The sequence below is a fragment of the Spea bombifrons genome, chromosome 1 (assembly GCF_027358695.1).
Source record: "Spea bombifrons isolate aSpeBom1 chromosome 1, aSpeBom1.2.pri, whole genome shotgun sequence".
Lineage (NCBI taxonomy): Eukaryota > Metazoa > Chordata > Amphibia > Anura > Pelobatidae > Spea > Spea bombifrons.
Window position 1 is genome coordinate 44,053,311 of NC_071087.1, and position 142,477 is coordinate 44,195,787.

The window sequence follows — 142,477 nt, forward strand, 5'->3', positions numbered from 1 at the left end:
CACACCTCACACATCATACACATTATAATTCAAGTCTCACTACATCTCACTATGTCTCACCATTAAACCTATCATTAAAACTGTGTGCAGAGCTTACCATTACAGATGCTCGTGCATTTAACGAGCTCCGGTGATCTTACCATGGGGTCATGTGACCCCCACTACGCTCCCACCTTCTAGAGTGAAGCGAAGAAGAATTCTCACCATGGCCAGCAGCCTCTTTCCTACAATTTACAATAAAATCTTTTAATTTGTTCAAAGAAGTAAATAAAATGAGCCAATTTTTATATATGGCCTAATATTTTATCATTCTTTATCTCACTGCATTATGATGTATTCATTAAATGCTACGTCTTTTTAAAAAAAAATAAAAAACAAAAAAAAACAAAATCCAAAGAAAAATTTATATCCCACCCTCTGACACAAATTCTGCATGCACAATAACATGTAATTAGCAAAAGTTAATTTTACTACCCTTTGGGTACAGCATAGGGACAAGGATCCCAATGTAAACTGGAAAAAATAAAAAAGCACATGTGGCATTCCACTTCATATCATTTATTCCTTAAACCTACAGTTGTAGTGATTCATTCGGTTTTAAGATTCATTTTTAAGCGAATGTGGATTTTAACATTTTATTTCTCGTTTACAATATTCTATACTTTACAGTAGCTTTGTTTACTATATAAGCAGATAAAAATATGAATGTATGCTGAATTCATGCAAATATTTTTGTTTTATAAAAAATATTTAATTTGTTTCAATTTTTTTTCTTCTCCTATGGAGACTTAGTTACATTACAGCTTGACTGACATTGACTATAAGTACCACAGACAGTATTTGCAGATTGTTTTTAATATACACCGTAGATATGCTTCCTACTGCGTAACCTAAGTACTATAAAACCGAATGGAAAAGGTTAAATAAGCAAATAAATGAAAGTTTCAAATAAAATGTTAGGATGAAAATTCTTCCACATATATTGCAAACAGATATCATTGTATGATCACAAAGGTTATACAACACACAAAATATATAAAAAAACTGAATGCTTGGAATCAGTCCTGTCTAAATGATTGTAAGCTCTTTTATATTATAGATTGAATTAAATATAACCAGCATGCCTTGCTAAGGCGTTTATAAAAGAAGTATGTGATAACTGAAGTAATTTACAGAATAAATAGATAGATTTGTGATGCCCTTACATAAGATAATATAAAGTTGGTATACAATACAGTATACATTTGAGAATTATTAATGTCTCTGGTTTCCAGTCCTTATAAGAATATGCATACTGGCAGAATTATAAATGCTCTTTTATTTAATTCTCATATTTCCCTTACCTCAGTGCATATTTTATTAATAGAATATTCTTGACTACAATCAAGGGAAATGTCTTTGCTTATGAGAACCTTTTTGTTTGGGTTTGGAAGAGTGATGTTCTATAGTTATTACACTGTCTGATACATATTTAATGACATCTGTGAACACTTACAGGAAACAAAAGACAATGTTATCGTTCTAATTCAATGTATTCAATGACTACCTTACATGATACTTACTACTTCTTTCCACTTTGTAAATGAATGCGGCTAGACAACCCTGAACCCCATCGACATTTAACACATGAATTGTGGGTCACTAGTGCTACTACATTTAAAAATCAATTTGTCCACATAGACAGAGCTTAAAGTCTCCGGTTCACCTAGTACATTATTTTGTGGTGAGGGTGATTTACGTTGAGACAGAATACAACACAGAAAATTTACAACAGGGCCAGTACAATATTTGTGTTGTCCAAGATAGATAGGACATTGGCAGCAATTGTATAGTACACACATACACACACATGCTATTAAATAAAGAAACTCCTTGGCCAAGATATTGGTATTCTAAATAATGATGATGAACTGGAAATATTTATTGTCTAATCATTCTCCTGGTAATTAAGATAAAGCCCATGTAAATAAAGAAGGTTCAGGGTACGCTTCCACTCCATCACCTCTAGATGCCGGTGCTACTTTCCATAGGGCAATAAATAAATACAATAAAATGGGGCATTTGGAAATTATTTATTAGTCGTGAAACAGCCTGTCCTTGTAAACAGCACAACAGCAAAGGCGGTGTATATACTCATTTGGTCACTGCACGTTCAAATAGAGATCTTTGCTTCTGGATGGGTAAGAGAGTATCCTCACCTGAATCCTTAACCTCATTATTGTTTAGGGTATAGGCAGTGATGTACTTAAGCAGGAACTGCTGTAGGCCTGATGCAGAGCAGATCTCTAGCTACCAGTAGAGGTCATATCATATCCAAGTGCTCTGCCCTTCTAAAGGTCACCTGCTGTGTGGGAAGCAACACTATGGAGATATGTGGTGGCTAAGCTCAGACCTCCAAACTGTAAATGCAATGCTTACAGAGAGATTTCCTCAACCCAGCGAGTAAAGCTGTGGCCCACTGGAGAGATCTGCCTTTTGGTAATGTGGCAGATGGACTGCCTCCCCCAGACCTGCATTCTGTGACTTGTCGTCCCAAGCAGGACAACACAGTTGAATATCATTTAAGCAACATTTGCCCTTCAAATTAGAGGCGTTCGAATTAAACAAGGCATTTGATTTTCAAAATGCACAGAAATTGGCTGAATGGTAAACATTTGGCCAAAAAGAAATGTATTAGTATTTCCTTTCAATGCAACATTTCTGCTGTAGACATTATTAAAAATATCTCTGCAAGAAAATGTCTCCTTGAATGAAATTATAGGAAATCCATGGCAAGCCAAGACCTGGCATACTTAAATGCTTTATTGTACTGCAGACTGTTTACAAGTTAGTCTGCTGCTTCTGTTGATTTCCTTTATTGTGATTATCATTTGGCATATGCTGTTTTTCCAAGCACCAGCCACACAGTACACTTAGAAAGGGCAAGATTCAATTGCCTCTTCATTAAAAGAAAGAAACACTTAATGTATTTATTTGCATTTACCATTCGGGTACATAATATTAGAGGACATGTTAAGTGGTTCAAGTTTATGTAATCATTGCATCTTAATATATATTTATTATATATTTATTATTTATATGTATTATTCTTTGCACAATATCTAAAATATAAAGAAAAAAAATATTGTTTTAAACATGTACAAAGCACCTGACTTATAATAGCAAATTAGTGTGTAGAAAAGGTGACAACTACATGACCATATCAGGGAACCTTTTGGCTCCAGCTACCTATAGCCAATTGGGATGCGGGTAGAGGGTCTTGCTGACATCAGTGGGGGGGTCTCGCTGACATAGTGGACGGCCCTGTTGACGTTGCAGGACACACGCAATTGTTGGAGGGGAAGTGGGCGGGGAATGGGGCTTGCAGCAACACCACTCCATGTAGTGAACCGCAGACCCAGAGAGTTCCCAGGTATGTACGTGACTCAACTGATTTATGAGAACCGTAGCTGGTCTGAAAACTCCAATCCATGTCAATGGGTATGAAATTGCTCTATTAATGCTAACTCAATTTGTGCCCAATAAACCAATCAGCACTCCTATTCATCCTAAAGGTGTTCAGTGGGATTAAGGTCAGAGATTTTTACAGGTCACTTGAGTTACTCCACACCAAACCATGTCTTTATGGACCTTGCTTTGTGCTCAGAGGCACAATAATGCTAGAACAGGAAAGGGCCTTCCCCAATCTGATGCCACAAAGCTGGAATCATACAACTGTCTAAAATGTCTTTGCTGTAGCCTAGCCCAAACCCTGAAAAAAGTCCCAGACCATTATATTTCTTCTACCAAACTTGATATACATTCCAGTCGGTAGATTACAGAGAACATGTTTTCACTGCTCCAGAGTCCAGTGGTGGTATGTTGTACACCACTCTAGCTGATGCCTGACATTGTGCGTTGTGATCTTCAGCTTCTGTACAGCTGCTCAGCCATGGAACCCCATTTCATGAAGCCCCCCACGCAGAGTGCCTGTGCTAATGTTGCTTCCAGAGGCAGTTTGGAAATGTGTAGCGAGTGATGCTACAGATGACAGATGATTTTTGCACACTACAGCGCACCGGGGTAGATTTAGCACGGCAGAACTTTCACGAACTGACTGGTGGCATCTTATGAGAGTGCCACATATAAAGTCAGTGAGCTCTTCAACATCACCCAGTCTACTACCAATGCCTGTCTATGGAGATGGCTGCCTGTGTGCTTTAATTTAGCCACCTGTTAGAAGTGGGTGCGATTGAAACACGTAAACTCAATAATTAAGAGGTCTCCACATAATTTTGGTCATATAGCGCTTATAATTACAAATATCAATAGTAAACCAGCATGTACATATTAATTATATTTGAAAGTTTGGATTATGGGACAAAATAATTATACTAAAGTAATTTTTTCTAATATTCTTTGCAACAGTTCATTTAAATGAACATAATCCATATATTAATCTTATCCTTCAATTAAATGTGGTGGGTCAATCATGCTAAAAGTTGCCATCCTTGCTTGCCACTTTGATTACTGTAAGAACACCTGGAATTTATTTTAACATGTTATTTTAGTATTGCAGGGATTTGGCTTCAGAATAAAAAATGACATTGTTTTACTTGCCTGACATGATTATAAGAGGGGGGCTGCCAGCTATTCCATCAGAAACTATATGACACCATTGATTGAAGGTGTCATAAGCTGTTTGTGGCATTGCACTTGCTGCTTGTATAACCCAGCTGGTGTGTAAAAAAAAAGAAGTGTCCCAACTGTACAGTGACAGCTTTTGCAAATCCTTCAGGGGCTTCTGATAAATCACTGTAGTGTGAGAGGACTGCAGCTGATCTCTGAATTGGCTTCTATTGGAAAGGATCCATGTGTTACATCCCACTATCTGAATGACATCACACGGCAGCTCCTAGTCCTTGAGAGTCCTGAGGGTGATCAGCTGAAGGAATTGGCTGTTTCTGCCAATCATACTACTGCAAAGATGCTGTTATAGTTGTAGCGATGAGAGAGATGGGAGGACAGAGAGAGCAAGAGGAGGAAAAACATCTGACTACAACCCAACAAGAAACAGCAAGAGGTTGGAAGCAGTAAACAGCTGGTGTTCGTGAGAGACTGAAGAGTTTTCATAGCATTTTGGTTGTTCTATGAAATCTCTCTGGACTAATCCCTATATCCAAGAAGGAAGGTGCTGGGGAGAATCATTCCAGCTGGCTGCACTATTGGAAGGAAGGCAGGGTATACGTGTGTGTGTGTGTGTGTGTGTGAGAGAGAGTATATAACACGAGGGCTTTTGTTACGGCAATTCAGTCTCTTTTACCTCCTTGGCCACTGATTAAACCTAATGCTGGACCCGATCGAGAAGACTGACAAGTAGCCTTTAACTCTCCTGAACCGATGATCACAGCTATATCCTCAGAGGAGGCTGCGTTGCATTAAGTCACGAATCAATCCTTGCAGGTAAGTACCAGTTTTAAAGTGTCCGAAACTGTAAAATAGCAACCATTTCTTTCTATGTTCCAGGAGACATGCTAACAAAACTGTATGTAATTAAAGTCCTTTAACTAAAGATAACCTGATTCGGATTTTGTGGAACTAATTAGCTCATAATATATATATATATATATATATATATATATATATATATATATATATATATATATATATATATATATATATATATATATATATTTCAGGAGCTGGCCATTTGAATGGAAAGCTGTGTTAAATTCTAGTTCCCACAGTCCCATTAGAAATGAAATGGTTAACAGTAAACTGCAACTGCCTTGTTCCATTATACCTTTTTTTGCCAGCTTTCCCTGATGCACTTAGAACTCTTCCCTGATAATTTCATGGAACTTAAATGAAGAATAATTAGAAACCATTTTCTGCCAATTACTCACTAGAATCTTTATCCAGCAGATCTATGCATTGGTTATTTCATTTATTCATTCATTGATCCAGTTTTTTTTTTTTTTTTTTGTTCATTAGAGATGATGCTTATCTGATAAAGACAGATTGTTTGCTGGGCGATTATTCTTTTGTATTGTTATTTGGCAATTCTTCTTGAAAATATTGATTTTGCTCTTTATATTTGTATATCACGCCTTTAACAATTTGTATCTGTGATATCTTCTATCCAGTACCTGAAAGGCTAGCAATTTGTATACAAGATTATCTAAAATGTTTCAACTTTATAGCCCAACTTTATCAAAATCATGTTCAGCGTGTAGTTTTGTGCTAAAGGATGCTGAAAGTATGGCAGGGAATGCTAGTATTCTCTTGTTAAAGTAGTAACTCCTTGTAAAACTACAGTATTTTTATTATTATTATTTTTTATTAATCTAGAGTATTTACATCTTACAGGATGTAATGGACCCTGCTCTTAGATGTGTATCAAGGTTGGACTCCAAGGTTGTCGAATACCCAGTATATTGTTGGGGTACAATAACAATCACCCTTAAAGGGGGAGACATGCTAGAAGGGGTTTACATACCTACCTAACTATAGGTTTCCGACATTTAGATGTAAATGAAGAAAGTTTTACTTGGTAGATGAATGGAATAGCCTAACATTAGAAGTGGAAGAGGCTAATACAGTGAGGGAATTTAAACATGCATGAGATAGGCATAAAACTATCCTGAATTGAAGACCAAGGAATGATTAAGGCTGGATCCATCAGGTCAGGAAATATGGACAGACTAAATGGGCCAAGTGTTTTTCGTTGAAGATCAAATTCTATGTTTCTATATTCCTATCCATCGTATGGGATATTTGGAATACAAGTTATCTATTTTAGTTACTATATGTGTTTTGGGCTGCAATGTTTAAAGTGCCTGTTGGACTGTGATTCCCTTTACCCTTAACCATCTATAATATAAGCAGGGATAAAAGAAGTTGACTAACCAATGCCGGGTTTATATCAGGACTGGGTTAAATAACACAGAAAATCAGTTTAACCCCTTAAGGACAATGGGCGGTCCCTAAACCCATTGAAAACAATGCATTTTGAGCCCGTACATTTACGGGCTTTGTCATTAAGGGGTTAAGATCTTGCCTAGGTATAACTGATGGGAGTTGTAGTTAATTTTTTTAGCACACACTTTATATGGATAAAATATTTTGGTACAGCCATCCATATATTTGGAATATAGCATTAAGTCTGACAATGCACTATATATATTTATTATAAATTAGTATTATCTCTTTCTGTATTACAGCACAGTTATTTTTTTATACAACAATTTATTCAACATTATTTACATATGATGATATGGCCCTATGCCAAATCAGTCACTGGTGTCACATTGCTCTTCATTGTATAGTACATTTGGAAATGGTCTATAAAAGGCAGCCTCTTGTCATACATTTCTAATAACATTCTAAAGCACTAGCAGACAGTTCATCAGTAATTGCATGGGGGGAGTGGGATTAATCTAACTGCTTTAATAACAGCAAAGAAGCGTTCTTGTCCCTAAAGAGCTGAAGTGGTTAAGGTAAGGTTGACCTTGTTCAGGAAAACACTTTGTGTATTATTGATCAAATTTCCAGAAATTCAAAATAAATCATAGAGAGTGACTGCTTTTGCGGCATGGGGGGAAACAAGAAGAAAGATGTGTACTTTACAATGTAAAACAGCTGGAACACAGATGTCTGCATAGGGCTACCAGTGATGCCATTCTTTGAGCTCTCTATTTTTAGATAATATCATATCTGTTGCTGTTCAGTATATCTCTAGTACCAAAATGTTGTAAAAATATTATTATTAAGCTTAATAATGCTATATATGAAGCATATATCCATGCATATTTTCACATAGCACTTGTAAAACCAGAGTAAATAGCCACAGTACTCACCTGCAAAAATGATGTAGTGAATTTGCATTGGTCACTGAGTAATCAAGCTGTGCACTCCAACCTAAATTCTGTGGGCACTGGTAGTAAGTGGGCATACGGTGACAAGCCCCCAAATTGGACCAGACTGGACCAAATTCTCTCACCAAGACCCAAAGAAACTACAACTAATGGGAATAGCCCTTTAACAACCATCCAAGATTAAGAATCCATTTCGCTGGTAGTTTCAAAGCTTCTACTTGTATTGGCGTTAACAGAATAGTTATACCTCTGTGTTTAGAAATTGCACACACTCTAGCTAATTTCTAGCACTTACAGTATATGAACGGTACATATAAACCTATCCACTCTTGCTGCCTTTGCCATTTATATATCAGTCACAGTCAGAAGTCGCCAAACTAGCATATCTAATCAAATTTCTTCTCCTTAACTCATTCTTCTTCTCCTTACCTCACTCTTCTTCTCCTTACTTCACATGGCAACCAATCAACAACATAAAGCAACTTATTTATAGCATAAATATACAACAAAATCAATTGTTAGAAAGACTTACCTATATGAACCTTCAGACTGCGACTTTTGAAAGAACATAGACCTAGTAATTGCTCTTTTTTTTAATTTGACTGTTTATACACTGTCACAATTAAAACTGACAGGTTCTAATACTGTATACTGAATAATTATATTCAGAGGAATACTAAGAAACTCCTCCCAAAGTACAGCTTGGAAATAGAGCTCCATTTTTATTTGTCATGAATCTTTTCTACCCACCTTTCTGTTCCTCGTATATAAAAATAATTTATGTTAAAGACAAAAAAAATGATGTTCAACATTTCAACAATTTATGTAATTAGCCAATTTTTACGTTTTTTTCAAGTCAGTTTCATGTGGCATTTGTATAGTCTCTTGTATTCATTGAAAAGAATGAAATAAGACTAAGCAGAATCTGACAAATTGGTTTTGTTGCGTAAACTCAGGGTCGTAAACAGAGCGGTCTATTAACTAAAAAGTTTTTCAAGTTAAGTGTTTACTGACGTGCCTCAATTAAATTTGCATGCACTCACATAATACAACTCACAGAGCAATTTACATACTTGTTAAGTTGCAGATTATGAAAGGGGGGTTTCTAGGCCCCTTATGAACCAAGTGAGGAATGACAGGCTTCCCTTGTGCAGTGGCGTGGGCTAAGAATTTACCCATGTGGGGTCATAGAGTCCACCTATGACCCCCTTCTAATGTAATGGGTGCAACATGATATGATATTTAAGAAAAATAGGCAGGTGTGTGTTTGGGTGGGGGATGGGGGTAAGGTTCATCCAACAAATCATTTGGATGCCACAAAGGTAGGCAGTAAAAATCAAGTACAACCTGAAACAACTTACCTTTTTGATGTCCTTATATTTGGCTTATGGAAAGGGGTCATCATGATAGTTATAAAGTAAATAATCCTTTCTCAGTGGCAGCATATTCTAAAATGCCCACTGCTTCCATGGAAGTATGTTTATATACTCCTGTGCACCAACAACCTGCAATGGCTAATGGATGCATTACATCGTCTTTTGACTGAAATGAAAATGTCTAAGTTTAAAGTAGTTTTAATTAACAAAAATAGTTTGTTCTTGTTTGATACTATTAATTATTTAACTGATAAGATAAATCCCCTTTATATGTGTGCTGATAAAAAAAATATCCAAGAATGGAGGCACATCCCAACTAAACACCGTGAGATAAAATCTCAGCGAGCTTAAAGAAATGCAGTGACACTGATGCAATTCCAAGATTAGATAGAAGTCGCCAAAATTAAGGTACGGTGATGGCATATAGCATGATGGAATCCCCAATATTTATGTTTGTGTACTGTGGTCCTCCAGAGGGTGACCAACCAAGTTGTCTGATTCTATCTCCAGCCCAGGTATGGCTTATGCTTTTTTATCATTTACTGAACAAGTCCAAGGCAGGTATTGGTATTGATCTCAATATACATATTAGAATTATAAATCAAAAAATGAAGCTTCAAACACAGAAATTAATACTCTATCCAGATTTACCTCACGGATTCTGTGGTCTGCACCACTTATGATATTTATAACATTAACTATATCTTGTTCTCAGTTGGCATTATCACACATCAGCTGATCTACAACACCAAAATCACTTTCATTTTTTCGTGTTCTTAACAGCAGAAGAAACCTAGGAATGTGTTTAATTAAAATTATGTTAATCATTGTTAATTAAATTTTAACACATTCTAGGAGTATCGTTAAGGTCGGTCAATAAAGTTTTGTTCAAAATATGAAATTATTATTAACCGTTAGTTATAGCTAAAACTTTATTCTTTGTCAAATGTTTTAAACAAATCCAAATCAACATCTCACTATAGTATAAGTATAAAGAACTAGTTTACTCATGTTGGAGGCAAGGTTCCACGGAGGTCCACTGAGGTTGGGAAGAAATGGTACCTACACAAGTATTTTACTTTGATCGCAGCATAAAAACTGAGAAACATATATCTATATATATATGAATATGACAGCAGATGACCATCATTCGGCCCATCTGGTCGGCCCAGCATGCTGAAGGTGCCAGAGGACACCATCAAGTTTATCTACTTACATGTACTTGGCTGGGCCAAACTAATTTTACTAAAATGCCCAAGTGAAGATAGACAGGGAAATACTGTTTAATTAATAATAAATAAGTATCATCATTTATCAAATAAATTACACGAGGGGTCTAAAAAAAATCTACAAGCAATATTTAGAATATTTAAAGTCCTATTATATCGTAACAGCCCGTTAGTAATTTGCTGTTTTTTTTCATTTACGGACTCTCTACTTGTTAACTTGAAATAGCAAAATATTTTTGACAGCTTTATGATTACAGTTACTTGTGATTCCCCTGCTCTTAAAAACAACCCTTGTGTGATGATGATGAGTTTATGTCTAATGACTAACAATTTGTGAGCGCATTAAATGAGTTCATTATATTTCTGCATCACAGGTGAGTTATTTTTTAAATTACATTTTGCCATAGTCCATTAAGATATAGCGGTGCTAACAAAAATATACTTTACTTTGTTGATGCACTGTAGCCTACATCTTTTAGGCCGAGGAATAATATGTCGCATGTGACTGTCGTCATTGTGGCTGTTGTCAATGCACAGAGCCACAGCCAAAAGAACTATCTCAACCAGATGGGGACTGTTGGCAACCACGATGACTGTCAAAATGAAACTACATTGTTTTATTTTTGCATAGTTGCATTGTAGTATACTGTTGGGTACTTAATTCAGCATATAATATACATGAAAATATCTTGCTCTTTCTCTCTCTCTCTCTCTCTCTCTCTCTCTCTCTCTCTCTCTATATATATATATATATATATATATATATACGGTATATATACATAATTTTATATATATATATACAGCACCAACAATTATGCAGCACTTCTTACAATACATATATTCAAAGGGTATGATAAGACTACAATTGACAGAATAAGACAAACAGATACATTAGGTAAATAAAGCCCTGCACGCAAGCTTTCAATCGATAGATAGATAGATAGATAGATAGATAGATAGATAGATAGATAGATAGATAGATAGAAAGTAATTGTGTTTTTAAAATATTTTGTTTAAACTCATTACCCAAAAAATACTGCAAGCAATTACAGTAATCTTAACACCAAGTATTATGTCTCCTGGGTTTTGGATTTATTCACAATTTAAATGTCGAATTTTGATAAGTATCACAGATTGCTTGCTGTCCCCGACTATGCTGGTGGCATTTTACCAGAGTAGACATATGAAATAAAGTGACTCTTATCCCTAGAGCTTCTGTCTTTACTGGAGACATGAAGTCACAACGGTATAATTATTTCTGCATTACACATATCAGTGCCTGCAAAATTAAATAAGTATGCCTGTTAAGAAGGAATAGATATTAGTTGACAAAATCGTCACTGCCTGCATTGGATTCATGGCACAGCTTTCATAACCATCTATAAATTCCAGGGTTCCGTAAGCTATGACCCCATTTACAATATGACGAAAAATGCAAGATCAAAGCAGACACTTCTTGTTTTCTATATTTTCAACCACTCAATACAAAGAAAAGCAGATCAGAGCCTGGCCTGATATTGTAAAACTACATATTTTTACTCCCTTAATTCAGTGCCTTGAAAAGTCTAAAAATACTGTTACATGTTTAGGTGTGACTTAAGAGTCTTTTGATACTTCAAATACGACACAGGTTGTTCGACATTGTAGAAAATCCATCAACTGTGATAAGGAGCCAACATGATGGAATTCTTGGAGATGACAACATTCTCCTCTATTTATTTAATAATTATCTTTACATTGCAGTGATCATTTATCATTTAATATTTAAAACAAATATATATTTGTTGGTTTTTTTTAATTGAACTCATTTCCTTTCTTAAGCATGTTCTGTTTTGTGTCTTTTAGAGTAGTGTAGTGATTAGTAACAAGTCGGTTTAGAGAAAGATTTTGACATACAGAAGGCTTGGGTTTGTGTAAATCAAATTAAATGCAGATTTAACGAGAGCAAGATAAAGAGCTCAATTAATTTGAGTGCAGCGGGAAGAGATACTTCTTTTATAATTTCTGATAGTAAATGGTTAAATAATATACAACATATATAGAGCTCAAGCCATTTTATGATTCTACATCTTACACATTTACAAAGTGCTGTGACAATGCAAACATATTTTAGTAATCCTATACCAGTTAATGTCTCTATAGTCATGATAAGAACTGTGATTTTTATAGTAAATATTAGGCATTCATTTTATTTAGCCACAGATAATGCACGTGCCAGCTTACAAAGTTATTGATGCACATTAATAATATTAATTGAAACATAATACCCAACCCTCCATTTGATATATATATATATATATATATATATATATATATATATATATATATACTCTTATTAGCTGGATTTCTGGCTATGACTTGCACCAGTCCTCTACTAACTCTACTAAGATTAATTTGCCCCTCTTAGGGCTCAAGGACTTGGATATAGCTGTATTGGTCCAAAAGGGGATTGAGTCCTTTAGTCAAAGGTAATAACTATTAGTGGACCAACAAAGAAAAACCTTTTACGATCTCAGGGGTTTGTTCCTCATAATAAGGAGAGGCCTCTGAAGTTATTTCTATGTTGGCCCAATAAAAGGTATCACATTAGATGAAGACAACAAATTCTCACGCAATATGATCAAAAGCTTGTGGACACCCCTCTTAATTATTCAGTTTAAATATTTCAGCCACACTCATTGTGAACAGGTTTATAAAATCAAGCACCTAGGCATGCCATCTCCATAGACAAACATTGAGAAAGGTGTAAGAATGGGTCATACTGAAGAGCTTAGTGACTTTAAACGTGGCACTGTCATAAGAGGCTACTTTTGCCACAAGCCTTTTTCGGGAAATTGCTGTCCTGCTAGATCTGCCCTGGTCCACTGTGCTATTACTGTGAAGTAGAAGCTTCTAGGAGTAAAAACAGCTTAGCCATGAAGCAGTAGACCACGCACATTCACAGAGTGGGCCTCCTAAGTGCTGAAGCAGGAATTGCATAAAAATCACCTGTCCCCTGTAGCATCACTCATTACAGTTCCAAAACTGAAGCAGCATCAGCACAAGCACTGTGTGTTAGGAGTTTAATGATTTCCATGGCCGAGCAGCTGCAAGTTCAAATGTCGGCTGGAATAGTGAAAAACACACTGCCACTGAACCCACTGAGCAATGGAAACATGTTCTCTGGAGGTATGAATCATGCTTGACTATATGGAAGTCTGATGGGTGAATCTGGGTTTGTCAGATGCCAAGAGAACACCATCTACTGGAATGCATAGTGGCTACTGTTAAGTTTGGTCAAGGAGCAATAATGTTCTGGGGTGATTTTTAGGGTTTGAGCCCCTTAGTTCAAGTAAAGGCTAAAGTTAATACTACAGCATACAAAGACATTTTATGCTTCCACCTTTGTGGCATCAGTTTGGAGAGGGCCCTTTCCTGTTCCAGCAGGACCATGTCCCTGTGCACAACACAATGTCCATGAACACATGGCTTGACGAACTAGGGGAAAACTGGGGCTAGCTACATATGGAAGTGAGTTTAGCAATGCAAAGGATGGGGCTAACCAGATATGTTGGTGTTGCTAGCTCCAAATAGCCTGAAATTAGCAGGGAGAAGGATGTGGATGTGGCCAAATACTGCTCCCTTGCACAGAGAAAAGGGGAAGTGGTTCATGAGCTGGTGCAAGGAACAATTCATCCAGAGACCTCGCATCAAACCTGGGGAGTTCTCAGGTATGGGAATATATTTACTCTGTCTGTCCTCCCCTAGGTGTTACCCAAGCATCATAAATCTACCAGTGTATGTTGCACCTATGTATATTTTTAGTTATTGGGATACAATCTGTGAAAGAATTTTCACCGTGATTCCACATACTTGCACAATTGTGGAAAACGTTTGTTTAAATGAAGAAAAATTTAATATGAGCTTGATACATACTGTACTCTGGGGGCTCATTCAGTTCAAGTCATTGGGACAGGGATTACTTGTTTAAAGTGTGTAACAGAAGCACCTTATGTTGCTAGAACATGTGTCAGTTCCCATGAGACTAGATTGTTGCGTCCATGCTTTAAAGCGTATAACTTTATAGTCTTTGTATAACTACAGCAATAACAGAGAATGCTAAGGATATACTCTTGGATATCTACTAGGCATTCTTACAGGGACAACATGAGAAATGTAAAATAGGATTCCAAATTCATCTAAGGAATTACAGCTCTGTGTATTTTAAGTTTTCTTCCCACAACCATCTGGCACTGGTCTTTTTCTCAAATGTGAGGTACCTGTGAAAGCAGATTCATTTTATTAGTGTACAGACGGTTTAAAATGATCTTTAAAGGACTCTTTTCTTAATTTAGCACAATCAATAGATATTTGTAGGTAGTGTTTCTTCATTTGACTAAATCTAGAAATCAGAAAGGTTTGTGTTTGCAATTTTACTGAAATAAGTTAATAAATTGAACAATAAGCTATATATAAGATGGGTTATAATTAACATGTATGGATTTACTATTCTATTTACTAAAAACGTAATGAAGAACCTTTGTGCCAGACTGTCTGGTGACTTCCTGTATTTCTCTAGAAGGTAGCAAATGTTTTTGTTTTGTTTTTTTATATTTCGTGATTTGTCTTGTGATTTGCCACCTTCTATATTATGGTAATTAAAAAAAATGTTTTTATTCTCATAGAAAACTCACAACCAGCAAAGTTTAGGAATCTCGTGTGAATTCCCATAAGATGCAAAAAGGGCATTTCCTTGGCATGTGGAGCATTTTGCGTTTTCCAGTCTGAGACCCGAGCTATTACCAGCTATGTTAAATATAAATTGTAGCAATCATTACTACATTTAAGCATTCTCTAATTTAACTATGTATATCTGATATACAAATATTTAACTGTATTGCTGTGTAAATGAATTCCTCTTAAAATGCATGTTAGCTATAGGTAGATAGACCCTTACGTCTTCTGGCGTATAAAACATTAGGACCAGGGGATACTTCAACTCTAACACAACAAAGAGACAATGTTCTTATGCTGATAATTAATATAACACTGTCAGGCAACAGTTGCTTTCATATCCATTCTAGAACCTACTCTATGATCTTTGTTGTGTTATTATGACTATGTGTTGTCATTTTTTGCACTTGAACCCTAGTAACCTTTATATCCTTCCTTTCCATGACTCTGTGTTTGACATTTTCATTAACTTTAACTGTTACCAGCTATAGAGACATTAAGGAAGTATTCTCTAAGATGTACTGGGAACGTCAACAGGTTATTACTGCGTCCCCAGAGATAAAATCTATCTTAATCTAATTTTACTGTGAACCTAATAAACCTCATCTTGTGGAATATTGTAGGATTTCAAAATATCTTGTTACATGATAGTAATAATAATCATAGTCTTAGATATCATGTTTTTCGGCCCCAAATTTGCAAGGTTTTGGCCCCAATTTTTCAGCACTGAGCAATCATTTTTTCCTTCACAATTTTAATCTAAATGTATATTGGTGGGAGCGGGAATATGATTTCTTAGTTGACCTTTCCACTCTTGCACTTTAGAAGTTCTACTTAATATACAAAGTGACCTCTCCATAAACCGCTGCAGATTGGAATCTAAACAATTTTACATTAAAATTCAACAGAAATCAGAAAATCTATGTGCTACAGAGCAATTAATTATTAATAGATTGGGCACGTACTTAATGCATAAAATATATCATCTTATAGAGAAATACAGCATTATGTGCAAGCTAATTGTGATTTTATAAATTAAAAGGTGGCAATTCACATCAAATGGAGGTCAGCGTTGCCTGGTCTCCTTAACAGCTGCTTTCTGCAACAAGGCATGTAATCTAATTAAGTTAAAGGGACACCTCAGCCTCATATGCACTTTAATTCTCATGGTGTCTGTAGAATTTCCCCCTATAGATTTGCCCATATCCTCACCCCTAGCTCTACAGAGCTTCACGTATTTGATATACTTAGTCCATCAGCTCTAGTGTGTCCAGACTCCTGCATGCATACACAAAAAGAGTATTGATTTCAGCCACATTGATATCAGCAATCAGTGGAATGAATCCGTAGAGGAGGAGGAGGATGGATGCAGCTACAGGGCTGTGGCTTCTACTACTATATTTTATTTTTTGAGATATGCATAGTAAAGTACTTGGCCGGTACTTTATTTTTATTATTCTTTAGTGGAGCTGTCAAAAACAGTCACCCAATATTATGCCTAGGAATTCTCTTAACCCAAATATCTAAATTCCTCCAGCAAATGCAAAAACCTTACCTTATAAAAGTTTTCAATGCTATTTTATTTTAAAACTTTAAAAATACTTTTAACAGTACATTATACTGCAATGTTTTGTGCTTCCAACAGTTTTTATGCTTTTCATTTCAATCTACAGAAAATAAAGTTAATTAAATTGACATTGATTTTTTCTATAATCCATTCTGCCTACTTTTATTATTAATGGATAATCATTTCTTTATCAACTTCAATACCACTATCTTCTTTAATACACCCTTGGTAGACGTACTGCATAGTACTTGCATGTTTCAACAAGTACAACTAGAACAAATCTAACCAAATGCAAGTAATGGTTTTATCAACCTTTTACAAATTTCTCTGAATAGCAACCCTTATTGGAACTGGATGCATTGTCCAATCATGAAACACCATGTTCTACAAAAAGTATAGTTAGGTAATACTGAGGCTAATACCTCACAGGAAAATAACAAAATATTCTATATTACTTTTCATTATTTTACAGTGTAGTTAGGCATGAAAAGCAGTAATAGCTAAGGTTCATCTTTACAAAAGTATTGAAATCTAATGAGCCAAAGCACCTAAATATAAGGCTATAGGGGACTCTAGATTTTCAGGTGCACAGATGCCAGGTCTGCATGCAGAAGCTGCACCATATTTAAGCAAAGTACTCTTGTCACTTAGATTTATATGACTACATGAAATGTTATTTGCATGCATCAAAAAACTCTCCATTATCAATATGCCTTCTTCTTTTAATCATATTTTTTCGCATTGTATAATTTCCTTATTCTACTATGCGGAAAGACAAAAATTGTTATAATGACAAATTTTACATTGCTCTGTGTTTTATATTTAAATTTGAATAACCGATATCATATGTTACTATTTTATAATTAAAGTAGCTAAAAATGCAAAAAATAAATATACTCAATATAAAAACTGGATAGTATGGGCCTTGCCTGCATGCTGCTTATTATTTAAACTGGGATACCAATAGTTTTATTAGCAGCTAAATTCTATTGCTTTGACACTGAGCAAATCACTGACCTTTGAGGTCCTGTCGTGATTGCAGGTCCTTTTGGTTTTGTAAGTTTATGTGAGGATATCATTAGTATTGATGGACAAAAAAAAAGAAAGAAGAAAACACTGCCCTCTAGTGCTTAAAGAAACAACTGCAAATGTTTGCAAAGGAGGGAAACATGATGATCACAAGCCTATGCAGTATGTTGCGAGGTGGGGCCTCCATGGATGCATCCTGGTGCCATGTGTTCTCCAGGTAAGTGATGCACATGCACACGACCAGCCATGTGAGGTAAAAAAAAACAACTAAATTATCAGACCAGGCCACCTTCTTCCATTGCTCCGTAGTCCAGTTCTACATGCCCATTGTAGGTGCTTTCGACAGTGGACGGGTCAGCATGGGCACCTTGAATGGTCTGTGGCTACAGAGCCCCTTACACAACATACTGCAATGCACTGTGTGTTCTGACACCTTTCTATCAGAACCAACCTTAACTTTTTCAGCAATTTTTGCTACAGTAGCCAGCCTTTGCCTTTGCCCCCCATTTGCATCAATGAGCCTTGGCCACCCATGACCCTGTCGCCTGTTCACCGCTCTTCCTTCCTTAGACCACTTTTGATACCTACTGACCACTGCAGACCACGAACACCCCACAAGAGCTGAAGTTTTGTAGATGCTCTGACCCAGTTGTCTAGCCATCACAATTTGGATCTTGCCAAAGTCGCTCAGATCCATAAGCTTGCCTATTTCCTGCTTTTAACACATCAACTTTGAGCATGAAATGTTCACTTCCTGCCTAATATATGCCACCCACTGACAAGTGCAATGATAACATTATCAGTGTTATTCACCTGTCAGTGGTCATAATGTTGTGGCTGCCCGATTTAATTTACCAATCTTAAAGTGGAGTTGAGTAAAAAAAAACCTTAGAATGTTTATGTTCAGGAAACAGATGAAGTATTAATTAGTATAAAACAGTGTGGTGAAATAGGACACAACTGCCATAAAAAAATGTTTGCATCAGCAATTTTCACTTTGGTACATATTCGTGGGAGTTTAGGTCTGTAAGTAAAATGTCCATCCGTTAATTCCCAATGTTTAATTGTATACTTTATCAATTTTTTAGGACTTAAATTTGAAATGAGCTAAGTGCTTTATTTTAAAAAACAAAAATATTATAATAAATATTATGGTAAAAAATGATTTTTACTCATGAAATATGTATGGTTAGATTAGGGAATTAGCATGGATTTCCTTACAATAATACAATGTCTATGGTATTTTATTTAATTCATAAAGAGTGTTTTCAGAATGACAACACCTCTGGACTCTATGCTACCACATTATATTTATTGTGAACAGAAGGCTGTGTCTTACATAGGGCTTGACATATTAACAATTTTAGAACAATCCTCTAGATTGCACTATTTATGAAACCCAATAGCATTTAAATGGTATTACATACATATGCAAAAAATAAAAATGAATAAGTAATTGTTGTACATTGTATCCTACTATAGAAACAAATTATGAAATATAACATTATTTTAGGAGTTTTAATATTTGCTGGTCTGCAGGCCAGTTTCAGACTTTCTTCCTAAGCTTTTTGACTTATTAATATGATAACGCTTTGCATTTTGATTATCTGATTTCTAGATTTGATTTATATGAATCAATACTTTTGAAGGTCAAATTGTGTATGCTGTGTTTCTCTTTTTGCATAGCCATGAGCTATGAATATGAAATTCTGGTCAAAATAGCCATTTCAGCGTCAGGAATGCTATGAATTTTCATTGGATTATAGTCTAAGTGTTCTGGAGTTACATGTAGTGGCAATTCGGTTGGAAAACTGTATAATCTGATATTGCATTCTAATACTTTTCCTGTTAAGGGATTAGAGCACATGGTTAGCAATAGAAACAAATTTTTAATTTCAGAATGTAGATACCTGTTTAATTGTTCCTTATGCTTATGTTTTACAGGTAGTAATACATCTCTATGGTGACCAGCTTTACCTTCTGCCAAATGCAGCAGTCAGCTGCTGCAAAGATCCACAGATACATGTATTTTTAATAGATCTCAGTTTATAAGCTTTACCATTAATGCCGTGCAATGGTCACATAAGCTTATTGGAAGGAGTGCAAAGTCACTTCTGTGTTCTTCTTACCTTGACACTTTAATATGAACCCATAAAGACGCAGCACTGAAATCTGACAAAACAAAAAATGAATCTATTTATAAAGCTACGAAGAAGCTTCCGAACACTAGTAATACTCTTAGCCACCTTCTGCCTTGTGAGTATAGTCGTTTCTGCTTACTATTTGTACTCTGGCCCCAAGCACTCGATAGTACTTATTGAGACAACAGCCCAAACGGAATGTGGTGATATCCATCTGTTACCATACAAAACAATAGAACTGAAGACTGCGAAACCAGCTGGTACCTCCAAAAAAGATCTCATGGTGTTACTTTTTGTAGAGAGTCAATACTCTCAGCTTGGCCAGGACATTGTAGCAATTCTGGAATCAAGCCGATTTCAATATCACATAGTTATTGCACCTGGGAAAGGAGATATCCCTCCTCTTACAAAAGACGGAAGAGGTAAATATGCAATTATTATATATGAAAATATTTTGAAGTATGCAGCGATGGACTCATGGAACCGAGAACTCTTGGAAAAATACTGCGTTGAATACAGCGTTAGCATTATTGGTTTTCATAAAGCAAATGAAAATAGTCCGCCTACTACAAGATTGAAAGGCTTTCCATTACTCCTTTATAATAATGTGGCTTTAAAGGACTGTTTTGTAAATTCAAACTCCCCAATGTTGCACATAACTAAATCTTCAGCTATTGAGGAAGGACCTTTGCAAGGAGAAGACTGGACAGTTTTCCAATACAACCATTCCACGTACCAACCTGTTGTTTCAGCTCAGTTGCAAATACCCGATAAATATAATAATATTTTACCAAATTCAATCCCTCATGCCATGGTAATCCAGGATCTAGGCCTTCATGATGGAATTCAAAGAGTTTTATTTGGCAACAACTTGAACTTCTGGCTACATAAACTAATTTTTATAGATGCAATATCATTTTTGTCTGAAAAGAAACTTACCTTACCCTTGGACAGATACATTCTCGTTGACATAGATGACATATTTGTGGGAAAAGAGGGAACTAGAATGACTGCAAATGATGTTAAGGTAAGATAGTTATACTCATTGGACTTGCTTCTTGATCTAAACAATGAAAGTGATATTTGTTAACATTTAAGGGTAGTTATGCAATTGTTTGCATTAGTTTATACGTTTTTAACTTATATATAAATACAGCTTTAACATACTTTAGACTTTTCCTGTGAACATACCTTGGTCTGTTATGGCTCTCCATTTCTTGCTCCTTATGAGAAGTGCAAGGTCAACCTGGAAGACACGGCTAGCCATGCATATTGGCAATAAACTTAAAAGTGGTGGACTGTAGGTTGAGCTAAATACCATTCCTCCTGTATGTAGATGAAATGCTTCTTTGATGGTCTAGTAATCAGCTCTGATTTCTGTAGTCTCTGTGCCAAACACAGAGTGTTCCCAGGTATTCCAATGAATGGTACATATGTTTCAATGGGCTGCACAAATAATCTAATATATCAGTTATTAGATAATTTAATAAGATTAATTATAATAGATAATACTATTCTCACTGGGCTAGACAGAAGGTGGGGTTTAAAGTGGCTAATGAAGGAACAAGTTGCCTAATTATGGCTATTATGTTGGATGTGTGGATTGATATTATTTGGTTAAGATGGAACAAGCTATGTATGCATATAGGTATTTATTACAAACTTGTATCGCAGTGGTAATTAAGAATTACCATGAAAAATGTTATCAATGCATTAAATGATTCAATGTAACTTTTCCTACTTACCAAACATGACGAATACACATGAGGAAGAATAGCATTTCCAATGCATGAACATTAGATTTATGACTCCTTGTGTTACCGCTGAAGATTGGTGAAAACTGAAAAATGGCAGAAAATTACACTTTCTGTCTTGTGGAAACTGTTTCCACCCAAACTTTCTAAGGCCAGGTATAATACATGTCATGACTTGTGTATTTGTGTCACTGTATATTCATCATTTCACTTCTTCAGTCTGTTCTGTTTCCTTGGGAGGGTTTGTGACAAAAGCCAGGAGGTATTTCATGTTGAACCTTCCTGTTGATCCAGAATATTCCATCTTCTTTTTCAGCAACCCTTTATTAGATCAGTGTTTCCTAAAACTGTATTTGTACAGTCATTGTAAAGTATCTAAAACGGAATACAGTAGATGATTCCTATAGAACAAGTTTGCATGCTACCTTTTCCAACATGAATGATGGCAAGTTAACTATAACCGTTCTACGTCAAAATGGTTCCAACCAAGTATAATAAGTATTGCAGAATGAGAACACTCACTTGACACGTTTCGCACACATATACCAGATGGCACATTGGATTCATTTCACTATTATTTATTTATAGGATTGCACTCTTATTCAACATTTACACATTATAGTCACTTATTTTCATATTTTCTTTGTATTTTTGCCATCCATCTAGTTTGCCATATGGTACATATTACTCTGTTGAGGCTGAATTTCCACTTTAAGGGGTTTTACAAGGCTGAAACCTTTCCTTGTCGATTGTATATCAATCAGTTCAGCTATTTTGGGGCATAACCTTCCCTACACAATGTAGGAGGAGTCATGATTATTGATGACATTTTTACAATGTAAGGAATGCCTTACAATGTGGCATTGGCGCATCAAGAGATGGTTCTTGTTTTGCTGTGGTTCTAGTTGCTTTTACACACAGTTTACAAAGCCTTTCTCATTTGTATCAGTTTGCTAGTCTGGTGAGCAATTTGGCCCAAATCATGGTCAACATGCCAAAATATTGATGTTGTAATATAGTTTTTATATATATATTATATAGAATAGTGTTGGTAACCATTGTAATACATTTAGTCATGTTTGATAATGTAATCTGATCTAATTTAATCTATCCATTTATCTATCTATGTATCCACCCATCCATCCATCAATCCTAAAGCTAGAAATGAAGGCATTATCAAAAATGGTTTTACTATAATTATAACTGCCAAACACAAAAAGTAATTGAACTTACTTAGATAAGTAGGCATATGTAAATGTGGCTTAAGTGTAAGAGTCACTTTTAATAAGCATCTATCTCTTGGAAAAGGCATTTTGCACTATTACAGAATCAAATTAGAAGCTGGCAAGTACAGTTCAGATGAACAAGGAAAGCAAAGGTTAATGTATTAGAACATTTTGCAGGATGTGCATTTATATTAGAGGAGTGTAAATTGCCATGTGATGGTCATTTAGAGAAATGTTTAATAAAGATGTATAGGGAGCTATCTACTAACCTGAAATTGGGCTTCACCACATATTTTTTATTTATTTATTTTAATGTCTGAATCCACAGTCACATATTAATCCATGGTCTACAACAGAATAAGTTAGGAATATCCCTAAAGGATAATGTAAAATGTTCAGGCAGGGATATTGCACATCTGAATTCAGTATTAGTATGCAGCACACATTTTACTAGAGCAGAATTTTCAATAAAATTTGCAAATGTGTAGAACTCATGGCAGTACTGAACAAAAACTGAGATATTAAAGGACATTGGACATTAAAAGTAAGCAAAATTTAACATGTTTATCCCATGCGAGTATCGCTTTGAGTTTAATTGCTGCCCACAACTACAACCTAGCTGTAGCAAGGAATACAAGGCTATACATTATGGGGAGTTTGGGAAAGATTAAACATCCACTAGTCCTTATGATTAAGGCACTGGACATCCCCTTCTCCCATTTATACTTACAATGTGATCTCAGACACAAAACATTCCCTGCCCTACTATACTTCCATTCCAAAGGACATGGAAAGAGGAAGAGGATCCTGTCACGTTTATGCATATAGTATCTGAGCACCCCTTACATGAAAGACTTTAATATAAACGTATTGATGTACTATGTGGGACAGAAGCGTAACTAATTAAGATAAGTGGATCACATTGAGGTTATCACTAATCTGTGAGTTATTTGCAAGGGCATGCGACTGCCAAGTTTCTGGTGAGAGCATGCAAGAGATTGCAATGACAACTTGCATGTCCTTGTCTGGAATTTTTTTACAAATAAAAGGGTGTGACAATTGACCCTACGACATTTTGAGAAAGAATAATGTATTTTATTTACACAGTTTATAAACCATTTTTGTTTTTTGTTGTTTCTATGTACCGGTATATTATATTGATTTTTTTAGGGCTTTAGAGCATATATATGCTAAAACTCGGAGCTCCTAGAAAAACATACCTCCTAAGTGTGGTCTACTTTCCATGGGACAGTCTTGATTTTTGGCACTTTCCTGCTGTCTTTTTTGTTGGCAGTGAGGATCATGGGCCGTTTCAGGATGTCCTCTCATCTCCCCTGACTCTCTTCTTCATCTCATCTCTCCTATTTCCGTCTTCAGGGATGAGAAAAATCCATTATATGTCAGTTAGCCAGTAAAGGTATCATCTTTATCAATTTTCTTTCTCACTTTCTGTTCCTAACACCGTAAAACTCTTTACCTTATATTATTAAACTTTAACACATGGAGGTACAATAGGGGTGCAGCCAGTATGTTCTTTCTTAGCAAGTGCAGACATAAAGAGATACACTGGAAACAAACGTTGGCCATGAATTTTGAAAATCAAGGGCCAGCTCTGAGTTTAAATAAACTGAGTCATTAAAAAACAAACAATAGTTGGCATAAACAATATCATTATACAACCTATTTACAGTAGGCATCATACTGACCTTTTCATAGCGGCTAGATTAATATGATAATTAACATGCTTTATATCATTATTACCAGTAATTTTTTTTTGTAAAGGACAGAAGAGAACTTTGTTATTTATTGTTCCATCTGGTCTCATGAAATGCAAGTTTCTCTTTTGCGTTGGTCCTTTACAATGTTTATACCTAGGGGGACATTTCTTTTAACCATGAATATTTTTCTACTTTCTGCCATTTAAACTGGAAGAAACAAAGTCTGCCCTGGTCTTTTCACGTGGCTGCCTATGATGTGGAAACTTCTGACATGTCAGTTTAATTGATAGTGAAGACATCAAAAAGGACCTGAGCTGTAAAAATGAGAAGGGCTAGTCCAGAGTACTATATCATCTACATTATGCTACACTTTTCATGGGCACTGAATGGTACTAATTAAGACAAAGTGTGTTGACTATTACATTTCAATCATGTATTATATTCTTTGTATGTTAAATTCACTGCAGGTGTGTGTGTGTGTTTGTTCAGACAGGTTTCTTCTCCATTGCCAATTTGTATTCTACTATAGACGAGCATTCACCTGAAACATGTCAGTACTTATTTACAGTACATTAGACAGAAGAAAAGTATAAATTGCAGTACAAACATGTCTCAATGGAGCCAAAGAAACTGTGCTTTATTTATTTATTAATTTTGTTTTGAAGTGGCTTCCTATTCCGATGCATGAATAAGGTCACTTTATAATGTCATCATATAAAGCTGGATTTTTGTATCTGTTTGCTTATTGTCAGAAATGAATAAAAATTAAAAAGAAATATAACAGTATACAATTTAACAATGATACACTTAAATGCCTGTTTGTGATTTTTTCTCTACTTGTCCCCAAACATCCCTCTACATGTTCAGGGTTTTATCCTAGTGACTGGACAACATATAGACGAACAAATCCTTGTAATGCCACTGACTGTAGTGTAACCTTTGAATTTGGTTCAATTTTAAGACTCTTAGCTTGCAGTCACAGGGGAAACTCATTGTTCTTAGTTATATTGCTGGTTATGGAGTGGTGAATATTGTTTGACTTCAAGGAATTCTCTATCTCGGGACAAAACAGCAGTGCAGATATCAAACCCTCCCAAGTGATTTCAGCGAATAACTGCTTAGTGTAAGCATACAAATTCTACCAAGTAACCATTACAATTAATAAATAATAATTAAGGAAAGGTCCTGTAGAAAGGGTAGGTCACAGGAGGGAAGCTTGTGCAGTGATGTATGGATGGAGCAGAATGCGAAGGGTGATCATTAGAAGAAATAATGAAGCAACTACAAATAGAGATTCTGCAGTGCAGCGAAAGCCACTCTGGCATGTGGGTATTTCTCGTGGCTATATTACTTTTGTGGTGTTTAATGTACATAAATAGGTACGTGAACAAAATATGCAACCCCCTGCTTCAGCTTGGCACACAATTTATTAAGCAATGAGAGCATTAAATGTAGATTATTCTGGCCTATATCTCTAATCATCCAATTATTTTCGACTAACATACGCTGGTGGACTTCAAATCTCCCAATACTGATGAAAATGATATGGGATTGGACACTAGAATCGTATGCTATTTTTGTGAAAAGATCGTAACCTACTTTAAATTAGACCATAGCTAACATTTTTCTACCAAAAAGGTTTGCTCATTCCACAGAAATGTGGCTAATAATAACAATATGTATATTGTACAAATTATGATGATCAATTTTTAAGGCCATTTAAAAAAAAAAATACACGTTTTTATAATACTTCAACTGCACAAATAATGAGCAGAGGTAGACTATACATTTTGAAGGCATGATTAATTCTATTTATATATCATATGCATCTGCTTGTGTCAATAAATGTGTCCTCTATGTATTAATGAGATGGCGTTGCATATTATATGGAGTATAATGTAATCTCACATATTTCCATAATGGAATATATTAAGTAATAATACCATGGAAATCTTATGAAATGGGTACTTTACAATTACTCTTCTGAAGCTGTGAGACTTTATTACAGGAATTTGTCATAGTACATCATACCCACCATATTATTAGAAACAGAATTACTATGGTAAAAATTATTCCAACCTCTTGGGTAAGTTTTTGTAACGCAGTCATCCATTTCTTTGATTTATTTTGTGAATTTCACATTTGTACTATTTGCTGACTGACCATTGTAACCATGTAGAAAACAAAGCTTATGTGGGACCTTATCTGGGAAATACCTAGATGTCTCCAAAAAACAGTATCTAGAGAGGACCCACTCCCTTACGATTTTTTGGGGACTGTGAGACTGGACATAATCCAGACATACAACTTCTCCAACAGCTTCTTTCGTAGTAAATTCCCTAATATGGGTGGAACTATTACTAAACCACTAATCCTTGTATCCCACAACCCCCACAAAACATTTGCCCTATCCCCTAAATGAGCCTCTAGCCCTGGGTAGTACATGCTGTGTAAGATCCTTTGTCTTTCTACTGTCTGTTTAGATGCTACCAGTCCCGAGGACAATTATTGTTATTTATAGCACCATCAAATTCCGTAGCGCTGTACAATGGGTAGACAGGACACAACAAGTAGTATGTAACATAACAAATTGACTAACAGAGACAACAGGTGAGTAGGCTTCTTCTTTATATTAAGTCCTAGAATAAAAAACCTGCTTTTTTTCCCCAAAAAATATTGATACACATATATTGGGCAAATATAAGGCACATTTGGGAAACAAAAGAAGCTGAGGTACAGTAAATTGATATAAGAAGAAGACATATTGGCCACACACACATTCTGGTTCTGTGATGAAAAATATATGGGCAAATGGAGAATTGGTGACCAATGGGCCTATTTATAATGTACTATGTATGTGCATAATGTTTCATTCTATAATGGTAGAACTATAATTTAATATATATATATAATGTAATTATCATTACTATTATAAGTACTTTTTCAACAAGTACTCACACACTAAAATACTTAGAATTTAATAGACAAAATCGTGTTCTTTCACTGTGTCGAGAGAATTGCTGTTGTTCCTGAAAGTTATTATAATAAACAATGTGCACTTCTCCAGGGCCAGCACGGTTACTAGAACTCTGAACTCCCTCTACTCCAGTAACTCTATATAGATGAAGGCAGAACTATCAATTTTTCATTGCTCTGCTGCTCTCTTTGAGTCAGGACATAAAAATAGAGTAATGAAGGCTTTAGCTGGCAGGGATAAAGGTGACACTTTCCAGATAGGATTTTGCTGCGTCAGAAAAAAAAAATGTGAATTATGTAAAAATTACAAAAGAACAATTTACACCATTTAAGATGAGAAATGCACTTAAAGTACATCTTGATTTCAAGCTTCTGGTATAGGCTTTTTTTGTATACCCAGCAAGACTAGTAAGAAAAATCCATACATTCAGTTACATTTCCTTAAAAAAACCTCCATTTGTTTTTATAACTGAATATTTTCAGAAATATAACAAAAAAAATAAAACAGAACAAAATCTGGCACATTGTGTAAAAAATTAATGTGTGTGAATTTTTTATTGCACGACTAATAGATTAGAATAGTTTTTTCTCTTTACAAATTATTATTTCCTTATTTTCTCTCTGTCTCTCTCGCCCTTACCCTCGCCCTCTCCCTCTCTCCTGCTGGGCTGGACTGGGGATAGCTAGGTGACCATGTAACTTTAAGGCTGGTGTTCTACAGCCCTATGAGTAAAACATATAAACACCATTAAGTACCATTTACCAGTTAAACTGTGTAAATAAAAAACTTCTTATTTTAAACACCTTATTCTGTTACACACAACTATACTAACAGGCAGACCTGGACTATTCATCTGGCACACCATGCATATGCCAAATAGGACAGTAGGTCTCCATACTTGCTGATACTGCCGCTCCAGTATGGTTTTCTACTTATGTGGTGTGTGGCTGCATACTGGAACAACTGATCTGCTGGTGGAGCGGCAGTACCGGTAAGCACGCGGGCCTACTGGCTGCACTCCTACTGGGCGTATGGCTGGTGTGCCAGGTGGCCTATCCAGGCCTGTTTATATCTGGAGCTGTGTGTGTAACAGAAAAAAGGAACTAAAAGGAAGTAATTTATTTACAAAGTTTAATTGGTTCCTTTGTGCTGTTGATTTTCACATTATTTTGACCTGTATGGCTATAGTATACACTCATACCCAAAAACATTTTGAACTCCTAAAAAATGGGAGACACCCGGGGTAAAAAAGGAGAGGGACTTTTAAGCATCAGAGGGACACTTGGGTGGTATGCATGAATGTGATAATATAAACCATCATAGCTGTCACTGGAGAATTGCATACATGGTAAATTCATAAGGTAAATATTTTACCGTACAAAGCATATATTTTATTGAGATTAGAAAAGTGCCCATATTATATTTATTTTCCAAACGACAGTAACTAATGCTTGTTTTTTTTCCCTTTTTCAGTCTTTATTCTTGCAGCGTAGGTTATCGTCGCCGTGTCGCACTAGTTCAATTGGGTATCATCTTAATCTCAGTCTGTGCCATAAACACCTGCATGTGCATTACAAAGATAACAGAATGCTTATTGCAGACTGAAAACAAAATGTCAAATGTTACAACACTCTCGAATGTAGAAATATCCAAAGGCCAGATATTTATTGTTTTTATTTTTTCTTTAAAAAAAATGTTGCCAGAGCTGGTCTGTATGCAAGTCTGAAATCCACTTTCCGTATGTCTATGCTAGCATAGAGATGACACAAACCCTTCGACTATGTCACAGAATGGTATGCATGCAATTGTACCTGCAGCAATCCTGGATCAAACAGAAGGCAGTCTGGGTGAGAAAACATGCTCCCACTGTATCTAGGCATCAACAGCAGAAATCCCCAGGAACCAGCAATGTTCATTCTGCATATGCAGTGTTATTATTATAAACATATATGATTTTTTGCCAGAGCATTCAAACTAATTTAGAATTAGTAAGAGACAGTTGATGGGTGGCATCTTCTGGTCCAAGTACCATCCCCTGGCCTTTGCCCTCACCTGTAACTAACGTTTGTAGTAGCAGACATACAAGTACACACACTACCTCTAAACCATACTTACACATTCACACTCTTTCTCACACACAGTTACACATACACAATCACTTACATTAAGACATACTCAATCACAACTCAAACCTCAGTACCTTGCTACCTCACACCTGTAACAGCACTACACACCTTGTCATGTGAACCAGTCCAAGTCGGGCCAGCCCTGTTAGAATAATTCTGAACCAGGCTGCCCCCTTGTAAGGGACTATTTTACCTAATTAAAGATTCTTTAATTATTTCACGTATTGGATTTCGGGAACAACAGCCAACTTGTGCATGCATTTTCTTTTTTTTTATAATACAATCAAATACAACAAGCACTCCAATGTACTCTTTGCAAGTTAATTAATTAAACTGTAACTACAATAAAGACTAGCACACATCCATTAAGGCATAAGGTCACATTTAGGTTTACTGTACAAATACCTTAAAATAGGTCTGCATAATATTTTAATTAATCACATGTAGAGAATTATTGGGTTTTCAATGACAAAGCACATGAAGGCCAAGGCACATGTCTGGGATTGTTGGTTCCCACGTGCCAAGTAAATTTGCCTTTCATTTCGGATCTAGACAGCCTTTGTCTAATATGCTGATGGATCTCTGCAACATGACACTCTCCCAGATTGGTATATTCTATAGCGCTTTATTTTAAAAGCTGTCTGTTCTAGACCGAGTTAGTCTCATGTCCTTTTTTGTCATACTTGTGAACTTCTGAGTGTAGAACACCAGGAGCTCTACCTCTATTAGTGGTGTGGCCTCATGTGGAACAAAGGGCTATCTACATGAGAGGCATGGCTAGCCCCAGATACCCTTAAATTAGTTGTAGTTGTTTGGATAGATAGTACTGAGGAATTGTTTTTTTATTTTCCAGAAATATTTTAAGTCAAGTAACTTGAACCTAGTGCCAATGTTCTACCACAGTCTACCTGAATGCTTTGCCCACATCGCTTAACATTACTGGGACATTAAGAAGCAATCCATAAATATGTAATATTTTCAATATTAATACGTTATTAGAGATCAGTGTTCTACAAATAATTGGCTGCAAAGGTTTTACAATGCTAAAATGATTTTGATTATGGTAAAAAAAAACAGCTATATAAAGTGCACCTGTCTTTCAAAAATGACGAGGTGCCACTTTGTAGAAGGTCACCAATACATTGTGCTAGCCAATGGGCCACAAAATATATAGGAAAAAATACTGTATATTTTATATCTGAAATCCCCTCTCCTTATCTCTATGCCGGCACGGATTCTGCTACGCCTGCAATTTCACCTGCAGCATTCTGCGGTCAGACAGAAGTCTAAGTGAGGAAACATGCGCACACGGCATCTAGGCAGCCATAGCAAGATATCCCCAGGAACCAGCGATGTTCATAAATCCAGTATTATTAATATAATTATTAACATACACACATATAAATATATATATGGGAAAAATCATGTGTCACTCTGTAATTGTGTGGGATTTAAAAAGATATATCAGGAATAAACATCATCACAACTCATTAGTGTGGTACATCTTCTCCGACAGAAAAACTAAATGTAAATATTTGCACTGTGTGGGATTTGGCTAGCTTGTGGATTTTTTAATCTAGCAAAAAAAAAAAAAAGGAAATAATATGGGAATGTAAAACAAAGACACATATACCGATTGCATAATTTACTGACGATTTAGTAAAGTGGTTTAATCAATTTGCCCAGGCCTCCTACATATATTTCATTATCCCTTGCTGTGATGATAAGAAAGGGAAAATCTGAAATGCTTTTTTTTTGCCTTTCAGTTGGTAGATTGGAATTGGGCTCAATAATTGATTGGTAGTAACTGGTTTAACCTCTCTTATTCTTAGCTCCTATATGAGAAATAGGTTTTTGTTAGAAAGCTCAACAGTAGGTGATGAGAGAGCCGGAGATGAAAAAAAAAATAGATTATATTTTTTTTCCTCCAAAGCCTCAAGCAAGACTTAATTAAAAATAACTTGGTATACCAAGCTGTAGCAAGGCTTCGGCACATCCTATTATTACAGGATTCAAAATGAGTTAGAACATTGGAAAGAATTGTAAACTGACTGGTAAAATTATTGTCTTAGTATAGTTTCTTTTTTTTTTTTTTTTTTTTTTTTTACAGATTCTTTACTCCTAAACAGAGAATTTGACAGCAGATAAAAAAACATTTTTCCCATCCAGTCTGCCCATTATTACTGCTGTAAAGAATCAAACCTTAATTGGTCCTTGGTCTTTACCCCATGCATGTTTACATTTTCTTTACTGTATTAACCTCTACCACTTTAGCTGGGAGGCTATTCCACTTATCACCCTGTCAGTAAAATAAAAAAGCAAACGAGGAGGGATGTCTACTACTACTTTAATAAAGTAGTTCATCCTTATGTAGGGCAGGGCTATCCATTTTGCAAAGATGCATTAAAAAAGTAATGTATTTTATGTACATATACATACAGAGAGAGAGAGAGAGTCATTATCCACCACATTGTGTTCTATGTGGATCTATGTGGATTATGAATCTGTAACAAACGAATATTTTTACACATTAAGAAAATGCACCTTGATTTGTTGGCTTTTGTTGGCTTCCGCTGAGATCTCCTGCATTCCTCTTCTTTTGTTTTGCATGTTGATATCAGTGAAATTCCGTGGACACTGTGTGGGTGAGGCTGAGACTTGAATGCTACAGTCCCCATTTTTTCATCCTATGATATTGCCATGATAATGCCATGTTTAAAGTCACTGAGCCATTCAGTAAGACCCTTACTTCTGCCAATGTTTTTCTCTGGAGACACATGCCTTGATTTTATACACCTGTTAGCAATTGGTGTGGGTAAAACATCTAAACTCAGTATGTATGAGGGGTGCCCACATATACGTTTGGTCCTATAGTACATCCATTTTGGGAATTTGCCTTTGCTTGGAGGAGTCCCCAAATTGCAAACGTGGTCTAGACATGTCTCTTCCTGAGAAAGAGGCACATTAGAGACCATAACAAGCTCACATTTTTCCTATGCCTGTCATAATTCCAGTTGGACCACTGAAGAGCCAAAAGGGCATAGAAGATGCAAGTCCCCACCAGTGTTCCCTCTAAGCTGTGTGCTTGTGCGCGCGCACATAGCTTTTTTAGACAGCGCACACGTCCAAAAATTGTGCGCACAACAGTTTTTCCCAAAAAAGAAAAAAAATAATAATTTTATTGAAACTTTATGCGGCGTGGATATTGTTTGCACAAAATTTTTGGTCTGTGAAACTTTTTGCACAAGATAAATTTTCTGCGCACGCCAACTAAGAAAAATTAGATGGAACATTGGTCCCCACCTATTTATGTGACAGTGGCCTCATTGTGTCCTTTATTCCTGAATCATTATGTCTATTGACATCAAGAGCAGTCATAAAACTCAAAATTTGTGAAAATGCTACTGTTCTGTTTTCTTAGGTTTTTTCTACTAATGAGAAAGACCAAGGTATATATATATATATATATATATGACACGATATACCGGTGATCTTTCTCATGGGACTGCCCTCAGGAAGACCACAAAAGAACATGGGCTCTAAAGATGCTATTGCGCAACATTAACCTTTGGATTTTAACCTTTATTGAGCTTGGGAGCCACAAAACCTTCTTGTATAGGTAAAACCATAAATACTATAGAAATCTGAAATTAAAACAATAGATTATTGATAAAAAGAAATGTACACATCAATATTTACTTAAAACCAGATACTTCAAAGTAGCTTTGGATTAGAAATGAATAACGTTAAAATCATAGGCATGAAGGGTGTGCAAAGGGTATGAAGGGTTTGATTCTCACTGAGTGAATGCAAAAGATTTTTTTGAGTTCCAAAGGAAATTGAGAGAATTTATTATCACATACATTTTCTCAATGCAACTATTATCACCCAAAGGCCTTTTGGCATGGTATTGCTAGAACCTACATAAGTAATTAAAATAAGCTGATTATTTTTTATTTCAATAAATCTGGGGAGCTTTTTTATGACTATATAAATAGGCTGATATGTAACCTATGATATATATACCACAATTTAACAGTAATATTTATTTGCGAGTCAATCAAGTAAAGATCTGGTGGTGGTGTTGTGGGTTGCATATTATATGTTTCTATATGTTAAGAGACTGAATCAAGACAGCTGGTAGTTATGCTTAAATCGCGCTTGTATTTATCAAAATGTATCTTTGCTTCTAGTAACAATGGTTGCCCTCATTAGAGGCATTCATAAAGATACTTAAAGCAATTATTCTTACAGCAAAGCCTAATCTATTTAGCATGCGCTCCAGTTCGTATAGGGGTCGTTTCTACGCATTTAAGTATTCGTTTGTGAGGATAATTTAATTGTTCACAACCTAAAGCTGCACAACCTAAATTGTTTCTACTAATATATGATGTGGGCACAATTCCTCATGGCTGGGTTTGATTGTCTTCCTCTGCTGAAATCAGCAGTGTGTAATTTTTCCTAATTAACCAATATTACTAATTTGCAAATGGCAACCATTTTCGTAATTGGCATTTTTACTCGTTCTATATTGTTTGAAGCAGGGGTTTTATGAGACTTTATATTGTCCTCTTCTCTATCTCATTAAATACATATTGAACACCACCACCTACTCTACAAGGTTGTGTAAGATTGTCATTTAAAAGCATGCAATCCTAATTACATGGCACAAAAATCAACAATGCACTCTTACATTCCATTTCATTGGGGTGGAAAAACACGAAAGAGGATGTTTCAAGAACTTTTACTTTCCTTCCTTATTGACAGTCCTATAACAAATAAAACTAGCATGGAACATACCGTATTACCTGTGTACCAGAGGTTATTACATTAGCAATAGTGTATGAAAACGGAAGCATATTTATATATACGATGTCCAAGCTGAGCTATACATAGCAGCGCATTACCTTTTTTTTTTATTTTGCTTATTTAATGCAAACCAATAGTCATGCTCACTAAGAATATCATCTTAGAATTTTATTATGCATGCTACCATGTGGCCATCAAATCTAAAGAATACTAGACTCCTAGATTTTTTTTAGATTTCACTTTCAAAAATAATTACATACAAGCCAATATTATCTGAATCTCATTTAATGTCAAAAGCAAGGTACTCCATGTAGCTCATATCAAAAAGGATAACATCATGCAAATAGGGTACTTTGCTTTAAAGTTATTCAGCGGCAATTCAGAGTGCCTGCAGTGTAGCGCGCTTACCACAGTATGTGTCTGTTCTTTGCGAGTTTATAATGACTTGTAACCCAGACAGAGACCTGATACTGTCAATGTCAAATATAGGACAATACCAAGTAATTCATTAGAGCACTTGCTAGCGCCTTTGTTACTAGCAATTACAGGGCAGACCTTCATGGCAGCGGGCTACAGATTGCTGCAGGAAGGCTATAGCACTGCTCAGCGATGTTAATTATGGACTCTGGTTTTTCTCTGTATGGGCATTTTGCTTGTCGACAAGCAGACATGCTTAGAATTGCCTACAATAATATTTAAAGCAGTTTTTATTTTTGATTTGGTTTTTTTACAGCAACAATGGAGAAAAACAATATTTTCACACACCTAGAGAAAAAAGGTGGTGGTTTAATGGCAATTGAACTGCTGTGCTGTATACTATAAGGACATTTGCAGACTAATTCAATTTGATACCTTACAGGACAGCAAAGACTCATAAAAAATAATATTAAAAGACAGTATTGCTACAAAACCTCTCTGTTCTCATTATTTTTGGGATCATAAAGTCACATTGATATATATTGTAACTAGTATCGTACCGTCTATGGTAACCGCACGTCTCTGTTGTTCCAGTCCATTAAGTCCTGCTTTAATGCTCTGTTTTAATGTCGGTAGATATCATTGAATAATTCTAATTGCTAAAAAGAAATAATGGTGTATATTTAAAAGCACGAAAGGTATGATTATGATTTGCTAATGGTCATTGAAATACTCAAAGGACTTTATTAGTCTGCAACTCATACCTGAATTAAAAAGAAAAGTCACATTTTGAGGATTGTTTTTTCAAAAGCTTTGTTTGCTATAGACATCTTTTGGACAAACAATGGCAAAAAAAGTATAGCCTGTCCAAAAAAATGCAGTGCCAATTGAAAAAGCCAATTTATTAAACCGAATGTCAGGATTGATAACATTGTTGCAGAAGTTAACTTTAAGTAATATAACAACATATTGTATAGGCAAAAAAATGCACTCCAGACCTTTTCCACCATCTGACTATAGAAGGAAAATAACCTTAATTTATCATCAGGGTTAGTTGATGTTGCCTGCAGCATGTGTTTTATATCCTTGTAATCACTGCATTAATGTTGTCAGAATAAAGATAAAGATACGTCTTATGTAAATGCTTGAATGGGAGAATTCCAACCCTGCTAGTAGAATATATTTACTTTTGTATGTCGGCCAAAAAAAAGGTATCAACTTAAACTAAAAACACTATCTACAACTATGTGACTTACCTGCGTAATTCATTCTTTGTATTCCACGAGTTTTCATTACCTCTGAATTGCATACTTGCAACGTCATTGCAATACCAGAAAAAATAGTCACTTAAGGAATTTTTAATCAAAAGAAATAACAAATACAAGATGACAGCATTGCCTATATTTTGCTTCTGGCTGTTAAACACCTCCTTGACCTAATGGTCACTTCTTCGTTAGAAAACATCAAAATAGCATAGGTAAAGTTAACGTTTCCATACTTTTAATAATTAATAATCAATCAATATTAAACAGTAGAGATGTGCGAATGGGCCAAAACTGATTTGGACAATTTTTTGGTACGTTTTTGGCCTATTTGTTTTCAGACAGCAAACTCTGTTTCCTGTGCATTTCGAGCAAAAATCAGGTGGGTACTTTTTTAAAGTTTGTCTGACGCCCATACTCTCCCACTCTCACGCTCTCTGAATGTTTTATTACCTTTGTGGCTAACCGCTTCCACTTCTGTGTCTTAATCTTTTTTGTCTTATTCTCTCTTCTGTCTTCCATCTTCTTTCTACCTCCGTATCTGTGCGGACATGACCTCGCAAAAATGGCTGCACTTCATCCCAAATCTACGGGAGGTTAACTTCCAGGCATACCCCCTCCTCTGATCCTCCAATCAGTGGAGAGGATGTCACCGCAAGCTCTGTCATTTTTTATGGAGGTTCACGGGGCGTTATTTGCAGGCAAAAAGGTAGAGCTTCTAGGCACACTGTCTCCCTAGATCCAGGGAACAGGATGTCACCATAAGCTCCGCCTTTTAAAAAAAAAGTTCATGGGAGGTTATCTTCAGGCAAAATGGTAGCGTTTCCACGCACACTATCTCCACTTGAGGGAGAGGATATCACCGGAAGTTCTAACATTTTTTCTGCTGTTCAACTGAAGATTTATGCTAGAGAAGAAGCAGAGCTTTGACTGTGTGTTTGGAGTCATTGTCATACGGCAGAATACATTGGGGGCCAGTCAGATACCTCTCTGATGGTATTGCATGATAGGTAAGTATCTGTCTCTACTTCTCAGTATTGAGGAAACCATTCATTTTGACCAAATCCCCAACTCCATTTGCAGAAATGCAGCCCCAAACTTGCAAGGAACATCCAAAATGCTTCAGTATTGCTTGCAAATGTTCATTTTTGTACTGCTCTCCAGCCCTTTGGTGAAGAATCTGCCTTCTGCTACAGCCAAATATTTAATATTTTGACTCATCAGTCCAGAGCATCTGTTGCCTTTTTTTCTACACCCTAGTACCTGTATTTTCGTGAATAGTTGAGTCACTTGGCCTTGTTTCCACGTCTTGTTTGTGTTCTTCTTTGTGTTCTTCAAAAGCGATTGGACAAAACATCTGGAAACCCCTGTCTGCCTTGAAATTTCTGCCTGCTGGTGCAGTATGACTACCTGGTGTCTTGTTGCCATGGTGTATGACTTTTGACATTAAGCTGTCTTCAGCAAACTCACCTTGTTAGTGAGTTTAGCTGTTCCTCTTCCAGTTTAATTCCTCCTACACAGCTGTTGCAGTTAATGATTGTGTTTCAACATACATAATAAATTGGTGATCATTATTACCTGTTTGGTACGGAAATCCATTTTTGAGGTAGTAATACACAGGTCTAGTTATAATACTCTATATATACGGGGATTTTTGTTTACAGCGTTGGGGCAGACTGAAGGTAGACTTCATATTGAGACTGACTGGTATGTTTATTTTTCATGCATATAAGCTTTTATATTACACTCGGCTTAAGTTTAGATTTATGGTTTTTGTAAAATTTTATAAATAACTATGCTTAAATTATCAGTCATTTCTTATAATTGTGCTCACAACTTCAATTATTGAATGTGAGACCTATCCATGTATAAAATTGACATTTGGTAACTTATCACTTAGGGTGGAGAATAACCTCTTCTTAAAACATTAGATGGGAGGAAAAGTATGAACCCATCACACTTGATGGTGACTACAGCACCCTTAGCTTTGTAAAAAAATACTACCAATGTATGACCTGTGCCCTGACCATTTGAATGCCAGTAGGGGAGGGGATAAATACCATTGTGTAGGGGAGGGGAAAAATAACATTGTGTGTGTATGTAAGTAAGGTATTAGATTGTTTGGATATGTGAGCTTACAATCTAGACTGGGCTAGTTATCACAGCTGTTGTAAAATCATTTTCTCATGTTTTGCAGGTAAATGCGGGTCTGTCAGCTACTACTTACCATGGTCATGTCATTTTTCCTATTAATAGGTAACTAACATTTACCTCTCCCTAGGAAACCCCTCTCCTGAGTCGACAAATGTAGGCATTGGGGAGGAAAGTATTGGGGTGGGAGAGGGGAAAGGTGGGAAGGATGTTTCCCCCCCACACCCCAGAAAAAATCCTGCGTACGTCCATAGCTGCAGGCCTTACAACCTCTGATGGTCAACCTCAAGACCGGCCCCAGGTAATGTGGCCTACTGATGGCAGCTCATGTTGCTATGGGCTGGATGTGTCCCTCTGGCCATAGTTTGGAGACCCTTGCTTTAGCCCCAGAGTTTCCAGATTCTGGGCTATGTAGTAGAGAATTGGGGCTTTAGCCCCAGTAGCCCCTCCTAGCGAAGCTATTAGTTGTTGTTAGCAATAACACTAGGCAATAACAAAAAAATCACAGTTATATAGAAAGTATTAATATTCATTAAGTAGCATACATTTCAAATTGAAGAAAAAGGATGGATAGCTCTCATTTTACTGTAGCATCTGCAATATAAAAATGAAACGAGGCTGCTTTATTGTATCTCATTTTTATTGTTTTTCTATGAACAGGTAGACAAGGACATCATACGCTTTGAATCACAAACCTACCAAGGATATTGTCATTGCTATAAAATGTTTATAAGGAATGTATCAAAATAATACATGTTATTCACAAAGACATTTTATATCTTTTTATATCATTTATATTATTCTGTCAATGGGAAGTAGAAAGCCAGGACTCAGCTTCTGTTTTAATGATTTTTGTGAGACTTTGAAATACGAAGCTGAAAATATTAAACCCACGACTGCATAGCAAGGCAAAGGCAATTATAAAAACCTCCCCATCCTGTACAGATTATTTTGATATCATAGAAGTCATAGAAAACTGTTAATTAGTATGATGCCTTGACACACAGACATACATTGACATTATTTATGGTCTTGTTTGAAGAACAATACTTGTGTGTGAAGCGTATATGTGTCAGATGTGTAACCAGATTGTGTGTGTGTATGTACTGAAAAAGAAGAAGAAGAAGAAGAAGAAGAAGAAGAAGAAGAAGAAGAAGAAGAAAGGCACTGAATAGCATCCTGTGTTTACATGGCTGCTTTATTTTATTTTTTACAACACATACCCCAGAAAACATTAAGGCCCTATGTTTTTTTTCTGTGATTAACAAAGGAACCATGAGGGAAACATTGTTTATGTCAGCTAAATTGTTGATTTGTTCCCCACTTAGCACCAATATCTGCTATTTCACACACAAATACCTTGTTTCAATATTACTGAGGATGCAGTCCTCCTTAAAAATCTATTTTTTCAGAACACTAATTACATCTGTGCAATAATGATTAATATAAGCAATATATGCTATATGCATTAGAAACCCACTTTATAGGTATGCCACAGGAGCAGCCATGTTATCGTCTTAGGATCTGCATGATGTCCCCATTAAATGTCTCTTCCCTGTTGTTAAAGGGACAGTTTACTGTCCCTGACACCACCATTAAAGAAGTCACATTAATTGTAAACTTATCTGAACTTATCTGAGCTAGAAGCTGCAGCCTTTCAGTTTCAGTTGCCCTCCTTCTCCATGGTCCGACAGTTCTTGCTACTATAAATCAAAATCATATATGAGGGGATATGATAACATTATATAAATATATGCAGGGCCAATATAAAGAGCTCTTCAGTGACCTGTTCATTAACATAAATATACAAAGAACAAGAGGTCACCCTCTGAGACTGGAAGAGCGCAGGTTTCATAGACGACAAAGGAAGGGATTCTTCACAGTGAGGAGAATTGAGGTATGGAATTCACTTCCAAGGGAGGTAGTGTTATCCAATACATTAGATACCGTCAAAAGGGGCCTCGATATTTTCTTAGAAAGGCACGATATACAGGGATATAAATAGAATAATATTAATATTTTAGAGCTTCTTGATCCAAGGAGAAATCCGATTGCTTCTTGGAGTCAAGACGGAATTTTCCCCCCCTGATGGCAGAATCGAAGTAGCTTAATTAGGGTTTTTTTGCCTTCTTTTGGATCAAGAATAGGAAGGTTAGGTAGAAGGGTTGGACTTGATGGACTTAGTTCTTTTTTCAACCTTATGAACTATGTAACTATGTAACTATATACAGCATTATTTCACACCTACTTACCACAGTACTGTATATATAAACTATATAAACACAAATATGTGAACACCTGACCATCAATAAATAAATAATATACAGATAATACATTTTATGTGCCTTACTTGCTGGTCTAAAGAAAAGAAAAATGCTGCTTCTACACCACAAGGCATACAAAATTACATATTTCCTTTGATCCCTATACTACTTACATTTTATTTAATTTTTATAACCTTGTGCTTTTGCGAAAAATAATATTCTATGCTTTTTGAAATGTAGACATCTTAACATCCTATGCTATAAAACGAAACAAATAAAGAATTGTTCCTATAGAGAAAACAATGACTAGCCCCCAAAAAAGACCTGTCAAGTTTCTACATACGTTTAAAGTTCACTCCACTTCATGAAAGTAATGGATTAAATGAAACAGCATAAATGCATTAGAAATTTGTCAGATCTACTTATTTTGTATTCTTTTTTTTGTTCTTACTTGTTTCTTATTGTTTGTCTTGGAGCACTTAAGCTTCTTCAAATTTGCAATTGGAAAAATTAATTGGGAATTATTGTTATCCCAAAATAGTATCTTAAAGGAGAAGTCCAATGGACAAAAACAAATATTTTTCCTTGAGCATTAAATACAGTTTCAATCCACTCTCTATGTCATTCTTGTCATAATACCTTGAGTGACTCAAACACCAATCTGACCTAATTATTTATGACAATGCTAAATAAATTATTCTTGCCCAATAAAATCCATTTTTTCAATATACTTTCACTAATCAGACAGGTCTATGCCCTACAAGCGTATGTGAATTGTCTAAAAATATGGGTTTGCAGCAGAAAAGGGTGCAATGTGTAAGAAATTTAAAAAATAACAATGATGATCCATGAAACCGTCGGTCCTCAGTTTTTGGCCCAAGGAAAGGAGCCAACCAAAATATAAAAATGAAATAGGGCACGCCAAAAAAAACAAATATATCCCTGTGCACCAGTGGCTCCACTATTTTAAAGTTGCATTGCATCTTACATTGACTTAAATGGACCTTATTCAAGACTATGGGCCCCATGCCCCCCGTAGCTTTTTTTTTATTTTTTTATTTCTCATCCTACCCTATCTTCCTGAACAGGCGATAGGGGAAATGGGGTATTTAGGAACTTGAGCCCCCAATCATTCTACACCTCACATCCCACACAGGGTGGGGGAATAAGAGGAGGCAATCTCTGGCCACCTTGGTTAACAGGGCGCCAAGTAGACACCTGTTTCTTTTTAAAATGTATTTATTATTATGTATTATGTGATGTTATACCGGGACATAATATTTATATCATGCATTACAAATGGGTTAATGTGAATTACCAGTAGGAATAGGTTGTAATGGGTTGAATTTCAGGTGTTTTTTAAGGCACCTAAGTGCATTCCTAGGCTTTTCACTGCAGCTGCATGCTAACACTTGCAAAACAACTTGCTGATTTACTAATCTCTGAGTTGTTTGCCATGGCTTGTAAATGGCTGTGACTTTAAATTTGGCAAGTTGCAGACAATGTTCAATGTAGGCGAGTTCAATGTCCCCTTCCCGTTGTATTTAAAAAAAAATAATAATAATAATAATAATTATATATTATACCTCCCCCAAATTTATTTAATTACTTCCCAATGGTGCATTAAAGTTAAAACTGGGGCTTAAAATCACTTGATATTAGTGAGTTCGTGAGTTGCCTGCTTTTTTAAACTTGCATGCAATCTATACACTCTTATCTCCAGCATGCAAGCATACATAAGGATTTTCTTTTCTTTTTTGCAAGTATTAATGTGAGTTGGCTTTAGTGAATTTGCTGCAACCTCGTATATTTTAGCAAGAACTCGTGCAGTTTTCTGTTGATTGAGTTATTAGTATACCAGACATTGGCTTGACTCGTGATTTGCTATAACCCTTTCTTTCCCGACATTTGCGCTGGATGTTTAGACTTTGAACACAATTTGCCCTGTTCCATTGAATTTGAAATTTGATTCGGTTTGCCCTTAGCCCTTGGATTCTAGAGCATAGCTGCTAAGTCCTAGTGTTCACAGTACCTGGATGCTCAACTTAAGGGACACTTGTCTGTTACAGGTTGAAGGCTCGCATTCTTAGTGGTTCCATAGTTTTCCCCGACCAATGGTTAATTTGCAGACTAGGAGTCATAATTAGCAATGAACCACAATATGATCATTAAGATGATGAAGAATTCATATTTAAAGAATTTTAGGGTCAGCTCCTTTAGGTATGCCAGTTCTTCATAATTTTTACAAAGTAACTTTAAAACAGTGTATAACTTACGTATACAGTATTTATCTTTTGATACGCTCTGTCATTTTACTATCAGACCTAACTGTATATTAGAGCAAATATTGTATTTTTTTTCAATATCCTTTAAGTTATTACTGCTTGGATACATGTCTGGTTAAACGTATATAATGCAACGGTTTTTGGCACGTTCCATTCTTACCTGTGTGTTTTTCCATGACAAGGCTAAGATGAACATTTCTAGATCTCTGGAGAAAACTGTGAGGTTGAACCAGAAAGCATTTTGTAATTCTGGAAACATTTCTACATCCTGACAAGGTATTTTTCTGCTTTGACCAAGTCTTGATAACCTGTTCACTTTTGCAACCCAGGGGTCATTTGACCTTTAATTAAAAGGAAAATTTGTTGTCCTTTGTCCAGGAGGCAAATAATGAACTCATTAAAATGAGGTTAGTGTTTGGCCCTAGAGCAGAAAGTGCCGAAGTCTCATTAGCAGCTAACAATTCAGAGCATAGCTCATAAATAAAGCTTAATATGGAACTGCAAAGTGTCTTGGCACATTCAATTTGAGAAGAATCGAATGTGTATTGTCAGTGATATCCAAGGCATGAAGTTTTAATGTACTTAATAAAGAAAAGTAAATTACTTCTATTAGCCATGAAATGCTAGCAGAGAAATAGCCCTAGAAAGTTTGCAATGCAAATGAAGGATCCTGCTATAATTAGCCATGGCACTGTTACAAAAGATCAATGCTACAAAATGTATTCACCAATTAGTAGTAATACAGACAAGTCATCTTGACCCACAAACAAGAGAGTATATGGATTATAATGCAAAATTTACAGAGGATACAATGACATCTTCAGTGTGACATATAAGAACTCTTAAGTGACAAAGTAAAGGATAAACAAATAAAATATTAAAGTCAAATTTTACTAAGGCAGCCCATGCAATTAGTTCTAAGTGTTATATTTAAATATAAATTATACATATTAATGGACGGACAGATTCATGTATGCGTCCAATCAAAATATATTTGAACTATATTTGAGTCTTTCCATTAGTAAAATGTTAAAATATACATTGGTCTTTAACAATTTAATAGATAACAAAATACAGGGGTTGCAATGGTTCACATTAATACAGCAAAATTTTTAGGCTTCTTGCATCAGTGTATTCTACATTGCTGTGTGCTTAAGAATTCACGGGGCAGTGAGGACCATGACAGGGGAACTTGCTTTCGAATGTTAGTATGTAAAGTCGGTAATGTGTTTAATCATATGGGTTTATTTCCTGAAGTGGAGTATTACATTGAAGTTTAGAGGAGAGCTGAGGTTTCAACTCATCAACTTTACTGTGCATTATGAAGGACCAAATCATGTGAGGTTCTAATGCAAAAAGAGTAAAGTTAATAGTCTTGTGCAAATGGACCAATTAAGACTCACACTCTCATTCACTCGTTCTCACGCTCTCTCTGAATATCTCCCTACCTTCTTCACCACTTCTGTGTTCCTTGTCTTCTTGCCCTGCAACTCCATTACTTTTCTTGCATCTTATTGGTCTTCTGTCTTCTATCTCCATGCACTGCTCTGTGTGCCTTGAAATCATCCGCTCCCTTGTGGACATGGCGTCCCGGTGAACTTCTGCAAAAGGGCAGAGCCTCCAGGTGACATGACTATGCCCGGAAGCTCGCTATTTTGTGGAGGCTCAAAAGGGGGCCAGAATTATGACAAAAGCTGAGAAAGAGAACTGTTTCTAGACGTCTCTTTCTCTGCTAATCTAAATGCATCTGTGCACTGATGTGGAGCCACAGTGACAGCCTCTCCCCTGTTTCGCAAAACAGGGAAGAGAGTGTGACTGAAGCCTCTATCCTTTTGCAGAAGTTCACAGGGTGGCCATATCCACAGAGAATGGAGCGAAGAAAGAAGACACAACAAGCAACAAGCGACGAAAGTAGACAGAACCAAGAAGACAGAAGAACCAAAAGATGCATGAGAAGAAGCAGAGCAGCACGGCAAGGAGCGGTCAACAGAGAGACATTCAGAGAGAGCACAAGTCTAATGGTTAGCCGTGTGTAATACATGATCAATGGGTTATATCCATTAAAGAAGGAGCCTAAAGTAGAGTTGTGACCAACATACTTTTCACATTTAGTTAATAAGCACTATTGTGGGGAGATTTAAGTAATGCCACTAACTGGATTATGCATCAGCTTAGCCTTCTTGCCCAAGGAACTTGCAAAAGTTGGATTTTCAGAATACATAATGGAACTGGTAAAATTAATTACATCTCCTCTGCAAACTCCCAGTTTAATGAATAAACCCCTTTTTCAGAAAAAGTTGTGTGTAGTAATATTGCTCCTGTTGATCATGGTATAGTTACTGCATTAGGCCTAGTCCCTCCAGCACCAATTCAAAAACCTAGCTCATGTAGCGTTTCTTCTTTGTCCTGTATTGTGTGTCCTCTGACGATCAGGAAGAGTACAGAAGTAAAGATTCTAAAGAGATGTGTGCCAACCAAGCACAGACCTTTATAATGTAAATAGTTGGGTAAAAGAGAAATGCCAAATCTCCAGAAACATCCCATTAAGCTGCTTCCCACTTCAATTAAGCTAGGGCCCTACCAACTATTTGGCGTAAACCAGAAAAAGCAGTCACATGTTACTAAGCGGTTGTGTGAAAATTCCTGGGGCATTTATTTATCTGTTTTAGCAGTGGTTGGGAGTCAAATGTCTATAGAAAAAGAAGAATGATAGGAAAGTAGAAAATGTGTAAGGGTCACGTGCATGTGGCCGATCTGACAGTGAAAGTTGTGGAAAGTGTGTTGTGGAATGGAATAGTTAGTAGTGTTGATGAAGATAATCATATGTAAATGTAAATAATTGTATTTAGCAGGACATTATTTCTTTACTAAAAATATTTTTTAAATAACGATTTACTATTTTAAAACTGTAAAGCTGAATTTCCTACACTTAAGCCTCTGTTTTCCTCCTTTGGAGCGGGTGATTAGATGACACTTGACAATTCTCCAATTCTCATTAAATTATTTTAAATATTTTGGCATGGTTCCTGATGCAGGAAAATAAATTGATTGCAGATCAGTGGGTGACAAGTAAAGTGAAAATAAATATGGTTTGAGAGACCAATGTAATATGTGTTGACTTCCACTGTATATGGGAAAACATTATGGATACTCTGTGCTGTCTGATACCTGTGTTCAGTGGTGGTGTTAACCGCTTTATTCTCAGATGATGGACTTGCATGTTCTGAATGTTCCTTCACATCAGCAAATTAACTCCATTCAGGGGTTTAACTAGAAACCACGGGGCCCTGGTGCTAAAATAGCCCCTGGGCCCCCAACTTCAACAACTTGTCTGTGCCTTATTTGGCCTTTGCTCCCCCTTCCAACATACAACAAATGTAAATACAAACAAATTACACATAGCACACACTCCATCTCACCCCACTTACACATACATGCTCACACACAAGTACACATGCATGCTCACACACAAGTACACATGCATGCTCACACACAGACACACAATACACACTCACAAGTACACAACCATGCACACATCCATGCTCCCACACATACATACAAACACATGTATATATATACATACCATGTCCCACCCGCCCCCGCTTACCTCTCACCACTCCTGCAGCTTCTACTCGGGCTGCTCACACAATGTGCGGGCAGCCTCGGTTTCACCGCACAGTCACTTACCATCATGTGACCCTGATATGCTCCTGTCTTCCCGTGCCGGTTCACAATAGTTTAGAAAGGGCCCTTCCGACCTGAATTCGATGAGGCCCATGTTGGAAAGGCCCTTACCAATCAATTTTTAAAAGACACGGGAGACAGGAAGAAGGGATCGCAAGGGTCGTACTGGGCCCCTGCGACCCCTGTAGTTATGCCAGTGGCTTCATTGAGAGTGTTCAATAAAGAGGGAGATTTAGATGAGTTTAATTTCAGCAATGTGTACGCATTATATTTTCATTGAAAAGATACCTCACTGATTTAACTATGCATTATGCCGGGCAACTCAGTCCCTCTCAAAAGAGAATGCATTGAAATTGCTCTCGTGTATAGATAGATCATAGAATAAATTGAATGATTTAAATACTAATTACGTGAACATAATTATGTGTGGTCTTTTTCCTATAGGCATTACTAGAGACACAACAATTACTGCGCACTCAGGTTGCAAATTTCACCTTCAATCTTGGATTTTCAGGGAAGTTCTACCACACAGGTAAGAGATCTACATTGAACCCCACACCACAATCATCCCCTTTATCATAAATACACTCCAAATGACAATTCTCACCCTTTGCAACTATGTGAGTTCACTGGCTGCATGCTATAAAGAAATGCATATAACAGATTTAAATCGAAACGATTATATTTCAACAATGTATCTCCCTGTTGGTGGTAGGATCTTAGCCTTATACATTTTTGTGGTAGTCCAATCCTTTTTGTTGTCTAACCCCCCAAAAACAGTAAATAAAGCACCAAATCAAATGATTGATACATAAATGAACTGTAAGCACTCCTCACTATCTGAGAGTTTAATATACATTTTGTAAATAAGTAATGAGATGAATGAAGTCCCTGCCAAAATGTTAGCTGCAAGAAAAAAATCACTGGTATTAACCTGCTACAATTTGTTATAGAATAAACCGAAAACACAAGGAATGCCAGAGCAGAGAAATTGATGTTGCATGGCCTTTTTTGATCAATTAATTAACAGGAGTGGAACATATTATTAGAAAACCAAAAATACAGAATGGCTTAAAAATAAAGTGGAAACTGTGTGAAATAAAATCTCTATTGCTTATGTAGTACAAAGATAGTCAATCAATAAATTACAATAAATACATACTTTATCTCCTCATGTAAATAAAAAAGGTCACTTTACTAACATTGGGGCAAGTCCTAGCATTTCAAGATTTTAAATATGAGGATATTCAATAACCCCACTGCTCAGCCATCTTGGCCAGGGACCATACTTGTAGGTCAACTCAGTATCTTAGACCAAGAAAGTCCAATGCCTCCAAATTTTGCAAGTTGCCATACATCCTAAAAGGGACAGTCTTGTTTTGAGCGCAAGGTTTAAGGTGTGTCTTAATGTGACTTTATGATAGCTATATATGTTACTATAAAATATTATTTAGAAGCAAAATAATGACATTTATTTTTGCAGTTTAATTTATAAACATACTTTCACCCTTCATTTGTAAAAAAAAATAAAATAAAAACAATGAATGAATGATTAGAAACAATTTATAGAATTAATAATAATAAAAATAAAATATTAACAGCGGTTATAATTTTCCAGCCGCGTGTGCTATTGTGAAACAATATTGATGCATAAGAAGCACCAGATAATGTGTAGTACATCATCAGACAAAAATCATACGCAATGCAAATCATAGAGCAGAGATAATGGTCTTTATGGCGGTTTTATCATGACATTTTAATGCACAACACAATTACATTTTGCCATTATTTTTCTAAACAAACTTAATTATGACCTGTGAAATATCATGTTTGGAAAGTACTAAGGAGTTATATAGTGAAGATTTATTACCTCATAAAAATGGCTTGGATAATGAACTCACTTCTATGTGACTGCAGATATTAAATTAAGAATATTTATTTTATTTATAAAAAAAATCGTTCCCAGTTGTATTATATTATTTTTAAAACATTTTGATTTTACAGTTAAGAACAAAGTAGTAAAAAGAAAGAACAATAAAATTGACATCAAAATAGCAATTTTGTTCTTTAGAATATTAGAACAAAACACAATGGGTTTTTCTTATTTATTTTGTGTTGAGATAAGCATGCTACTATAGTATAGGATTATCCCGAAACTGAGACAAGTTTCATCCTGTCTCTAAATTTTAAAATAACAGATTAAGGTTTGAGTCCCTACAGCAGGAATAATGGGCAGACTAGATTGACTGAATGATTCTTATCTGCTGTCAAATCATGTGTTTCTATTTCTAATGGCAAAAAAGAGGTAGCAGGTCAACCCAGCACAGGCGATCATTCAATATTTTATGGGTCACTATCCTTGTCACTGATTACCACGGATACCACACCAGGGAATGGTTTTAGTTATGAAGTGCAGATCCAAGGAAATCCACACTTTTGAAGGGGTGATCTAAGTGGACTCACAAACAGCTGAGGGAGTAGGTGAAAGGGTAGATCCCAAGCATACCCGAGAACTTTCTGGCACTAGTTATCAAGAGCCCCCCAGGTAGAAGGTCCTGATGACATCAGTGACAGTTCCCCTAACCTTGTGGGGTGGTCCCACCAACATCTGTGGGTGGTCCTGCTGACATTGCCAGTGGTCCCATTGATGTAGTGGGATACGCAATATTGTTGGAGGGGAAGCAACACTTTATATGTATTAGTCAACAACATGTAAAAATTATATATGTTCCTCCAAAAATGGCAAATATGGCAACCCTACAGATAGGGCATTCCAAGTTGGGGACTGGGCCCAGGGTGACTTCATATTTGTGGGGCACTCTATTGAGAAACATCTGAGAATGGGAGAGCTTAGTATAATACCTGTGAGATGTGCTCTCCCTTTCTCTCTCTGACAGTTCTTTCATTCTCTGTGCGAGCTGCCATACTTCTACACATAACGTATAGATGACCCTGTAGGAGCGCTTGTGAGAAACATAACAAATATTATGTTTTATTATATATTATGTTATCGGGTTTTTTTAATTGTGCTTCATTTAAGGTACAATTGAGGAAGATGAAGGAGATGACCTTCTTTTGAGATCAGTGGATGAGTTCTGGTGGTTTCCTCATATGTGGAGTCACATGCAGCCTCACCTCTTCCATAATGAGTCTTCACTGGTTGAACAAATGATCTTAAACAAAAAATTTGCACAAGTAAGCGATCCTATTCTAGTAATGCATACTTTCCTGTTTATGATCACAGGTTTAATACTATAACTCTGTTTGGGGCTATTGAAATAACTTCTACAGATACATTTTACATACTAGTGAAAAGCTACCCTTTTGCATTTTAATTGTAACCCTGATGTATGTAATGTTTTGTTATCAAATTTATGGACAATGTATAGCATGGCTGTCTTAATATAATCTCTGTGTAAGGATATTTTAGGAACTAAATGTAAACAAATGCTAAAAAAGAAACTTACTCCTGTGAGGCTTATTTTGCAGTATAATGAGATAATGCAGAAGATCCCCTGATAGCATTTTATCCTAAAGACACTTCCGTACGTAGTCACTAACATTTTTGTCTATTTGCATACCTGAAATAACAGTCAAGCAAGTCAAGGAAAATATACAAATCAAACTTCAACTCATTAAAGTTGCGGTTCAACCACGATTTAAGCTGTTTTTGAGTTGGATAGTTTTCTTATATGAATATTTGAGTCACTCCTACAAAGCCTACTCGGTCAAGACGGCCTCTGCTATTTGATTCAACTGACAATGCCAATCAACCTTTAGGGATTAGATCTAAGACAGGAAGAAATTTCAACTGAATGCTTTCCAATTATTTTTTTCATTATTAAACATCAGCATTCTTAAATGTAGGCCTACAGATAATAGATTTTCTGTGCACTATATAGTCATATATATGTATGCATTCCATTTGATGGTAGAAAATGTGACTCGTGTCTTTGTATTTAATAATCTACAATAAATTCTCCCATTGATTTGTTTAAAGTGGTGGATAGCTTTGCCTTGCTCCGACAGTGTCCTTTTCTTCCCCCTGTCACAAGCTTTGCATCCTTCTTTAATTAATAGATAATGTATGTTCTAACTAAAATTCTAATTATTCAGATTTAAACCAATGTAAATTCTATATAATCCGCCAAATCATTATATCAATTTAAGAGTGTACAAAAGAATCCTATTGAGCATTTGATGCATTTATTACCTGTTAAATAAGCATATTTGAAGTATTGGGCTGGGCTCAAACGTAATTACAGCACTTTGCAATTTAATATCTAAAGCTGATTGGAATCCTGAACAATCCCACTTGGTTGTTCTGCATATCAAATACGTAGTTTAAATTTGTAGGTTATAAATCTTTGAAATTACATTATGAAGCACATTGCTTAAGCTAAGAGTGCTATAAAAATACCTAATCAATTAGTAATTAAATTGTATTCAGCTGTCAGAGAAAAGGGCTCTTCCTGGAGACTTCTAATTGCCTGACATTGATGATATTGCTTTTCTTTTTAGCAAGCTGCATTGATGGTTTTACAATATCACCAGTGGACCATATTAACATATCTGAGCTTACTGCCAAATATCTCTGTATTTATGATTTTCCCATCGCTCCTCTATTCTGTACATGAAAAAAACAATTTTTCTGTTGATTTACCTGTAAACCATTGGAATCCTGTGGTATTGTAATTGTTGATTGCGGTTGTATACTTTAATTAGAAACACCTTAATATTAGTATTCCTTGCCTTAAAGGGGTCCATATTACAAACATCTGTGGGTCTTATATTTCAAGGGCATGTTGGGTCAAATGTAATAGAAAGTTCCAGCAACATAAGCCATCAATAGAAATTGATGTTTCTTTTCTATTGTCTAAATATAACATTCTTAGCTCCAGAGTGCCTGGCATTTTAACAAAATAAACTTAGCTCTGTGTGTCATAAGTTCTACTTGGTATACGAGTAAAGTTATTTACATACACTATATGACCAAAAGTATGTGGACACTAGACTTCTGCATTCAGATTCATGCATATTGTTTCTCCTTTTCTTTCGCTCTACTTCTTGTTCTCTGGTCTTCTGGCTTGTTTCTTCTGTCTTCTTCAGTGGTTCACTTGTCCTTGCTCTCTGCAACATTATCCATACGAGTTGTAGTAGTTCCATGACAGAGTGATGCCTGGGCGCACACCTTCCCCCCAATTGGAAGACTGGGGAGAGCCCCCATCCTATTGCCCGAAGTATTACACCAGATGAGAATAATGCATACGGAGATCTGTCTGCATTATTTTGGCCTGGTGTAGTAGTTCACAACAGGGCAGAGCTTTGGTTCACACCACAGGGACAGCCAGGCACGCTTTCATTCCTTCAATCAAACTATTAATATGCGGGCAACTCCATGTTAATGGCTATAGTTTTGGAATGGGATGTCAAACAAGCTCGTATAGGTATGATGGTCAGGTGTACACATACTTTTTGTCATATACTTAGCCCTTTTAAAAAAATGTTGGACCATTTTGGGGAAGCAGGAACGCAGAGGGGTCACAAAACACAATGTTATATTACCCCCTCAGTTTATTGCGAGGCTGCTGAAAAATATACGGTATATACTTCTATTTCCAAAGCATGACATCCAATTCTTACAAGGCCCGTACTTAAAATAACTCACTCAGAGTTTGTGCAGAGTACAATACTTGTTGACTCTGGGTAAAGACGGTTTAAAGGACACCATTTTTTAACATAATTGTTTCCTTTTTTATTTTTTTATTTTATTGAGTGTTGGGAATTTCTAATTGTAGGACCATGTGAGCCAAAGGTTGAGTTAAACTCTCCTTGTTACTACTAATTTTATACTTTTTTTATAATTGATAAGTATTATTAGTTTCCTAATACTCTTTTTATAATTGATAAGTATTATTAGTTTCCTTACAATCAGAATAGTTTAGCAAAGCTATTACTATTGCTATTATGTCCTGCATGTCATTTTAATAAAACACTGGTGAGTACATTGAGCATACAATCTATTATTACACAATTTTAATTTGTCATTATAAGTACAGTCATTCATATTTACTTTAATTATGTATTTAATTAAGTAAAAGGTTACCAAACCAATGTTGTTCCTAAGCAACTGAATAAAATAAGAATTCTTAATTGGCAACTTGGAATAAGATTTTAGATATAGTAGTATGACAGTAAATACCACTCAATAAAAAGCACAATTTCTTACAGTCAGTAATTAGTAAAGCTGGCTTTATGCTATTTCACTGATCAGCAACAATACATGTGAGCGATACATCAAAAATCATCTAGTTCAGGCATTTCACTTTTGAGACTGCTCCATGCCTCCAATACTTCAGAACGGCCAGAGTGAAGAGCTTCATTGTTTAGTTTAGTTAATGTCTTTGTTCAATGAAAAATAATCAAGATGACTACTTATTATAATTTTTAATTTTAATTATATTTAATTTTATATTTTTAATATTTTTAGGGAATTATAGCAAAATCCTTTGTGTTTTGTTAATTTAAAACATCTAAGCACCAATGTAATAAGACATGTAAATGTTTTATAGGAACATGGTATTCCAACATATATGGGTTATGCCGTGGCTCCTCATCACTCAGGTGTCTATCCTGTTCATGTTCAACTCTATGAAGCCTGGAAAAGGGTTTGGGGCATAAGAGTTACCAGCACAGAAGAATATCCTCACCTGAAACCTGCACGATACAGAAGAGGATTTATACACAATGGCATAATGGTAAGATGTGTTATATATAACATTTTGGGGAAAGCAAGTTATTAACAGTTACACTGTGTATTACCATAGTTGCCAGCATTTGAAAAAGAAATGCAGGACCATTTGCAACATAGCTATCAAATACTTGTAGATATCTTTATCGAGCGGCCCGAGAGAAATCAGACACACAGCAGTGTATGTACAATAAGATCTCTGTTTATTACGGCACATAATGGCTGTATTTAAATGCTTATCACAAAGACCGGAAATAACACCCTATTCTAATCCAATCATTTTACATAAAGTAGCAGTATGCCCTTATAAACAGCATATCTACAGAATAACAGAGCAAAAGGGTGGGCAATAGATACTTGTTGTTGCATCCAAAAGAACCTTGTAGTTCCAGCCCAAACTGATGTTATCGGATAATAGTGTGGACGTGCACTTTTAGGAGAACAAGATATGGGATAGAGTTCATCCTGTATTCTTCCATAAAACTTTACCACACCCACTGGTTTAAAGCTACACCCAATATACCCAACCCACATAATGAGCATAATTTAGTTATTATGGTGCAAATTAAATCACCAACTTCACAAACTGACTTGCCATTGCACGCACAGGACTTGCCCCTGCACCCAGTGACTTGCCATTGCACACTCACAGGACTTCCAATAGCACCCACAGGACTTGCCATTGCCATGAACCCTTAGGCACTAGTGTGTGCCCAACAGGCTAATGTGCCATTAAGGACAGGTCAAGAATGAGTCTTTTTTTACAATACTTCTGATGTTAAAATAAATTACACACACACTATATGTATACATACCCAATACTTATATTAACTACTGACAAAACATTAAAAGAATGCCTTCTGATAAACCAGTAAAAAAAATTATATATATTTATATATATATATATATATATATATGCACGCATACTAACATACCTACACATTAAGATGCTCCCAAACACAATAATATACCCAAGCACATATCCACACTATTATACCCTGTGACACAAACACTAATATGTCCAGATATACATGTACACACAATCACATACCTAGTTTACATAAACATACCTGGAAAAACACATGTCCACAATAACATACCGTGTTATGAGTGCTATCATAACCAGAGACACTTCAAACGCACTCACGCCACTCACTTACCCTACCTCAGCCGCACTACAACTGTAAGGAATAAGATGAGTAGCCCGGTATGCAGGATACACCAAGCTCAGGTAGTGCGGGCAGGGACAGACTCATTAAACGTAGCTATGTCTAGTAACACTGCCAAAGTCAGGGTCATGGGAAATAGCGAAGTCTGGTAAACGATAGCCAAGATCAGGATCACAGAAGACAGCGTAGTCCGATAAACATTAGCCAAAGGTTAGGGTCAGAGAAGGTAGCCTAATCCAATAATCAATAGCCAAGGGTCTATAACAGGAATCAATAGTTAACGCAGAGAAGAGCTCTTAACAGGCACAATAACTGAGCACTGAGTGATACTCAGTGCCGTTTATTAAACGTGCCGCCAGAGGACACCCCGTCCCCGTGCGTGATGTCATCAGTGCGTATTACCCGCTGTCTCCACTCAGGGATGGATAAAGCGGAGTGGGCCATGCGGGCAGCAGATGGAGCGGAAGCAGTGGCGTTGGACCCGGTACCAGCGGTTAGTGGGTACTCCGGTGAGTTTCTCCATCTGGGTCTTGGCTGCGGACCCCGACAACCAACTGCACGACCACTCAATGTTACATGATCTTGATCAGCCATAAATACTCCTGTATATAACTTTGTTCAAGAGGCCTTAGTTTTAGTGGTGTCTAGGGCCGATCCTTGACCAAGTTGCACACCAGTCAAGAACTTGCCTCCCATCAAAAGTCATAGAGGCTGTTCCATTTATCTGCAACACTCAGAGATGAACTTTAGTGGGGGAATTTAAACATGCATGGGAATAGTCATAAAACTATCCTAAAAAAAAAGACCAACCACTCAAGTCGTTACATCAGGAAGAACAGGCAGATTAGACGGGCTAAATGGTTCTTTTGTGCTGGTAAATTCCATGTTTAAAGTAACATTTTTCTATCCAGATATATGTTAAAGATTACACCCTGAAGTGCAAAATAAGTCTAAAACAGAAGGAAGAAAGTAGAGCTCAAGTTTGGTCTCAGGCCAAAACCTTTCTTACACTAAATAAAGCCATGCTATAGTTTATGGGAAGAAAATTCTCAATAGAACGTTTATTGGGTAGCAGAAGGATCACTTGTACCATTAGCTGACACATTTTTTATGTATTGTATTTTACTTGTTCTGATAGCTGCCTTTACATGTAGGTGGATTTATTTGTGAAAGTAAAAACCGTACACATTCAAAATCATTAGAATATATTTTTATTAAGGTATAGTTGTTTTTATCCAAACTTTTCCACATTGTTCCTTTTCAGTGCATACGTATCTCAAATTTGAGTAAAAATATTTCATGTATATTTTTTTTAGTTTTTAGTAAATATACTCAATAAAGAAATAGTGATACAAATATTTTCATCAGATACCCCTTTGAAGATGTTGTATGGTACATTTGCATATTAGCTACTGATTTAATTCTTGTTTACATTCAACTCAAAGGAAATTACACAGAATGATAGCTTCCTAACTCCTCCGGGGAACTTTAAGAAAAACGTTTCAGCTGATTGTGTAGTACTACTACAAATATGTTGCCTTCAGTGTAGTTTGTGAACATGTTTGTTTTCTCGTGTATATATTTTATGGCATAGTTAATTAGGCTCATGTGTTTAAACATCTACATCTATTTACACCAAAAAACTAAATTTAATACCGCAAGCTGTGATTATGCGCACTATATATTAGTGGTTTTGGGATCAAATGTTTGACTAGCGGTTTCACATATACTTTATGGACAAAAGTATTGGGACACCTGACCATTACACCAATAATGGTCCAGTGCTTTCCACCACTATATGTATATCATTACACAACTAGAACAACATTTTGCATAAGGCAAGAAGGAACAATTTTGAGTTTGAAATAGGAAAGCATACATTTTTGAATATCTTGCATACTATACATAATATTGTCAAAGTGCAGACAGAGATTTGCCTTTATAAGGTAAAACCTAGAAAATGGCATTATTACTTAAATTATGTTCTTCACTGTCTTCATCAATTAGGTTTTGCCTCGACAAACTTGTGGTTTGTTCACACATACCATATTTTACAAAGAATATCCTGGTGGACCAAATGAACTGGACAAAAGTATCAGAGGAGGAGAACTTTTTCTCACTGTACTATTAAACCCTGTAAGTAATTCCAGCAGTTCTGTCAATTGATTCTTTGATTCTTACAAGATATGTAAGTCCTAAAATATGTAAAGTGAAGCAAATGTACTAGTGTGTGTTTTTTAATGTATATATGTAATTTGTGGTAGAAGTAAAACATGAGCAAACATCCAGTGGTTCTGAAATATGCCTAGACTCCAAAAATGCCTGCCTTTGTAGGTTGTATAGGACCTACCTCTCGTTAAGAAGGAAGAGGGCTAGGAAATAGAGAATATAGAGTATCTAGACAGAGGGGAGCAGAAAGAATTAATTGGGGGGGCAGGAGAGGGTTCTGAAGGAGGGGTATAAATACTTCATGAGATCCCTCCCATAAATATGTATATATATATTGTGACAGGGAACAGGGCATGGTGGTGGATAACATATACATTTCTCACAAAATACTGCAGTGCAATGTATTTGATAACCCCAGGGAGAATGTTTTGTTACCGTCAAAGTAATGGTAATACTGTAGTTACGTTTGGGTCCCTGGGGTGGAGCATTTGGAGAGAAGTGAGGGCCAGTGCTCCACTCCACAGTTTACTTGCAGCAGGTGATGAAGCCAGTCCAGGAGTTCTGGTTCTTTCAGATAGTTACTCACCTGTTAGCAATGAGCAGCAGGGGGCTGCTACAAAAAAGAGCCCTGTGAGTTATTCAGGTGAGAAACACACAAACAGTGAGTGAGTGTATTTTTCTCCTAAATAATCTACTGAATGGTTCCTAAACGAAAAGGTCTGTGGTAAATGTTTTTGTTGGTAGTGGGTAAGCCGTCCAACGAGAGTTAGTTGCTGTTTGTCACTAAGTGCTCAAAGAGCAAGGCTTTTTCTTTGTTTTATTTATGTTTAATAAAAGGACTACAATTTCTAAAAAGAATTCAGCCTTATGTGGTATTTCAAACCTGTGGTTACATGATCCCAGCTCACTATATATATATATATATATATATATATATACATAGTGTATATCTATAGATAGATAGATAGATAGATAGATAGATAGATAGATAGATAGATAGATAGATAGAGAGATAGATAGAGAGATAGATATAGCATATATATCTGATTTCACTTATTTGGTTAAGGTTATCCCCCAAGTAGCCTACACAATTTGTAGTTTCCTTTGGGCAGGATCTGGTAGAATCAACAGATGAAGGTGGGTGTGCTCATGTGCTGTCATACAGATAAGTCAAATATTTGTGTACATTCTTCGTGTTCATTTTTTTTCTTTGTTTTTTGCCATTTTTGTAGAAGGGGTTAATACGGGGTTAACGTGGTACACACAAGGCAGCAGCTTTGGCTCCAGGATTTGAAAGGTCCGTACGAGCAAATCTATTGGTCGCCAGCAGGGGCTTCCTCTACCATCAACCAATGAAGTCCACCTGCGCTTCATTGGTTAATGCCAGATGAGTCCCCTGCTGGCGACCAATAGAGTTGCTCGTATGGACCTTTAAAATCCTGGTGCCGAAACTCGGCCTGGGTAGACCACTGATCTCCCCGCTCCAGAAGTTAAAGGTCCGTACGAGCGACAATGAGAGTCGCTTCCGTTAACCCGAGCGATGCTGCGTAGATAAGGTGGGCTAGATGGGGAAGGGACCAGGGAGATTAGTAAATGAAGGCGAACACGAAGATTTTTCGTGTTGTGTGTCTTCGCATACTCTTTGCCACCGCCTTGTTCGTTTCTTTGGTATTCGGGTTGAACAACGAAAACGCACCTTCGTATTCGTTTTCATGTTCACCCGAATACGAATGCACAAGTCTAGTAATGGACAGTACAGCAATCCAGTTTTAATTAACCAAAATAATTTGTAGATTTTTTTACTGAGCAAGGCAGAATAAGATTTATTTTCTGTGTTCTTTGTGAGTATCCTGCGAAGTACTGAATGTGCCAAAAGGGGATTAAGTTTTTAAGGGCAGTGCTGCCTGCCCCCCCCCCACTTTGTTCATTAAAACCACCTTTCTGCCCACCAACTCAATATATTCTTTAAAAACATAAAAAAAGTCATGGTATGTGTAATAGAATGTTCTCGCTCTTTTTATTAGTGGCAGATTTCCTGTGGGAAAAATCCTGAGCAAAATCAGAAAGGGTGTGAAAAAAATACAGAGTTTTCATTTTGCCACGTACGTTAGAAGAGGTTGGTGAGGAAATGGCTGCATGAAAAGTGGTAGAATTTTTAACCATTAATAAACATATTGTCCCAGCAAGGAACGCTCTATTTGACCTGAAAACAAGGAATGTATAACTGTGGTAGGTAAACTAAGTAAGAGAGCGGGAAATCAGAGTTGAAACAAACATAGTAAAAATGTAAGTATGAAAACATGCAACTGTGGGCCTTAAGAAGGTTAAAAAGAAAGAATTTGCGCTTCTTTGTGTGTGCCATGAGGGACACTATTGTGTTTTCTAAGGCTGTGTTTTCTATCCTTTTCTGATCGTTATACATACCCGCTTCATCCTACCTTCCTCCTGGAAACAAAACAATGATTTCTTTAATGACCCTTTTAATTCTGACATAAATGCAGTAAATATTTGTTTTCTGAATTTTTATTGCAAACTATTTGAGGCAATAATTATACAAGTCTCTTACAACAAACTTCACATTTAAATAATTTAGCTAATTGCATTTCCTTTGCGTTAAATATTGCGAGGCGCCGGAAATTATATGCAAATGCAACAAATCTAACTTAATTATACTTTGAGGTGCAAATCACAAAGTCCAGGTTTAGTGTGATCTACTTAGCACTATAATTATCATGTAAGATATATCATCTGCCTGGATGTGTCTTTGACAGCATACAGCCCCTCTGTATAATTTTTATGGAATTAACCCGTTAAAAACCTTCACGGCGTTCCATGCCGTAATAAAAAAAAATGGCCCAAAAACCTATGATGATGGCATGGAACGTCATGAAGAGAGTATCAATGTGCGGAGGGACCTCGGGAACTGCCATTAATCCTCCTTGGCCCGTCTTGTGTGATTGCGCAAAGAATGTGTGGTTCCATAAATGTGTAGTGAGTGCTGTTGATCTTTCAGAGAAAGTAAAATAATTACATTTTAATTACATTTAAAAATAAATAATTAGGGGGGGGCGTGTCCAGCCGCCGAGGAAGATGGCCGCATAATCTCCCAGCTCCGCCGCTGCTCGCCCTTTTTCAGCCTGAAACCTGTCTTTACTCGCCCTTTTTTTTTACCATGGGTCGCAATAAGAAGCAGCCTGAGGACCCTTCTACGCCGAGTGCCCGCTCGCGCTCGACTTCTGCCTCCCTGCGGGAGTATTTCCGCACTCCTGCTGATCTGGCCTCGCAGGCCTCTGGTGACCACGAGGCACAGTCTGCCGCTAGCTCGTCCTCCTTTGAGGATGGCGCCGCGGTACCACCTCCACCACCTCAACCTCTTACGCCTGAGGTCCGGCAATTGTTCTCCTCCGCTCCATGGCGTACGGATTTCTCAACGCTGATCCTCGAACTTAAGCAGGTGGTGAGGGACGAGGTTTCCGCGCTGCGGACTGACTTAACCTCCCTGGAGCGCAGGGTGGTTGCTCTGGAGGACACCTCCTCGACTCAGCAGGACGCTGCCCGACAAACTCAACGTGATACTCACCAGTTTCTCCAGTACCTGGGGAATTTCCGTCGTCGTATTGAGGACCTAGACAACAGGGGCCGCCGCCATAATGTCCGGATCCGAGGTGTTCCTGAGTCGGATGCCTCTGAAGATTTACCTGCGCTGCTGTTGTCCCTGATCTCAGGCCTCCTTGGTCGCCCGTTTGCTGCTGCTGAGGCTCTGGACCGTGTTCACCGGGCCCTGCGGCCCAGAGGTAATCCGTCCGGCCCTCCGAGAGACATAGTCTGTCACTTCACGGACTATGCCCTCAAGGAGTCCGTCATGATGCGTGCTAGGGAGGTGGGCTCGTGGCCTTGGCAGGGGCATCAGATCACCTTCTACCACGATATCTCTGACCTCACCCTCCAGGTGCGGCGGGCCCTGCGGCCCTTGACCTCTGAGCTACAACGTCTACGCATCTCTTACCGGTGGGGGCACCCCTTTGCCCTGGTGATACGCCATGACAACACCTCCCTTACGCTGCGGTATTACCATGAGCTTCCAGATGTTTTACGCGCGCTTGGTCTGCCTTCTCTGCATGTTCCTGACTGGACTTTCCTGGGCCTCGAGCCTGAGGGAGGGCCGTCGCGTCCTCTGTTGCCCTACCGCTCCCGAGGAACCCCGCACCCTCGACCTAGGGGAGCTTTGCTGGACTCTGACGTGCTCCCGGGAGCCCTACCTTCCCTGCGGGCACGGTCTGCTGAGGAATAATCGTGACTGTTCTCTACCTCGTTGGCTGTTTTCCTGAAGGGTACCGGTTTTCACACTGTACTGTTCACCTGGGTGTTTGTTTGGGCTTTTGGTACTTATGCCCTACTGCTGTTTTCACACCCATGTTGCTGCCTTCACTACTCGTTTATTGTTTTTTTTTTTTTTTTTTTTTTTAATTAATTATTATTATTATTTCTTTTATTTTTGTTCTTTTTTTTATTTCACACACCTACACCTGTACACATATCTCTATCCGCAAGCCTCTCTACGCATGCTGAGCATGTGTCCGCCTCCGATACGTCGTCGGTTTGGCAGTGGACGGTTGTGTGGGATTTCGTTTATTTGCTTTGTGAACTGCAGCTGCCCCTGTTCCTCTTTTCCTGGCTCTAGTTTCTCCCCGGGGTGCGGCATTCCTCTTCTCGGGGCTGGCAGCCTGCTTCCATGCACACACATGTATCTGAACACGTGTCTTTCTATATATATGAATGTATCTGTATCTATATGTATGTGTATATATGTGTATATATATATGTATGTGTCTGTATGTATATATATGTATGTTTTTTTTTTTGTTTTTTTTTTTTAATTTTATTTTTATTCTTTTTTATTTTGCGCACCTACACCTGTGCACATATCTCTATCTGCAAGCCTCTCTACGCACGTTGAGCGTGTGTCCGCCCCCGATGCGTCGTCGGTTTGGCGGTGGGTGGTTGTGTGGGATTTCGTTTCTTTGCATTGTGAACCGCAGCTGATACTGTTCCTCTTTCCTGGCCCTTAGCCTCTCCCTAGTTTCTCCCGGGGGTGCTGCCTTCTGGCCATTCCCGCGTCCCTCGCCGGGTCCTCCGCTCTATTCTTTCTCTGCTCTCCTCATACCGCCTTGTTGACTGTTGGAGGGCTCTGCACCCTTCTGTTAAGGACTATACTTTCTTCTCCACCCCTCATAACTCTTACTCCCATATTGACTACTTCTTTGTTCCCTATCATCATGCTGTCCTTCTGCGCAGGGCTTCTATTGGACTGACAACGTGGTCTGACCATGCCCCTGTGATACTGTCCATGTCCTCGCCTCTGACTCGCCCCATGGAGCGATCCTGGCGTCTGAATGACGCTATCCTTTCTGATGAGGCGGTGAGCGACGAAACCTCTCAAGCTTTATCCCTTTACTTTAGTGAAAATTCGTCCCATGAGGTTCCAGCACTTACGGTCTGGGAAGCTCATAAAAGTGTGATCAGGGGACATTATATACGGCTGCTCCCAGCGAAAGAGGGCGGCAGGGAGGGAGATCAGCTCCTTGTGCGCGCGCATCGCGGTGCTTGAACAGGCCCATAAGACCTCTCCGTCCGGGGATGTCTTACAGCAACTTACGCTTCTCCGTGGGCAGCTGGCCAAGATCCTTAACGATAAACACCACTGCTCTTATTTGCGCAACAAAGCACTGTTTCGTGAGCATGGCGACAAGCCTGGCAAGTATTTGGCTCGTGCCCTCCGTGGCTCCCGTCGCCTTACCTATATCCCTAGAGTCCGATCGGCTGATGGCAGTCTGCACCTCCTCCACTCAGATATCTCGCGGAGTTTCCTTGATTATTATACAGGCCTTTACCATCTCCGGTCTTTGCCTGGTGACTCCTCCCCGTCCGCTGAGCGTCCGGGGTTGACTGACTATTTGGACCGTACGATCCGTACTGGCATCCCTGCAGCCGCTGCGGAAGCACTGGACGCTCCCATCTCACTACCTGAGTTCGTTCAGGCGGTAAAATCTTCTAAAACCGGGAAGTGCCCGGGGCCCGACGGCTTGCCTTTGCGGTATTACTCTCGCTTCCGCGACACCCTTGGCCCTTTCTTTGTCTCTGCCTTCAACTCCATCCTAGAAGGGGGCCAGATCCACGCACATACTTTGACGGCTTCCATCTCCCTTATCCCTAAAGAGGATAAGGATCCGGAGCAGTGTGGCAGCTACCGCCCCATTTCGCTCCTCAACTCTGATCTGAAGCTCTTTGCGAAGATCCTCGCTACGTGCCTGAAGCCGCTGCTGCCCACTCTGGTCCATCCGGACCAGACCGGTTTTGTACCGGGCCGTGAGGCCCGGGATAGCACCATTCGCGCGCTTAATTTGTTGCACTATGCGAAATTCACCTCTACGCCTACTGTCTTTCTCTCGACTGATGCGGAGAAGGCTTTTGACAGAGTTGACTGGTCGTTTCTGCTGGCTACTCTTCGCCGTATGGGTTTTGGTCCGGGGTTCCTCGCTTGGGTCAGCTCGCTCTACACGTCCCCCTCCGCGCGCCTCCGCATCAACGGTTCTCTCTCTGACGCCTTTCCTATCCGCAATGGGACCCGCCAGGGCTGTCCTCTATCGCCGATGTTATTTGTGCTCTCCCTGGAGCCCCTACTGCAGGCAATACGGCTGAACCCCGATATTAAGGGCCTGCAGGTGGGCCGCACTTCTCATAAAATCCTGGGATATGGGGACGACCTCCTTTTTGCGGTTTCTCAGCCTCGGATCTCTCTTCCTTCTAAATTACGGGAGCTCCGGTTGTATGGTGCGCTCTCCCACTTTAAGATAAACATGGCCAAATCGGAGATCCTTAATGTCACCTTGCCCTCACAAGATTGCAGTGCTTTGAGTGCTCTTTTTCCTTTCAAGTGGTGTAGCTCGAAGTTGAGATACCTGGGCATCTGGTTGTCCGCTGATCTGACTCAGCTTTATTCTCATAATTTCCTTCCCCTGCTGACGTCTTTGCGTTCTGATCTGGGCCGATGGTCTGGGCTTGCGATCTCTTGGCTTGGACGTAATAATACCATTAAAATGACTGCTATGCCCCGACTATTGTACTTGTTTCAAACTCTCCCAATCCACGTTCCTCTATCATTCTTTGCTGCAGTCCGCTCTGCTTTTACTCGGTTTGTGTGGGGGCGCCTCTCCCCTCGCATTGGCTTCCGTACGCTGATCCTCCCCAAGTCGGGGGGGGGCCTTGCACTCCCCTGCTCTCGTACTTACTATAGAGCCTGCCACCTCCTCCGGGTCTTGGAGTGGGTGCATAGCCCGTCCCAGAAACAGTGGATTGGCGTAGAGGATGCTCTTTTGGGCTTCCCTGCCCGGTCCCTGCCCTGGTTGGCAGTTCCCACGGCCAACGGGCAGGCTTCCCGCCATCCATTTCTCAAGGCGACGCTTCGTGTCTGGCACTCCCTGCTGCGGGGCACCACGCTGTCTACCGTCCCGTCGCCGCTCACTCCGGTACGGGATAATCCAGAACACAAGTTGTTGTGCTACTGTATGCCGTCTGCTGTGACCTCTTATATGCTGTATTGGTGACTGTGATCTCTGATTTCCCTTCCCCGATTTTTCCTTTCTGTATCCCTGCAACCTTGAAAATTTAAAAATTTCAATAAATCTTGATTTACCCTAAAAATAAATAATTAAAACTTAGCCAGTAGTAGACTGTATTGCTGTGAACTATGGTTCCCGGGTGCAGGGGAGTGCCATTCATGTTCAGAGATCTCACGTGATGATGTGACGTATCCTACATTTTTTTTTTTTTAAATTGGCTGATGATTCTTTGTGGATCACAACTCCCATCAGGGAGCGGGAGTTTTGGCGCACAAAAGCGGGTGCACGAGAAAAGCAAAAGGCTGGCATACTTGTGAAAATTTATCTTTTTTTAAACTAAACTGTGTTTGTATAGTGTATTATCACTTAACCCTTTATTTTCTGTGTGCCTACCTTGCGCAATCCTGCGTGATGTTGCACAGTTAACCAAAATGGTATTAAAAGAAAACTAGCCTTGAAAATGCAATAAATAATTTGTGTGGGTTAAGGAACCATAGTGTAAAAATGCTCCAAAAGTCTCAGGTCTTTGGGCACAAAACACCCTCAGTAAAGAATGGGTTAAGGTGCATTGATTTGTTGATTTTTTTAATAGAATGTTTTAATGGAGTGTTCAGCTTAGTGACTCATTTTAATGATAGTATTGGCCTGAAAAGCTTGTTCATGGATCTGCATTTCTGCCGATCCACATGCGATGAATATTGTGACTTACTTATACATATCACTTGACTGCTTGTGATTTCACAACCATGAAATTTTTTCTAAAAATGTTCACGTTTTTCATTGCATATCTTGGATTTGGCCCGGACACAGGTGAAAAAGCCTGCTTTTTCCAAATAACACTTATAGAAGCAATTTTGAATATTTTGGTGATTTTACTTTGTTTTATACTAAGCATATATAAATTTACATAAATAAATAACTTTTTCATAATATAATAAGATCAGGTATATACCATATTATTTAAAGCATATATTGACCAGATTTTTCCCTTTACCCAGTGATGGCTTTGGATAATGTAATATGCATTCTTAATGCGTCCTTGGCTAAATCTCTTTACACCTAACATGAAATATGTTAAAAGACGAATATGGAATATGTAACATGCGCATATATTTCATAATTACCTGCAGCTGGTAGTGATTATTTCTAAAAGCAGCCTATAACATTTGGAAAGTGATAACTTCAGATAATCTTTGAGGTGAGGTATGCTTTACTAGCTGTGTGTTAACCCACTGCCACACACTACAGGTTTGTGACCACTTCTGACCTTGCCCAACAGTGGCCGAACCACCATCTTTTCTCCATCAGGTTGGCACTGACTAGGTTTCCTAGTCCTGGCACTCTTCACATTGAAGGAAAACCATTTGGACTGGCAACTATCTTGCCAAATGGACATTCTATGTGGGTTACACACCTTAAGCTATAGAACTCTTTGCCAACTAAATAGATTAACTCTATTTTCTGAATGCAATAAAGTCATTAGCACCAGTGCTGCATTAACAGTATCAAACCACCATCTATAAACACAGTTCTATAAATTTTCAGTTCTTATTTTTCTGGTAGATCAAAGGGGGGGGGGCTATTTTTTTTATTTTATTTTATAGGAATATTATTTCCTATAATTAATCATTGAAATATACAATGCAGTAAGATAAAGTAGTATACTGTATATTGGCACTAAATAATATAATCTATAAATGAAATGTGCATTTAAATATATACTAAGGTTGTGTTAGAATAGTAAACTACTTTGATTTTAACACCGCAGATTAATAATGCTTCTACTACCTATATATATATATATATATATATACTATTTATGCATAAGTACACACTAGGATTATATGTATAACATTTATACAATTCATTCCTACTATATTCATATGGCCATATGTATAAAGAACTATTTTATGCCAGATACAGAACAATCAGCATGAATATCCAATTGGTTTCTATGCTGATTGTGCATTTATTTGCATATTACTTAAACAAAACTATTTCCAATTTTCCCATTGGCAAATACCCCTTACCCATTATAATAATTATTATTATGCAAATAATTTTTGCTACATCATTGCTTATGACCTAACAAATTAAAATATGGAAATTAAATATTTTTAAGATTGCGATATTCTAAATAGTGGTTTGAAATGATATTTTTCTGTGTATTCTGAGGTATCCTAACTTGTGGGAAACATAGAAAAGAAACACAATGGTTTTTTTTTTTCTTAATTTTCAAATTATGATCATTTTGCCCTTGAAATGATAGAAAATCACTGTCTAGAAATTAATTTTATCTGCTGGTAGCTAAGTGCCAGCCAGATTCCAAAACATAATCAATAAATACACTGTTACCCTTCCTCCCAGTGCTTTCAGGAACTTGTAATATTGAATAAATTGCTTTAATATTACTGTAAATCTGACAATAAGTGTTAAGTGGTGTGCTAACAGTGCTGAGCAGTTAGGTTAATAAAGAATCAAGGATGTGGTCATGTACACAGCAGACAAATTACCTACTGCCTAATTAAATTTGACTCATTAACGAGATGTAATCAAGGCACTCTGAAACATAATTCAAACCAAGGCCGATACCAGCTATTGTATGAAAGAGCTTACTTGCTTATGCAAGTAGTGAAACAAAGAAAAAAAGTAATAATGGGTAAACTTAGCAGCTTATTTTTTTTTTCTTTTCAATTATGAATTTCCACAGTTATTCATAATATAAATAATAAAAAGGAATGCAATTTATTGAAACAATATGTGGTGCAGGAATAATGAATAATGTACAATAAATTATTCAATGATCTTGGTGAAATAATTTGGCAGTGTGATGCTCTCTAAGCAGGGAAGACTTATGCCGGTGTACAGGGTGTTTTCCCAGTGGATTGTGGTCTTAGATTTTCCTTATTCTAAACAAATATAGCACTATGATTATTCTTCTTTTTGTGCGCCTTCTCTTTTTCTTTTTCTTTTTTTTCTTTCTTTGCTTCAGTCCTTAACCCCTTAAGGACAATGGGCTGTGCCTAAACCCATTGAAAACAATGCATTTTGAGCCCGTACATGTACGGGCTTTGTCATTAAGGGGTTAAAATCCATAGAATAGTCTAGGCTGCATCATTTATGAACGCATTTATCTTAAGAAAAAAACATAAAATGTAGCCCGTTATTTTTTGTCCAAATTAATTAAAGTTGCACACAATGGCAGTGTTATTTACAATTTGTATAAAGACATAATATATACATACCTTATGGCATCAATATACAAAGCTTGTCCTTAAGGCAAAAGGCTTTCCATAAGGCCATGTCAAGAAATCTGAAGCATATGCATTTTTTTTTACATCCAATGTATACCTTATAGTTTAGAGCTTGCAAAAGGACAATGGTACTAATCTTGTTTCTCGTAGGGGTAACGCTGTATTGTGAAATCGTAATGTCTATAACCTGTCAGTTGCATCTAGTCCTATATGCCTTGTGCACTTGACTTTATCTAGATCTATGCTTGTATCTTTGCATTTAATGATTCCAAGGGCATATAATAACAAACATTGTAATTGGTTTTTGTCACTGAAGAAAGTAACTGTCGAGCTTCAAATATGTCCTAAGAATATGCAGCACCTTGATCAATTTTTGGACCTAAGGATATATATGGACCTAAGGATATATATACCGTATTGGCTCGGATATAGGCCGCCCCCGTATATAGGCCGCACCCTAAAAGTTTGGTGCTTTTTTAAAGAAAAAGTTTTTTTTCTTTAAAAAAGCACCAAAAAAAACATGCTGCCACTGTCCTCCCTCCCCGAGATATGCTACCACTGTCCTCCCCCCCGAGATATGCTACCACTGTCCTCCCCCCCGAGATATGCTGCCACTGTCCTCCCTCCCCGCGATACGCTGCCGCTGTCCTCCCTCCCCGCGATCCGCTGCGCTCCCTCCCCGAGATCCGCTGCCCTCCCTCCCCGAGATCCGCTGCCCTCCCTCCCCGAGATCCGCTGCCCTCCCTCCCCGAGATCCGCTGCCCTCCCTCCCCGAGATCCGCTGCCCTCCCTCCCCGCGATCCGCTGCCCTCCCTCCCCGCGATCCGCTGCCGCTGTCCTCCCTCCCCGCGATCCGCTGCCGCTGTCCTCCTCTGCCCCCCCTCCTCGACTTACCGGAGCAGACTCCCGGGTGTCTTCAGGGCCGGCGAGGGACATCTACGCAATACGCGTATGCAACTTCCGGTACCGTTACCGGAAGTTGCATTTGCGTATTGCGTAAATGTCTCCCGCCGGCCCCGCAAGACACCCGGGAGTCGGCTCCGGTAAGTCGGGGGTGGGCAGAGGTAAAACGCTTAGATAACCTCCCGTGCCGGCACCCCCCCCCCCGTGGGAAGTGCTGGCAGGGGAGGCTGTCTGAGTGTATCGGGGAGAAGGATGCAGGTCCCCTGCACCGCTGCGGGGGATCTGTATCCTAACCCCGCTGCCTGCCCGGCGCCCGGGACTGCATGTCCCGGGCGTCGGGCGCTAGACCCCGAATATAGGCCGCACCCCCACTTTAAAAACTTAAAGTGGGGGAAAAAAGTGCGGCCTATATTCGAGCCAATACGGTATATATATATATATATATATATATATAAAACTGATTCTATAATTACATAAAAAGGTAAAACTGTGTGAACAGAATCCTCAAAGTGGCCATTGTACAGATATGGTAACATAGTAATGTAGTAGTTTTGGTTGAAAAGAGACAGTCAACCTTGTTGATGATTCAGAAGAAGGCAAAATATCTCCACATTAAAGTGATGTCCAATGATGCGTGAAAAAGGGGACACATTCCTTCCTGTTAATCATAAAACAAGGGGGATGGAAAAAGCGCTAGACAGGACTTTCTAAACGTAATAAACAGATTCTTAAAAAAGTCCTTAAAAGTTCATAAAATAGAGCAGCAGCCCACTTGCCAAGGTTTCCTCTTCTTGGCTTGATTGATAGTAGAAATTCACAAAGGGGGTAGTGGTTGCGCTTCAACAATATAAAGTAGAAAAAAGAAAAGCAGCACAATGGTGTAGTATGTTTGTACTCCAGGTATATATACAAAGAGATAAAAATGTGGTACCATCCAGCTCCAAAATGCACGTATGGGCAATTCAATCCTCGCCTAAGGATGAAATAGCAGCAATGGTGTGGTATTCAGGTGTTGGTTAAAATTGTGGTTAAGAGCAATTTGAAGGTTGCTCTTTCCTACAGGTGTAGGTGGTATGATCCCCACCAAGGATATTGGAACAGCAGGTGTCCTTCTTGATAAAAAAAAAAGAAAATGGTCCCAGGAGCAATGTAAAAAAGTTATTTATTTATACTTACTACAGAATAAAAAGTATAAAATAGCACACTACGCATTTCGCCTTCACAAAGGCGTTGTAAATATATTATTATGTTCAAACTGGTTTTATAAGGCACACAATATAGTTGTCATCGCCCTTTTAGCTTTACTCCCATTTATGCCCAATGTATATTTATCTTTTTATCTTACTTCTTCATCTCCTACTTAATCTCCGTATAGGAAGAAAAGGTACTCAATCCCAATGAAAAACTTTATATATTTCTAAAACATAACTAAGTCAAACTTACGCAAGAAACGTACACTGTAAAGTGTCTTGAAACAAGTGGAAAATGAGCATGAGGCAAAGGAAAATCCAATATGTCAACAGTACCTTTAAAAAAAAATATGTACCATATGGGCACTGATTTCAAAAATCAAGAAGCATTATATGAATGTTTCAAAATCAATGCTATCATTTAGACCACACGGCTCTAAGGTATTATGTTCTAAAATCGAATATGAAAGTCTATGTTATTTTAGATGAATGATATTACTTTTCTCTATAGTATCAATATTTTGTAATCACAAAAACTGACCTTTAAGAATATTGCAAAGTCTATGATTGGCATGTTTACAAGCAACCCTAAATAGTGTGTTCTCTGAGAGATTTTTAGATAATTTTAATTGTCAGAGATGCCACGTAGGATACTCACCATAAAATATATAGCACCACAGAAAACTTTCCAATCAAATCAGTAAGCCATTCAGAAACCATGTAAATATTCCGCAAAGAATTGTGGAGAAATACAATATCATCGAACTGCAATATAGTTTTCATCAAGGTGCTGCATAAATAGAAGTAGAAATATTCATAGTAGTAAACTTGATTTATTTTTACTATATCTTATGACACATTTATGTTGCAAAAGTTACCAAGCATTGAAAGTACTTTTCTTGTTTTCTTTTTCTTTATTTATTGGGATACAAATAATTTATTTGAAAGAACCATTTTCATTATCCATTACATTGTCTGGCTCATATTTAACACTTTGAGCGTCATTTTTTGTGTGTTAAACAAGATAAAGGAAAGCGTCAGCCCCTTATTCATCAGCAAGGCAGCTGAGCATCATGGGTCGTTATAGTTCATCAACAACTGATCTGTCAATCATCTGTTCAATTATTTTTAGCCTATTCATCCTAATTAATATATAAAATATTGCATTTTAATGTTTAATAACAATACTGTGCATAGTCTCTTTTCTGAAACTATGTACAGTTATGGTCAACATTATTGACACCCTTCAATATTTTGGACATCATGTACAATATCTTCAGAACTAATTACCGTATTTGCTCGATTATAAGACGACCCTGATTATAAGACGACCCCCAAATCTTAATATTAATTTAGGAAAAAAGAAAAAGCCTGAATATAAGACGACCCTATAGGAAAAAAGTTTTACCAGTAAATGTTAATTCATTTAAACAATTTTTTTAATAAAAGCTATGCTTAAGAAAAATATTTTGGTTTTATTTCCTTCTATTTTCCAACCTGCCCCCCAGTTATGCACATCTGCCCCAGAAGTGCCTTATACCCCCTATTTGCCACTGTGCCCCATTATATGCCTTTTAACCCTCTAAATGCCACTGTGCCCCATGATATGCCTTTTAACCCTATATGCCACTCTGGCACTTAGAGGGTTAAAAGGCATATTATGGGGAAGAGTGGCATATAGGGAGGTTTAAGGCATTTCAGGAGGCAGAGTGGCATTAAAGGGGTTAAAAGGCATTTCACAGAGCACTCTGCCTCCAGAAATGCCTTACAACCCCCATTTAACACTCCCTCTCCCTCCTCCAAACTTACCGGTGCTTCTGAGTTGGGGGGGGCCGCATAACACAGGAGGGTCCAGGTCCCCTGCATCTGAGCCCCAGGTGCTTAGTCCGGGCAGCATGTAGAGCTCCACGCGAATCGCGTAGAGCTCTACACGCTGCCCGGACTAAGCACTGGGGACTCAGAAGCACCGGTAAGTTGGAGGGGGGGGCATAACACAGGAGGATCCAGGTCCCCTGCATCCTCCTGTGTTATGCCCCCCCCCCTCCAGCTTAGCGGTGCTTCTGAGTCCCCAGTGCTTAGTCCGGGCATCGTGTGGAGTTCTACGCGATTGTATCGTGTAGAGCTCTACGCTATTGTATCGTGTAGAGCTCTACGCGATTATATCGCGTAGAGCTCTACACACAGCCCGGACTAAGCACCGGGGACTCAGATGCACCGGTAAGTTGGGTCGGGGGTTAACACAGGAGGATCCAGGTCCTCTGCATCGCTGCGGGGGATCTGGATCTTAGTCTCATAATCAGACCTTTGAGGTCTGATTATAAGACGACCCTGATTATAAGACGAGGGATATTTTTCAGAGCATTTGCTCTGGAAAAAACCTCGTCTTATAATCGAGCAAATACGGTAAACATTTAGCTACTTTGTATTATCAGACTATTTTAAGAGGTTGCCCAAATATATTCAACAAAAAAAGATGCTTTTTTCAACTGGCGTGTAGCCATTTTATAGCGTGAAAAACATAGGACCTGGACAGCATTACAATACCCTTCCCTAATATTTGATGTGCACCCTTTGGCAGCAATGACAGCCTTCAGAACATTTCTTGTACCTGTCTGTAAGCTTCTTGTCCCTGGCAGGAGTTCTTGTCCCTTTTCAGCCATTCTTTTGGATGTGGGCTTTGGATCATTGTTCTGCTAAAGGACCCATGATCTTTGACCCATGCCTAGTTAGTATATGTAGACCAAAGCTGTTTTGCCGCACATGTTTTTCAGAAGATATTGGACAACATATTTAAGGGTGTCAATAATGTTGACCATAACTACAGTATATTTCTGACATTTTAAAAAAGTGTTTAAATTGTTGCATGCAATCAAATATTCTGCAGTACTTGAGGCATTCAAAATCAGTCTTTCTCTACTTTTATCATTTAATGCTCCAACCCAAGCACTGTCTGGCTTTGGACGTATTTGAAGTTACACATTACCTGATTGCGCATTATAAGGGTATTAGTAAAGCTCATTTTGACTGTTCTGGCCAAATCGTATTGATCCTCGCCAACCTAGAATCTACAAACATAGCACCATCCAACCTCTTATTATATTAAAGAAAATTATATATATATATATATATATATATATGTTATCTATATGTAAAATTTAGATCTTAGCATTTCCGTTCATTTCAGTTCATGAAATCTAGATTGTGTGATTATAATTGTACTACTGTTCATTTATGGGTATCTTTAGACAAAGTACACATACTGTATTTTTATTGGGTAATTAAAATTCTATTACTGTTCCTTTATGAGTATCTTTAGACAAAGTACACATAATGTATTTTTATTATGATTTATGCATTGCCATCACAGGAGTTTGGACACAAATAAGCAATTATATTCCAATATCAATTTCAAGCATCTAGTCTAGAATAATTTTAACTCTCTCTATTGTCTTAAGGCTTCACTTACAAAGTCACCTTCCATTTCTACAATTTTTTTTTTTTTTTTGTTCTTCTAAAATATGTTTATTTGGTGAACAAACGAACATTGCCAATGTGTACTATATGGCTTGGATTTGGGTTTTGTAAGGAATATTGACACCTCTAACAAATTCAACTTTCTGTTCGGTGTCCTTTATGAGTTTAATGTCAGTCGCGTACCATGTTCCTGCTTCTATGAAGGGTAGGAACAGAAGTAGCAATTTCTCTTTTTTAATTGGCCAATTATATACATGTTGAAACTTTCTTTCCAGCCGTCTATTTCTTTTGTGTTGTAATTGAATCCTTTCCACAGAAAGATATTAAATTATTCAGAGCTTGGTTTCACCACTGTTAGTATTTGTTAAGTTCATCTTATTCTTTCAAACTTTCTTTGAGGTTATCCAATTCTAATTTCATTTTTCATGCTGTTCTTATTAGATTCATCAATTATTAAAGATTTTAAATTGAGACTGCATTTATTCAGGATGGTTCCCTAGCGCTGGGCAAATATGAAGCCTTCTTTGCCAAGTGAAAGCCTTGTTAGTGTGTAAGCCTCTTGGAATACGCTTTAGTCTCCAGAAATTTGAAAGCCATAGCTGCATGCTAAAATAAATTCATGTTTGATTTCCATGAAGAAGATCATTTGATTGGATTTTCTATTCCAACTTTTTAGTAACATTGCCATCTGTACCATGTTGAGAATTGTGGATATGTTAAATTAAAATACGGAAAGCCTTGCCGTTTGAGAATAGGCATATTAAATATTCTTTAGATGGAGAACTTGTGATGAAGCATAAATCAATCGGTAAAAACTTTAAATTCCCTCCATATCTGGATTATGTCATGCAGCAGAAAAGAAAGTTTTCGCCTTACCTGGAGATTTAAAAAGAATTAATAGAGTGTAGAAACAGACTCTGCTTTATGTAAATAGAACAGCTGGAAATACTTAATATTTAAGAAAGATAGGCTGCACTGCTTTATAAATCAAATTACTTTTGAGTATCATGTTATTCTAATAGAAGTGAAACAGCATACCCAAATGTGTACCTAGAAAAAAAAAACAGATAAAAAAGGTGATAGTTATTATATATAGTTATTAGCTATAGTGTGTAGTTTTCAACTCTATGTCTAAAACAGTTTTGTGATTGTAAAATGTATGGCATTAAAAAGGACCACGTAGACATCAATATGAAACAGATGCAACTGAGTTATTATTATTTATTATAATTATTTATCATTTTATATAGCGCCATCATATTCCACAGTGCTGTACAATGGGTAATTCAAAGGGTGCACAAAAGAGTAGAGCTTTTTAAAGTACTTGAAAATGATTTAATTGAGATGCTTGCTACAAATGTAAAAATTTAAAGTGAAGATGTCTTTCCAGTTATGAAATAATTGAAAACATCTATTGAGGGTATTAGTTAACCATATAATGGAAAAATACTAATTCAAACACAACATTTTCAGTGCTGGTAGTTGTAATCCAGACCTCCCCTGCCTTGTATAACCTGAACTAATCAATATAACCATACGTTCATTTATAATTTAACAAGCTTAGTGAATTTACTGGCTTAGTAAATGGGACTATTTGTTTAGGAAGGAAGGGTGACTGTATGAGGATACCTACATATTTCTATAGCTTATTTAACATAATTGAACTTAATATGTCAATTAATGTAATATATTGGATGCATATAGGTTTCCTTCACAGTGGATTATACTTGGAATCACTGTAAAGTTTGAGCAGTTAATGCTCATCATTTATATTTGTGCTTTTTTGGTAAAAATCTGGTAAAATTTCTTTTGAAATACAGAAATGAAAGTCAATATTATTTGAAGTCATTTTACCACCAAAAATCAAATCTCTGTGAATTTCTTGCGAAAAAACCCGCCTCTACCGCATGCCAAAAAGGGAAGGACATGACTTGAGTAAAAGAGAACAGTTAAAAGGGTGGTACATGGTTGGGAAGTTCAGGTTACTGTCTGCTATTTCTCCTACTCCAATAGAAATTGAACAGAAAGAGCATTTTGACTATATCATTCTCCCCTTGTTAAGTAGCATGTGCTATTTATATACATACTCACAGATTATCTTAAATAACTTATGCGCTTGAACCTGTACTTTGAATATGGACTGCTCTGCTGCTGACTGCTGAAGCACCTACAAAAATCGCATGTGCTCTGTAGCATTACCCACTACAATTTGGCGAATGCCAGTAGAATGCTACCTACTGGAATGTACAGTACCTAGCGTAAAGTTTGCTGTTGGAGGGATAATAGTCTAGGGCTGTTCCAGTGAACAGTATTGTTAGTGCTACAGCATACAAAGACATTTGTGTGCTTTCAACTTTGTGGCACCAGCTTGGGGAAGACCATTTCCTGTTCCAACATGACGGTGCCCCTGTGCACAAAGCAAGGTCCATAAACAAATGGCTTTCTTTGGAGGAACTAGAGTGGCCTACACAGAGCCCGGGTCTTAACCCCACCTCTTTTGGCTGCATTCCCACAGAATCCTGTGGAAAGCCTTCCCAGAAGAGTGGAATGTGATGTCCATATAAGGTCATATAGATGTGATGGTCAAGTGTCCACAACTGGGTTTTCCAATTTTCTGCCCTTATGTACCTGGGGCATTTCCCAGGTATTACAGATTGACAAAAATAATGGTTAACTGACCCATCACATAATCTATGATATCTTGATAACCTGCCTATTTTCTGTTTAGTTTGCAATGTTTTCCATTTGTTTAATGTTAGGCTTTTTATCGTTACAGGTAGTCATATAATAAAATAGATATATTTTAATATGTTTGAAGGTAATAAACGTATGTACATTCTTTTTATGAGATCATTTTATGTTGTTCGTTATCCCATATATTGTGCTTTTATCGTCTATCTGATATTCCTGTATTCTGAGGTGTGTTGGTTTATAATATTGTATATAGTATAGTTGATCGTTGAAAACACAGTTTTCTTTCATTCCCTTATTTAATGCAATGGAATCTGACATGTCTCTGTATACATGTCACAAAGTATTCGTAATCTGATTTTATTTCGTAATCGTAGATTTCAAGACAACAATCTTTCCTTGTACCTGAAAACAGGGTACATTCAGACAGCTGAATGTTTAATTTGTTTTATGTGTTCTTCCTGGCATTGTATTAGCCTTATCTCTAGTGAACAGAAAGATGATCAGTAAGACACAGGAACTGAAGGATTTATACCATGCTCATTCCATACTCAGTTGGGACACTAGCATTAAAGTTAAGTTAAAATACAAGGGAGCAGAATAATTCCATCAAGTTGAATTTTAAAGAGGAAAAAACAAGGAAAAGCCAATATTGTTTTCCACCTCATTACACAAATACTTCAGAATGAATTATTATGCTTTGTTTCATCCAGATCTCGCCATGATTTAGTAATTGTCACTGGTTACTAGTGAAAAGAATGAATACTTGCCTTTTGTAATAATGTTTTTAACCCATTTGATTGCAGTATTTTGCTAAAACTATATGACCTGTCCCTATCCATTCAGTGAAGGAATGTAAACATACATGGTATAGGCACATGGCTATCCTGATTCTAAGACAAGATTAAGGACTGGCTGAGGTTTGAGTATTTACAGTATGAAAAATGAGCATGTGCCGAATGGTTTGTATCTGCCATGTTTCACCCCTCTAAAAAATATAAAATATTAGAATTTATGTTATAGGGTGATATGAGTAGAGGGTAGGGGTTGAGTACAGAAAACTAATTGTCATGCTAGTTATGCCACAAGAACCAGGTATAGGAAGGCTGCTGATTATAAGTTTAAGAGTGAACTTCATGAAACTTTACTTTATTCAGCTAATAATTTAAAAGTCACTTTGATGTAATTAGCAACAGCCAATACTTCTGTAATTGTCCATAGAGCCAACCACATGTTGGGTTACTGGTATATTGACAAAACCAATACCTTTGTCAGTATTAAGTTATTAACCTTTGGTATTATCTTTTTGATTTCATTTGTTGCAGGTAACATGTCAAAGAAGGATATCAATTCTCCATTATTAAAAAAAAAATAAAATAACAAATATACAAAAAATAATCAAAGGGTCCAAATTCACAGTTTTATTTTGTAGCCACATACTTCGGAAGAGGTGGGTGGGAAATGAAAAGTGGTAGAGTGAATGTTGCGAAAAAGCCTAGGTTGTCTGCTTCCTAGAAAAGTTTAAAAAAAAAAAAAAAAATAATAATTGTGTGTGTATATGTATATATATATATATATATATATATATATATATATATATATATATATAAATAACATTTATTTATAAAGCGCCGGCAGATTCTGCAGCGCTGAATTTTAGTAATATATGTATTACTAAAATTATACTAGAAAATAGTAGATTATGCATATATGGGAATTATTCAAAAGACTTAAAAACACAATATATAGTTTGGGTGGATAGAAACAAGAAAATTATAAAGGCTTACAGAAAGCTAAAATGCTCTAGTCTGCAATTGAAGAAAAAAAGAAAAAAAAACTTAGGCATTAAGAAAAATGTTGTTTGGGAAAACATGGTTGAGATTTTAGCACAAATAGAAATAGGTCTGGCAGTGTGATCATATTTAAACACAGAATACCCACTCATTAACCCCTTAAGGACAATGGGTGGTCCCTAAACCCATTGAAAGCAATGCATTTAGAGCCCGTACATGTACGGACTTTGTCATTAAGGGGTTAATGAGCTTAAATATTGTGACACTGTTTACCGTGGGTCTGCTGATCCAGGGTATCCCACTGGATTCCTATTCTTGCTAGGTTTGCTTTTAATCGGAGATAAAAAAAAACATCTTTCAAAGGTAATTAGGAGTTGTTTGTTAGGAATGTGTTTTGGTTCATTTATTTCTTTTGGTTGCTTGGGATTTTATAGCTGTTGGGGAATACTAAGGCATTTCGACTCATCGTTTTTTTTTCTGAATGTTATAATGCAGTAATCAAAGGCTAAAGCCTCTATGGTTTCTCCTGTTGTGGAAAAAAATGTTGGCTGAAAATGCTTGATTACAATGTCAAAGATGTAAACACTGTATTTTACAGACAGGAGAACAGAGCTAATGAATATGAACACATTTCAAGCACATAAATGGGTTTCATTTAGTATGAAAGCTGTAAATATGAATAGCACTACGTTACAGAGAGAGACAATTTATCATTTTAAAATTAGTGCTCTGTCGACACAAAATCTCTCTTTCAGCATTTCTTTTGTGTTAACCAGCTGTTTGCAGAGCAAAGGTCCAAATGTTCTGTGCAGTGTAGGATGGATAAATGCTTCATTGCTTATGTATCAGCTTAACACTATAACAAGCCAATAACTTAACTTGTGTGTGAACATACTTTACAACAGAACTTCTATAGCTTTTAATTAGGTAATGCATTATTTCCTCGGTAGAGTACACAACCATATACATTTTGTGCACAGAATAACATTTATGTGGTTATATTCACTGGTATACATGGTTTTATGATGATAGATATTGAAGTACTAGCAAGTAAATGATTCTTAAGAAGGTACTGGATCATCAGCGGTTGTGGTACGTATTATGAGTTCCAGGCATGCCCCATACATTGCAGGAGTTCATTGTATGAATGCACTTAGACAATGGTGTTTAGATGGGTTTAGTTGGAAGGATAATTTGCAGGAGCGTGGTAGTCCCTACATGTTATAAATAACACCGCCCAAGCTGGCCCTGAATAATGCATAGTTCAATTGGTAAGGTGACTTTTAAGAAATATATATATATATATTGGTGGATGGGATATATATCTCACCTGGTTTCCTCAGCCAGGCATGGTAGCAAACCCAGGAGCCCTCAGGTGAGGCTTCCTATGCTCATTACTGGGGAGGAAGCATTAAAAGAGAGGGCTGTTGGGTTTGCTTAGAGTTTGTTTTGTTTACAAGGTGCTCTGTGCCTACAGCATCTAAATAAACACGCTTGACTTTTGAAACCTGTGTGAATACTGTCATTGCCGCCCCATGCGTGAGCTGTCCCCTACAATATATATATATATATATATATATATATATATATATATATGCTTATGCACAGCCATCCAAGCTATTCTTGTAGTAGAAGCTCATTGGGTGAGCCCAAGTGAAGTCAATGGGATGAAAACTCTGGTGGCACCTTCCTCTTTAATGAATAAATGCCAATACGTTTAGCCACATCCAAATTGGTTGAAATTGTGATGTTGCCTAATTTTAAATATGTACCGTAAATATTTCCACTTTAGACTCAGTTTAGATTCAGTAGTTGTGTAATCTTCCTAATCTTCATGTTTCCTAATGCCACCCTTTGGTTAAAACATGATTTATTAAGCCCCGGCAGACATCAAGCCACGAATCTTCATATTGTTGCTCCATTAGGTAGTTTATATAGAAGCACACTTCTTTCATGGTTATACAAAGGTCCATATATATTTGTCAGCCCTTGGCATGGATAATCTTAGGTACAGCAACAGTAAGGGTTTTTTTTATATTTTGTTATGTTATAGAATGTAAAGTAAGGATTTGGTGGTATACAAACAATAGAGGTACTCATTCAAGCATGATTCGTAATATAATTGAGATCTATGTAGTATTTGACTTTTCATCATGGGGTTCAGTGCTTGTTGGTAAACAAGGTTTATATACCTAGGGACATCGGGTTTCATTGACTTCATTGGTGTATCCTTCAATACACCACAGAAACCTTAATTACACAGAGTTTATTTTATCCAATGTACATAGAATTTAGCTCTATTATATGATTCAGCTCCCTTCCAGGTTCCATACTGAAAGAGAGGGCCAGGGCCAGCCTGTTAAGGAGGATTCCCACTAGTAGTCAATCCCATTAGATGGCATTGAGTTTCCAAGCTTGCTACTTAGTATATGTTAAATGAATATTTGCCATATAGCTAAATAAAACATACTAATAAAATTAATCACTTTGAAAAGTAAAATAAAACATTTATAAAGAAATAAATATCCCTCAAGTGGTCTTCGTTCAAATCTTCATAACTTTATTCCATTGTAATTAACACCAAGTCATGATTAGAATAGTATATCCAGTTAGCAATTGCATTTTGTCTGGACTTCATTTTTGTTATAGAAGTTGATAAAAGCCTTGGTGCTACAGTAGCTCTATCAAAATTAAGGATTATGTTCTTTTGCAAAGGCTTCTTAATCAAGATAGGAATTCATTCCAGCAATATCTTTTGATCAATACATTCATGCATGGAAATTAGAATGCTCTTTCTTCTTCGTCTTCTTCTTTTTTTTTTAAACAGTAAGCAAAATAGAACAGAACATTTATAATTTAATAAACAATTTTTAGGATGAATAACTGAACTTTTCAATTGTTTGAGTTTCAACTTTGGAAAGCATGGGAATCTGCAAATTACAGAGATATATTTATATTAATTTTGTGAAAATGTGTTTTTTAAGAATCCCAGGCTTGCTATTGTAAAATTCTAAAATAATATTTTAGGCAATGAGAATAGCAAAGTTATTTTGTGAGTAATTACTAATTACCAATGGAAGCTGGAAACAGAGTTGGAAGAATATGTATAAACAAACAGTGTGTCTTTTTTAATATAATTATCATTGCCATTATTATTAAAGAGTATACTGCAATATGGGAAGTAGTCAACCTTGCCAGAACATAACCTAGTTTTAATTACACATATGGTATTGGCAGATGTATCATAGCTATTGAGTTACTTAAAGTATGTGGACTGAATCAAATATTTGTAATCAATGTTCCTACTTCTACTTTTTCCCCATGAGTGTCACAGGTTTGTCAATGCATTAATGTGTAAAGCCACAATGTACACATTTATATATTACATTAAGCTTTACATTGAAAAGAGTCATTACCCTATTGTAACATTTTAGGAAAACCTTGTCGTCCCATGCAGGATCACCAACAATGAATGGTATTGGACATTTAAGTATTTAACTATGTTCTGTATACCTGTAGAAAACTTACCTTTAGGGTTTTCTATTAATTTCCTGTGGGGGCTCTTTATGTTAGTTAAATGGGAAATCACACTTGAAATATATGAACTACTAATCTACTGCCCTCTATATTGCTTTTATCAAAGATGAAGTTGCTGGTTTGTAGTGGCCATTATATCAGACAGAACGCAACTTCACTTTAGTACTTAGAAATCTAAGAAATCTAGGTCATAAACTTTATTCTGTATAATCTTTTTGAGAATAGTGATTTATGTAATTAAGATCTGATGTAGTCAGTTGTATCACCCATCTACAGGAATAAAATGCTGGTTTCACGTATGGTGCTTCTGACATCAGCTTATACTTTGTGTCAGAGGTCCAGTTAAAAAATATGACGCTTAACTATATGAAACACTGGATTTACTGCGGATAAACTAAGAAACATGGGTGGTAGTTTCTCCGATAGAAGTACCTACTAAAGTGAAGCAGTTACTGTACATGTTTAATGAGCTTTGTTAACCATGATCAGGTTTATAGTTATAAACAGCATATTATATTTAAAGGATCACTCCAGCCCTATTCCCTGGTAATTGCATACTGGAGTGCGTATTGAGGAAAGCATTTCGTAGTGCCAGCTAATTGCATGTACACTAGCTGAACACTGATGTTCAACTAACTTGATTAATACCTGCTGTAATGACTTCAATTGAAGTGCTACTGATCATGTGCATGAAGGTTACATACAAATGCTTCTTGGTATCGGTAGAGGACTTGAATAAGACAGATGTCTTTTATAACAGCGGTAACTACAGTGAGGGAAAGAAATATTTGATCCCCTGCTGATTTTGTACGTTTGCTCACTGAAAAATACATAACAACAAAAAATCCAGAATAACGCATTTCAAATAAGTTATAAATTGATTTGCATTTTACTCAGTGAAATAAGTATTTGACCCGTTTGCAAAACATGACAAAACCCTTGTCGGCAATCACAAAGGTCATACGTTTCTTGTAGTTGGCCAGCAGGTTTGCACACATCTCAGAAGTGATTTTGTCCTACTCCTCTTTGCAGATCCTCTCCAAGTCATTAAGGTTTCGAGGCTGATGTTTGGCAATTCGAACCTTCAACTCCCTCCACAGATTTTGTATGGGATTAAGGTCTGGAGACTGGCTAGGCCACTGCAGGACCTTAATGTGCTTCTCCTTGAGACATTCCTTTGTTGCCTTGGCTCATTGTCATGCTGGAATACCCATCCATAACCCATTTTAAATGCCCTGACTGAATGAAGGAGGTCCTCGCCCAAGATTTAACGGTACACTGCCCCATCCATTGTCACTTTGATGCGGTGAAGTTGTCCTGTTCCCTTAGCAGAAAAGCACTCCCAAAGCATGTTTGACGGTGGGGATGGTGTTCTTGGGGTCATAGGCAGCATTCCTCCATAGATAGCCACTTCACACTCTGCGTTATGGTGTGTCCCCGCTGGAGAGCATCTCAGATTTTAGCTCTTTTGTGCCATTATAGAGAAAAATATCTACATATCAGTCTGGCCCCACCCAAAAAGGCAGTCCAGAACGGAAATGAGAGGCAAACTTCCTCTGCGCGAGGGAACTAACAACCCCTGATGGGTCAGGTCTATTATGGTTTTTTTTTTCTAGTAAAGATTTATGTAGTTCTTGAATTACATTTATTTTTCATGTTTCAAGGATAATCAATTGTAAGGATAAACAAGTGCTGCCTCAGAGACTACCATTTATAATTATGGAGACAGAGCTTTCCGTGGGTCAAAGTCTAATCTGACATTTTAATAATAGAAAATAGGGGGCATTTAAATCCCCTTTCTGTGTGAGATACTTAAATCATCAGCTGGAATGTTCCAGTCCAGCACTTTATTACTTAATACTACAGAGTAATAAGAAATATAAAGCCAAATCAGCCATTGCTTATGTCTGCAGGCAGCAGATATGTGCACAGAAAACGGGAAATAATATTTTAATAAGAATATATAAGGCAGCATTAAAGACTACATATGGTACTGTATGGACCTGTTCTGTATTAGAAATGGCATTGAAAGATAGGATGTTATATATCTACTACTAATTAGTATACATGGCATTGTTTGCTTATAATACATAGTTAATATTTATATTTTTTACTTTTGAGGGGAGGTTTCCGATACAGTATCAATAAATCCACAAGGAAACCATAAAATGGATGATGTTTTATTGATAGACATAAGTCTAATGTGAATTTAAGACCAGATCAAGGACCAGATATTTGAGATATTTAAAGCAGAAAAGAACACCCATACTAGATTGACAAAACGTGCCATAAAATTCTGTTTGCTATGATGTATTTTGGAGTTTGCAAATTGATGGGATCACAGTTCTTAAAACACTAAGGTTGGAAACATTTTGAAACCATTGTAATGGTGCTTAGGGTTAAATTGGGTGCAATGTTAGTTTACTGGTACAAAGCTGTCAAAAACCAAGCTGCATACTCCATTCACTCATTAATATTAAAAGTGCATTTTATTAAGAAGATCTCTTCCACTTAACTGAGTTTTTACAATTATCAAATTGGATCTTCATTAAAAAAACATATCTTCCTAAAATGAGAGTTGGCTGTACGCTGTTCAGGATCCCGAGACTCAGCTCTTGTTTGTACCTCCAACCCTATGCTTTGCTTAACGTATGTTTCTAAAGCATATGTAAATGACGGAGCCTATATAACCATGGGTAAGGAATCAGGAAGCGATGCATACCTTAGCTTATCCTTAGAAATTTTGGTATTCAATTTAAAGCATGGCTAGGTTGAATATATTTAGTTGTATTTGCTACTGACATATGTAGGTTAAATGTTAAACCAGATCTAAAGTATTGCTCCAAAAGCGATGATGAATAGCAGTGGCTTTTACTTGTTTGAATATGAAACTAATGTGTCAATATATAGTACATTCTAACATCTAATTTTTTTTACCAATATTTAAAATGTATAGACAAAAATGTGCTTTTGGAAATACATTTTAGCCTTCCTATCCCCTAATCCTTGACTGTTGATTTATTTTCATATTCTTCTTCAGCCTCCACAATAAAGGTAAAATTATATATATTAGATAAGAAAAACAGAAAAAAGATATTCTGCAATGAAAGCATATGAAAAGAAAAATTTCACTTTGTGAGAAATGATAATTTCATTTACTCATCATTTATTTTTATTTATTTTTTTCCACTCAACAGAAAGGTTTTGGTATCTATTGTGATCTGATGAATAATGCATTTCAACATCCACAATTTGAATAGTATATAGAATGTAAAACACGTGATTAAGCACCTGAAAATTAGCACATATCTTCTGACTGCCAAAAACAAACTGCAGTAAATAGAATTTTAGGAAAATCATGAATTACACAAAGCAGAGCATGTGTTGCAATTTAATGATCTTGCGTATAACAAGTTAAAATATTTCAACGCTCTAGAGTCTAATGGGATTATTTAATTACATTGCAGTTAACTGCAGCTCCGAAGCAACATGATACTAATAATTTTATAGAAAAAGGCTCCAGGCACTCAAGGGTTCCATCAGGCAGATTTATTGAAGGAGACGAACAACAACGTTTCGACCTCACGATGAGGTCTTTATCAAGTTGCTAATACTAATACTAATAATTTTATAGTCAAACCTGGGATCTGCACCGCTTCTCCGGTTCTCCAGGTCAACACCCAAATACTTCAGGTCACACCCATTTCCCCTTTAAATGGGGGTGTTTCCCGTGATGTCAGCGGGAACAATCTCAACATCATCGAGAATGCCCCCCAACGTAATCGAGAACACCCTTAACGCATGGGGACTGCCCACCGAAGTCAGCGGTTCCATCCACTGATGTCAGCGGGACCACCCACCGAGCGGCTGATGTCTGTGGGCAGTCCTGGCCACATCCGGCAAGAGAAAGCCCAAGGTAGCCAGAGCTCAGATTTCCCAGGTATGTGTATAATGTCTTTGCGATGTCAAGGATAGTTCTGATAGATCTACTAAAATATTTAAGAGTTTTTCTCTATTATTATCCCTTATTTATTAATGGGGTAGTTAAACACATACGTGACAAATATACATTTACACATAAAAACACAACAGCAGTTGAGAACAATGCCACGATTGCCATCTATACTGATGGTACTTTTACACAAGGTTCCGGGCTCGAATGGTGGGCTTATAAGGGCCCCATTTGTGTAGAAGTAATTAGGGGTAAGTGGTTTCAGGATGCAAAAAGGCAATGTAATTAAACGAACAGAGGGATGGGCGGGTTAGCGCTTGTCTCAAGATGATGGCTTGCAGAGTGCTTGTGGTATTTCATGAAAACTACAAGGGGAAAGAAATAGATAAATACAACATTTTTATGTTAAAAAGGGGAAGGCTTATGGTTGTTGGAGGTCAGTGAGGGAGGGGGTCAGGAGGCAATGAATGTGCATTGAAATAAAAGCAATTTAATTTAAATGTAAACGACAACATTTAGCCAGAAAAGAAACAATGTCCCCAAAATACATATCTATCTATCGAACTTTTGCATTATGCAGAACCAGCTCAGCCCACCTTGTAGGAATAGGTCACTATGCTTGGCCTTTCATGAATAATTAAGTTGGGGAGTGGAAAAATCACTTCACCTGCAAACTCTCCTGCCAAATCTTGCTTTAGGAAAACCCCTACAGTTATTTTAACTGGAGGATTCATATAACCCAGTAATAAATAGATAACATGTTCAACTGGATGATCTGTGCTGAATAAAACATACATTACAAATTTTCAAATCTAATAGGTTTGTGTTGTCAGGCATGTCATAGAGGTAGCGTGTTCATCTCTTTTAAGGTGATTGTGCAAGTCAGCTATAATAAATTGATTCCTCTATTATATATGTGTGTGTGCAGGACTGCCTGTACATCTTTCTCATGGGCAGGAAAAGAGAGTTTCCTTACATAGGGTGTGGGCTCCACAGCGGTAAGCTGCAGGCTCAAGTTAGGCTGCATTAGTGCTGCTCGGACGACCTCAGGACCAGTGAAATATGCAGGTGAGTTAAGGGGGTGGGGGAGGTTAAGTGAGTGAATGAATGTATGAGTCTTTTGTGGCAGAAATGGCACAGGCAGGTTGTTAGGGGGCAGATGTGGCACAGGCAGGCTGCTTAAGGGACGGAGGTGACGCAGGTAAGCTGCTTAAAAGGCAAAGGTAGCACATGCAGACTGGTAAAGGGCAGAGTTGGCACATGCAGGGTGCTTAAGAGGCAGAGGTGGCACAGTAAGGCTGTTTCAGTAGCAGAGGTGGAACACACAGGCTGCTTCAGAGGCTGCTTCTATTTTTTGTGGAGGACTTTACATTTTAAAGTGGGGGAGTGCCATATTCATGATCTATCCCGGGTGCCAAATACTCGATTTACCCCTCTGAGTGTGTATGTTGTTAGTGTACAGTTTTAGCGTGTCTGTGCATTACTGTAAGGTTGATGTTTGTAAGCATGTGATGTTAGTGTGTAGAGGTTTGTGGGTGGGTGCCAAGTATGGTGTTAGAATGCGTTAAGGTGTATGTTATTTTATGGTGTTAGCAAGAGTGTACTAGTATTTGGTGTTAGCATGTGTGTGTGGCAGTTTATGGTGTTATCGTGAGTGTGTGTTAGCCTATAGATACATATATGGTGATCATTTGGAAGACAAGTAACATTGTGTAACTGTTCTAATACTGATAAATTGCAAGACATGATCTTGATAATGCTTGTTTTTGGCATATGCGAAGTGGTTTATAGTCTCTGCATTTTCCATTGGTTATCTAATTCTCTGTTCCTTAACTTTCATTGCTTTGATTTTTCTTTTACAAATCCTGCACTGGTATTTTATGCTTTATCCTGTTTGGTCAGATTTTTCACTTATTAACTTTATTACACCTTGTTCGACATCTTAGGATATCATTTTGGTCCCCATCTTTTTATCTTGTGTTAGATCTTAACAGCTTTTACTCTCTCCTTCACATCTTGTTCCTCATCTTCACTTAGAATATTGGCCTTTTGATTCCTTTCTACCCCTTCTTTTGAACTTCTTTGTTCGCTCGATAAATAACATTCAGTATCTTAGTATTTATATTTCAGCGTATCATATATATGTCTTAAAAAAAACTAGCAAAAACATAATTCTGTTTATGTAGATATATATATATATATATATATATATATATTTGCAGTGTAGATAGATGGATAGACAAATAGCTAGATGGATATCTACTAGATGAAAACAATGAATTATGATAGCATTATGATTCGCAAAGATCTCCGCTTACTTCGCATGGTGCTATAGCTGCACAATTCTTAGGCTATAGAGGTGACATGACACTCAATATGTGGTCCCGCTGCCATAGTAACATTAACCCTTGTCACCTTTGGTGCACTAATGATGTTCACTGTTCCTAGTCATTGCACAACAAATCTTTGGGAAATAAAATTGAATTTCTACCTCTCTTAGCAGAAAGGTAAAAGTTGTTGTCATTTGAAATAAGACATTTTTCTCTTGTTTGGTTTAGCTAAACTAATGAGTTTCTGTCCTGTTGCCTATTGATTAGTATAAACTCAATCCTCCGCTTTGTCTCTGGTGGCCTGTCCTTTAAAAGAATTCACTAGACCTCACACAACTCTGTTCACGCAGTCAAGTTCAAGATGGAATGTCAACAAACCTAGAACACAGTTTAGTCCCCAAACCATATCTTAAATTAGAACAGCTTAAAAACAAGACATAGCCTAATAAGTTTTTTAAGTGGAGCCTGTCTAATTTGTATAAGCCTCTACATGTAGAAACTACATATATCTTTAATACGTTTTTTCCTTTTACAAGGTTGGCGATGACAATGTTTCAATTTTTTCCAATGGATGTGTGTTCACTGATGTATATCTTTCCGTTTTAATGAAAGTGACATGTGCAGTTATTCTTGATTAATTTGCTCACTTCAAATTATGGTTATGAACAGAAAATGTAAAATAAATTAAGAAAAATGTGACACATTTTTGATTAATAAAAAATTAATGAAATTTTCTTACGCAACTAAACACTAGTTGCTTCCCTTTATGAAGCTGCTGCTTCTTCTCCTGGGATGAACATTATCTTCCTAAATTGCATTTATTTTAATAATCCATATTTATTCAATTGGCTTTCCAGACACGATCTGTATTTTTAAAGTTGCCTTCCATTATCAAACCTCTGCAATAAAAATTAGCAGGCTGTATTTCACCATTAGCTGTAGATAGAATCTGAGAAGTATCAAGGGATAAAATGCCATTGCTTGATGAATCGCTTTAATAAAAGCCTGGCTTGATTCTCTGTTTTGCACTCACTACTTTAAGCCATCTAAGTGCCCAATTTACAATGAATACCAGGTATATTGAAAAAAGTACTAGCAGAGGATTAAATAAAATATGATACTGGATTTTAGGCTCTATATATTCTTTAGTATTGAAGAACAATTCAGAATATACAGTAGCTTTACAGCCATAGAATCTTTCATTTTTAATCATAACCTACATTAAGCTCTATTTCACTATTGATTTATAGGGGTCCCAGGTCTCCTGTTTTTATGTTTTCATTTTTTCCCTTTAATAAATATAATACTTAAATATGTATATATTGTATATATATATATAAGGTGACATGGAAAACAGTTCAGACAAGCATTTACAACCCGCATTGCATTTTTTTCCAACTTGCATATTGTGGGATTTCCAGGGAAAGCTACCCAGAGATCTCCCTCTTCTGGGGGAGGGGGTGGCTTAAAGCGAAGCTGGGCTAGCTACCGGTATGTGTGAAGAAACACATGAGGACAAAGCTAGCAGCATGTACTGGTGGGAGAGAGTGACATGGGCATGGATCAGTAAAAAATTGGTGGGGAGTGGGCAGGACATGGACAGGGAGCGGGTGTGACTATACATCACCCGCCTACCCAACCAAAAAAGAAACTGACCCGAAGACCTGGGGAAGAAGGGATTTACCTGGAGACTTTGGGTCAAACCTAAAGAGTTCACAGGAACCCTAATAAAATAAACAATGCTATGACAGTTCATTTACATGTATTATAAACATCAGCATGCATTGTATCAATAAATAATATTAATATGTTTCAAGAACTTCTGAAGTTTAGGTGATTCTTTGTTTTCAAAAACATAAAAAAATCCAGCATTATTTGCTAGGATGCATGATGACAGTTGCAATACATGGCTCATCTAGTTAATTTATCCATGCAGGAGAAGACTTGTGTAGGTATAATGTATAGACCCCCTAGACGAGTAGAAAAGTTACATCATCTACTAATGAAGGAAATAGCTGAAATCAAATTGATTGGAAAGGTATAATCATGGGTGACTTTAATCTTCCTGATGTGAACTGGAAAAAAAGTAGCTGGTTGTGCCACGAGTACAGATATTCTAAACACCCTACTGGAACTATCTATAAAAGAAGTAATTGAGGAGCCAACTCGTAAGGAGGCCATATTAGATTTAGTGTTCACAAATGGAGATTGTGAACTGGAATCCTTTTTTTTAAAAGTAAGGAGTTGTTTTACTTCAGGAAGGCTGACATACATGACAAAGCTATCATAAAAATCATTTTTGTCCTAAAATGACTTTCTTTCTCCTCACACATTACAGAGATATTACTGTAGGTGAAAGTTTGGGACCTTATGACCATCAGTGTGTGTGTGGTTTAATATACGAACAGTGATTGACTCACACCACACAAAAACAACATTTCTAAAATTAGAAAATGTACAAAAGAGTCATTATCTGCATGTAGCAGTTTAAAAGGAGTCCCTGAGAAATGGAATTATTTAAAGGTTGAATTATTGAAGACAACAGAAAATTGTATTAAGCTTGTCAGTAAGAGCAACAGAAAACACTGTGGTACTCCGCAGAAGTGGCCACAATAGTAAAAAAAAAAAAAAACTAAAAGTTTAAAAAAGTCCAAAGTGAGAAAGGTAGACAGATCTAAAAGATTAGTCAGAAAGAGATAAAGCCAGTTGTAAGATATTCCAAAGCACACGCAGAAGTGAAAATATCTTAGTAAAAAAGAGAGATGACATTATTTTAGATACATAAATGAGAAAAGGAACGTAAAACAAGGATTAGATTAAAAAAAAGAGGATAAAGACAATTGGTATTTTTGTTCAGTTTTTACGGATCAAAATGAAGGAAAGAGAGCTCAGGAAAAAACAATAATGAGTAATTTGATACATGTAAGTTTATAGAGGAAGAAGTTCTACTTCAGCTGTCTAAAGTAAAGACAAATAAGTCTATTTGGCCTGATAGGATACACCCAAACCTATTAAAAGTGTATAGTGGTGTACTAGCAAAACTGTTAACAGATTTATTTAAGCAATCATTGTTAACAAGAGTAGTACCAGAAGATTGGAAATCAGCAAATGTGGGGCCTATTCACAAGAAAGGAATTAAGGAGGGGTCGGGCTGCTATAAGCCAGTAGGTCTTACATTAGTGGAGAAAATAATGGAAACTATGTTAAAGGATAGGACTGTTGAACATCTAAAATCACATACATTTCAAGATCAACATGGGTTTACTTGAGGAAGATTATGCCAAACTAATCTTATTGATATTTTTGATTGGGTGACTAAAATAATAGATACATTAAATAAACCAATTTTATGGTGTTAATAGCAACATAAAGCAATAAGCATTACCTATGTATTATAAATTCATGGGGACAGTCACGTTAACCGGTCCTGAGCATCTGTATGACTTACTGTCTCAATTAAGTTACCCCTAACTTATTATTAAATGTCTTATTTATTGATTGGATTGGATCATTTTTCTGTGTAATGGGAGGGGTGAAAGGAAATCATTTTAAGACAAAAAATTTTTTTTATGATAGCTTTGTCATATATATGTCAGCCTTCCGGAAGTAAAACAATTCCTTACTTTTTAAAAAATGTATGATTTTATTGGTGCATATCTCATCTCAAAAAATATAACAAAATATCTACAAACAAATCCTCTTGGACTCCAAAACCAAGGTATAACCTCACAATTCACCAAAATATAGAGAGCTTCAGACACAGAGTCAGTAAACAAATCAAACAGACTGACAACCTAACCACCATGAACAGAAGGCTATTAGATCACTTAAGAACAGCCAGGACATTACAATTAAACCAGCAAACAAGGGGGTGCTGGGGTTATTATGGACACTATGGATTGCATAAAAGAAGAACACAGACAACCCTCTGATGACACACAATATGTCCAACTTCAAGAGGATACACCTACATCAAAAAATTCAGGAAAACCATAAAAGGACTGCAGCTTAAGATCAGGCAACAGGTGGAAGGTCAGGTGCCAACAGTGCCCAAAGTGCACTCATTGTTTTTGCTCACCAAAATTCACAAAGAGAGAACCCCCGGAAGACCCTTCATTTCAGGAAATGGAAAACTTACTTATTTCTGGCTGGATTTTTTTTATCTCCAAAACAAAGAATGAGGACTGCCATTGGGAATCGAAGGGCACCACAATATGTTAATCTGTTCATGGGAAAACTGGAGGAGGACTACATTTCCACCTGCCACACCAAACCACTGGTATACATTTGCTAGACACTATTCTAATCTTCTGGACTGGTAGTGAAGAGAAACTCTTCAGATTTCATGAAGACTACAATTCCTTCCATCCCAGCATAACCTGAAAACTGACACTACCATTTATATTAAGAACAAGTCCATTCAGACTCCACTCTACCAAAAGTCAACAGATAGACCAACCTACCTGAAACACAGTTTCCATGCCAGACATACCAAAAGTCAAAACCTTCAGATATAATCACATTTGTTTGGATTCTATGGACTGGGATAAACATCTTCAAAATCTCAAATACATAAAGCTATTAATATCCCCAGAGAAAATAACAGCAGACACAAAAAAGAGATCAAGTACCATTAGTGGTAACCTACAATCCACAAAGTCCTACGTAAGATCTCAAAGGAGCTACAAGCAATCCTAAACACTGATGAAAGACTCCAGATAATAATCTCACATACCACACTACTTTCATTCAAACAGCCTCTCTGTTATACACTTAGCTGTTACGTGTTCTCACGCTGCACTTCCTTCCAAGATCAGGACTTCTCGACTGAGAGAAGGAAATCGGAAGTGACGTATCGCGTGGTCGCCATGTTTTTGGTATCTTCCACGGGAGCCGCCATTTTGTTGGTGTGTTTTTCCTCAATCTCCCATTTGGTGCCAAATTTAAATATTTAAACCCCTGGCCTTTACCCCACAGCACCCAATCGTAGATCTAGTGAGCATTATCTTTGTTTTGGTGTCTTCATGGTGTTTTTGGACCTCGGCTTGTTTTTTAACCCTGCTTGACTGCTGTCTGCCTTAACGTTAGCTTTGTTTTGACTCTGTCTCAGCTTTTCCCTTTGGTACCTAGACTCAGACTTTGATCCCCGACCTGTGCCTTTTAGTTTGCTCCTGATTTCTCCTTGTTGTATCCATTTACTACCGTGTGGTCAGTCCGTGTACCTTCTATCACGCTAGTGGTTTTGGTGAAGAGTTTCGGGTGGGTGCAGCAAAGTCCTGGCGACCGTAGAGTACTCCGGGGCTCAACCTACAGAGGGAAAGGGGCTCTCATGGGGGAAAATCCCCATCTGGGCATTGGCCCGACTCCGCATAGAGGTTCCTTTAGGACTTGGCATAACACACCCAACCTCAAACAATGGATGGTGAGGAGCACCTTTCACAGAAAAACAGGAAATGGTAAAACAGTTGAATGAAGATTTTATACATTTCGGGAAGCTGTGTAGCTGTAGTATTAGTAAAATTATACGGTAGATGTATAATATACGGTAGATGTGGGTAATCTAAGACATATGGTGGTGAATTGTTGGGTTTGCATGTCTATGCATCAATTGTGGCTCATTATAATATAAAAATCCATAGCAGCTGCTTGAGTTGTTATGTAGAGAAATACAGTGCAGTGTTAACAGTTGTACTTATTGTAAAATCTGTAAATTGATTATGTTTAAAGTAAGATGTCAGAGCTGCGTACATAATCCAAGTATAATATTGATAGTTATATTTGCAAAAGCAAGAATCCCGAGAAATCTGAAATGTACAAATTGTGCCATTGATTAACAGACAAATGGTATGGGTTCATGATCTGTTTCAGGTTATTTGACTAAGAAGGGAACAAACCGTAAATATTTGATTATGTATTAAACATAGTATTTATGCAACTAAATGACACAATGACAGGTAAAAAACCATACTACAAAAACTGATAGGGTAAGAAACAGGTTCGCCAACAGCGTACAACACATGCTCAGGGGTGTCCAAAAAAAAACCACCAAAAGGCAATATCCAATCAAAGCAAGGCCCTTATTGATGTTATTTATCTGTGTTTCAACAGCTTCTTAGGCCTTCCAATAAATAGGAGACCACAGGGGCAAGTAAAGAGATATATGTATTATGTAAGTGATATAAGTAATTATACTTCCAATCTTAAACTCCTCAATACTAAACTTTTAAAGGCACTTTTTTGCAGCCAAATTAGATTTATCATCATTAACAATGTTTTTTATGCAACAAAAGATACTGTATACATGGTTAGATCTTTTATAGGACTGGTTGTAAAGTTCTGGACACCAAAGAATTAAAAATACATTCTGAAATATATACTAGGGCAAATAGATTACTAAAGTGAATTGAATATTAGGCTTATGATGAGTGGTAAACCACATTTAATGTGAACACTAAAAAAAATGCCCAAAATTAGATTTGATCTAATTATCATTATAATTTCAACTTGAAAAAAAAGAACATCTCAGTGAGACTGTTTATCCTATTGTGAACAAACAAGACACTATAATTTAAGATCACTCGATATCTAATTGTGTAAATTGTGTAAAGGTACAGAAAATCTAAATTCTGAATACACAATCATGGCAAATTACTACATTAAATACAGTAGGTGCTTGCAAACTGGTTCTGGCATACTCAGCAAAAACAATCCTGACTTACATTGATGGAGGAGTTTTAGCCATCAGACTTGAATCTGTTTTTCAGTGTTACCAAGCGTGTAGTTATGTAAATAATAATTTACAAAATCATTATGCAGATGCGATCAACGTAGTATGCTTTTTATACTAGAGATCCACGCAACATTATCAAAAAAAGAAAGTTTACGTAAAATACTGTTTCTAGAATAACCCCATCCTTGTAGTCATATTACATACATACAGGGGAGTGGGTTAAACAGAGGTCTCCCTCTTCTGGGGGAGGGTTTTTTTAAAGGGGTGGGGCTAGCCATTGTCAGGGCTTTAGATGGAAGGAAGTGGGCAGGGTAGGTGGAAAAGTGGGTGTGGCTAAACAGTGTTCCTCTGCCTGGAGAAAGAAGAAAATGGCCCTGAGACCCGGAGAGTTCCCAGGTTCTTACTATAACAATATATTTCTGTTTCTGAGAAAGTACAGAACTTTCACTCAGATTACATTCACATAGATGTACTGCCTACGGCCTTGCTGTTGTGTTTATTATTCAGAGCACTTTGAATTCTCTGTTGTATTTAATTAAAAAAAAAAAAAAAACAGTTCTTATAGTTATCCAAAATAAATATCTGTCTTAGACTTCAAGATATGAATGTCCTGCGTAATATATACTGCTCTGAGGTTTTCTAACTTTATACACAATATAAGAATGGATAAAACTGAAGCTTACATTCCGCTTCTGGCAGCTGAAAGTGAACTTTGGCAAGAATACTATAAAAAAAAGGGACATGACTTGCCTACAGTATGTTGTTTGTATTCCTTATAATATAAGTGAGAGAATAGACAATAGAAAATTCCTGGGTGAATAGGCCCTACAACTGTACAATGCAGTTATCATCTAATTTGCTATGAGACAATATATAGACTTACAAATTTTTCCTAAATTAAAATGGCAGCAGTTTCATGGGCTCTTAATGTTTTTTTGTTTTTTTTTGGTCACTTAAGACAATAAAATTACAGTGTAAGGATATTGCTTATAAGGACTGTACACCATTGTTAATATAACTAAGCAATATAAAAATAAATATAAAGCAGCTACTCATTTTACTGTTTACAGCTGTATCACAGTCAACAACTTGGAATACACACCTATAGTCCCTAACGTACTGTCAATCAACAATTACCATTAGGTCAGAAAAGGTATTAGAGTGAAGTAAGTCACCAAACCTGCCTCGTTGAGGAGGAGTTTTTTTTTTTCATTGCTCCTCCAGCTGCATGGATGTGGAGCTTCATTAACAATCACACGGAATAGAGACGTTCAGTCAAAGTCTATCATTTCAGTACATGTTTACCATTCTAGAACCCCTAATTGTGGCGACTGGAATTGTAAAGTTATAAGGTGCTCCTATGTGATCTAAGACACATGGTCATCTAAACACAGATGACACTAAAATACAAAAAGACTGAATATAAGTATCAGTTATGCATGCCTGTCTAGAATTAATACAGACATACCCTGCTATCGGAAAGAGTGTTCCTTCCTTTTGGAAGCTGAAATGGCATAACGTGAGTAAAGCAATGGACGTTATTTCCAACTTTTGTTGAAAAGTGAAAAGAATCTATGGATTTCTTACCATCACCAAAAACAGGTTCAGAAAAGTGAACTGGCGTGAAGCGAACTTTCGAAAAAGCAGGGGATACCTGTACTTGGAAAACTATACCAAATATATTTAATCAAATTCATATTCATGTTTTCCTTGGCATTTCTTTTAATTTGGAATAACAATAGTAAAAAAAAAAAAACACACATTATGAATTTGGAAACAAAACATAAGTTAGTCATATAAGAAAAATAACAACAGTAGCCCCCTCACATATGTCACTATCATTGCTCATGAAAAGTCTCTCAAGTGAAGAAAAAATTACAAAAAAAAATTACATAATAACAGAAATGAAGATTGTGAGAGCTAAAACACAACATGATGTTCTTATGTTCTACCAAAGAATTTGAACACGAGCCGTCTTCCGTTTATACAATAAGGGGGATATGGGAAGGAGCATGGAAAAACTTTACAAATCAAACTTTTACATTAGATCCTATACAGAATAACTTAATTCACTGCAGCCAACGTACATTTAAGTCTTAATTTTGCCTCTGGAAACGTGTATAAAACTGCCAAAATAAGTATTATACATGCAACATTTAATCGTTCCCCACAGTTCTTTATTTTATTATTATGCAAATGTAATTTCTGATATACATGTAAGCTATACATAGATCATGGCCTTTATTCATTCTTTAAAAAAATCCAGCCTTTCCTTCCTATAAGTGTACCCTCTTGTGTGCTAAACAAAAATACCCTAAAAAAAAAAAAAGCCAGCAGGCATTTTTTTTCAAGATCCAAAAGTCAATTTAGGTTGACATGGAGTGCAACGTCCAAATTGAAATTACATTTACACTCGGCTTTCTTAAATCTCAAGACATTTTAACATGCCTCGGCTTTTGGAATGTTGTTTATAATCCACAGTTTTATATTTTTCTTTTAAAAAAAAAAACAAGAAAAATGATGTTATTTTTGCATTTTTAAATTTAGAGTAGGCTGTTAAAGTGTTGTAGACTTGTTTGAGACTTTACAATGTACATGTGTATGCTTATAATATATTTTATATCTATTAAAAGGAAATGGTTACAATCTTGTTTCTTGTTATTTTTTTTTTTTTAAAGGTAGCTACTGCCATCTATTGAAACATTGCTTAATTACAGCATCTGCTGCTTCTAACACATAATTATAAATCTATTGCAGATCAGCATCTTCATGACACACTTATCTAATTATGGGAATGACCGCCTCGGCTTGTACACATTTGTTAACCTCGCTAAATTTGTACAAACTTGGACCAATTTGAAACTGCAGACTCTTCCTCCATTGCAGCTGGCTCGTAAATATTTTGAACTCTTTCCAGAGCAAAAGGATCCTCTTTGGCAGGTACGAATGCATATAATTATGAATTCAGCTGATATTTTTACATATTGTCAGTGTACGTTATCATCAGATTAAATGTGTATGCAATCCATGGGCTTCAGAGAAATATTAATCAAAAAATGCACACCCTCTCTAAGCTGTAAAATTGCACCTGACAATAAGCTTTTATTTCTGGGAACAGGTTTTGTCTCTTAATATTGATACAGAATTTATTAAAAAATAAATTTAAAAATATTTTAAAGAAAAGTTTTTATTTAATCATATAATCACAAAATGTTATTTTACCTGGGGATCAGATGTAAAATGGTTGTAGACAATAAAACATAGACTTTGACCATGCCATAGGTAGGGGTGCATGTGGTTACTTCTACATTTGTCCTATGTCTCCTAGTATTACCCACAATAAAGTGGTGTTTGAGTCACATCTAGTGGTTTTTGAAGAACAAAACTCTCTTTCCATTGAGTCTTTTAACTATTAGTCTGAGTCTTTTATATATTATATACCCTGCATCAGCATATAATAACAATTTCTCTCCAGAATGCGTTCAATGCCATGCTCTTCTATACGTTTAGGTAGCGCTACTGCTATGACTTCCCTTTCATAAATGCTGGAAACTATGACACTCATATACAAATGACTTATTGGTTTCCTTGTCTAAGATGGATGCCAGTATGGGTATCAGCTAAACATCTTAACTATTACATTTTTAATTTTATTTTATTGTCAAGTCTTGAAGATAAAATATTAAAGAGACCATAATACAAGTCTATCAATTTTATGTAACCATACCAATTAGCAGACAAGACTGTAAGAGGAGTCTGGCAATGCTGTATGTCTGCTGCCTCCTTTATGTTCAATAAATATCAGCTATACACAGGATATTATTATATCCCTAGACTTGCTTTTCCTTCACTACACTTCTTGTTCTCTGTTTGTTTCTTCTTGTCCCAGCTCTCCACAGTGTTATCCCAGCCTAGTGCAGTAGTTTTATGACAGGGCATGTTCTGCGCCTAGGCTACGTACTTTTGCGGAAGTACTACAGATCCGTGCAGAAAGAGAAGAGTTTCTACATTTCTATGTCTCTGCGGAGTTGCAGAGTAGGAGATAGAGAAGCAGGGATAAAGAAGAAGTTATAGGAAAAGTAGGGAGACATTGAGAGAGAGTGTGTGAGAGACCATGAAATAGTGATAGAGAGTGTGAGAGAGTGAATGAGAGTGAATGATAATGACTTTTGTTTCTGAATCAAAAGAGCTCTCCAAATTTTGTCCGAAAGGGCGGGTAACGGAATTTGTGGTTTGAAAACGAATGGACCAAAAACGGAACCAAAGACTAACCCGAATCAGTTTGTTCCACAAGTCCAGTTTTTATGTCTAATGCAGTGCCGATGATAGCAGTGCTCTTTATTGCTATCAAAATATATGGATGAAATATGATTATGAATATAGAGCTGGAGTAAATCTTTAACCAAACCCGTTTTGTCAGTTACTTTGATCTCATTGGATTGCTCAGTGGTTTTCTTATTAGACTTTGCTGCAATTATGAGATAAGTTCACCAAATGTGCACATGTCTTTTAGATGATTTGTGTCCTTTTTAGTTTAATTACATATTAGTGCTTATATGTTTGTTATTATTATTTATTGTTTAATATGGCACCAAACAAAGCATAGAATCTGCTTTTTCTGAAAACAGCTATCTTTCAGATGGCACATTGAATTGAGTCTTTTTACTTCAGTTATGTGCACATATCAAAGTATTACCATTAATACCAAAACATTGTTATCTGTTTCCACAGAATCCATGTGATGATCGAAGACATCGGGACATCTGGTCACGAGATAAAAATTGTGACCGCCTACCAAAATTCCTCGTCATAGGACCTCAAAAAACAGGTAAGGAATTCAAAGGGGACACAGGACCATGAGATACGAATAGATAGATTTAGCTAAGCCACTACATTTGGACAGTATCTTGTACATTTATTGTGGCTTTATTCGATATCATGGTAGCGAACGATAATTTAGGGCTTTGTACCAAATTCTGGTTAATAAGTAAATACACTTTTTGAGAAGTATAAAGTTGAAGTAGCAAGGGATACCAAGATGATTCCTAGAGGCCATCAGTAAAAAAAAACATATACTCAGTTTGTTCTAGACTGATTCAGATTTTTCCTGGGTTAGCATTATTACTGTTAATAATATTTTGTTCTTTAGAGTGCTTGCAGTGTATTAGATGATGATCTCCAGTATTATTTCTAGTAGCTATCAAATCTATCTATCTATCTATCTATCTATCTATCTATCTATCTATCTATCTATCTATCCATCCATCCATTAAGCTCATTTGACCTGGATAGAATATGAGGGGGAAGAGTAATAACTCATGTTATATACTTAATAACTAAGAACCCAGGATCACAAGCCCATTATCTCCTCTTTAATTAGAGATCATACCTCTTTTTTTGGCGATAGATGATTCCGGTAATAGTGAAGGTTAAGATTATGACAGAATCTAAGCACTTATGGACTAACCATAAGGCTGCTATAAGAAATGGAAAGCAGCAACACTCCCCAGAGGTGATACATGTATCAAACAAGAAAGGGTTAATCAAAACATATAAACATAAGGTGATCCTGAACATAAGACAGGACCAAAGACTAAATTAGGTTTTATAAATGGTGAGGCAAAGCAGGTTGAAGCAGCACTTGGTGGGCATTATACCTGGAGGCAGCGTTTATAGGAAGGGTTTGTGATAGCTCATGCTGCATTTACTCTTGAGTAGAAAAAGCATAGTGTCTCCCATACCTATGTAGATAAAAACTTATCAAACAACTCCTTAAAGAAAATAAAAGCCACATTTTATGTGTTTTAGAAAAAAAAAATAGTGATGATCTTTAAAAGAAAACAACTTTAAATCCTAGGCTTATTACTTTTAATCTGGCATTCTGTATAATAGATTTGGCAGCAGTATAAAACATTTCTAGCAGTATTTATAACCACATTCAAATTATGCTAATCATCATTGCAGTTAACACATTGAGATGTCTTGATGATGGAGAAAATGACATTTGTAAAACAAAAGGCAAATTCTGCGTTTTGTGAAGCTCTAAAAGGATTTATTTAAAAAAAAAAAAGAAAAGATAATTTCTATAGCTCTTGAACATTTGATATGTTTAGAATTGAAATATTGGACTTAAATCAGAACGTCCCTTCATTAGACTTTAATTGTGTGAATGTTCATCTAAGATTAATAATACGCTAGATTAATTTAAAAAGCAGCAAACAGTATGTTTTAATACCAAGTAAAGGGCATATTTTATAGAACCTTCACTAACTAGGAATTACACTTGTACAAGGCAAGAAAAATTTATTCGGACAAAACTATCGTTTCTTTTTTCCATATTTATTTTTTAACTTGCTACTCCCCCCCCCAACTAAATGCCCTGCAGGGGATGTGTTCAGCCATCTCACGGCATGTGATTTTTTTACCTCCAGTCAGATCCAGTAGGGGAAGGCTGCTTGCAGGAGACTGTTGAGGCCCCTGTGCACATGTGTGGAATGCACTGCCATTTACTTAAATTGGAGCACTTTCCTGCCACTGACTTACTGCTTCAAGCAGCCAATCAGGGACAGCAAAGTGGAAGCAGAAATGATTGGCAGAGAAGATACGAGGGAAGGTAGAGTGTGAGTGAAAGTGGCCCACAAATTGCTTTGTTTTTGTCCACTTCGTGGGGGGGTCTGGTCTCGTTTTCGTGGCTTCATATGAAAATATGGTATGCACCAGTCTATTAGTAACTACCTGGACTAGTTCTTCGGTCTCACAAATGGTGGCACACCATAGCTCAGAGGTCCTAGTTGTTTATACATCAATCCCTGTCTTTAAGAGTGTTATGAAAAGTTATAAATCATAACATATGGATGGGAACTCTCAATACTATGTGATGGAAAAATGGAATTTTAAGAAAAAGTGCATTTTGTTTAAAGGGTGAGCTATGTGTCCTCAGTGAACTATGTCTGCATCAGGCCTTCTCAAGGCTACTTTGACAACTTTATTATGAGTTTCAAAGTTGTCAGTTGCAAGAAAAGGTTGAAAATGGCTTTTGGTCGTAAATGTCAGTGTTTTTACATTGACTAATTTTAATAGCTTTTAAATCTCCATTACTCCAATTACGTTTAGGCCTTATGTTGCTGGTCAATGCCTTCAAGCCAAGAACCATGTCGCTAAAAATCATACAGTTTGATTTTGATGCTGTGAACATTATGTGCTCAGGATTTATACTCAATTTATACTCGAACAAAGATTTTGATTAGATAAGTGTGAATGCAGGGGATTTAAAAGGCAATACTTTCAATAAAAACTTAATGGACCAGTGCAGCTAATTATACACTTTTGGTCATATCCACTGGCGTAACTACACCCCCTATCTTCCTGTGTCCTCGTACCAGTCCAAAACTGTTTAGAAAGGGCCCTTCCGACCTGGACCGCACCGATACAGGTCGGAAGGGCCCTTTCTAAACTATTTTGAACCGGCACGGGGAGACAAACATGTTCTCCGGGTCAAACTCAGAGAGTTCCCAGGTATAATAATCGATAAGATGGAAAAAAATATAAGGAATATTCATTCTAGCGTATTGATGTGGCCGTTTGTATTGCCCTTGGAATTATGTATATTTAAATGTGCATAAGCTTTTGTAGTTTTCCATGTGCTAGGTACATACAGTCAGGAGTAAAAAGGCCATTTTATACATTCAGGAAAATACCTTCTTTTTAATATGTTTGGACTTGGATTGTTTTTTCTTCAAAACTGTTCTTTCTGTGTCAATTAAGATATTTGCATAGTTTACCCATTGCCTTAAACATGCCTAAATTCTCAAACATGTTTTCAATATGTTTTCATTTCCCAAGTGGGCCGCTGGCCTACAGTGCTCCATTCACTCCATCTGTGGCAGATCAAGTGCCGCAGTGTGCAGCCACCCACTACATATGCCTAGTTCACGCTATGTGAGCATAAAAAGGTAATGTAAAGCCTGTCATATTCAGCCACTAGTCATCCACCGGCCATAAAGTGCCAGGGCCGCCTTGTTATCCCAAGTCTGGCCCTGTTGTGAACCTTCTATTTTGCTATGGCTACTGAATAAATTCTGCAGGGTTTGAAAAAAAAAATTGCTGCAGTCACTAACAAGCCATGATTTATAGATGTATTTGGCATGAGCGTGGGGAGCTCAATCAGAATATCTAGACCATCTGTGCTTAAGTAAGAATATTGATTAAAAAACACTGGCCTATTAGCTAAACTTGAAGGGCTGGAGATTAACATCCTGAAATAAAAATCAATTTCATTTTAATAGTCAGAATTTCCATGTGCTACTGTATACTCATTCTCCTTTATGTCCTTTTACAGGCACAACAGCACTTTACTTATTTCTGCTAATGCATCCTAATATCATAAGCAGCTTTCCAAATCCAAAGACATTCGAGGAAGTTCAATTTTTTAATGGGAACTATTATCACAAAGGAATTGATTGGTAAGAAAGCTACGTGAAGTCGGTTTCCAGGGTAATTCAATTGACACATTCTACAAATCCATCTTAAAGTTTGTCTCGTAGAGAAATATACATGTAAGCAAAATGTAGTCATGTATTAACCCCTTAATGACAAAGTACATGTACGGGCTCAAAATGCATTGTTTTCAATGGGTTTAGGGACTGCCCATTGTCCTTAAGGGGTTAGAAGCAATTAGTATAACTTATATTTTAATATTCTCTAAAAATAAATCTATTTTAAGTGTATTTTGAAATAAAGTAAATTAACCCCTCATTATATAGTTGGTCATAAATATTTTTATATAATTAAATGGTGAAAGGTTACAAATCAGTGAAGGTCTGGCATTTGGGGGCAATTTGTTTAAAAGGATTGTCTGTAAGAATTTGGGCCACTACCAGAAGACTTTCTTTTGTTTTTTGTTTTTCAACTTCACCTATAGCCCTTAGGGTATCTGGAATAGTTATGCCTCTAGACAGCATTTACATTTTGACTGGTTGACTGGGTCCTTTCTGTGCTGCTTTTATAGTTTCCTATGAGCTCCATATGGTAAGGTGGTACCAGATCCCCTTCCCTCCTCACCTTTGATGATTATGTAGAAATCCACTTGATTTTTACAGGGGAGTTTTTTGTTTTGTCTATTGTTACATTAATTCCACTAATTTACAGATATATTTTAGAGCAGCCCATCCATGGACCCTCTGAAGTGCTTCTGTCATTTTGACTTAATATGTCTATACGGAGGGGAGGGAAGGTCTTAAAATATGAGCTTATATCAAATCCATAGATTCACCTATAGCTTTCAACTGCATGAAAACATATTGTTAGCATTGTGCAAGAAAAAGAACAACTTCATGCTCCAGAGGGGAAAATGTACTTCTTTTAGGCTTGGTTTCCATTGGGGTTTTTTTTGCTAAAAACGCCTATAAAAACGCCAATAGCGCCACCTGTCGTTTTTTTGTGAAAAACGCATGCAGCCAGATGTTAGCTGTAATTCAATGGGAAATCGCAAAATGCCATTTCCACTTGGCGTTTTTCTGTTTGCCGTTTTTTCAGTCCTCTTTGGCGTTTTTCTGCTTTTTTGGGCTCTGTGGCAGTTTTTCAAAACTGCAGCATGTTGACACTTTGGCGTTTTTTGCAAGAAATCTTGGCTTTTTTTCTCCAATAGAAGTCTATGGGAGAGAAAAAACGCCATGAAAAAGCCATGTGGGTTTATTGCCTTGGCGTTTTTTATGGCGTTTTTTCCACAGTTACAATGCAGAGGATGGACCCAGTATGTGTGTGTCCTACGAGAAATAGGCTGAAAACAAACAGTTTCACACAAAACAAAGTCCTGGACTGGTTCATATTGAATTTTACACCATTTGGAACAAACATGCCATTACAAACAAACATACGCGACCGGATCCTGCGTGCCAAAAGCAACAGCAAACAATTTGCACCATCATTTGGGGCCAATCTTCCCAGAGGAGCAGACATTCGAAATAAAGCATGCCTTACAAACCACAGAAAAGAGACAAAAGGGTCTACCAAGTAAATGACAGCAGGAGAGGGCAGATACTTGCCATTTATCCTAATCCCTTTTAGCTGGGTGAAACTTCTAACTTGTAAAGGCTGGAAAAACTGCCTAAGGTCAAAAAAAGCAATTTCCACAGAAAGGCTAAAACGCCAGAAAAAACTGCAGAAAAAACGCCAAAACGCAGGTAAATGCAGCGGCAGTTTTCTTGGCAGTTTTCCTGGCGTTTTTCATCAAGAAAAAAACGCCGGACAAAAACCCAAGTGGAAACCTAGCCTTAGGCTAGGTTTCCACTTGGTTTTTTTTTGCTAAAAACGCCCATAAAAACGCCAATAGCGCCACCTGGCGTTTTTTTTGTGAAAAAACGCTGCAGCCAGATGTTAGCTGTTCTTCAATAGGAAATCGCAAAATGCCATTTCCACTTGGCGTTTTTCTGTTTGGCGTTTTTTCAGTCCTCTTTGGCGTTTTTCTGCTTTTTTGGGCTCTGTGGCAGTTTTTCAAAATCGCAGCATGTTGACACTCTAGCGTTTTTTGCAAGGAAATCTTGGCGTTTTTCTCCAATAGAAGTCTATGGGAGAGAAAAAACGCCATGAAAAAGCCATGTGGGTTTATTGCCTTGGCGTTTTTTATGGCGTTTTTTCCACAGTTACAATGCAGAGGATGGACCCAGTATCTGTGTGTCCTACGAGAAATAGGCTGGAAACAAACAGTTTCACACAAAACAAAGTCCTGGACTGGTTCATATTGAATTTTACACCATTTGGAACCAGTGGCGACTCTAGAAACAATATATAGGGGGGGCACACAAGATGCCACAGTCAAACTGGGGGGGGCATTAATAATTTCCACCATTAAATGATACCACTGAAAAAACACATTATATATATATATATATATATATATATATATATATATATATTGCCAAAAGTAATGTGCTATGGAATGATACTTTTGTTATTGGACAATACAATACTTGATCATTCAACACGGGAAGCCTGAAGCCACAATTTAGTACAACTAATCCTTGAAATCCTTTAAACAACACAATACCTTAACTTTTGCACTAAATGATTTCAGGGCCTAATATTAGATCCTGCTGCTGATATACATATATATTAGCCCCTGCTGCCCATATATATTAATATTTGCCCCAGTTGCCGATATATATTAATATTAGTCCCTGCTGACGATATAAATATATATATAAATATTAGACCCTGCTGCCGATAGCAGGTATAGATCAACACATTAACACACAAACCCAGCTTTGCATGTATAGATCAATTTAAATTCACTTGTGATCTCAGCATTGAAGTTATATATCAAATAAACAGAATCAGACATACAAGTCCTGTATTTGCAGGTATACAATAATATATGAAACGTAGCATCGCAGGTATAGATCAAATAAATACATGGAAACAGCATTGCAGGTATTAATCAACTGAACAAGACATACAAACCCTGTATTTGCAGGTATACATAAATAATGTATGGAAACATAGCATAGCAGATATGGATCTACAGAATAACACAGAAACCCAGCTTTGCAGGTACAGATCAATTGGAATTCACATAAAAACACAGCATTAAAGGTATATTTAAAACCCCCTAAATTACAGGCATAGATCACAGGATGCACACCCCAAAGCAAGCCCTGGCGTCCACGCTGTCCACATAGAACCTGGCCAGCACCCAGTTAACACACATACGATTTGCCATCTTTGTCCCATATACACCCGCCCTGTGCCATCTCGGTCCCCAAGGCTCAAACATCCTGCTAGTGCCATCTTTGCCCTTCCACAATTATACATCTATGATACGCACAATCACATTAACTCATGCTCTCCCTCATTCAGACAATTCATCAATTTTAAGAAACTATGCCCCTTGGAGCTTCAAATGAGGGGCTACATGTATTTCTAGGACAAAAGTTGAGTGCACAAATAATGATGGAATATGTCGCTTTAGCTAGAAAATATGTTTTTTCTATCCATAGCGACATGTTCATTTGTGTCTAGCGCACTCCATGTTTGTACTAGAAACACATACAGCCCCTCATTTGATGCGCCAAGGGGTGTAGTTCTTGCAAATGTGTACTTTTTGTGCCATAATTTAACTTCCTACGTGAGCAGTAATGCCACGTCAAGGCTTCAACCCTAATTACTGATCATTCACACGCCTTTCATATCTCCATTCACTCGCAGAAGCACACACCATACTTTCCATAGATTCACTCACATAAGCACACACACCATACTTTAAATACATTCACTCACAGAAGCACACACCATTCTTTCCCCTTTACAATCCCAAAGAAATGATGGTAAAGGGAGAAAAAAAAAAATCACTTTTACAGCAAAAATAAGTTTTGCAGTAAAAATGCAAGGCGCTCCAGGGATGATATGGTTACTCACGTACCGCACAGGCTAAATGGCTGATTTTAATAATATTTGCAGTTCATCAGGATTTCAAAAATTGCCTCCCTCTACCGTTGGCTAAATTTAACCCCATGATCAAAGGGATCATGGGATTAAAAATTAGTATCGGCCATTTTTAAAAAGGGAATGTGACTTTTTATAGCTATATGATCGCTGTGGTAACCTTGCCTATCACAGTGATCATTTAGCTAGAATACTTAAACTTTTTTATTTTTTTTAAAGTTTAACTACTTTATGTTTAAATCATTTTTTTTACATTTTTTTTAACGTAATTTTTTAAAATTCTTTTACAAGCTATATACCGTTGGAAAGGTGAGATAATTACCTTTCCAACGGTATATGTTGGAGGTCTGTAGCTGCTTAGATGCCTCAGATACAGGCATCTAAGCAGCATGCCCCCATACCGCTTTAACTGACAATTGTCAGTTATTAATAAAGTTGCGCGGTGACGTAATCGCGTCATTGCGCGTGCCGTCACCGGCCGGATCGGATGGCCCCGGTGATGCCCTTCTGTGTGAGGGGCAGATCGCCGGGGTAGGTGGTGATGGAGGTAAGATAGTGCTAGCGACGGCATGGTGCCGTCGTTAGCACCTGACTGGGACTGCTAGCGACGGCACCATGCCGTTGTTAGCAGTCAAGGGGACTGTCCTGGGTGGCTCCAATTTCGGCGGGGGGGCAACAGGGGGGGCAAGGAATCTCCTAGGGGGGGCAATTGCCCCCCCTTGCCCCCCTGTAGCGACGCCACTGTTTGGAACAAACATGCCATTACAAACAAACATACCCGATGCATCAACTGGATCCTGCGTGCCAAAAGCAACAGCAAACAATTTGCACCATCATTTGGGGCCAATCTTCCCAGAGGAGCAGACATTCGAAATAAAGCATGCCTTACAAACCACAGAAAAGAGACAAAAGGGTCTTAAGTAGAACTCTACCAAGAAAATGACATCAGGAGAGGGCAGATACTTGCCATTTATCCTAATCCCTTTTAGCTGGGTGAAACTTCTAACTTGTAAAGGCTGGAAAAACTGCCTAAGGTCAAAAAAAGCAATTTCCACAGAAAGGCTAAAACGCCAGAAAAAACTCCAGAAAAAACGCCAAAACGCAGGTAAATGCAGTGGCAGTTTTCTTGGCGTTTTTCCTGGCGTTTTTCATCAAGAAAAAAACGCCGGACAAAAACCCAAGTGGAAACCTAGCCTTAGGCTTGGTTTCCATTGGGGTTTTTTTTGCTAAAAACGCCTATAAAAACGCCAATAGCGCCACCTGGCGTTTTTTTGTGAAAAACGCATGCAGCCAGATGTTAGCTGTAATTCAATAGGAAATCGCAAAATGCAATTTCCACTTGGCGTTTTTCTGTTTGGCGTTTTTTCAGTCCTCTTTGGCGTTTTTCTGCTTTTTTGGGCTCTGTGGCAGTTTTTCAAAACTGCAGCATGTTGACACTCTGGCGTTTTTTGCAAGAAATCTTGGCTTTTTTTCTCCAATAGAAGTCTATGGGAGAGAAAAAACGCCATGAAAAAGCCATGTGGGTTTATTGCCTTGGCGTTTTTTATGGCGTTTTTTCCACAGTTACAATGCAGAGGATGGACCCAGTATCTGTGTGTCCTACGAGAAATAGGCTGAAAACAAACAGTTTCACACAAAACAAAGTCCTGGACTGGTTCATATTGAATTTTACACCATTTGGAACAAACATGCCATTACAAACAAACATACGCGACCGGATCCTGCGTGCCAAAAGCAACAGCAAACAATTTGCACCATCATTTGGGGCCAATCTTCCCAGAGGAGCAGACATTCGGAATAAAGCATGCCTTACAAACCACAGAAAAGAGACAAAAGGGTCTACCAAGTAAATGACATCAGGAGAGGGCAGATACTTGCCATTTATCCTAATCCCTTTTAGCTGGGTGAAACTTCTAACTTGTAAAGGCTGGAAAAACTGCCTAAGGTCAAAAAAAGCAATTTCCACAGAAAGGCTAAAACGCCAGAAAAAACTGCAGAAAAAACGCCAAAACGCAGGTAAATGCAGTGGCAGTTTTCTTGGCAGTTTTCCTGGCGTTTTTCATCAAGAAAAAAACGCCGGACAAAAACCCAAGTGGAAACCTAGCCTTAGACACGGTGCTTCATCTGGAAGGAAGGTCATAATCTTAATCATGCGTCCTTGTTTGTAGTTAATGATAGATCACCTTTTAAATTAAATCATGTGGCATAATCAATACATGTTTTTGCTTAGTTTCATTCATTGAAGTTGAAGTTAACAATCACCTAGAGGGAATGTATTGATAACGAACTGATTTTCTCACCTTTTCAAGGTACATGGATTTCTTTCCTTATCCATCAAACAAAACTTCTGATTTCCTATTTGAGAAGAGTGCTAATTATTTCAGCTCTGAAGAAGTACCCAAGAGGGTGGCAGCACTCCTACCAAAAGCAAAAATTATCACCATACTTATAGATCCATCGGATCGGGCATACTCCTGGTATCAGGTATTACAGAGATATTTACTAATAAGTGTGTGTTATGGGCCATGCCCATGGTGTTTAGTGTGAGGGGTAAGGAAGATGTTCTACATTGTACTAAATGAAGGCACTGGATATGGTATAATTCCCAGCATCACTAGCTTTGTGATATTTACATCACTACTAATGAAGTCATGTGCACGCATCACAAGGTGCACTTGTCTTTGCTCTGTTGTGGGTTACAATGAAAATGAAAAAAAGGAAATTTTAATCCTAATGCATCTTAGATCATTGGCACAGTAATACAAAGCCCAAGAAATAAATGACTGTTGACATAGAATTATTTTGTGAATTCTTTTTTAACACTTTCAAAGACTGTGTAATTTAAAGACTTAAAAGCACAGACACTACATACGAATATAAAAGGGATATAATGTTTCCAATATAAATCTAAATTTAGGTTAAGAAAAGCATGGTAATGTTACCAATTGTGCTAACTGTGCAGTGAAGAAATTCTCTTGAAACAAGGTATATTTTTGTTTCAGCATCAGCGATCTCATGAAGATCCTGCTGCCTTAAAATATAGCTTCTATGAAGTTATTTCTGCTGATCATACCGCACATGCAGAACTGAGGACCCTGCGGAAAAGATGTCTAGTGCCTGGCTTGTTTGCGTCTCATATAGAACGATGGTTAGCCCATTTTCCACCCTCACAGGTAACCTAGTCAATCTCTGTCTTCTAGCTACACCTCTAAAAGTGTAATCGTTTGGCTGTTTGAAATGTGGACATACCTGGGGAGTACTATCTAAATGAGCTCAAACTCTTAAAATGTTAACCTTTTAATAGCCTGCTGTAAAGATTCAGTGTAGTGACTCACCAAGTACACTTACTTGAGTCACCTGCAGTCAAACATTACATACTGGTAGCAAAAGCACCAATTGGGAGTCGTGTATATGATGACAGCAGTGTAGAATAGGAAGAAGCCAGCTCCAGACTGTGTGACCCTGAGATTTTGGCTTTTTCACCCTGAGACTCTGAGATTGAGGCAAAATCCCTGAGACTCGAGGTCAAACCATGAGAGTTCCCAGGTATGCTCATTGATTATATGACTTCAGAAGTCGTTGTGTCTGCATACATCTACATTTGATACTTAACATGTCTCAATACTGAGGCTGTCCCGACAGGATACATATGCTGCTGGATAGTGGTACTGTCCAATATGGCAAAGGACTGGTATCATGAAAGATAAACTTGGCAAATGCCTACTGATGGCACGTCCTGCAAGTCCTGACACCCAAACCACTCCACACATAATGAAGGAAGAGAATGGCATGTCTCTCTCCACTTATTAATGGTTTTACTTACATATTCTTTCCCAGCATTGAGATGCAGAATCATGGATAGCATCACATTTCTTATTAATTTCAGAAAAAAAGGGGGGAAATGGTTAAACCTAGCACATACACGTGGCTGTGATTATATCCTAGTATAGTTTTTTTGTAATATAAAAAATATTCTCTTCCAGCTGCTAATTATTGATGGACAGCATTTACGAAGTGACCCAGCTATTGTGATGGATGAGGTGCAGAAGTTTCTGGAAATTTCGCCGCATTATAATTACTCTGAGACTTTAACGTAAGAGGAGGATTTAAACTGCATGAGATTATCAGTGGGTTAAAAAGCTGTGCAGTTCCACTGACTCAGCTCCTGGGTTTGTGTGTCTGTCTGGGTATATGTGGTTGTATGTCTGTCCTTGTGTCTTGTTGGATATGCGTGTTTGGGTTTGTGTGTATCGGTTCCTGTACGTGTGTGTGTGTATTTGTGTGTGTGTATGTCTGTTGGGGTTTGTGTATGTGTTTATGCCGGTCTGAGTTTGTGTGTTTGTGTCTGTCTGGGTTTGTGTATGTGTCTGGATTTCGGAGTGGTTTTGGTGATGGTGGGGGGTAGCATTTCAACCTTGGACCCAGGCAGCACAATGTCTTGGCCCGGCCCTGCTTTGAACAATGCTTCGCTTTATTTTTGTAAATGTACTCATTTTAGTCAAAAATGTTGTTAAGGGGATAGTTTGACAGAACATTTCCTTTTCATTTTCCAAGCACATTGTAAGAAGTGTTCTCCTGGGGAATTAAGAAAAACATTATAATGCAGAGTGAATGTATATAAAGTCTAAGAGAGAGACTGAGACTGCAAAACTTGCATGTATTCAATGATTTATTTACTTATATTGATTCAACTATAGGGAGAACAAATGGCAGCTTAGAAGGTTCTAGTTTATTTTTATAGGCAGGTTGGGAAATTATCCAAGCCTCTCTTTTCTTCTCCTTGCTAATTTATTTGACATATACTACAAATTAATTACATATATAGCATTATTATATGAGTGAGAGAAGGGCAAGTGAATGTCACCATGTAATTAGTTTAACAATATTGTTCATATTCTGAACAGATGTTCTAAGGCAACTTTCTGATTGTTATACTAACACAGTATTCGTCCAAATAGTAACATTTTCATGAATATTTTTGGGTTTAATATATATATATATATATATATATATATATATTTACAGATGATTAAAATGTACAGTATTTTTTTTAATAATTAAAATGATTTTGTAGTTTTAATTAATAAAATGTTTAAAACAAAAAAACACAGAGCCATGTTGTTTTCCAAGAGGAAGTTTGAAATATTTTAGGGGTTTTTCCACTAAATAGTAATTCGTAGGTGAGTTGAGGTGAGCAGATTTCATGTGCACCTAAGAGTTGTCAAGTTAGTGCTGTATAATAAACATAGCTAAAGCAATAAGATTTCTTACAAGATTATCTCTGCTTTTTGGAACGTTTGGAACATTGCCCTCAATACGTCATAACGATTAGACAGATTAGCCAGTTGAAATCATTTATCTTATCTTAGCTAAAATCTTAAAACTATATTGTATCTGTCTTAGATTCAATCCCCAAAAAGGCTTCTGGTGCCAACTACTGGATGGTGGAAAAACGAAATGCCTTGGGAAGAATAAAGGTCGCAAGTACCCTCCAATGGATTTGGAGGTATAACCTCACGATAAGCCATAATGATTATGTTTGTTTCTCACAAATAGAACACTGATTATGTAATAATACCTGGTGTAACACCCCTATATCTAAACCTTACTACTATATATATATCAGAAGAGAGAATTACACATCAAAGAACATTTTTGTTCTCATTTTAAGCCTGATAATTAAAAAAAGGATTTTACTTCATCTGATAATACTATATTATGTGGCTGATACAAAAACTTTGAAACATGTTAGATACTTGACCCCATCTCATCAGCAGAACAATCTAGTAAAAAGCCCCAGGCCCTTCAGGAAGTTTTTCCTTCCCACCATCTGCTCCACACCCTTTTCCCTATCTTTTAAAGTCTTTATTACCCCCTCTACCAACCACTACCTACCATGCACTCTATTTTTAACAATCCTCTTCTCTTTTCCACCCTACTGGGATCACTTAGGTAAGGGTAATTAGAATTCCAACTTGCATACTTTCTCTGTGTTGACATTCCTTCTGTTGAGACCACTAGTGCCTGTTGTGCAAAAAACTCTGGAGTCTTGAGTCTTCTGCTTTCTGGTGGTCCATTAGTGAACATGGACATTATTAAAATAAACACAAAGTAAAAATAAAAGAATTGCACCTTACAATAAATGTATTAAGAAAAATGAAAAAAAAATATATAAAAAAAGAAAACCACAGTTTACAGTATGTAAAAAAAAAATCATCCTTACCATTATCCTGTGTGTGATAATGCATGGTAATATCCAACCTACAGTAATGTGTGCTCAATTTGGAAACATTAAACACGATTTCCTGGAAAATGAACATGTTCATAGTATAGTAGTGATATATCTTATCCAATCAATGTTTAATAGAGAAAGGCAAGATATAATAGTTGGGTCTTTTCCTTTTTTTTCAGTCTAGAGCTTTTCTGTCAAGTTATTACCGGGAACACAACATTGAATTATCCAAACTTCTACATAGACTGGGACAACCATTACCATCATGGCTGAGACAGGAACTGCAGAAAGTGAGATAGCTTTGGAGACACGGACAATTGAATTTATTGCTATTGTTTCTTCACTAAGAAAAAAACATCTTTCCCTACACACCTAAGATTGTTGGTAACGACCCTCTGACTAACTCACAAAATCAAGACTGTTTATGTATGCACGGGGTGGCATTTATTATCACCAAAATTTGAGTTCTCAGCACCACAGTTGATATATACTATATTATACGAGGTAACATCCCAAATTTAACACTGGACTCATGCTTCACCCATTTCCTATGATAACGAGAGACTTCCAGTATCTGTTTTATGATTGGAAATCTTCATTTAAAACAACATGCACTACTGACTGAGAAAACCAAAGCATTGAACAGGAGTAGCTTGCAGTGGATTCTAAGGTTAGTTATACAAACCCATGAAAAAAAGAATCAGTGTACATCTTCATGCGATCAATAATTCCATTTGGAAGGCTTATCATTCATGCAATATTATTAGATTTACTTCAAGCATTTATAATTCCTGGAGGAGTTTACTGTTTTCACAATCACTGTCCCGATATCATGATTTGCCAATGCACATTTCTAATACTTTTGCAAAGAGCAAATGGGGCTTCCAACCCTGAGCACCTCATGCTGTAATTTTCAAAAGAATTTAGTTCAATATAAGCTTCCAGCAGTTCTCAGAAGTACGGTTTAAATCATTCTATTTCTTTAGCTATTGATAATTTTTTTGCAGTACACATCTAGTGCCCAGAGTGTATTTGACAGTGATTTTGATGGGAAACCTGACTGCAGTCTTTGCCTTAATGTCACTGGAGCTTTACGAGAATCATTGAAAGGTCAGCGCTCTACAAAGACTATTAGTTCAATTATATTCACTGAGTCACAATGTCTAAACTATAAGAACCCAATTATCAGGTTTTTACCGCTAAAACCTAAGATTGTTGGGGGTCCATTTATCCGGCTCTTTTTTTCTTACACATTATATACATATAAATATTTCAATTAGGGGTACAGTCATCAGATGTGTTAATAAATCAGCAAAGGAAATTTAATACATTGATACCTAAGTTCTATCTATTGATGAATAGTTTTCCTAAAACCAATAATACAAAGAAACTTAGAGGCTATTTATTAATAAATATATGAATTTAGCAATATGCATGCTTTTCGTCGAACCCTTTTAAATTCCACCTTTCCACATGATTTATGTTTTGAATTTGAGGTTTTCGGACTGTATAACAGGCTAGGTGATTTGTATAAAAAGACAGGCAATGCTAAATACTAGCATTTCCAGCATTTATGTCATCTACCTATAGAGAAACAGAAATCTATCTATGAACAGAATTATTTATGAACTTAGAACAGACTTGAACAGAATAGATGATCTCTTTAATTAATATAAATACATTATGAATATGTGAATATGATATTTTGCATTTGTATGACATTTATTATGTATTCAGTAAATAGTGGTTCAGAAATGGAGGACGGTTGAATATTTTTATGAGCTTCAGATTCTTGCACTAGTACTTCCATAAACTACCATCCTTTTACCATTTTCAGATTTTCACAAACTGGCCCTAAAAAAACTGGAAAAGCTTCTGGAAAAACATTTGTGTGTTTTTTTACGTGATTAGGAAAGAATAAAATGACAGATCGTCTCTATGATCTATTTGCTTACCAGCTTAAACAGAGTAATTAAAGCTTAATTCTAAGTGGAACAGCACCTTTAAAGTAGTATGTCTATGTTATTTGTCCAACTGGCATTTATACAGTACCAGCTAAAAAAAAAAATAAACAGCATCCAACATTAATCTGGGTAGTAACTAATTTCTGATACTGACTGATAAAAAGGATATATTCTTATGCATTTTATTATACTAATTGTGCTCATACTCTTTATGTTTCAGTGTATCTATTTAATGAAGACATCAACATGTGGGCTCAGCTAGAACACGTCTTCACACAAGGATTCCTAGGCTGACAGGTGAAAAGCAAGACCCAGTTGGAAAATACTCTAAACTGTTTTTAATACCTTACCTTCACAAGAAAAGTATTGATAGTAGTGTTTAATATTAGGCACTTGAGAGACAAGAACTACTTATGTTTTTTCCACTGATTGAAATCTGTTTATTTTTTATTCGAAATGTAATAAAACCTATAACACAGATACTTGAATATGGTCCCGTATTTCCCAGAAACATATATGTGTATGACTGTGCCTGTGTGTCTGTGTGTGTGTCTGTGTAAGTGTGTATGTGTTGTGACACAATACCCCTTCACTTGGTACTCTGTCCGGGAATCTTTACTCACACACAGTCTACCAGGCTGCAGAGACGGCTCAGACACGAGGAGGGTAAAATAAAATGCTGGGCCTGTTTTTATTTTGTCACCACAGGCATTACAGAAAAATAAATAAATCAAAACAAAAAGCCTTGCTCTCGTGAGCACTAACTAATACAGGGTTCTCTAACCTAACTGCAGTTGGGCGGCTTATCCGTTCCAACAAACAAAATAACTAATTGTATGCAATATTGGCAGCACTCAGTATTTTGGCAGCTCTCTCTCTCAGGGAGCCAAATGATCTCTCTCTTGCTCTGAGATCAGGAGACTACTCTCCCATTAATTAGTGGAAACAGGTGAGTGCTAGGAGAGTATCCGTGAATCTCCGGACTGGATTCCCACCTGCTGGTCTTCCGCTGCTCACAAAATGTGGAGTGGAGCACTGGCCCGCCCTACTCTCCAAATGCTCCACCTCAGGGACCCAAAATTCACGAATAACAGACATCAATAATTCCATTATTAACAAGACATCTCCCTGGGGCTGGTAGAAAATATTGAGGGTAACCACCCTGCAAAATATAAGGGGATATATACACTCCCTCCATTATTATCCCCTGCTTTCTGTCACAGTGTGTATACAAAATTAGATCCATCAGATAAAATAAATGAGATGACTTGATGTTGGTGTTCTGCTCATACAGCAATAATCAGTTTTGCACACAATACATTCTGGATTCACATTCATCTAATCATGTCTTTAGTAAATTATTGCATATTAGGTTGTTTACATCAGAGTCATGTGGTTAAGTACGGCTAAACCCTTTAAATTCTGCCAAACAAAAATCACTATGATTACAAACTGCATCAAAGAAACAGACAACAGGGACACGGGGTTACTAGTTTTGTATATTCCAGTATTATTACTTATTCTGCAGACAATGCAAACATTTGAGTTAGTTGAATAATTGAGGAAGCCCAGGATTTAGGAAACTAAAGAAGTGCTTTCAGGATTGGATTTAGGAAAACCGCATGATACAAGAGGCTGTCGTGGGAATAATATATAGTGTCATGGCTGATCGGTGTATAAAAACAATTTCTCATGAGTAAAACTTACAGCATAGTGAGTTGACGCAAAAGTAACCTTGCACGTGCACTCAATCACTAGTGTTTAACTGTGTTATTCAATATCTCTCCATTCAAGTACAAAATACAAGGCTTCCTCAGTTAGTGTGATGATATGCCGCATACTTCAGTTTATCCAATTGCATTCCCTAACCACTCACAATTTCCATGGAAGCGCTTGCAAAGGGTCACATGGCGTTGGGTTGCATGACCTCATATACAGCACTGGAGATGCTGGACTGGTGAGCGCTGCTTCAGCTAACTGCCACAAAATATAACAAAAATGCATCTATTATTATTATTATTATCGTTTATTTATATAGCGCCAACAGTTTAGGCAGCGCTTAATACAATACTGTACATAAATTCAAGGGGTATGACAAGACGAGAATTGACAGACTAAGACAAACGGATACATTAGGTGGAGAGAGCCCTGCTCGCAAGCTTCCAATCTTGAGGGTGCCTCAGGGTCATAGTGGCACTTCAGTGTTGTGTGACTGCTGCACCCACCCTGGCCAAACAAGCTCTACTACTTGCAGTTGTTGGTCCTTTCTAATGCACTCTGAAACTTTGAAACTATTTTCCTGCAAATTACAACTTTACACTGATAACATCACAGCCAATATCATAACCGTATCTCCTTATCTTAGCTTAAGGTCAACAGAAGACAACAAAAGGTAAAAATTGCATAACCAGCAATGCTTTTAAAAAGTATTACTGTGACAAATGCATGTTCATTTTTAATGTGTTTTTTTTTTTTTTAGAACAGCATCAAACATGAAGCCTTGCAGTAGGCAATTATTTAACAAAGTCCCGAGAAAGTATAGAGCAATATATTATACTGACATTCAGTATTAATCTCAGTAGGAACAACTACAAACAAAGGGATCATTGCACACATTACAATTTGTGTGCTTCTTTGAAATGGCATAACAATCTGGTTTTTTTTTGTTTTAAATTCAAGGTAAAATAAAAATCTTTATCTGAAGAAAGGAATCCTAACTGTGGCCTCTACATTTCATTCCAGGAGAAAGTGTATCATTAAAATTTTCCACCTAGGCATAACTTGCTATCATAGCTTATGCTTCAGAAAATTTAAAAAAAAAGGGGAAACATTTGGACAACCCACTTTCCTTTCACTTTATATTTTTAAATATTTATTTTTATGTTAACATTTTTTAACATTAATCAGAACTGAGTATAATAGTGTATAATGGTAGAGTCTAAAATTGCACTTTGTCTTTGTTCAAGTCAACAGTTTCTCTCAAAAGTTCTATACATTCTCAGGATTTGCACTAATGCCCAAGCTATCACGCCTGACTGTCTGGCTTCCTCAGTAGTATAGAGTGGTGTTAAGTGCCCCCCCATCTAATTGTTCTCACCAGCTCCTGACTTGTCATACCCCAACATAGTTCATGTCCCATGTCTTTGCTGTTTCAAACTGTACCCCTTCTAGCTTTCTTGTGGAGTGGTAGGACCTATAGGGCAGCCCACCTAAAATATTTCTAGGTATGTTATGTTTCTCCAAAGCATCCCTCAAGTCCTACTTTAGACTGCAAATATAAGGCAGCACTCTTTGGTTGTCTTAGGTAAGGCATTTTACATAACAAAATTCCATCAGATTTTGAGTCAAGTAGGATAAAAAAATTAAAATATTTTTGGAGCCTCAAAAAAGTAATAGATTAAGGTTGATGGTATCTGTGATGTGTGTTATACTATGTACACCCCTTTTACACCATGAAGACAAAATAAGCACAGCAGGTAAGCATTGAATCACTATATAGGGTTTTATTCATGATATATTTAAGTTACTTTGCGCTGTATAACAGACAAATAGTCTTATTTGTACGTTTCAAATCAAAACCATTGCATAACTTATTATTATTGTTACATACTATTATGCATACAATGGAAAAAATATTCCGGTAATGATCACTGTTGGTAGTCTTTCTTACAGGCAGCATGACAATACAATAGGCGAAAAATATTTTTTAAATGTATTGACACAATCTTGAAAAAACAGGTTTAGAAACCATGGGAGGAAAAGCAGAACCGTTGCTATTAATACAAATAATCTTACATAATCAACCACTGCATAATGATATAGACTGGTTAACATTGTTGAGTAACAAATTGCTAAACTGTAGATTAGTCACTTAATGTGATCTCCATATCATTTACAATAAGGTTGTTATCATGATTGTCTGAGGGCAACAGGCATTTTGATGAAAATAGGAATGGTGTGGTTCTGTAACATTTAATGTACATAATCACCAAGAATATAGCAGTCTCATGCTAATGCTAATTAAAGTGTGAATTAAGTTGAACGTGACAGCAGGTCAATAGCATCACAAGTTAACTGAACTGTCAGATTCTCAATGTTCAACTTACACTACCCAGAATCCCTTGTGGTTGTGGCAGCACCATGAGATTTCTGAGGGAAAATTAAGCCTTCTGGCTTGTCTGGTGTCTACTTACACTCAACAGCAACTCTTCTTTTTTTAGTAGACCAGTTAATGTTCATGTTGTTTTCATAGAATATGAGAAGATGTAAAAAAGTCACATAAGCCTTCCAGATCTTGAAGGGCTTCTTTTCACAGCTGAGGAAAGAATATTTAAGGTCCTGGAAATGTTCCTTTATATCTTTGAGCATGCAACCCCTAAAAGGTAGCTTCTATAGAAATTTCATCTTAACATATATACTATTATTTAACTTTTCCCACTTCAGTGTTCTTATGACTAATAATCTACAAATATTGTCACTGAGCCTGATTTTTTTAAACTTACATCAACATCAGCGTGGAATAAAAGTACTATATGGTTACTCATGGGAAAAATATGAACTTAAATAATTATACATTTCAACGCCGCTATTTATGCTGACATCTTTTATCACCATCTTATTGTAAATCAAAGGCCAATTGTTTTTTTCTTGACTATTATAACTTACTCGACCAATCTGGAACCCAATCTCAGGGAACAGGTGGGTGATGTGGAAAGCCACTGAATACCCTGGCATTCCTTAAGTTATTCAAAAGGATCATGTTAGCACAGCATAAAAAGTGTATGACAGAGAGTTCTTTGTAGGAGCTCTATTGAAGAATGTGGCTTTAAGACAAAAGAGAAAACTCACCTGCCAAGTGGCTAGTTGGAAAGCCTAACAGTAAAGGAAGCACGTTATACACGGCAGTGGTTTTTAATCCAATATATTTATCATGGATGGAATAAAACAAGAGAATTATGCTCTTTTACATGATGATTCTGACATGGAAGAGTTTGATAAAAACAAAGTTGACCATATTAAAAATCAACAAGGGTAAGTAAATTACAATACAAATAGTTTGCGTATAACCAATATGCAGCACATATGAACATTTTATGGTGTTCTCTTTTTTTATATAAAATACATTATTTTTAGATCAAGACAGGGCTGACTAGATTGGTTCTTCCATCAAATTCTATGTTGAACTGTTTAGTTAAACAAAAGCTACGGGAGAACCTCATGAAAAAGCACCAGGGGTAAATACAATGCAACGACTCACTAGAGAATCATATACGAATGGTGTTCTAATATTTGTATGTATTTTAAATATTTGAATTATAGTCTTTCCATATTAAATTACATATATCACCACTATTGAATAAACATTTTTTGGGGAGGTGTTGAGAAAATAAATATTTTTTTGGAGGCTCAAATAATTGTAGAATGTCATTTGTGGTACGACATGTTTATGCAAGTTAGAGAACTCTCCTGACAACAATGTATATTTTTGAGGGAATTTCTGTTCCATGTTTCACATGTTAGTATTTATGTATAGATATAGATCTCTACAAATAGATAGATCTATCGAACAAACTGATTACATCAATAGTTTTACCAATTATTAACATGCACTTTGCGTTTTTTTTTTTCCTTTATTCAAAATGTGTAGATTAGATAAAGCTGATATATATTTTACATTTACAGTATTTGATGGTATGAACATCTACATTGTGCTAAGATTAACTAAACTTTTATTTAAAAATACCCAAAGTTTCAGCTCTTCTAAATTAAAGGTTTTGAGTATAATTATAGAAAAATGTACTTACTCATTAATCTCCATGTGGGGGGTACCGGATAAGCCCAAAGCCATGCAGTATGAAATGTTTCATATTGATCCACACCATTGTTTACCCTATTATTCATGGAACACAATCATCAACCACACAAATTAAGTACATTTTCAGAAAAAAAAAAATAATTGCCAACAAAAGTTTTGAGCAAAGTACATATCAAGAAACAACATATTTAATGTAATGGTCTATTTAGTGAGGGTGCTAAAAAGATCATTTGCGTTTACAAATAATGCTTTCCTAAAAGCAAATATGATATTTAAGTACATGGCTGTGTCATTTTGTTGAGGGGTTATTCACTGTGAAATCATCTTCAATTGAAATTGTTGATCTAAAATCAATAAACGTGATCTATAATCTCAGCAAACAAAATATATACAGATCTGTTATCATCCTACTTTGTTTGCATTCTTATTATAAAAATGGTTCACTAAACATCGCGTTGATAAACACTGATGTTTATTCACTACACCAAAGTTTGCAGGAGAGTTAGTTACAACTTGCTTGACTATACTCATTAACCAGCAAACTTGCATGAGATAGTTTGTTACTGTATCTGTAAGTACATATGTTAGTGTGTGTTTTAGCATGTTACTGTGTGTGGTAGGAGGTGCTTGGGGTCTTAACCATATAAGGGGGCCCAGGCAGTTATTGTTAAGCCACTGAGAAAAAAATGCAGAGGCAGCTTGTACAGAGAGTGCAAGCTGCATGGGAGACAAGGCTCAGCAACGTAAGAGGGGAGTAGAGTATGTTCATATGTGTATGCATGTGTACTGTGCTGTACTGTTGTGTTAGAGTACAATGCCTATGTTGGCTAATGTGTGTGTGTATATGAGAGTGTGGTTTAAGTGTGTGTGAGTGTATGGTAGTTTGTGTTACTATACAGCATTAGTGTGAGTGTGTATATCATTATGTTGTGTTACAGTGTATGTGTGTGTATTGGTGTATGGTGTTAGCATGCCTGTATATGAATGCATGGTTTAGTGCATATGTTACTGTAAGGTATTAGGGTGTGTGCTTGTTAGAGTGTCAGCGGTGAGTCTAGGGTTTTTGGCACATGGGAGAGGGGGAAAAGGAGCAAATGAAAAAAATGTGTAGGTGTGAAAGTGTACTTTGTAAGAGTGAGAGGGTTTTATAGCGAGTTTGCATGATATAATGTATACATGCTAGTTGTAGGGGCATTAAGCCCCAAGATTTCTCATGGCAGCCCTGTGTGGGCCATTTGAGGTGTCTATACTACAGGGCACTTTGCAGAATCTGTTTCTACACCATTATTAACTGCCCCCTGGGATCATGAATAGCAATGCTTTGCTAGTGCTTGAGAGCGTGATTTATTATTTGCTTAATGAGAGTCAAATAGCTGTACTGGTTGCTGCTATTCTAATTCTGTATCAGGGGAACTGGCACATGAGCATGCAGTATTGGCTGCATTCCAGGCAGCGAAAACTCTGGAGTGTAACCATTCAGTCATTTGGTAGAACTGGCTGCAGTCCAGCTAAGAGTGATATAGTGAAATGACTGATTAGTTGTTTTTTTTATCATATTAATAAAGATTACATTTTATTTTTTTGTTGCCCCTCTCATCCCTTCTTACACAATTACAGCATTAACCCGTTAATTGCTAGACTGGTTTTGAGTTCCTATTAGGCTCCTATTTCGTTCCTATTTTGCTCATGTTGTAAAAATAACTTATGTTTATCTCGCAAACGAAACAACTTTATTCCTGACTACACATTCTCTACTTACTGTATAATCTCTCCCGTTTGCCTTTAACATGTTGAAATCATTTACTGTAAATAAAGCATTGAAGATGTTTCTGGAGTTAATTTTTCAAAAAATCCGGTCAGCTTTTCCAACAACATAAGGACTGCAGAGGCTAAGTGAAATTTTAAAGGGTATCAGAGTGTTTAAAGACCAGCTACTGGAAAATAACACAGTGAAGCACTCAAAGAGATGCTGGAGCAGCAGTAAATAAGGCAACCTACCTGGAATTGCTCCCAGGCTGAATATTGCCAGTCCTGAATGGAGTCCACAAAACTTTGTGTCCCCAATTACGTTGTATCTTAGTTTATCTTTCCAATGAGCAGCTGGTTTTAATTTAAAAGAACAGTGACAGCGAATAAAAAGATGAAAGACATAAGTCTGCATCAGACAATGTCCTACCTTTGTCCTCTTTGCACTTAACACCACGTGACCACATGAGAGTTATAATTCCAACACATTGACTTCACTAAACATTATAAAGGTCAAACCCCCACCTCCTTCTGCTGCAGGAAGAGCTTGCCTGGTTCTGTATAATGTTTGTTTAAATAAGAGAGATTTCTTCAAAGTCTCCTTAAACGTTGAATTATTTTACAGGGCCCTTCTTGTTGGATAAATTTGCCAGTGTTTGCCCTTCATAGTAAGTGATGAAGCGACGGAGTTACAACTCCAATTAATATGATGTTTCTTCAATTCCAGAAAATTATATCTGAGAAGATCGAACACTTTGTTCTCGTGGACACAACCACAGTGGCTTTGCCACACGGTTTTTATTGTGTTTTTGGTATCTTCACAAGCAGCATTGTGTATTTTTGTGTTAACAATATATGCCGACTTGGAATCTGTTAAATTGGACCAGTCGCCATCACAAAAAGGTAATTCGTAGTATATACTTATTACTATGATCTTTCTACTCTATATAGGGCTAATATTGATATTACTAAATGATACCCTAGTGTAGCTAACCTGCCATTGTCCATTGAAATGGCTCAGCCCAGTTTGGTCATGCAAAGCAGGTGAAGCTTGATTTGAAACCTAACCACCACAATTCCCTGGAAGGTACACAGTCAAGAGGAAAAACTAACATGCATCCCTGCTTGGTAAAAGGATCAGCATTACGATTTGATCAAAGAAGCACACGAGTGTCGCTAGTGGATATCTGTCAAAAAGAAAATAAAAAGGAATATCCCTCTGGGAAAATCTAGAAATACAATGAAGCTAACAAAAGCATTATTTAGGGCCTTGTAAAAATTTGCCAAGAATGTATAAGACTAAATTTTTTTCTCAATTTTTTATTTAAGTAGCATGTGTTAAATAAGAAACTGATTTGAACCTTTTCACCAACCCAAAGTTACTAAAGGTGTCCTTTCTTTTATTATGCAAGTCAGCCATAGTTTCCATTGTTACGCTACCCTACTAAAAAGGCCACATGCCATATGGATGAAGCCATTTAGCTCTACAGGGATACAGAGTTACATTGGAATATTCATATAAAAATAAATAAGATTAGATTGCATTATTAAATGTACCTTGCTTGTCTACATTCTCTCTCTCTCTTACTACTGAACAACCATGACAGATTTATCGTCAACTTATTTTTTTCATAATTTACTTTTATACTACAGGTCTTCATAATCACATTAATAATATAAATGGTTCAAGATTTGAAAATACAACAAATGGGGTAAGACATTTTGTTTATATTCTGCTATTGTTTATATGTGTCATGCTATATTTTGAATGACATCCCGCTTCAGTTAGCTATTAACATTAACCCCTTAAGGACAATGGGCGGTCCCTAAACCCATTAAAAACAATGCATTTTGAGCCCGTACATGTACAGGCTTTGTCATTTAGGGGTTAAAGTTTGGGTATAGATGAGAAATCTCTTTTTTTTAAGAGTTCACAATATTTGTTGTGACAACTGTTATCACTACTGATATGGTACGAGTATAAAGTCAATCCTGCGTGTTCTTAGTAGTCATCCTTAGTAGTAGTTCATCCTGACACAGATTACTTTAATGAATGCAATATTCTCATATTAACATTTTCAAGGAAGTCAGACAGCTTTTAGAGCAATAACCATTCATTTTTACTACAGTTTTTCATTTATTTTTATTTAGGATGAAGGCGTAAAAAATCAAGAATTGCATCCTGATTCTCGGGGCATGGATATGTTCAACATCTTAAAAAAGATCCACACATTGGAAATGGTAAAGTACATCGAAAGATACAAAAGATACCCCAGAGATACCCAAAACCTTTTACTGCAAAGGTGTTGTGGCCTTCTTGGTTAAAGCACCTATCTAGGACATATAAGGAAAAATGGGATACAAGGACTACAAGGGCCAGATGGTTGTTATCTGTTCTCAAATTCCGTTTTCCTATGTACCCTTAGAAAAGTAAAATGTGATTTTGAAATATACATTCTGACCAGGCAAAACCACTAGTTGTCCACATGGGATGCTCACATATTGTAAAACCACAGTACATTTTGAACATGTCAGCTGCAAACAGTACCAGTAATCCAATTACCTAGAGCAGGGGTGTCCAACCTGCGGCCCTCCAGCTGCTGCAGGACTACATCTCCCATACTCCTCTGCTAAGTCCTTAGCTGAAAGAGCATTATGGGAGATGTAGTCCTGCGGCAACTGGAGGGCCGCTGGAGTGCCCAACCTGGACACCCCTGACCTAGAGACTCTTTGACTGGTGTCACAACCTTAAGACTCAGGTTACTCAAGTCTTATTCTATGAGTCAACTCCCATAAATGTTGCATTATCAATTAATAATCCCTAATAGAAACAATAACTCAAAGATGCTATTGTCCCATTAAAAGTAATATCTCATGCTTGTCATATCTTAACATTACTTAATTTGAATACGTTATATTATAATTAATGGGAGAAAACAATGTGCTCATTTCACAGACACCAAATATATCTACTAACTATCGTAACATTACTTTGAAATATATCAGAACATATGAAGAGACATTTGTTCGGCAGGGTTCAGAAATAGATTATCCTGTTTTTACAAATTCAGACAGTGCTCCTGGCAGCCTTCACCACTTTCGGTGTTATGAATACAAGCAGAATACTTTTATGAAGCAATAAAAAACGTATTAAACCCCATTAACAGTTAATGCTCCTGCAAATCATTTACAGACAATTCTGCCTATGTTTTATACCTTTGGATTAAGTTATACTTCTGATGCCTCCAGCTAAGCTTGGGTGCTTTAATCTTTTATCCTAATGCTTTATAAAGTCGTTTTTATTTTATTTTATCATTCTATGATGACAACAACATAACCGTGTCTTGGGATGATGACAATAACTATCAGTCTGGAAAAGGTCCTCCATATTGTCAGGAGATTTCTTCAGTGTCATCTCCCTTATTTATCTATGCATTATGCAGGGCCAATTTGCTATGAATCTAATCACATGCCCTAAAACAAAAGTATCCCCGTTTAACAGCCTGAAATGTTGTCAGATACATTAGGAGGATCAAGAATCCAGTTACTCAGTAAGCTTAACACTTTGTAACTAAATACAGCATTGGAAACATCATCCATGTATAATTCAACGCTGAAACCCCTCTCCAAAATAATGATTTGATCATATAAAATTTGTCTCGTTTAAAATGATAAAGCACTGATAGATTCTTAAAATCTTTCGGTTTTATGTGATTAAACCATCAGAGTAAAGAAAAAATGACAGATTAACTAAGCTATGTTACCATGGTAGCTCGGGTCAGGCCTAGGGAGTCACCAATCGTGAATTCATCACATATGCACTTGCATACCTTTATTTTTTTGTGTATACAATTAATTCTTCTTTATGGAAGCTTAGTTTCTGCCTCCCTCTATATATTGTAAAAGTTGATTTTAGTTTATTTTGACTTCATATTCATCCCTCATACTCTTAGAATGCGAAATCAATCAAGAAAGTTGTTTCCAGTCATGAAGAAGATTTGAAAGTTGTACAGGAACAACAACAAACAGAAACGAAAAAGGTAGTCAATATAAGAACTTTCTTTATGTAAGTGATGATATGTAAAAAAAAATAACTTTTTATGTTATTTCAATGGGTGGTAGGTTTTAAAAAAGAAACTAAAATACAAGGAATACAGAAAACTGATATATTAATTTCATTGATTTTGGAGAACTATGTCCCACACAAGTTTGGATTTAAGGGGCCACATGATCTAATTTTGGCATAGGGTTCAGGTAGCTGACTTGTTATTCACGTGTGTTAACTATGAAATGCTTTATTGAGCATCTGTTCCCCAGGTTCGACATCTGTATTTACTGGATTGCTTTATACACAGCTAATAGTTGCTGTGAATGAATTATCCATTCAGACACCCTGACAGAATCATGTCATATATGTATTTGGATCTTTGTAGTAGAAGTTTTATAAGAGAAGCACAGGGGCTTTGGAGGCATCATGCCAGATCCCTGTACCTGCCGGGGTGGACATATTTTAGAGGGCCCACGTACACAGTGTCTTCAATGTTGCAGCAGTTAAAGTATTTTACTGAAATGAATGATGGACATGAATGAAAATAATAATCATAATAATAAATAACTTTGGGAGTATAAAGGAGAAAAGTAAATTTGGTTAACAAGTATCATTTCAAAGGATACAAGAAAAAAGAAAGGGAAGCAGAGGGTATCTAGTGTAATGTTGAATAATTGGGGAAGGTTAAATGCAAATGTGGCCAAATATATAGGGCATTATTTAAACTTGATTAAAGTTGGAGGAAGATTGAGTAATCAGATTCCTCTGGGTCACCACAAGGTTAATCTAAGAAAGAGGGCCTGTGCATCTTCTGGCAAAAGTCATCTTGTGCAGTCAAGTAGGAAACAGATATGTACCGGTATTATAACTGATGTTAAGTGAACTGTAAGGAAACCAAATGATAAAATAAATATTAGCGATTTTATTGCATGCATATGGACAGCTTGCTCAATATAATCATAACTAACGGAGGCTGTGATAAATGTGATCCCCTGTGATGAAGGATGTGAGGCTATAGCTTAAAATATGCTGAAACATTCTGCTATCGAGAAGCAGTCTACATCAGATATAATAATATCTTGTTCATTACCTTTCAAAATTATCTTACACTATGATCACAAGATGTATGTATGTAGGGAGGTCCTGAAAAACATATATGCTGATCAACTGATTGTTTAATAACAGTACTGAAAGCAAGCGAATAAGACCATGTGTGCAGTTCAATTGTGTTTCCCCATTATACAACCTGAAATAAATATACCCAGTTGGGAAGTGTTTTTTGCATGGATTAGGGACATACGCTGAATAAAGCCAAAATGCTGTCGAGGAAATAAATATTGGGTATAGAGAAGGCTTGTTTGTGAAAACAGTAAAAAACAAATAAAGGACTAAGAGGAAAGGGAGAATACCTGAAGGTTTAGAGAATATGGATGAAAATGTTTGGTGGGGTGTGAAATGGCAACAATGGATTAAAGATGGGCAAATTGATGGGGAAGATTCTAATGGAGGCAAGAGAGAAAGAAAAAAAAAGGAAGGGTAGATAAAGATAGCATCTAGTTGTGATGTGATACGTTCCCTAAGCCTCCCATTATACTAGACCTAGGGAGCAGATGTACATCGATCACTAGGTGACTAGCAAGAGGATATACTGTGCATATATACAGTATATCCATGGAGGCCCCACTTCACAACTTACAGGACCTAAAGGATCTGTTGTCAGATACCACAGCACACCTTCAGAGGTCTAATGGAGTCCATGCCTCAACTTTTTGGCGGCATAAGGGCGACCTACACAATATTAGGCAGGTGGTCATAATATTATGGCTGATCGAGATATATACTGTATATATATGATGTATATGTTATATTTTTCTAACTCTTCTAACCAGCTTCCCTTTATTTTTTGGCATCTAATGGTGTCAGCTGGCCTTATACCGCTTTTCCAGGCACTCAGTCCTAGAAGGCTCTGATTTACCCGAAGGATATGAAGTTCTTTTGCAGACAGAGGCATGCTTTCGCTTTATGTGCAGGGATATCTCTGATCTTCCCATCCAGCCCTTTGCTCTATCTGTACATAGGGCACAGGACACCTAGTGGCATATGCTGGCCTTGGCTGACTAGGCCTAGGGTGGCAGGTTTCTTGTTTGCACTGCTTATTTACCCTATGGAAGACTGTTCTTTTCTGACACATGCTCCATAGCACAGTGTACCTGGTCTTGCACATTATTTAAAGGCCAAGGACTTATATATTACATTAGATCATGGCACTTATCAGTAAATACATTTTTGGGTGCACTCCATGCTTCCTGCTGAGGGCCCAGAACATGTATGCATACATAAATACATACACTTATTTTATTATATCTTTTAAGACAATTTAGGCCTTCTACTGTACCACTGCATTTGTACACGGAGCGTTGAACATCAACGAAATTGCTGCAAGGGAAGATCGCTAAAATTATCGAACTCAACATTTTCATATAATGCCCTTCTTAGAAATAAAAGGGTCAATGTCATTTCCAGTCCAAGAGTATTTGTAATTTATACAGTCATTTGTATTTTATTACCTTTTATCACATTTTCCACAGTATGAAAATGCATTGGAGCGACAGTTCAACAATATAACAAGAGCCTTGAATAGCCTTCAAAATCGCCTAGAGGAGGTCAGTATAATTTGCTGTGCATTTTCATTTATTTTAATGGAAATTACATGCTTTTTTTTACTGAAAATGCAATACTGACTACAATAGATCTATAGACGTAGTAATAACCATGTGTGTTTTAATGAGGCCTACTCATTAGCATTCAAATTGTAGGGAAAAAAATGTCTATTCTAGTAGCTACACAGAGTGTGCTTTATTCATAACATCACCAGTATCCTTTTGAAATGAACAGACATTTCTATGTGTTTCCTTCATACTGGCATCTACATTATACATGTATTGTAGCAAATAAACCGTATTTTTTTCTGCTGGTATCTATTTAATGTATGCTTGTTATTGACAATTAGAGTGTCACAACAGTGTACATTGTCATAGCCTCCAGCACATTTGAGCGAACCGTATTACTGCCTTCTTTAACTAGACCACCAGGTGGGTAAAGAAAAGAGAGACTGCAAAGAGAAAAAGGGAAAAAAGGAGACAGGGAGGTTGAAACTTTTAAAAGCATCAGGCCACACACAGGTTGCCTATTATTTCACCTACCATTAAAATCAATGCACCTGCCATTAGCACCACAATAACATTTCTGGAATGATAGTACAGAGCCGCATGAGCATGTGCGTTTAATATTCAGACCGTGTGAGATGAGCTTTTAAGCCGTAGCTAATTTCCTTAATTAATCAATACGTTTCTTATTTGATAGTATTCTGGAGAAACTAGGTCCTAATCGAGAAACACCTTTCACACCGTATGTGTAAGCTTTATGTCAATTCTTATCTACTAGGCATTAAAGAGTATTAAGTGTTGTAAGAAAATGTGCTGCACAGAAAAAATAAAAATAAAAAGTGTTGGAAAAATACGCATCTATACCAATGTGTGACTCTGGAAATGTATCTTACAGTGGTTAAGAGAAGAAACGCACTCACAGGTACAATGGGAATATGGGCTCTAGTATATCTGGTGTTGAGACTTCCTCCAAGATAGGGTGCAAGTCTTTTGTTTTTCTTTTTACATGTACATGGATGACTTTGTATACATAAGTATCTTTCCTTGCGCAACACATTCTTTTACTACACTTGATTTGACATTTGAAGTGGTTGGGAAGTACACTTTTTTGGGGTATTTCTGTATTAACCCCTTCACGACAAAGGGGCTACAATGCATTGCTATTAATGGGTTTAAGGATGGTAAAGGATGTTGTATGGTATCACGACGAAAGAATAACACTGTATGATACATGTCATGTTGTGATAGGTTAATGGTTGTTGCCACAAGGTGTCAGTATGTGACTATATTTGTGATAAAGCAGGCCCTAGAAAAAGGCTTACATGGTAAATAATTTGTATCCCAAAGTTTCTGGGTGTGTTTGTGCGTCTTATGTAGAATTGTGCTTTAGCATTTAGTGGTGCCAGTTGTTGTGCAAATTCCTACTATTTGCCTTTTAGGCTAAGAAATAAAGATTTGAGATGGCAAACTAGGAAATAAAATTGCAAAAAGCATTCCATGTAAATAGGAGGGTTGGTGAGCAGCGTAACTTGGCAGTGGAACCATACAAATACTCAGGCCCCATCACTCGTTTGCCCTTCTTTTACCTCTCCCCAAAGTGGGGTACACTGTATAATCTTCTGATGATCAACTTGGAAAAAGGGAGGTCTATTCCCTATTCTACTTGCCTGCATGGATATATGGAAAGGTGGAGGGAGGTTATTATGTGTGGAAACTGCCTTGGAAGAGAAATCTATGATGACACCAGGTGATAAGTTTGCAAAATGATTGGTTTACTTGGAACTCTGGTCACAAATGCTGCCCTAAATAACGATGTTCGAGTAACCCTTTAAGTGTAGATTCAAGTATAGATTCATACACAAAATTTACCTCCTCCTCTTCTGGCAAGAGAAGACTGTATATATTCATAATTCAGTATATGGCGGTGAGGTGAGAGGAGCAAGACAATGCTATACCTCCTAGGTCCGCTAGTATAGGACACTTTGCGATACATACACCTTAATAGGGATAATATAATACAAACTATAACGTACATTTTTTTTTATTTTCCAAACTTTTACAGAATCTGGATAGTGCCAACTCACAAATATCACAGCTGAGAGAAGATGTTTACTTTATCGAAAATTCCTTAAATAACACAAAGCAGGAACGATTAGGTGAAATTGGGACAACCCAGAGAGAAACAAGAAAACGAATCACAATGCAGATGACATCTGACCCTTTCTTCACTACGGCTCCAAGTAGGTGTTTTTCCCTGGTATTTTTCTTTTTGTGCATGGATGAATATTTTGTAGAGGAAGAAAAAAGCAATTTATGATTACACATTGGACATACCAAAAAATAATTATATTAAAGGTAAATATTACTGTGCCTCCTTGTCAAGATGTTTTGACATTTTCAAACTGCATTAAAATAATGCAATGAATACATAATGGATTGCTGTTTTCTGAAAAAGATATTCGGTTTTAAAAGTAAGACATTTTCCTGATCCAATGCTAGGCATGGTAAGGTTGCCAGGTCTTACCCACAGGGCCGGACTGGGGATGAAAAAGTGTCCCTGGCACCTTAAGGATGATGGCCACCTAAAGAGCGGCTGATGGCAGTTTCATGCTTTTGTAGCTTGTCCTGCTAGTGGCCACACACTACAGCATCTGATCTACCACTGTAGTGGCAGATTGAGAGTATGTGGAGTGATGTCAGGCAGCGGCCCACAAGGTATTTGCCCGGTATTCCAGATTTCGAGCAGCTGAACTACATCTCTTGGAATCCTTAACCAACTTGTGACCAGAAATATGTTGTCCTAAAAAATGCTTTCTCTAGGCAAAAAACTTGTACTGTTTATACTCTATCTTGGCGTTAAATGGCTTTTTGTTGGTTATGTATGAAATCGGTGCTAACATGGTGCAAACAAACAGTTTTGCAAAAAAATAAGGCAGTAATATGATAACAAACATCCTGCACATGCAGGCTAATACATGCATTTCACTATCTGAGATAGGCCTTTCAGTATATGATATATGGGGGGGGGGGATAATGGCCCTAATGGCTCCTCATAATTATCAGTAGATCCCCTTGTGAACAGGGTTCTTAAGATCTTGGGACAGTGTTATGCATTTGTTAGCAGATCATAGATATTTTTACTTGTTCATCATTCGCATCATCATTTTACTTTGTTATAATATGGGATCGTCTTCTTTATGTGCAGCGAAAAGTATGTATTCATATCACATTCATTTTAGTTATAAAACTTGTGGCAAACTGAAAAGTTTAATCCAAAATTAGACTGAACTTTCCGTAACGAAACGTTATTTAAACTGGAAACTTCAAGATTTAATTCTTCTCCAATAATTAGTAAACACTGCCATCTGGTGTCCATATTCAGAACTGCAATGTATCTTCAACAGCTCACACTTTTGTAAGGGTCGATGAAATCAAATATTTTTAGTGGTTATTTCTTTCATAATTGTTGCTGAATAATATAAAGTTATTTCAATTAATACATCTTCAATGTAGTGTATAATATAGTTGTTACTTGCCAAGATTCTATTATATATGACAGTCTATCTCTAAAAATAAATTGAAAAGCATAACGCCAAGATATGTTTGGGGTTTTTAAATGGAGGAGTTTCTATTTATTTACAATTTATTTATTTAGCAAAAATAATCCACAGAAATGATTGCTAGGATTTTGCCAAGATTTCCCTGTGTGCCGTCATGACTTATAATTTGTGGTAGCCTTTAGGGCTGTAAAGCACTATGATATACTCACACACAGCAAACATTCTCAGCTCCCAGAAAAAGGTATATCAGGGGAAAAAAAGATGAACAGGTAGATTTTGGTCCAACAAAGAGACTGCCCTTCCAGAAAAGGGACACATGGGAGGTATACCACATGTAACAGGGCAAAAATCTATATATACATTAAATATTTACCAAATAAGATAGTGCCTCTAAGGCTTACATTTTATATAAAAAATACAGATCTAAGCCACTTCAATGAGGAAAAAGGGGGGCCTTGACCCTGAGCTTTTAGTAAGTTCTGCAGCGACATTCACCAACCGAGCTATCACACTATTTGTGTACAAAAAGTCTTTGAGTTGGTAACTTGGTTGCTGCAACTACATCCAAGTATTGTTAGAGTGACCCTTTCAGCTTGAATACGGCGTGTTGTTCAGATTTATGGCTTTGTTTAACCCCTTAATGACAAAGCCCGTACATGTACGGGCTGAAAATGCATTGTTTTCAATGGGTTTAGGGACCGCCCATTGTCCTTAAGGGGTTAAGTGTATAAGAGTGGCACCGGTAGCTCTGCGTTGTATACGTGATATAATTTATGGTTAGAAAACTGCATTACTAGAGATGATCAGAGATGCCATGAAGAGTCAAGCCCACTAAGTCTACAAAGTCACGCCAGAGACTGTTGCGACAGACTGTGGCTGAAATATAATTCAGGGGCGAGGCTCAACCACAAATTACTCTGCTGCGCCTCTGATCTATTCTAGACCTGTTCACAATCAAGAGGATTCCGGATGGACGGGCATGCGCACATTGCCTACCTGTTGCCTATGCTTGCATCTTTTGATTTTGTACATTTTTCTTTTAAGGGCCAGTATAGAAAAAGACAAAACCGATCAGCAGAAAAACTGAAGGCACCAACTGATAAATGTTGATACTCCCATAAATACTCCTCAAGTTTTTATGTTTAAGTTGGAATTTGCGGATTTATTGGAGTCTCAGCGAGTTTCTATAGTTGCCTTTTTTCTGCTGTGGGGGCTTGGAACAGCCTCATAAGAACTAGTGGAAAAGATTTCAAGCAGACTGTGTTTCGGTGGAGTGTTTATTAAGTAACTTTCACCTTGAGACACGGCTGAGTCCCTGAGAAATGTCATATTTCTCAAATTTGAAAAAAATGTGTCCGATGTCACAAAATGAAATTTAAAAAAGTGTTTTCATCATGCCGGAATGACGAAGTAAAATATGGTCACGTTGATTGAATATCATACTTTGCTTTTTTTATATTTTTTGTTTCTATAGCTGGTGAGAGTGTTAAGATGACAGCAATGTTCTCAGAGAGCATATACTATTTGCACAACTGTTTTATTTCCTGGTGAACATATTTTCTAACCAATCATTTTGAACTTGCCATCTGTCTCTTGTTTGGGTTGATATGCAAAACTGACGTAATTAAAAGCAACGCATCCATGGATAATTGGTTTATATCTTCACTGGCAGGACATAAAAGCATTAGGGAAGGGTTTACGGACATATATATATATAATAATATTTTACTACATGTAGTACGAGGCTCTGACACTAGAGATTCTATTGCCGATTCACTTTTAAAGGTGCTGTTCCACTTACACAAAACACATATTGCACACTGTTTTCTGATATATCTTTTTATTAGGATTTTTTTCATGAGAAATAACATAAACAAAGGGACGTGGGGTACAGAAAGGGTGTGGGGGAGAGGGACATTTGTGTGTCCCATACAACCATAGCAAATCTCCTTTGGTAGTACTTTAGAAAATCAAAGCTGCTCCAGCGTTAAGGGGCATTGCCCCCTCTGCTGTCTAGTTTTCACTGCAGTTCACTGCATCCCCTGTAAGCCAATATAAGGGGGTCAGGGAAAAAAGGAGGAGGAACGGGGTGATTCGGATGAATCCTTCATGCTTTTTTATGGGAAACAAAAATGTTTTGACATATATATGGAAGAGCATATTTTTACTGTTTTTGTAGCTTGTAAACATAAGGGCACTATGGGTGTCTTTGAAAGATTCACTGAAGGGTTAAAAAGAGTTTAAAGTTACATACATATTATTATTATTATTTATTGTTTTATATAGCGCAATCAAATTCCATAGCGCTGGTATTGCACACGTCCCCTTTGTACCATACAGTTACTATATGCAGGTTAGTATATAATATTCAGCATATACACCTTGCCTAGTTCTGAAGGAAATGATGCCTTGGGAAATGTCTGAAAAAATGATTTATACACTCTGATTTCTATTAGTATGTGTAGATTTAACATAATTACCTGAGTTACTAGTGTAGAATTCAGCTGTGGGAGATGTCTTCTTCTTACAGCATCCATACAATATCACTCTGTATCTAGCAATGTGCACGAGGGGATGAATGAGTCACATATTGTTATCATACCGTATTATAATTAATGCATATGTGTCAGCCTGCATCTGACAATGTTTTTTTTTTTAATTAATTTAAACTAAAGATTATTTTTCAGACATAAAATCGAAGAAAGATTTATACATAAAATACTGTATTAATAAGAGGTGACTGAGGAAACCACAGCAGTAAGCAAGCTGAGCTAATCCTGAATAGTTGACTCATCCTCTGGAGACATAGATCTTTGCTTGTTAGCAGATGATCCAATAATGGAAGAGGAGAACTTATTTTTCCTTCTCAGCATTAACATAGAATTTGACAGCAGATAGCAACCATTGGAACCACCTAGGAACGCTTAAAACGTAATCAGTACTTAGTGTCGTCTTCAGGAAAACCATACGCCTATCCCATGCATATTTCAATTCTCTTACTGCATTAGCCTCTACTACAACTTCCCCCCCCATCCCTACTTTTTTCACATAATTTTTTTTGTTGTTGTTTTTTACAGCCTGGCTGGTGAGCAATATGAAAAAAGAAGAGATGGCGGATGACAGGACTACTTGTATGTATAGAAAAAAAAACACAGATATATTGCCTTGACCACACAAGGGCCTTTTTCATATTATAGTAAGCCATCTAGGAAAAATATACAGAATATGAGTGTTGAGGATTAAACAGTTTGTAGAGATGGGTGCCACAATGACAAATCATGGTGTCCAGTAACACTCTGCAAGGGGAACTTTTCACATAAAACTAAACGCAATAATTATATTTCATGATACAATGCGTCTGTCACATTTAGTTTGGTAGTCACAGAAATGGGTATTAAAATATACTTATCTTACTTTGTTGGGTTCAATGTAACCTATTTAGAAGAGGAAGTTTTTTAATAGATAAATATCCATGTTAGTATTGTTATCCTTCCTAATCACTCTTGCTGTGGGAGTGTATCAGGTGCACCCCATTTATTCCTCGGCATCAGGGGCACATTAAAAGTTTATGAGGCAGCTGCTTAGGGCCCCCAGTGGTCCAAAAGATTCCATAAAATATTAAGGGGAGGGTTCTAGAAAGAGTGACATACATTTCTCATAAAGCTATATCCAATGTGTTTTTCTTAATTTGGCCATAGATGTTCAGTTACTTAGTCCTTGCCTTGTTATCCTTTTTGTTACTTCTTCTAAAGATAAGGGCTCAATAAATCTTTTCAATTAGGGCCCCTAAAAAGTTCCACCTAGTTCCACCCTTAATAAGAACTACCATCAATAAGCTGTATGTCTGTAGAAATCTAAACGTTATATTGTACAAATAATTAACTATCATCCTGAAGGCCAATGGCCGTCCAAGAAATCGAAACCCCTAAGTGTGTATAGCTGTGCACCACGCATATTGCTGCTACAGGTTACAGACTTAGGGACACATCTTCAAACACTGATCTCGCTGGGACAAACTAGTCGGAAACATAATCAGTTATGTGTGGAGGCAATCCTTCAGGTAAAGCTGCTTTTGGATATGCTTGAGAAATAGTGATATAGCACGCAGCATATCAGTCCAAGATAGAGAGCGGAGGGTATTCTACTTCAAAGGGTGAGGTCATCTGTCATGTTCACAATAAAGACAATGAGCCACTCACCCAAGAAGAAACTTAAGACCTTAACAACGCAATGTGTTTACGGTGGCTCTATGAGCAAGTAGGCTTAACTGTAAAGCAGAAGCTTAATCCTTAATGTGAGTTGCAACTAGCAGACTACTTGTACACTTTCAAAAACAAAAGATAAATATAATCTCTCATCGAGTAACAAGCTGCCAAATAAAGTAGCGAGGACATTTACCTGCGAATAATAATAATAATAGGCAGGATGGTATAAAACAACATACAGGTTGCAAGTGACAACTCCTCACAAACCAACTTAATCTTTGGGGTTTATTTAGTCATTATTGAAAATATTTCTACTGTCAGTGCTAACATCCAATTAGAAAATACATGCTCTTTGACAGTGTTTTCCATGGAACCCAATTAAGCTGCCTTTTATTCACCGTATTTGTTCAAAGGTAGCTTACATTATAATGAGATTTTTACCATATATTACAAATTAAGCATGCCAAAAGTAGGGAAATTTATGATAAATACTAATGATTACTTTTACTATACATATACAGTGATATATAATATATATATATATATATATATATATATATATATATATATATATATATATATATATATATATAGCATAAAAGCTATCTTTGTGTTCTATTATTTTCATGACTAATATTAAATTAATCAGCCAGCAATTTCACATTTTAATAATAGATATATGGCTGCTGGCATACTGTGGGCTATCATCTCACCCTCTTCCCAATTACTGTTTTCTGTTTAAAACATGATATAATAAATGTAAAGGGGAATTGTCACATCTGAGATAAAATCATAATATTGTCCATTTCTTGCATATCATCTGCCTCCACCAAAAGGATATCCAGGTTATTGCATGCAGATATTCCTTCATTTACCATTATTTCTCAGTCAAAACTAAATGGAATAATTCTTCTAACCCAACACACATGGGTATTATAATAAAAAAAATGGTTAATATTAGTTAACTATAAGATAATGTAACATAATATAAAGAAAGCTTGAATGCTTTATGTTTAGATTGTGTGGGGGCAAAGGTAAAATGAAAAATGGCATAAATGTAATAATTCTGCGTTACGTTAGCATTTCAGATCTATCAGAGGGCTGACGCCACAATGCAACAGATTTCAAAGCAGAATGAAAAGACAGAAGTAATGTATCCGCTCTCCATCCCATTTCTGAAGAGACGGACAGGTTAGTGTTAATACCGTTAGTGCTATTTTGATCTGGCTGCATACCCCCAATATTTCAGTTGTTCAAATCCAGAGAAATGGGTCTACGTCAAGAGTGGGCAGTTTGGAGTCATGGCCACTTGCCCACCATACAGCTCCCTAGCAGGTCGGGGGTGGTCAGATGCTCTCTCCACCTGCCCATGACCCCACTGTCTGCAAAGGGGGGACACGTGGTCGGTGCCACAAATAGCAGAAATGTTTGATTTTATATGACTAAGATATTTTTTCTGTTGGTTATCAACAATAGCTTAATTTGTTATATTTCTTATGTTGTACATATACTAGCGAGCAGCATGACACTTTTCTCCATGGTTTATGTCATGACCTGTTTTTACAAACAAAACACAAATGTAGTAAGAAATGGCAGAAATCAATCAGAATAGATTCTATGACTTCATAGCAGGGAGATTAAGGATGGTCCCAGATGAGGTTGTAGAAAGGAATGGTTCATGTAGAGTAAGATAAACTGTTCTATTACCTAGTTTTATGAATTGTGCGTATGCTTAGATTTTCAGGTTTTTTTCTATGGAGCTGATAAAGATGCGAATGGCTATCTTACTTATGATGAAATAAAGAGGGTTCTTGGCGAAGAGGCTCCCAATGAGGATGCCCTGGTCCAATTTGATGATGATGACAACAAAATGTATTCCTACACTGAGCTCTTAAGAATACTTCAGCTAAGAGGTAATTATAAGAATCTATTTCCCAAAACACTCCATTTGGAAACATATAGTAGATTTACTACATGCAGAGCCGGCCTTAAGTGTTCTGGCGCCCTGTGCGGACTACTCCTCTGACGCCTCCCATCCCCCCAAAAAAAGAAAGGAAAAAAATCTCCCCCCTCTCACTATCTACCACCTCTGCCCCTTCTCACTGCTCCCCCTGCCCCTTCTCATTATCTACCCCCTGCCCCTTCTCATTATCTACCCCCTCTCCCTATCCTTACTTACCTTGTTGCTGGGGTCCTGCGGTGGGAGGGGGAGGCGTCCGTCTTCCCGCTCTGCCGCAGGGCGTGCTTCACAGCTGAGCGCCAGAATAATTCCGGCTCGGTGCCCCTGCCCGGGACTTAAATTAAAACACCATTTTTTTTTGTTTGTTTTAACATTATTTAACATCCTCCGTGCTAAAGTTAAAAAAAACTTTATTTAACATGGAGGATGTTAAATAAAGTTAAAACAAAAAAACAAACAAAAAAAACCCCGAGGCAGGCACTCCTGTTGCCATGGCGCCCTGTGCAGCCGCACAGGTCGCATACCCCTAAGGCCGGCCCTGACTACATGTAATCCCCATACAAATATATATACACCCACAAATCAGCTATAAGATTATGACCACCGACAAGTGAAGTGAATAACACTGATCATCTTGTTATCATGGCACCCGTCACTGGGTGGGATATCTTAGGCAGCAAGTGAATATTTTGTCCACAAAGTTAATGTGTTAGAAGAAGGAAAAATGTGTGAGGATCTGAGCGACTTTGACAAGGGGTTAATTGGGTTGGCTAGACGACTGGGTCAGAGCATCTCCAAAACTGCAGCTCTTGTGGGGTGTCGCCATTCTGCAATGGTCAGTGCCTCTCAAAAGCGGTTCAAAAAAGGAAAAGTGGTGAACCGGGGAAAGGGTCATGGGACAAGACTCATTGATGCACGTCGTGGGCGAAGGCAGGCCTGTGTAATCAAATCGCACAGATGAGCTACTGTAGCTCAAAGTTATTAGCTTAAGCACATTTTGTTTGTCTATACTTGTCGATGTAGATCAGATCACAAATGGTTATTCCAAAGGGTTAATTTACTTTTTCTTGGCACTGTATATATGGGACAGAGATGGCCAGAGAGAGACAGAGAGAGATAGAGATAGAGAGAGAGAGAGAGAGAGAGAGGGAGAGAGAGGGAGAGAGGAAGAGAGTGAGAGAGATTGTGTAAAACAAACTTGTAATGTTTTCTTCTTTTTGAATGACTGATTTATGGTCCTAAATTATACATTTTTTTTTAATTTTTCAGATTAAAGAAATACATTTAAAGAACAGGTCAAAGACAGGTGACAATGGGAAGTACGATTTTCAAAGTGGGAACATATAAAATGCAAAGTGAAAGTTGCACACAATTTTTTTATTTTTCAATTATTACATTTACTCAAACAAAAGTTTATTTACGTCTGACCTGGAGGTAAAATTAAATGTGTTATTGTAATTATTGTAATTGTACAATGAAACTGAGATGCAGCATTATTGTTTACAGTACAGATTATGACATTAATGTTTTTAATATGACACCAAATTCTGTGTGACATCACTTCTTAATAAAAAAAAATACTGTTCAGTATATGAGTGCAGTATTTACAGAAACAACCTTGAAAATTTAAATAAGACTTTTTTATTCTTTTTAATTTTATCATAATTTTATAGCACACACATTTGTATTCCGCTTACATTTGAAATATGCCTGCCTTACAAGATGCTTTCATTTGCACTTCTTTTCGTATGCCTCTTCCCACATTTATGGGTCATGAAGAGTCAAGTTATATACATCTTCTGTATAACTTTCTTAAACTACCCATAGCAAAAGGGAAGGGTGGCCACCAGCTACAAGATCAGCAAGACGAAAAATTATAATATCCTACACTATACTAATTTATTTCCCTTCATTTTTAAATGACAACCAGGTTTGTATTCAAGATCAAATGAAAACTGAATCCAGGTGAAGTCATTTATCTACTCAGTTAGGAATACATTAGAAAGATAACTGGTCTACAAATTAACAAGTTAATTACAAAACAACTGAAATAATAATAATAATAATAAATTCATATAACTATACATTTGTTAAACATATGACCTCATCCCCTGTTGAATCCATATCAATATATAATTTCTAATTTACTTATCACACTACTTGATATTCAAATTAAGGGTACGTTTAATAATATGTGAAATTCAGATTCTGGAAAAGAGTATTCCATTGGGGTCTTCTTACATCTTCCAGTACCTCTATACTTTTTTACATTTCAACAGGTATTGTCTCAAGATGCATGACCACATTTGAATCAAGTTAATACTAAAAGTATTTTTTTTCTCATGTACTTAAAGATCTACTACACCACCAATCATGGCTCTGGGAGTACTATTTTACTCATACATTGGAAATGTTCCTTATACGTCATACTGCATTGTATGTCAAATACTCCCAGTTTGAATAGGTAGCTCCTGGTGATACAGCATCGCTACAATAAAGTACTGTGCATGATTAGTGGACTAAAATGTGTATACTGTTTCCTAATACATTAATTAGATAAAGTATGAATCACGATGCATATCGAGAACACAAAATGTGCAGCTCGCATTCCCAGTATACAGAAATACAAAGAAATAAACTAAGAGTGCACTTGTAGTCTCAATTTTTTTCTCTTGATAGAATGCCCTGCTTCAGTTACAAAAAATGGAGACATTACGAAATCTAAAACTCAATATATTGATCATCCGGAATACTGGTAGAGTACGAGCATCCAGCAAAACTTGACTGACCTATACCTTATAAACAGAATTGCTGGCTGACTTGTTCAATGAGCACTACTGGAACCTCCCACAGCTCCCCTCACACCTGTTTAAAGGGGACAGGTAAGTGGTGCAGCCAAGATGAGGGGTGGCACTAGGAATGCATGAGGGTGAGGCTAGTCCCACATAGACCAGATGGGGGGCAAAGACTGGACAGGTAGTGGTGGTGGCCCAGGTATGACAAAAAAGGGCAACTCTCCTCTCAACAATAATAAGCCCCTCAAACGGATTACATTGCAACAGCTGATGGATTCTACCATGTTTAAATGTATATACTGTGAGGTATAAGTGTGGATTCACTAAACATGTGTCATCACAGGTCACTGTAAAGTTGCGGTATACTTAAACACAAGCTGAAAGGAAAAGCATGTGGCACATGTATACCGATACACAAAGACTTGCAGCTCTGATAAGCAGCTTACAGCTGAGTGCAACTGTATATATATATGTGTGTGTATATATATATATATATATATATATATATATATATATATACATATATACATTGACACACACACACACACACACACACAGTATGTACATAAACTATGGGGAAAAAAATACATAGCATTGATTACAAGACAGATGGTCGCTCACTACCAAAATATTTACAGCTCATTGTTATCAAGTATCAAGCCAGATATCAATATTATAAATAACATGTGAATATTGTTTTACAAGTAGGGAATTATGTAAGCAGGTAACATCTAAGTTACTTTAATTTCTTTATATGAACAAATGGAAAACAGTTTCATATTCTGAAATGTTTCAACTTTTTTCCAAACCCCTAAAGCAAACAAAATATATATATATATATTGTGTAAGACTATTTATATTTTAAAGGTAGTTTGATAAAACATACAATACTGCATGTAATT

At 36.9% G+C, this 142,477-nt stretch overlaps 2 protein-coding genes across 2 annotated transcripts; both read left to right on the forward strand.

Annotated features, from left to right (window-relative positions):
* The first annotated feature begins 4,911 nt into the window (after nucleotides 1-4,911).
* LOC128485413 (bifunctional heparan sulfate N-deacetylase/N-sulfotransferase 4-like) lies at nucleotides 4,912-115,260 on the forward strand. Its single transcript, XM_053461440.1, has 15 exons — nucleotides 4,912-5,442; nucleotides 19,715-20,938; nucleotides 47,029-47,116; nucleotides 49,625-49,779; nucleotides 53,157-53,342; nucleotides 56,512-56,640; nucleotides 96,904-97,086; nucleotides 98,878-98,974; nucleotides 102,485-102,608; nucleotides 108,894-109,068; nucleotides 109,587-109,757; nucleotides 110,568-110,677; nucleotides 111,988-112,090; nucleotides 112,996-113,106; nucleotides 115,001-115,260. Exons 2-15 carry the CDS (start codon nucleotides 19,958-19,960, stop codon nucleotides 115,040-115,042), a joined length of 2,655 nt encoding a protein of 884 aa, XP_053317415.1. The 5' UTR covers nucleotides 4,912-5,442; nucleotides 19,715-19,957; the 3' UTR covers nucleotides 115,043-115,260.
* Nucleotides 115,261-119,647: 4,387 nt separating this feature from the next.
* On the forward strand, nucleotides 119,648-140,396 carry LOC128485445 (EF-hand calcium-binding domain-containing protein 14-like). Its single transcript, XM_053461442.1, has 11 exons — nucleotides 119,648-119,811; nucleotides 123,069-123,244; nucleotides 123,995-124,053; nucleotides 124,493-124,582; nucleotides 126,295-126,381; nucleotides 128,978-129,052; nucleotides 131,118-131,295; nucleotides 135,693-135,746; nucleotides 137,901-138,011; nucleotides 138,557-138,733; nucleotides 140,050-140,396. Exons 1-11 carry the CDS (start codon nucleotides 119,711-119,713, stop codon nucleotides 140,052-140,054), a joined length of 1,113 nt encoding a protein of 370 aa, XP_053317417.1. The 5' UTR covers nucleotides 119,648-119,710; the 3' UTR covers nucleotides 140,055-140,396.
* Nucleotides 140,397-142,477: the final 2,081 nt, after the last annotated feature.

Bases quoted from the DNA above. Each gene is read 5' to 3' on its own strand.
- LOC128485413 (XM_053461440.1), top strand. From the start codon at position 19,958: ATGAATCTATTTATAAAGCTACGAAGAAGCTTCCGAACACTAGTAATA. The intron at 47,117-49,624 runs GTAAGAGATCTA...GCTTCATTTAAG, and splicing joins AGGGAAGTTCTACCACACAG to GTACAATTGAGGAAGATGAA. The intron at 98,975-102,484 runs GTAAGGAATTCA...GTCCTTTTACAG, and splicing joins CATAGGACCTCAAAAAACAG to GCACAACAGCACTTTACTTA.
- LOC128485445 (XM_053461442.1), top strand. From the start codon at position 119,711: ATGGATGGAATAAAACAAGAGAATTATGCTCTTTTACATGATGATTCT. The intron at 124,054-124,492 runs GTAAGACATTTT...ATTTTTATTTAG, and splicing joins TTGAAAATACAACAAATGGG to GATGAAGGCGTAAAAAATCA. The intron at 129,053-131,117 runs GTCAGTATAATT...AAACTTTTACAG, and splicing joins TTCAAAATCGCCTAGAGGAG to AATCTGGATAGTGCCAACTC.